General features: G+C 44.3%; 4 protein-coding genes across 7 annotated transcripts; 1 reads left to right on the top strand and 3 right to left on the bottom strand.

Moving 5' to 3' along the window:
* Positions 1 to 6,574: 6,574 nt before the first annotated feature.
* Positions 6,575 to 47,066, bottom strand: TENT4B (terminal nucleotidyltransferase 4B). The gene is made up of 12 exons (XM_032230532.1): positions 46,451 to 47,066; positions 27,435 to 27,558; positions 22,129 to 22,175; positions 20,540 to 20,660; positions 19,381 to 19,488; positions 15,849 to 15,977; positions 15,087 to 15,300; positions 14,273 to 14,399; positions 14,041 to 14,144; positions 12,034 to 12,221; positions 10,569 to 10,733; positions 6,575 to 8,963 (listed from the first exon to the last, which is right to left on the bottom strand). The coding sequence occupies exons 1-12, from the start codon at positions 47,014 to 47,016 to the stop codon at positions 8,784 to 8,786; spliced, it is 2,073 nt and encodes a 690-aa protein (XP_032086423.1). The 5' UTR covers positions 47,017 to 47,066; the 3' UTR covers positions 6,575 to 8,783.
* Positions 47,067 to 52,406: 5,340 nt separating this feature from the next.
* On the bottom strand, positions 52,407 to 80,554 carry HEATR3 (HEAT repeat containing 3). The gene is given in 21 exon segments (XM_032231140.1): positions 52,407 to 53,156; positions 53,987 to 54,163; positions 55,316 to 55,459; positions 56,581 to 56,669; positions 57,925 to 58,061; positions 59,194 to 59,276; positions 61,514 to 61,572; positions 61,575 to 61,667; positions 62,613 to 62,699; positions 64,184 to 64,237; positions 64,240 to 64,317; positions 64,320 to 64,454; positions 65,215 to 65,324; positions 65,326 to 65,353; positions 68,530 to 68,623; positions 68,625 to 68,640; positions 70,151 to 70,219; positions 70,257 to 70,262; positions 73,209 to 73,295; positions 75,924 to 76,096; positions 80,330 to 80,554. Coding segments are annotated over 21 exon segments (2,058 nt in total). The 5' UTR covers positions 80,540 to 80,554; the 3' UTR covers positions 52,407 to 53,027.
* Positions 80,555 to 87,064: 6,510 nt separating this feature from the next.
* CNEP1R1 (CTD nuclear envelope phosphatase 1 regulatory subunit 1) lies at positions 87,065 to 95,050 on the bottom strand. Its single transcript, XM_032231453.1, is given in 7 exon segments — positions 87,065 to 87,155; positions 88,533 to 88,587; positions 90,121 to 90,160; positions 90,163 to 90,229; positions 91,351 to 91,424; positions 92,179 to 92,250; positions 94,912 to 95,050. Coding segments are annotated over 7 exon segments (375 nt in total). The 5' UTR covers positions 94,937 to 95,050; the 3' UTR covers positions 87,065 to 87,113.
* A 5,272-nt stretch (positions 95,051 to 100,322) lies between these two features.
* Positions 100,323 to 116,251, top strand: LOC116517518 (nuclear receptor coactivator 5-like). Of its 4 annotated transcripts, XM_032230514.1 has the most exons (11): positions 100,324 to 100,421; positions 104,746 to 104,780; positions 105,441 to 105,521; positions 105,763 to 105,845; positions 107,269 to 107,395; positions 110,170 to 110,369; positions 110,925 to 111,200; positions 112,189 to 112,407; positions 114,618 to 114,762; positions 115,108 to 115,167; positions 115,919 to 116,251. In XM_032230514.1, the coding sequence occupies exons 1-10, from the start codon at positions 100,374 to 100,376 to the stop codon at positions 115,118 to 115,120; spliced, it is 1,227 nt and encodes a 408-aa protein (XP_032086405.1). In that variant the 5' UTR covers positions 100,324 to 100,373; the 3' UTR covers positions 115,121 to 115,167; positions 115,919 to 116,251. The 4 variants fall into 4 exon arrangements, with proteins under 4 accessions (XP_032086403.1, XP_032086405.1, XP_032086404.1 ...); XM_032230512.1 differs by lacking the exon at positions 115,108 to 115,167 and having other exon boundaries at positions 100,323 to 100,421; positions 114,621 to 114,762; XM_032230513.1 differs by lacking the exon at positions 115,108 to 115,167 and having other exon boundaries at positions 112,201 to 112,407.
* The last annotated feature ends 27,928 nt before the right edge of the window (positions 116,252 to 144,179 follow it).

The raw sequence follows: 144,179 nt of genomic DNA, 5'->3' as shown, positions 1-144,179 counted from the left end.
AGAGCAGAGCGGCACTCCTGTTAGGTCTAATAGCTAAGGCTAAGAAACTAGGAGACTATGAGTTCTCTAGGGTGGCTTAGTGGCTAAGATGCTGAGCTTGTCAACCAGAAAGGTTAGCAGTTTGGCGGTTCGAATCACTACCACCACACAACGGAGTGAGCTCCCGTTACTTGTCCCAGCTTCTGCCAACCTAGCAGTTTGAAAGCACGTAAAAATGCAAGTAGAAAAATAAGAACCACCGAGGTGGCACAGTGGTTAGGGTGCAGCACTGCAGGCACTTCAGCTGACTGTTATCTGCAGTTCAGCGGTTCTAATCTCACTGGCTCAAGGTTGACTCAGCCTTCCATCCTTCCGAGGTGGGTGAAATGAGGACCCAGACTGTGGGGGCGATATGCTGACTGTGTAAACCGCTTGGAGAGGGCTGAAAGCCCTATGAAGCGGTATATAAGTCTAACTGCTATTGCTATTGCTATTACCTAGGCCTGCTTTAGGCACAAAGCTACCTGGGTGACCTTGAGCCAGTCCCTTTCTCTCAGCCCTAGGAAAGTGGCAATGGCAAACCACTTCTGAAAAACCTTGCCAAGAAAACTGCAGTAACTCATCCAGATAATCTTTTAAAAATCAAGACAAAATTGAACACAAGGGAATGGGGGAAGTTACAATAAAGTATTCAATTAGTCTCCTGTTCTTATTACTGGGAACAGGTAGAGTGTTCTGTATAATGTCAGATCCCTTGCCAGAATTTAAAAAAAAACTTATGTAGGGAAATCTAATTTGAAGCAAAACCCTGCTCTAGTAATTCTTCTTTAAACCTGCTTCTGTAATTTTAATGGACCAGCACCACCTGTTGGTCAGCCAAGGACATTGCAAGTCCTCTGAACTCCACTTACCTAGCTTGGTATAAAAAGTTGGGAAACCAATCCATAATAAGCTCAGAGAGCCAATCTTCACCCACAATCGGGTAGGTTGCTCCCGGCAATACTGCCAGTTCGGTGCCTGTGTGCGCATTTGCACAAAAATAGGTCTGCTCATAGAGGATTTGGAGGTTTATCTGTAGTGCTTCGGTGGGTAGTGCTTTTAGCTCTACAATTTGGGATGAAGACCCTTTGAATGGGGTGGGGGGTAGCAATGGATTTCCAGAGGAAAAAATTGCAGGCTACAAGAACCAGGAGCACCACTCAGGTGACCCTGAGGACACAGATTAACCTCCAAGTCAGTGATGGGTTTCAAAAAATTTTTGAACCTACTCTGTGGGTGTGGCCTCCTTTGTGGGAGTGGCTTGCTGGCCATGTGACCTGGTGGGAGTGGCTTGCTGACCATGTGTTTTCTTTCTTTCTTTCTTTCTTTCTTTCTTTCTTTCTTTCTTTCTTTCTTTCTTTCTTTCTTTCTCCCTCTCTCTCTCTTTCCTTCCTTTGTCTCTCTGTCCCTTTTTCCTTTTTTTCTTTCATCCCTCTTTTTCTTTCTTTTTTCTTTTTTATTTCTTTCTTCCTTTCTTTCTCTTTCTCTCTCTGTGTGAGTCTGTCTGTCTGTCTGTCTGTCTGTGTGTGTCTGTGTGTGTGTGTGTGTGTGTGTGTCAGTGGTGGGTTTCAAAAATTTTTGGAACCTCTTCTGTAGGTGTGGCCTGCTTTCTGGGTCCACTGGTGGAACCTCTTCTAACCGGTTCGGTAGATTTGACGAACCGGTTCTACCGAACTGGTAGAAACTGGTAGGAACCCACCTCTGCTCCAAGTGTTCCAACGACCCTCTAAAAGGATGCAAATTGACAGCTGTCTGCAAGGAATATAAATCCTTCCCTTCCCCACCATCCTGTCAGAGCTGAAGAAGCTTCTTGGATGAGAAGCGGAATGTCTTCAAAGAAAAAAAACAAGAAAGTCCAGTTGCCTTCTGAAGAAAAGCACCTTTGGGACAACCATGACCTGGATGGATGACTGAGAATCTCAACAGACCTTTAGCTCTACAATTTGGGATGAGGATCCTTTGAATGGTGTGGGAGTTGGGATGGATTTCCAGAGGGGAAAAAAATTGCAGACTACAGGAACCAGGAGTGCCACTCAGGTGACCGTGGGGACACAGATATACCTCCAAGTGGCCTCAACGACCCTCTCAAAGGATGCAAATGACCAGCTATCTGCAAGGAATATGGATCCTTCCATTCCCCATTATCCTGTCAGAGCTGAAGAAGCTTTTGGGATGAGAAACAAAATGTTTTCAAAGGGGAAAAAAAACACCAAGACAGTCCAGTTGCTTCTTGAAAAAGCACTTTTGGGAGAGTTCATACTACAGCTGCATAACATTGGTTTATCACAAACTGCTCATTTTTAGGAGAGTTTCTTGAGAGGGTAGTTATAAATGACACACCTCGCCCTTTGTGTGACATGGGTCAGTTCTCTCTTCAACCAGGATACACCCTGAAATGTCCACCCAAAAGCTACTTGGCATTGATGAAAGAAATGTCCTTCTGGGTTCAGCTCCAAGTGGGGAAAAAGACACTGGAGACATGGAGGCTGCTTGGAAAGATGGTTTTAATGGTGGACAGGACCACATGGCTTGAGCACTGAACAGAAAAGATGATCACATGCTTCAATGTTGGTGGAGAAGAAGAGAAGGGTTGAAGGAGGGGCTTGCTAGGCTTTTTATAACCTGTTTACTCCCACCTCTCTGTTTCCTGTTCCTGTGTAAGAAATGTATTCTGATTGGTTGTCAGACTCCCGTAGGGCCATGCAGAGGCAACTCTCTGGGCTGCGTTTTGAATCCAGGTTTAGTTGAGTTCTCAGATGCCATGTGGTTAGTTGGGGCCAATATTATCATGCTTTCCTGTAGCTGAAGTGGAGAAGTCTTTATTATGTAAAGTGGACTAGCTTGGCCTTCTTAATGGCCCATTGACAAAGTGGGGATGGGCAGGAAGCTACAGGCAACTATTCTGTCTTTTAAAACATGTTTCTTTCTTTTCATATCCAGAGAAATATTCTGCCTTTTCAATATTTCCTAGGATATTTCATTTTTCTGGGAGTGGGCTGGGTGATAACTTCCCACAGCATGATTCAAAAAGAGGGCTGTGAAAATATTTACAGAACCCTCACGCCCTGGAGATAAATTGTTTCAACTCCTACCCTCAAAACAATGCTATAGGGCACTGCACACCAAGACAACTGGACAGAAAGACAGTTTTTTCCCCCTGAATGCCATCACTCTGCTTAACAACTAATTCCCACAACACTGTCAAGCTATTTACTAAGTCTGCACTACTATTAATCTTCTCATCGTTCCTATCACCCATCTCTTTCCACTTATGACTGTATGACTGTAACTTTGTTGCTTGTATCCTTACAATTTATATTGTTTCCTTGTATGATGATTGCTTATTTGTACCCTGTGACTATCATTGAGTGCTGTACCTTAGGGTTTGTGATGAATGTATCTTGTCTTTTGTACATTACACTGAGAGCATCTGCACCAAAGACAAATTCCTTGGGCGTCCATTCACACTTGGCCAATAAAGAATTATATTCTATTCTATTTCTATTCTATTTCATGCTATCCTATGCTATGCCATGCTGTGATCAGGGCTATGTAAAGGGATGAGAAATATACCCTTGACTTCAAAGCAGAGGTGGGTTCCTACCAGTTCGCACCTATTTGGTAGAACCGGTTCATCAAATCTACCAAACCGGTTAGAAGAGGTTCCACCAGTGGACCCGGAAAGCAGGCCACACCTACAGAAGAGCTTCCAAACTTTTTTGAAACCCACCACTGGTCCTTGGATATGATTATTCTACACTATCATGCTCCTATTTTTAAAACTCAGTGCCTCTGTGAAAGGTAAGGATGACTCCTGCGTTTGTGGTGCAATCAGAACATTGCGTGTGTTGAAGTTGTTTTAAAGCAAACCAAAGATGCCTTTTAAAAAACAAGTTTACATCCTATTCTTATGCATGCCAGGGCTGTATGTGAGGCAATTTAAGGTGGTTCTGACAAGAGTTGTCGGCATCTTCATATCCGGTCACATAGGCGGGAAGCCACTCCCATCCGGTCACATGGGTGGCAAGCCACTCCCACAAAGGAGGCCACACCCACAGAGTAGGTTCGAACAATTTTTGAAACCCACCACTGCTTCAAAGGAAGGACATCTATTCATCCCTCCACTCAAATATGTGGGCTGTTTCCTCCCATTGCAGACAGGGGGAAAAAAGCAAAAGAACGGGAATTTTGCAAATATATTAGCAATGAAAACCCAAGGCAGACAAGTGCAAAAGGCTTTCCATTGCAAATTACCATAGTGGAATTAAAAGCTGGTGTATGTATGTATGTATGTATGTGTATGTGTGTATGTATATATGTTTTCTGAGGTTTTCGCGGGTGTTAGTATGTAGGTCTCTAGTTGTTCGGGTTTTCTCCCGCGTAGAATTGGAGATGTCTTGGCGACGTTTCGACGAAGTCTCATTCGTCATCTTCAGGCGGCTTCAGACTACTTCAGGTTTGGTGTTTCCAGGAGTAGTTTCCAGGAGTAGTTCACTATTCCTGGAAACACCAAACCTGAAGTAGTCTGAAGCAGCCTGAAGATGACGAATGAGACTTCGTCGAAACGTCGCCAAGACATCTCCAATTCTACGCGGGAGAAAACCCGAACAATTAGAGACCTACATATATATATATATATATATATATATATATATATATATAGATAGATAGATAGATAGATATATATATAGATTGATAGATAGATAGATGATAGAGAGCCCCCTTTCCACCCCCAGCTAATAGTCAGCCTCCAAGAAAGTCAATTTCTAAATTATACACCTTCTCTGCAAGTTATGGCCCACCCAAGTTGGATCACCATAAAATCGACAATTCTTCCACAGATTGCTAACCATTTGTTTTTAGGTTTTCACACGACAGAATAATGTGTTTTAGTTATGCATACAATCACGTCAAACTTGGTTTCCTTGTCCCTTTCATTTTGAGAGTTGGGTCAGGGAAATGTTGGGTAGAATATCAATGTTGTGTAGAAAAATCATTAGATTGTGGTGCGCAACGTTAAATGTTTAGGAACTAGCGTGCTGGAAATGAGGACTATAGAATTTATTGATGGAGTTAAACTAAGCATACCAAGTTGTGATGTAGAGGGTATTTCAAACTCAAAACTACTTTGCAAAATGTAGGCATTGCGAGGTGGGTTTTTCCCCCCTTTGAGATGGGAAATTCTGCTATTCAATATCTAAACCATAAGTCTAGCAATGGTTAACTTGGTCATTTTGGAGAGTTGGTTGGTAAAATAAAAAGTGGTGAGGGGAAACAAAAATTGCATGCCTTAAAACAGAAAATAGATGCCATGAATGATAAAACGTTGTTGAAACATTTATTTATATATATATATTTCACAAAATTTTTCCACAAAAAAGTATTGAAACTCAAAAAAGGAATTAGATCTGAATTGAATACAGAGATGAAGTGTACAAGATAAATGAGCAGGCAAAAATTAAAAGGTACTGAAAGTGATTTTTTTTTTTTTAAACTTCAGATTGAAAAAAGACGAACAGTTCAACTGTTCAGTTTAAATAAAAGATTTTGCTAGATATACATGTGTTTCATGAATACCAATGCTGGTTATTTGAGGCAAGTAAAATTCCTCAATTTTTCCTTCATGCTTTTTTTTTTTCCTCCTTCTTCTTCCTTCTTCGGTTAGAAAGATATTGTTTACAAAATGAAACTTGAGCAGTCCAGGAAAAGCTATTTTTCCATTAAAATTTATGAAAACCATAAATTGAGACTAAACCTAAGATTCCCAATGGAATCAAGATTATCTTCCCGCTATCACCACATTAAAATAATCTCACATGCGTATTGGAACACCAATCTCTGCAACCGGACAAACTGTTTCCAATGAAGAGGGTGATTTTTCCAAAAAATAATAATAAAATGAATTAAAAAAAACCTTCAGTGTGGTGCGAGTAATACAAACTGGTGTATTACATTTGTAACAGCATTTTAAAATGGCAGCTAATAATAACACTGGATTAAAAATAATTTAGAATTTTGTTCCCAAAACAAAGAGTGTCAGGGTAGGCCTAGAGTTATAAAACATATTTATTTTTAATTCCGAATAAATACTCTGATGATGCATAATGTGAATCCTTGTGACAAATTCTAGCTCACGAAAGGCGTTTGGCTTAAAAAATAAATAAATGATTGGAACAAAACATAACTAATAATTCTTTGTCAACACTTTCCTATTTCAAATTGAAAAATAATGCCTAGGGTTTTAAGATGATTATGGTATTTTGAATTTTGTTCCCCCCCCCCCTTTCTTCGTTTCGAAGTCAAAATGCTTTATCATCTAGTGCAGTGTTTCTCAACCTTGACAACTTGAAGATGTCCGGACTTCAACTCCCAGAATTCCCCAGCCAGCGAATGCTGGCTGGGGAATTCTGGGAGTTGAAGTCCAGACATCTTCAAGTTGCCAAGGTTGAGAAACACTGATCTAGTGTTATTAATTTTTTTTCAGTCATGAGAGTTTTTGGTTGTGTTGCATTATTATAATTATTGTTCACTTAAAAAGCTTTTTTTTTTGCACTCTATCAAGTGTCAAGTTCAGGTTGGTTTGCAATTTATAATAGAAAACATCTGGAAGTCAGTATTTCTTTTTAAAAAGGGGGGGGGGTTGTTTTCATTCTCCAGACCGCATACACCCAATAATCTTACATTCGGAATTACACACTTTCCTCTTTATAAAGAAAAATAAAAAGTTACAGTAAACGTCACTTTTACATTCTATTCATTAAAGTGCTCCTTGTCTGTTTTTTTTTCCTTCCTCCCTCTTCTTCTTCTTCTTCTTCAGATAAAGCAAATGACTGCAATTCAACCCCTTTCACATTCTGCATTCACAACCCGAATTTCACTTTCCGTCTTAAAATCCACGGCCCTGCCTGAGCTAGGAAACCCATTTTAGGAAGCGGGAGAATTTCAGGAAGAATTAACACGTGGCTTGGTGCCTCTTTTAAGACAGCATCAGACGATGCCGTCCCATTATTGAAGACTGTTTTTAATTCTCTCGTAAGGGTGGATCTTAAAAAGTCTCTGAAAAAAGGGAATGAGGTAACGTTCAGGTTTTTTTCTTTTTTTCTTAAAAGAGAAAACAACAACTCAACCATTTTGCATTAACGATTCTCCTTGCTTTTTTTTTTTTTAGGGAGACCCATAAAGCTGCAAGAAAAGGGAATTTTTTTCTTACAATCTTTTTTTAAAATAAATCCAGGATAAAAGCATGCAAAAAAAAAAAAAACAGAATTGGAATTACACCACCCATTTTCCCCAATCTGGTGTTTTTTTTTTTTTTTTTTTAAGGTTGATTCACAACTCTCATTTCCTCTCTCAAGCCAGCACATGCAATGAAAATTGCAGCCCAATGCATTTGGAAACACACCAGACAGATTTACAAGGAAGACTTAAAACACAGACGTCATCAACAGGTTTCCCCCCCACCTCCCCTTAACGCAGTGACGCATATCCCTTCCTTTAATAAAGTTAAACTGGGTTTCCTATTTTGAAAGCAAACAAACCATGATTCCCCATGAAAGCTAACCTGGAAATATCCCATCGCCTGAGTGATGACGGCATTTTACCAAAAAAAAAATAATAAATAAATTTAAATCTGTTTTTTTTTTTCCTTCCCCAGAGTGGAATACAAGATCAGAGTTGACAATGGAAGATTATTTGTATATTTTATAAAACAAGCATTTGCCCTGGCATGGATGTTCTTCTTCTTTTTTTCCTTCGGAGAATAAAGTTGTGCACTCAGGTCAATGTGCTATTAAATGATTTCAATGCTGAAACGGGGGGGAGAAAAAAGCATCACATATCGCTGAAGTGTTATCGTTGGCGACGTTTGTCCGTTGTTCAGACGACAATTCAGCTTTCCGGTAGTACTTTCGTCCGGGTTTCTTTTTCAATGAAATGAATCGTCCGGGGCGGGGGAGGGGGGGGAAGGGTGGAGAGGAGAGTGGAAAGGAAAAGAACATTTTTTTCCCCCTACGATTTAAAATGGGTAAACGTTACGTAAAAAGTATTAACAAATCCACTATTACAAATTGTCAAATTTTGCCCTATGGTCCATCTATACATACAGAATAAAATGCCGGGGTGTTTTGCAAAAATAATTTTTTTTTTTTTAAATTATCATGCGAGGATTCACTCTCTTCTTTTTTTTTGAAAGTTTGGGTTGCCCTCAAATTACATCTCCCCTCTCCGGGTTTTTTTTTTTTTGTTGCTTTTTTTGCTTTTTTATTTTTTGTTTAAATCCTTTTTGTTTTATTTCAGTTAATTACCAAACCTTTAAATACACTGTAATCTACCCCTAAAGGTCAGCCTTGGAAGCTGACGGGATATATTTATTTTACATTCAAGCTTTTTTATATATCTAAACAACCCTGTTGTAGCATATGACTTTACTGGAGAAAGCAGCATTGTCCTCTTCCTTCTCCTCCCCTCCCACCCATTTTTATTTTTGTTTTTTTATTTATTTTTATTTGTTTTTTTCTGTTTGTTTGTTTGTTTGTTTGCAGTTATTCAGTCTTCATGATCGGGTTTTTTTTTTTTCGTGGCGAGCTGGAAAAAACAAAACGAAAACTAAAAATGCGTTGCTAATCAACGTTCCCAACAGTCTTCAGATTCCAGGAGGGATCTTGGAAATTGTTTTGTCCAAGTTAAATTCTCGTAGCATGAGAGAGAGCATTGCACACAGGGGGAGTGGGGGGGGGGAAACAAGTCCAACCGTCAAGATAGGAAAACTATCTACATAACTCCGAGAGTGCAACGTCCCTCTTGTGTTTCCTTTTCTTCCCGTGGTAAAACGGTTGTGGCTTAGTGCCCTGGTACTGTTTGTTCGTCACCAAGGTACTGTGGCCGGAATTCCCTGGACCTTGGATGCTTTTGTTGGAAGAAGTGCGGAAGAGCCTCATGGATCCGTGCTGCGGGGTAGGAAAAAGGAGAGAAAGAGAAAAAGAAAGGATGAAGACCAGCGAGACTTCTTCCGCTACATCACAAAAGCAAATGGCGTTAACAGAGGATCTGGGTCTGAGTGGTGAAGGTACAAGCTAGAAACTGGGAGAGACGGGGAGTTCTAGTCCTTAGGCATGAAAGCCGGCTGGGTGACATTGGGCCCATCACCAGGAGATGGCAAGTTCTACTCTGAAGAGCCGAGGTGGCGCAGTGGTTAAATGCAGCAATGCAGGCTACTTCAGCTGCAGTTCGGCTGTTCAAATCTCACCGGCTCAGGGTTGACTCAGCCTTCCATCCTTCCGAGGTGGGTAAAATGAGGACCCGGATTGTTGTTGGGGGCAATATGCTGACTCTGTAAACCGCTTAGAGAGGGCTGAAAGCCCTATGAAGCGGTATATAAGTCTAACTGCTATTGCTATCTTGCCTTAGGCATGAAAGCTGGCTGGGTGATTTTGGACGAATCACCAGGGGATGGTAAGTTCTAGTCTTGCCTTAGGCATGAAAGCCAGTTGGTGACTTTGGGCCAATCACCAGGAGATGGTAAGTTCTAGGCTTGCCTTAGGCATGAAAGCTGGCTGGGTGATTTTGGACCAATCGCTAGGAGCCTGGGAGTTCTAGTCCCATCGTAGGCTTCAAAGCTGGCTGGATGACTTTGACCAATCACCAGGGGATGGTAAGTTCTAGGCTTGCCTTAGGCATGAAAGCTGGCTGGGTGATTTTGGACCAATCACTAGGAGACTGGGAGTTCTAGTCCCATTGTAGGCTTCAAAACTGGCTGGATGACTTTGACCAATCACCAGGAGATAGTCTTGCCTTAGGCATGAAAGCCAGTTGGTGACTTTGGGCCAATCACCGAGAAACTGGGACTTCTAGTCCCATTTTAGGCATGAAAGCCGGCTGGGTGACTTTGGACCAATCACCAGGAGATGGTGAGTTCTAGTCCCATTTTAGGCCTGAAAGCCGGCTGGGTGACTTTAAGGCAATCGCTCTCTTTCAGCCCAAATGACTTACTTACTGTATTAAATTCATATGCTGCCCTTTTCCCTCTGCAAAATGACTCTTATCTCACAGAGTTGTTGTGGGTAAAAGAAGAGGAGGGAGGAATATTAGGTGTGTTCACCGCCTTGAGATGCTTATGAAGTAATAAAGGCGGGATTTAAAAACAACCCAATAAAATGACTTTAACGGTGTTCATCCAACTGCGTCACATGTTAAAAGAATGAAATGGCCAATGCTCAATTCTACTGATAGGGAAGGGAATCGCCAATACTCCTAGGCCGCGGACTTAAGTTTTTCCAAGCTGCGTTGAAGCCTAATACTCTAATGCAGTGTTTCTCAACCTTGGCAACTTGAAGATGTCTGGACTTCAACTCTCAGAATTCCCCAGCCAGCATTCGCTGGCTGGGGAATTCTGGGAGTTGAAGTCCAGACATCTTCAAGTTGCCAAGATTGAGAAACAATGCTCTAATGTTTCTAGAGTTCTTAACCTATTTCCAGGTGTAGGGAGGGAATCACAACACTGGGTAGCCTTCAGATACTCTTTTGAGGGGAACCGAAACTAAGGCCATACCGACCTGGGACTTATTTGTCACATTGGAGGCGTTCACCGTTTGGCTACTTGGCGTTTTGCCGCTCAGCTGAGAGGACCCAAGGGAGATCTCCTGAGGTACCAATCTGTTAGCCGAAGTCTGGCAGGAGCCCAGCTGCTTTGAGGTTTTGCATGGGGTGCCATCCGACTCCTGTGGGGGGGGGGAAGGAGCAGAAGGAGGACGCCATCTTTGACACACGGGAACCATTTCAGAACCTTCGGAATTTTTCGGAGTGTAAGACGCACCTTTTTTTTCCCCCTCAAAAAAAGAGAGGCTGAAAACCTGGGTGCGTCTTATGCACTGAATACAGCATGTTTTGCCTCCCGAAACTCCACCCCCTTCACCAAAACGGCCGTGAAGAGCCTTTAGGAGGCTTATGGGGTGCTCCTGGGGGACTGAGGAGGGCAGAAATGAGCAAAAAACGGGCTGTTTTCTTTTTTCTCGTTTTTGCCTCCCCTCCCCAGCCCCCAGCACTCCATAAGCCTCCTAAAGGCTCTGATTTGAAGTGGATGATTTGAAGTGGTTCGCCAAACCGGTAAAAGCCACCCCTGCCCGGTCATCAGTCACCCCATTTGCATCCTTTTAGAGAGCCGTTGAGGCCACTTGGGAAGTTTATCTCTGTCCTCAGGATCACCTGAATAGCGCAAATGGTTTCTGAGGTCTGCATTTTTTCTGGAAATCCAGACTACAGGAACCATTTGCGTTATTCAGGTGATCCTGAGGACAGAGATCAACCTCCCAAGTGGCCTCAACGGCTCTCTAAATGGTTCCTGAGGTCTGCATTTTTTCTGGAAATCCAGACTACAGGAACCATTTGCGCTATTCAGGTGATCCTGAGGACAGAGATAAACCTCCCAAGTGGCCTCAACGGCTCTCTAAATGGTTCCTGAGGTCTGCATTTTTTCTGGAAATCCAGACTACAGGAACCATTTGCGCTATTCAGGTGATCCTGAGGACAAAGATAAACCTCCCAAGTGGCCTCAACGGCTCTCTAAATGGTTCCTGAGGTCTGCATTTTTTCTGGAAATCCAGACTACAGGAACCATTTGCACCGCTCAGGTGACCCAGAGGACACCTGATAAACCTCTGGGGGGGAGGGGGGGGCTCAACGGAAAAGGATGCAAATGACCAGCTGTCTGTGAGGTGTGTAAATCCTTCCATTCCCCACCATCCAGTCGGAGCTGAAGAAGTTTCTTGGAAACGCCTTCAAAGAAAAAACAAGAAAATCCAGTTGCCTCTTGAAAAAGCACCTTTGGGACAACCGGATGACTGAGAATCTCCACAGACATCCTCATCCTCTGGCAACCTTTTTAAGACGTATGGACTTAAAGTCCCAGGATTCCTCAGGGCCGAGAGTCGAGGTCCGCAAGTCTTAAAGTGGCGGCGTTTGGAGAAATCCACTTCCAAGCATTTAGGAGGTGGCTGTGTAATAATTCAATTTGAGACTTACCACATCGCTGGAACTGGAGAGTGTGGATGACGACGACGACAAAGGGCCTGACGAAGAGTTGGATGAATGTTTGCTGGGGGTCTCCGAGGTTTTACTTCTCGCTTTTCCTAGAGACTGATTCTCTTCGGAAAGGTTGTTGTTGTATTTGTCCAGCTGTTGATTATCCACTATTAATGTCACTCCGTTACCTACGGCCAAAGGAAGAGGGGAGGATAAGCACCATGTCACAATAAAGGTTTTATTATACAGGTATTAATAATGGGAAAGGAGAGTCTATGACAGGGGTGTCAAACTCAACGCCCATGGGCCGAATTCAGCCCGCGGGGTACTTATATCTGGTCCATGGGGCTGACCTGGAACCAGCGAAGGAGCAGCTCGTGGTGCCTCTGCCAGAAAAAAGAGAGCTTGGGAGGGCCGCCGGCTCACTTAACAAATGCTCTCGCTTAGCAACATAAATTCGGGAGCTCAATGGTGGTCGTAAGGCGAGGATTACCTGTACTTCCAACAGGAACGGATGTTTTTTTTAGAAACGGCGCTAAGAATTTGCTCACTCGATGTATTATAGAATTAATATGGATGTAATGAACATTGTTGTAAATGCTATGATTATTTTTCAAGATTATTTGTACCCAGGCAACACAGTCGAAGTGAAGAGGATGTTTCCCAATGTCAGTTTAACGAGGACGTTTTGTAACGGAGGCTAAGAATGGCCAGACTCTTACAAGCACTGAGAGTTTATTTGTCCTGACATGTGCTGTTTAAATCAGCAACTCTTCTCCATGATTATCCAACTATGTGGAAAAGGTGTGTCTGTCTGTCTGTCTATCTATCTATCATCTATCTCTCTCTCTCTCTCTCTCTCTCTCTCTCTCCCTACCTACCTACCTAACTAACTAACTAACTACCTATCATCCATCTATATCTATAATCTCTCTCTCTCTCTCCCTATCTCCCTATCTATCTATCTGCGTCTGTCTATCTATCTATCTATCTATCTATCTATCTATCTATCTATCTATCTATCTATCTATCTATCTATCTATCTATCTATCATCTATCTATCTATCTATCTATCTATCTATCTATCTATCTATCTATCAATCATCTACACCTACCTATCTACCTATCTACCTATCTACCTACCTATGCATCTGGTTAATGAAGAATTATCTTTGGACTTTGCATTCTTCTTTCCTCCTCACACAAAGAATTATATCCTTCCCATCAAACCTATAAAACCATCTTGAAAACATCTGTTTTTCGCTGATTTGTGCATGCCGTTTGTTTACTTAGAAGTCGTTCCTATCGTACTGAAATGGGTCTCATGTTCTCACCCAGGCTTCACAAAATCACGAAGCAGACTCCTTGTCCCGACAAAAAACCCTTTTTATTAAGCTAATGTGAATTCCTCTCATTCACATCCAGCAAAGTCCCGGCAAACAAGTCTTTGAAGGGTGAATTTATAACCACAGACCTTATCAAGCTTGGAGAGCTGCCAGGCCGATATCTTCCAAATACAACACTGTACAAGAGAATACTTGGCAAGGAGTCTCTGAGAGTCACGAACAAATCTTCATACTAATGAAAAGACCTAACTGTCTCCTGCAAACTCTGCTCCTCTTTATTCTCTCTGGGAGGGGCCATTCACTGTCCACCTGTACTTTTATTCCCGAGTCGGCCCTTGTTTCTTAACTGTTCCCTTCTCCTGGCAGCTCTGTGCATGCGCACACTGGGAACAGGCTCCAGCTGTTCTTCTGCACCACTGATCTCCGACTCCAAAGGCAGCTGATAACTGCCAGACAGCCCTGGCCTCATCTCTGCCTCCAACATGGAGCCCTCATCCGAGCCTTCCCCAGACTCCAGGACTGGCCCATCTTCCTCCCCAACCTCCTCACTGTCTGAGTCTGCCGCCAGCTCTGCTGGCGGGGCACAACACTACATTAGTCATAACTCAAGGACTCCCTATATCCCTGAAATACTGCCACCAGAACTTTTAAAGTCTCTTACCATTGCACGACGTATCTGCATTACTCTGGATTCCCCACTGTTTGGATATCCATTCTCTGTACGTCACAACTTCTTGCGTAACTCGAATTATTCTTCCTAATATACTGCAACATTTTTTGAGAGGGGGGGAGAGAGAAATAAAGATTACCGGATTTGGAAGCAGGGGTCAGAAAAAAAGAATGAGGTCAGCGAGGCTCTGACTGACACACACACACACACACAAAATATTTACCTTTCGCTTTCGTTGTTGGGGTAACATTTAGCTATCGGAGAGACAGCATGGCTCAGAACCACGTATGCGTAATCAAAGGCCTGTTTAACTTGCATGGCGCCGTAAGAACTCCTACCAACGTCATTGCCTTTAAAAAATAAATAAAAGAGCAATATTAAGAAGGGGGGGGGCTTCTTATTACAACCATCCTATGTATGGTTACTTCTTCTTATTGGTGTTAGTTGCGAAGCCGTGTCCGATCCATGGCGGCCCCATGGACCACGTTCCTCCAGGCCTTCCTGTCCTCTACCATCCTCTCAAGCTCAAGAGTCCATTCAAGCTCACGCCGACTGCTTCGATGACTCCATCCAGCCCCCTCATTCTCTGCCGTCCCCTTCTTCCTTTGCCTGCAATCTTTCCCAGCATTAAGGCTCTTCTCCAGTGAGTCTTATTATCGCGCAGTGGTGAGAGTGCGGTACTGCAGGCTACTTCTGCTGCCTGCTGGCAGTTCAAATCTCACCGGCTCAAAGGTTGACTCAGCCTTCCATCCTTCTGAGGTGGGTAAAATGAGGACCCAGATTGTTGGGGGCAAGAGGCTGACTCCGTAAACCGCTTAGAGAGGGCTGTAAAAGCACTATGAAGCGGTATATAAGTCTAAGGGCTATTGCTATTGCTAGTATGCTCAAAAATCAATGCCATTGTATTAGTCAATCATGAATGAATCAATTCACGGGGAAAATATCAGGGAAAGATGGAATCAAGAGCAAATTATTTTCATTAGCTTCTACTCTGTATATCAAAAATCTTCCCTTGCTCAACGCAAAAACCCCAATACCTGGTTGTAGCGGGTCTTCAATATACAACATTGACGGTCTGTAACCATCTAGCATATTCTTCTGAACTTCATCCTTGGCTACATAGGAACCACCATCCTTGATTCGGATTCCCGTTTTCAGGTAGTTGAAATGACGGCCGTATAATTCAAAAAATTCTATTAAAAGGACGCCATAATTGGCATTGGGGGTGCAGGCGTCCCCCCGGGGATGTAGCTGTGGAAAGAAGCAAAAAGGGTTGAGAAAAAAAAACCACCTTCAAAATATATATATATATATATATGTGTGTGTGTGTGTGTGTGTGTGTGTTATTATTATTAATCTAATATTATTAGTTTCACCTTTATTGCTTTTACAAATAACTCAAGACAGCGGACATATCGAATATACCTTCCTCCATCTGTCTTTTTTTTAACAAGAAGTTAAACTTAAGAAGGAGCCGCGCAGTGGTTAGAGTGCTGTACTGCAGTCACTTCAGCTGACTGTTATCTGCAGTTCAGTGGTTCAAATCTCACTGGCTCAGGGTTGACTCAGCCTTCCATCCTTCCGAGGTGGGTAAAATGAGAACCCAGACTGTGAGAAGCAATATGCTGACTCTGTAAACCGCTTAGAGAGGGCTGAAAGCCCTATGAAGCGGCATATAAGTCGAACTGCTATTGCTATTGCTATTGCTAACTTGAATTCTGTACCATAATGAACAGTAAGGGATATGCAACAATCAGAACACAGATTCATAAACCGCCAGGAAAAGAATTCTAACTTACCTGGAGGAAGCTGACAGCCATTAAAAAAAGACTATAAGATCCGATTCCACCTGTGAATACTTCATTGAGGTCCCTTTGCAATAAGAACTGTTTCAATACTAAAACTAAATATGGCAATACAGGATATTTCTGCAAAAGGAAAAAAGAAGATGGGAATTAATTTTTTTTTACTTCTTCTGCCGTTGTCCAGTTACAGCAGCATTTCTAACTTCGCCCCTCTTTTTATGGTGGACGGACTTCAACTCCCAGAATTCCTCAGCCAGCTTTAGGGTGGAATTCTAAAGCAGGGCAACTACAGCTTCTATAAAATATTAAACTAGTACACAATATGAACCTTTGTTAGGTAAGACTTATGTTTCTATGTTAATTCGACTGCCAGGCTTTGCTCTGTGATGATAGAAAATTGTTGTGGCCCAGCAGGAGCTGTTGGAGCTGCCACCAGACTCCAACACCGAAGAGCTAATAGGCGTCAGCAACAGTTGCGCAAGTACAGGAGGTAATTGCACTCAGCTGGTGGTCATTAGGCTCCTCTCCAGACTATAAAAAGGACTGCTTGTGCCCATGCCCCTCTTGCAGAAGTCAACGCATTCACTAAAATGAGCCGAGGTGGCGCAGTGGTTAAATGCAGCACTGCAGGCTACTGCTAGATCAGCAGTTCAGCGGTTCAAATCTCACCGGCTCAGGGTTGACTCAGCCTTCCATCCTTCCGAGGTGGGTAAAATGAGGACCCGGATTGTTGGGGGCAATATGCTGACTCTCTGTAAACCGCTTAGAGAGGGCTGAAAGCCCTATGAAGCGGTATATAAGTCTACTGCTATTGCTATTGCTATTGCTAAAAGTTGGAGAACTTTTGTAACTAGGTTGGCAGGCTGGATTGCTGCCAAGACTTGTCTGAGTTGCTGCCAAGGTCCTTATCTGTTTGTTATGCTTGGCTTTCAGCCACCGAGGTTTTGGTTTCTTGCTAATAAAGTACATTCCAGTTAAGCTTGTCTCGGCATTCGTTACTGAACGGAGGAGGGGGTCAGAACAGAAAATTATCTAAATCACTATAAACTTAATGTCCTTTTGATTAACTCTTTGTACTTTAGAGTTATCATGGACTGCAGGTACAACATTTGATTATTATATTCATTAGGGACTGGCTAAACTAGCTAGCTGAAGAGGAAAGCGAGAAACAGGGACTAAAATATTTATCAGAGTAAAGGCAGTCCACAATTTACGACCCAAAATTTTGGTTTTCTAAGTGAAACACTTAAGTAAATTTTGTCCCATTTTACAACCTTCCTTGCCACAGTTGTTAAGTGAATCACTGTGGTTGTTTAGTCGCACGGTTGTTAAAAATGAATCTGGCTTTCCCCCGATTGACTTTGCTTGTCAGAAGATCGCAAAAGGAAATCACGTGACCCTGGGACAACTCCAACCGTCGTACATATGAATCAGATGTTAGGCATCTGAATTTTGATAATGTGACCATTACTGGATGCTGCAACGGTGATAAGGCCCTTTTTTTTCAGTGCCGTTGCAACTTAGAATGGTCACTAACCAAACTGTTGTAAATCCAGACTACCCATAAATGAGATGGTACAAGTAGTTCTTGACTTACAGCCGAAATCGAGCCTAGGATTTCTGTTGCTAAGTGAAACGTTTGTTAAGTGAGTTTTGCCCAAAATAATAGGCAGTACTTGGAGAAGCTGTTGTGGACCACCAGCAGCCAATGGAGCTGGCAGCAGATTCAGACAGTGAGGAGGTTGGGGAGGAAGCTGGGCCAGTCCTGGAGTCTGGGGAAGGCTCTGATGAGGGCTCTGTGTCGGAGGCAGAGAGGGGGCCAGAGACTTATGACAGTTATCAGCTGCCTTCAGAGTCAGACATCAGTGAGGCAGAAGAACAGCTGGAGCTTGTTCCCAGTGTGCGCATGCACAAAGTTGCCAGATGAAGGGAAGAGCTAAAGAACAGGGGTCGACTTGGGAGTAAGGCCACAGGTGGATGATGAATGACCCCTCCCAGAGGGAACAAAAGAGGAGCGAAAGGGGAGTGGAGTTTGCAGGAGACAATTACTTTGATAATTGGTTTGTGACTTTCCAAGACTCCTGGCCAAGTTCTGCAGATCTCGGCCCGGCAGCTCTCCAAGCCAGATAAGGTCTGTGACTGTAAATCCTCCCTTGAAAGACTTTGCCGGATGTGAATGAACAGAATTCACAGTAAATTAATAAAAGGGTTTTTTTTTGTCGGGACAAGGAATTTGCTTCATGGAAGCCTCGGTCAGAACAAAAGCACACCACACATTAGAAAAAGTTTCAAACTTTATCTTTCCTATGGCCTCTTTTCATACTTAGTTTTAGATTCAAGCAGAGCAGCAAAAGTGCAACATTAAACAGAGGGATGCCCGTATCCTGAGATCGTCGACCCAGCCTTAATATTTCAAAATTAATATTTGAAGTCCTTTTCCTACTGCATCCAGTTATAGAGAGGAGGATGAGTCTTTTTAAGCGAGCCCTCGAGCCAATATTTTCCTGTATTAAATTGATGAGATGAGACAAGTCGACTTCAATCGCAATGGTTGTTTCCCCCCCCCCCCTTTGGGCAACGTCTGTATACAGGTTGAGTCATAAAATATCAACCGCCCATCGGCCATGAAGTTCCTCTGATATTTCACCTGCAGCTCCAGGAACCACAAGAGCCTGCCGGGATTAAAACAGTGGTGGTATTCAGCCGATTCGTACCAGTTCGGCTGTGCCGTCCTATTGAGCCACGTTTTCTAAGCATGCCTGCAAGCCACATGTGCGAGAAGGGAAGGTGCACGCACTCACCATTTCGGTGCACGGCGAACCGGTGGGTAAAATTATGTAAAACCCACATCTGGGTTTAAAATAATCGGTATGCTGCACCCAAGGCCAAACTTTACTTGCCTTTCAAATTGAAACTGAGTTTTGATATGGAAATACAATCTTCGGGGAAGAGGAAGGGAGGGGAGGTGGGAATAACAATCCCAAATTCTAATTTTAAAACTGATGTGTTCCGATGCTCTCTAGTGGATGTGATGAAAAACGACAAGCATGGCTTGAGGCGTGTGCTTTGAATTATTTCTTCCCCGCCTCCCTCCTCTCTCTCTCTGAAATTCTCAATGTTGCTAAAGTTAAAAAAAATAATTGTTGAGACAGTTTTGCCCCGTTTTGCGACCTTTCTCGCCACGCTTGTTAAGTGAGTCGCCGCAGCTGATACCTCAGTAACCCGGCCGTTAAGTGAATGGGGCCTCCACATTGACTTCTGCTTGTCAGGAGGTCGCAAAAGGGGATCACGGGACCCTGGGGCACAGCAACGGTCGTAAGTATGAAGCGGTTGCCAAGCCTCTGCATTTGGATCACGTGGTCACAAGGTTGTAACGGCGAAAAGCGGTCGTAAGTCACCATTTTGGGGGGGTGCTGTAACTTTGAACGGTCACTAAATGAATCCATTGTGAGTTGAGGACTACCTGTACAGTGTAAGCAATTTCATAAGCGAGGAGAAACGAAGTTTACCTTCATCATCAACTGACCTTAATAAAATCTCTGATGAGATAGGCAGCCTTTACCCCATTCTGTACATTAAAGCTGATATCCACTTTTACCTCAGTAAAGGAGTCTGTCAGTTTAATGATAGGAACCTGAAGAAGAGAGGAGAAACAGCATCTTTTGCCTTTAAAAATAAATAAATAAAGCTTTTCTGGTAAAGAATCAGTCTTAAAATTAATTAAACTTAATTAGAATTAATTAAACCAATCAGAAATCCTTGCTTGCAAAGCTTAAGATTCAAAGTCCCAAAGATGATTTTTTTTTCCAGGAAGCAACTGGACTGTCTTGTTTTTTTTTCTTTGAAGAGGTTTCGCTTCTCATCCAAAGAAGCTTCTTCGGCTCTGACAGGAGAGTAGGGAATGGAGGTCAGAACTGAAGAAGCTTCCTGGATGAGAAGCGAAACCTCTTCAAAGAAAAGAAAAAAAACAAGAAAAGCCATCACGGTTCTATACAATTGTACTGAATTATAATTTTAAATGTAATACCCTGTCTGTGGCATGAAGAGGCCATTAATATGAAGCTGAGAGAAGGAGATACAATTTCACACTCAAAATGTCTGTTTTTAAACATGAACAGATAATTGGGAAAACATCACAGAACTTAATTAAAAAAAAAAAAAAGCCGGGAGTTAAAATTATAATTTAACACAGGGAAATTGGGCCTGCCGAATCCACGTTTATTGATGTAATTTGCACCTTTGAAATTAAAGTGCACCTTCTCTCTTTATATAGTTTGCATCGGTTTGTGTCAAATGACAAACTGAGACAAAAGTTGAAAAGCCATCAATTATATAATTACACACAAGATGTGACTTGAGGCAAATTATGTCTATTGTCAGGACAGACTCTGAAATAACAAAGCTGGTCCATTGTTAGATGAAGATTTGAACTGTGGCACCATATTGAATAGGGATCTATTAAGTTGAGGTTAGCAAAATAATATGGTTTAAAAGGACCTTGAAGGTCTTCTAGTCCAACCCCGATTAAGCGGGAGACCCCATACCATTCTAGACAAAATACAGACTCCACTGTAATATATTATAGAGACGTTTCACAAGTTACTTTTGGGGCAAAACGGCCCCCACGCTACAGGCACAAAAAGAACACACATACACACACACACACACACCCCAAATTAACTTACAGTGGCTTTATCTAAAACCTTTACTGAACCTTTGTCGGCCACGTTGTGCTTTCGAAGTGCTTCTTCCAGGGTCCACAGTGGCAAGGTCTCCCATTTTCCAAACACCACTAAGTCAATATCACTGGAATAAGAAGGCGGAAGATTAATATTTTCATTCAGATGCATTTTAGCAATAGCAATAGCAGTTCGACTTATATGCCATTTCATAGGGCTTTCAGCCCTCTCTAAGCGGTTTACAGAGTCAGCATATCGCCTCCCCCAGTCTGGGTCCTCATTTTACCCACCTCGGAAGGATGGAAGGCTGAGTCAACCTTTGAGCCGGTGAGATTTGAACCGCTGAACTGCAATTAGCAGTCAGCTGAAGTGGCCTGCAGTACTGCACCCTAACCACTGCGCCACCTCGGCTCTATTTTGGAATCAGAATGGATAGATTTCTGCAGAAGGAGCAGCGTACCATCTCTTATCTAGGCTTCCTTGGTAAGGGACACCTACTTCCGATACCCTTTGGCACTTAATGAAGGCTACTCCCTCGTCTCCGAGTTACGGAAATGTTAGTACATCACCCCATCTCAGACTGATCTCAAGCCCTCTTGGGCCAAGGGCTTTTCCCAACCTGCAAACACTCATTGCCAGTTAGGTAAAGGTAAAGATTCCCCTCACAAATATGTGCTAGTTGTTCCCGGCTCTAGGGGGCAGTGTTCATCTCCCTTTCAAAGCCGAAGAGCCAGCGCTGTCCGAAGATGTCTCCATGGTCATATGGCCGGCATGACTCAACACCGAAGGTGCACCGAACGCTGTTCCCTTCCCACCAAAGGTGGTTCCTATTTTTCTACTGGCATTTTTTACATGCTTTCGAACTGCTAGGTTGGCAGAAGCTGGGACAAGTCACGGGAGCTCACTCTGTTACGTGGCGCTAGGGATTCGAACTGTCGACCTTCTGATTGACAAGCTCAGCATCTTAGCCACTGAGCCAGTTAGTTCCAGTCACATGTTGTTAGAACGAGGGAAACTGAGGAATAAGTTGGGAAGGGGGAAGGCAGATGTGGGGACAAATATAGTCCTCATTTAGTGCACTAAACTCGATTAAGGGAAGCAATCTCTAAATGAAATCACAGTTGGGTTAAGATCTTACTTAGGTCTAAGATCTCACAAGACGTTACAATGGTTGGAAACTAACCAAAGAGAGAAGCAATCTGGAATTAAGGAGAAACTTCCTAACAGTGAGGACAATTAAACCAGTGGAACAGCTTGCCACCAGAAGTAGTGGCTGCTCCATCACTGGAGGTTTTTAAGAAGAGGCTGGAGAGACACTTATCTGAAGCAGCACAGATTCTCCTGCTTGAGGAGGGGGCTGGACTGGAAGACCCCCAAGGTCCAGCTCTATTCTAGTCTAATATTCTAGATCTAGTAAGAAGATCTGGCTTCAGCTTTCTTTTGCTTGACAGATCCGTGAAGGATCTAAGTGTGCGAGCAAGTCATAAAGTGACTTTTTCGTAGCCGCGAACGATTTGCCAAGTGAGAACTACCCGTACTGAAGAGCTACTCGGAGGAAAGACGAAATGCAAATGCAATAAATAAAACGTACTAACCTAGTAGGTAAATATAAACCAGTCTTGAAACTTCCAAATATCTGCACCTGGGGGGGAGAAGAAAATCCAAACAAATTAAAGACTCGTAAGCATAAAGAATAAGCAGCAATGCAGACTATCGCTGCCCTCAACGGACAGATTTTAGGAGATCATCCAGTATGTATAGGATTAATCTAGAGATCAAGCTAAGCCATAAGCAAGCAGGCATTTAATGTGCTGTCTGAATGCATGTTTCTGGATTTCTCTTGACAAGGAGGAGAAACCAAGAGAATGAAGCCGTTATCTGTTTTAAGTTTATCCCTGCCTTCACTTAGTTTATCCACTTTGCTGTAGGAGAACAAACTAAATCTAAATCCAGGCAGTTCACAGAGTGTTCTCAGCTGCGTCCACCCGTGTTTGCTACTTAAGCCAGGCTTTGTTAGCAGAGAGCTTTCTAACTTTTGACCGTTGCAGGAGCTTCTACAAATCCTAGCAAAATCTCTGGCTATTAACTTGTCTGAAGCTAATTAATCTCTTCGCTTGTGATGAACCGGGACAGAATCTCTGGGACAATTGCCCTCCAGATGACTCTCAAGAATCAGTTTCAGATTTGCATAGCCCAACAAGGGAACTTAGATTTATATACCGCTTCACAGTGCTTTACAGCCCTCTCTAAGCAGCTTACGGAGTCAGCCTCTTGTCCCCGACAATCTGGGTCCTCATTTTACCCACCTCGGAAGGACGGAAGGCTGAGTCAACCTTGAGCCTGGTGGGATTCGAACTGCTGGCAGTGGGCAGAGTTAGCCTGCAATAGCGATAGCACTTAGACTTATATACCACTTTGCAGTGCTTTATAGCCCTCTCTAAGCAGTTTACAGGGTCAGCCTCTTGTCCCGAACAATCTGGGTCCTCATTTTACCCACCTCGGAAGGATGGAAGGCTGAGTCAGGATCAAACTCCTGGCAGTGGGCAGAGTTAGCAATAGCACGTAGACTTATATTCTGCTTCACAGTGCTTTACAGCCCACTCTTAAGCGGCTTACGGAGTCAGCCTCTTGTCCCCGACAATCTGGGTCCTCATTTTACCCACCTCGGAAGGATGGAAGGCTGAGTCAACCTTGAGCTGGTCAGGATCGAACTCCTGGCTGTGGGCAGAGCTAGCCAGCAATACTGCATTCTGACACTCTGTAGAGATTCTCAGTCATCCAAGTCACGGTTGTCCCGAAGGTGCTTTTTGAGGACGCAACTGGACTTTCTTGCTTTTTCCGCCATGAAGACGTTTCACTTCTCATCCAAGAAGCTTCTTCAGCTCTGGCAGGATGGTGGGGAAGGGAAGGATTTATATTCCTTGCAGACAGCTGTCTGTTTGCATCCTTTTAGAGGGTCATTGAGGCCACCTGGAGGTTAATCTGTGTCCTCAGGGTCGCCTGAGTGGCGCTCCTGGTTCCTGTAGCCTGCCATTTTTTCCTCTGGAAATCCCTTCCCACTCCCACACCATAACTACTCGGGTGACCCAGATAAACCTCCAAGTGCTTCAACGACCCTCTAAAAGGATGCAAATGACCAGCTGTCTGCAAGGAATATAAATTCATTCTCCCGGTCACCAAATGTAACGTTCCCGTGGTTCGCCCATGAGGCCAATGTTGAGAAAAGACAAGACACAACCTTTCTCGGGATGGAGCGACGACCCAGATTGGGGGTCTGAGAGCCCCTTTTATTGAGATAGGACAAAGGCAGGAGGAGCAATAGCATGTGAGTAAAAACAGCCTGTAAAAGTACAATTTCTAATCTACTGCTCAGTCTATATATGGTCAAATCCTGGACGTCAATGGTAGGGCACATCTCAGAATGCTATGTTATGCACTATCAGGATGTTATGGCGTTCTAGGAGTTTGTTTTCTCCTGTGTGGTTCAGCGTGACTCTGCAAGCCCTGGTATGAACTGGGCCATGGGGGACACACACCTACACAAGGAACTATATTATAACAATCCAGTCAGAGCTGAAGAAGCTTCTTGGAGGAGAATCGAAACGTCTTCCAAGAGAAAAAAAACAAACAAACAAGGAAGTCCATTTGCCTCCTGTGAAAAAGCACCTTTGGGACTGTATTCTAATCACTGCGCCACCCCGTCTCAATAATTACATCTATTTATTCAAGAAAAGTTCGCACTGATGGGAACTCTTATGCTGGCCATAATTTTTAAACAAGGGCTGGCTTTCTGCGATCTAAGTCGCTTCCTTCCTTCGGCAGCTGCGTTATCCCGGTTCCAGGATAATTAAAGCCTCTCAACCTTCCCCTTAATGGCGAAGCCCGAGTTGATGCCAAGAACGGTTCTCACTTGCTAGGAATGTTTGTGTCTAAGCACATTCCCCAGAGTGACAAGAGGAATGACACAATTGCTGGCTTTTATAAATACGTTAAGGAAAGCACGCCGAATGCCAAGGCTTCTTTTAATGGCTTCCTTCAACACGGCTGAGATCATATACGTTTTTACAGGATCCTTTTTAAAAAAGGGGGCTCTTAACTTTTCAGATGAACTACGATGAACCTGCCAATGGACATTTTGCAGATTGTAAACAGACGACCCCGTGATTAATTTTAATTTTAATTTTATTTTTTTGCTTCCAGTTTTTAGATTCATGCTACAAATGTGGCTGGAGGGAAAAAGAGAAACTAAGCACTTTCCAGCTGTTCGGAGATTTGATTTGTTAGCCCCTTCCTCGGGTTTTTCATAAAACGTCCAAGAGCTATGCGGGGTCCAACTGGATGCAGATGGGAGACCTCTGTGACCTCTGAACTTTGCTTACACGGTTTCCACGTTTGCCCTTTGGCAAATTATTTCGGTCACTGATCTGACTCCAAAAGCTCACTGGAGCCCAAAAAGGTCACGGGCTTGTTTGCTTTAAGGTTAGGCTGGGAGACTTCCAGTTCTCTTTCCCTCTTTCTGGTCTCCCTTCCCACGCGCTAAATTGTGGGAAGGGAAGGATGAGTCAGGAATGCCGCTACCTAAAAGCGGGAAATGGAATCTGAAAGTCCAGAAAGTCTGGCTGATCTAGAACAGGCAACGGTTTCAGGGCAGGGGGGGGGGGTGTCCAACTTTGGCTATTTTAAGGATTTTGGACTTCCAACTCCTAGAATGCCCTCGCCAGCCATGCATTCTGGGAATTGAAGTCCACAAGGGGCCAAGTTTGGACACCCCTGATTTAGCGCAAGGTGCCAACTCGTCTCAAAACGTTTTGCTGATCGTATTGTCTGACATGGCTGGCTGGGGAATTCTGGGAGTTGAAGTCCCCAAGTTAAAGTGGCCAAGATTTAGGGCCATGATGGCGAAACCTATGGCATGTGTGCCATAAGTGGCATGGTTGGTTGGTTGGTTTGGTTTATTGGATTTATATGCCGCCCTTCTCCCAAGGACTCAGAGTGGCGTACAACATTAAAAAAACACATATTACAAAAGTTAAAAAAAAAATTAAATAGAATATCCAAAAAAACAAACCCAATTAAGATTAACAATAACATTTTTTTAAAAAATTCGAATTAAAATTAACAATAATTAATCATTTATTTTGTTTTGTTCAGGCCAGGCCGGCTTGCTGGAAAAGCCAACTTTTTAGGGCGTGTCGGAAGGACCGGAGGTCGGGGATTATACGAAGCTTCGGGGGCAGCTCATTCCAGAGGGAAGGCTCTCCCCCTGGGGGTCGCTAGCTGACACTGTCTGGCCGATGGCACCCTGAGGAGGCCAACTCTGTGGGATCGCACTGGACGGTGGGAGGCTACCGGTGGCAGTAGGTGGTCTCGCAGGTACCCTGGGCCTAAGCCATGGAGCGCTTTAAAGGTCATAATTAGTACCTTGAATCGCACCCGGAAGACAACCGTCAAACAGTGCAGGCCGCCTAAAAGAGGTGTAACATGGGAGCACCTAGGTGCCCCCCTAATAACCCGCGCAGCCGCATTCTGGACCAGTTGAAGCCTCCGGGTGCTCTTCAAGGGCAGCCCCATGTAGAGAGCGTTACAGCAGTCCAAGCGAGAAAGGACGAGGGCATGAGTGACTGTGCACAGAGCATCCCAATCTAGGAAGAGGTGCAACTTCAACTCCTAGAATGCCCTCGCCAGCCATGCATTCTGGGAATTGAAGTCCACAAGGGGCCAAGGCTGGACACCCCTGGTTTAGCACAAGGTGCCAACTCGTCTCAAAACTTTTTGCTGATCGTATTGTCTGACATGGCTGGCTGGGGAATTCTGGGAGTTGAAGTCCACAAGCCTTAAAGTGGCCAAGATTTGGGGCCATGATGGCGAACCCGTGGTGTGTGTGCCATAAGTGGCATGCATAGCCATTTCTCCAGGCTCATCAGCCGTCACCCGTTGCTCTTCAGGGTTCCTGGTCTTCGCCTGTGCGGGAATGCTGGAAACTGGAAAAGCAGCTCCTCGGTGTGCATGCGCCTGCTGGGAAGCTAAGCTTCTGGTTTCCGGAGCGCGCATATGCACCAGCCAGCTGGACTTCGTGTGTGCATGCACGCCAGAAACCAGACGGCCAGGTGGCACTGGAAACCGGAAACTCAGCTTCCCGGTGTGCACATGCGCTCCGGGGAGCTGCTCCCGTTTTGGCACGGTGCTGAAAAGTTGGCCAACACTGATTTTGGGCATCAATCTTGCTGATTAATTGGACAAGGAAACCTGGAAGTCTCTTTATCCATAGTATATGCTCCTCCTGATCCTTTCAGCCAGGGTAGCTGAGAGGAAATTGCCAAATGGCTGAAACGCCAATCAGACCCGACTAAAGCTATGCAAATGTACAATAAAGACTGCATCATTTTAACACCAAGTTTCCTTTTTTATTTAAACTGCGGAATGGTGGAATTTCTGTCTTTAATACCGTTGAAAGTCATCTAAAGTCTACAACAGGGGTGTCAAACTCAAGGCCTGGGGGCTGGATCCAGCCCGCGGGGTGCTTAGATCTGGTCCGCGGGGCTGCCCTGGAAACAACGAAGGGCCGGCCCGCGGTGCTTCTGCCAGTGAAAATGGAAGCTCGGGAGGGCCGCGTGCAGCCCTCCCAAATTCTAGTTTTTGCTGGCCGAGGGTTGCAGGAGGCCATCGCAGCTGGAAATGGAGCTTGGGCGCCCAGTTTCACTGGCAGAGTGCTGGCACCCCCAACACGAGTGATGTTGAGCTGGCCACGCCCACCCTGGCCACGCCCACTCCACCCCGAGGTCAAACACAACCCTGATGCGGCCCTCAATGAAATCGAGTTTGACACCCCTGGTCTACAACCATTGGACAAAACACACAAGCGCCTTCAGCAACCGAGTTAAAAGAGTTTTGCTCAACTTACATCCGCGTTGGGCCAGAGTTCCTTTATTACGTTTTCTATCCTGTTCACCACCTCCATCCGCATCCTTTCTTCTTCGGGTCGAGGAGACATGTACTTGTAGAAGTCATTGATTTCTTCGTGAAGGCTGAGGGGGGCGGAAAAGAGGGCTGAGTTAGCAACATTATACAATCACCAGGAAAGGGGGGAAGGAGTGGTGCGGTGGCCTAGAGGTGGCGCTCTCGCCTCCCAGTCAGGAAGCTGTGAATTCGATCCTAGGGTAGAGGCAGATATTCCTCTCTCTCTGGGCGCAATGAGAGTATATCTGCTGAACAAAACTCCGCGCTGGCAACAGGAAGGGCAAGCGGCCAGGAAGCACTCAGCTCCATTCAGTTGGCCAAGACTCCACCCCGCAAGGGATTATGGGGTCTTTAAAAGAGGAGGAGGAGGAAAGGGGAGAAGGAGACTTAAAAGAGTTTTATCTGTGGCTTTAGGTAGGATTACTTGGAAAGCATTTCAACGGGAAATCAGACTGCTGCACGTAGGATTTTTTAAGTCCCATCCTATAAAAATGCAGCCGAGGGCCCGGAAGGAAATCCCAAGCCAGCCTTAGCCTCACGATACATTAGTTAAGAGAGAAACAACAGGCTGGAAGAGACGCTGTTCAATACTTCTACCACCCCCACTTTCTCTTTAGCCATCTGTTCTGTGGCACATAAACGGAAGAGAAGAAGAACTGAGGTGAGAAGAAGCTGGAAGGCAGCCTGGAGGTATTGGGAGAAACGGCCCTGAAGAAAATAAGTTGCCCGAAGGAAAAAAAAGGAAAAAAGGGTGAGGAAGAAACTCAAGATGGCCCCATCTTGATGCTCTCTGGTCTAAGACGGTGATGGTGAACCTGGTCGCAATTTAGAACAGGAGCTGCCTAGGGAGCACGCATGCACCGGGAAATGAACTTCCGGCTTCCGGTGCGCACATACACATCGGCCAGCTGGTCTTCTGACTTCTAGCGCGCATATGCGCACCTGACAGGTGGCCAGCGCGCATGCACACGCCAGAAACCAGAAGACAAGCTCTTCCGGTTTTCAGTACTGCTACATGCGTGAAGGCCAGCTTACTGTTGCACACACATGTGTGCCAGAAACCCTGAAGAGGAATGGATGATACCACATTCTGCGTACCACGCTGGGCACATGTGCCATCACGGGTCTAAGAGGATGATGTCAGAGGCTTTCAGAATTTATCCTGTAGATAGCCCTCAATTTCCAATCACGATTTTCATTGCGAATCAAGGCGGTTCTTAAACTTGTTGAGTTTGAGTTTCACCCCCGTTAAGGAATCACCATGGTTGTTAAGTGAATCGTGCGGTCATTATGCAAATCTGGCTCCCCCCAAACCCTTGACTTTGCTGTCAGAAGCCACATGCGAAGGTCACACAATCAGCTATTGCCAAGTGGTTGGATTTTGATCACATCATCCTGGGGATGCCACAACGATTATTAAGCGTAAGGACCGGTCACCTCACTTGAGTTGACTTCGAATGGTCGCTAAACGAAAGTGGTCCTAAGAGTCCAGGACCATCAGCTGTGTCAATAAAACAAGAGATCTAGTATTTCTTGCCGAGCCCGTTTCCTGACCTGATTTGCCTCAATGGCTGACGGATTGAGAGACAAACAAATCGACGGGACAACGAAATGCACTTCAAAAACGTGCAAAAGACTTTTTTTGTTGCGAATAAAACGAGAATATTTATGGCTCAGGGTTGAAATGAGGGGTTGTTTCCTCACAGACGTTTCATTACCCAACTGGGCGACATCATCAGGGCTGGATGATGATGTAGCCCTGATGATGTTACCCAAACGAGTAAGGAAACATCTACGAGGAAACAACCAAGCTCGGAGAGCACCAAGGAGCCCTCACTTGTTGATTATGACCGTTTAGCCCAGGGGTCCCCAACCCCCCAGTGGGTAGGAAGCAGTGGTGGGATTCAAATAATTTAACAACCGGTTCTCTGCCCTTATCACCATCTGGGTAGGTGGGGCTCGGTGGTCATGTGACTGGGTGGGCGTGGCCAACTCAAGGTCACTCACGTCGATGGGTGATTTGCTTTAGCTGTTACAATGTAATAAGGGTTAACCGGAGAGGCAGTTTCTGTAAGCAGGGCAATAAAGATGAGGCTAGAAACAACTCCAGAATGTTTCCTTCCTGCCTTCCTTACAGGATAAGCCCTGTAAAATGGAAAAAAACAAAAGGAGATTTCTTCCAACAACCGGTTCTCCGAACTACTTAGAAAGTTACTAACCGGTTCTCCCGAATAGGTGCGAACCGGCTGAATCCCACCACTGGTAGGAAGCCTGACACTGGGCCACAACCTGCTCAGAACCAGGTCACACAAGCGAGGGGTGGGTACTTTTGTGAGCGGCAAACGTGGATGTCTGTTGCTCACACAGAACCATTTCCTCTCCCCTCCCCGCAAAGCCAGAATGATTGGGGACCCCTGGTTTAGCAGTTTACTCAGGGTAGTTAAAAAGGGGCTCGAACCATAATTTCGGGCTGCAGACGGAAAGACCCAACCCTCTGAAAGTCACAAACGAGCAACCAACACTTTCACCTAAGGATGACATCCTGAATATCAGCAAAATATCGCCCTCCCCTTACAAAGCCGCGGAATATCAACAGCACACCAATGTTGACATTAATAGTTAATATTAACTGCTCTGATAAATGCAGGCGACATACTGTGCAAAGAGACCAACCTGGCCTCGGTTACATTTATGTTTTTTTGAAGTACGTTTGACAGCGACATAGAATAGCAGACTTGGAAGGGACCTTGGAGGTCTTCTAGTCCAACCCCCTGCTTAGGCAGGAAACCCTACACCACTTCAGACAAAGAGTTATCCAACATCTTAATAACTTCCAGTGTTGGAGCATTCACAACTTCTGGAGGCAAGTTGTTCCACTGATTAATTGTTCTAACTGTCGGAAAATTTCTTCTTAGTTCTAAGTTGCTTCTCTCCTTGATTAGTTTCCACCCATTGCTTCTTGTCCTACCCTCAGGTGCCTTGGAGAATAGCTTGACTCCCTCTTCTTTGTGGCAACCCCCGAGATATTGGAACATTGCTAGCATGTCTCCCCTAGTCTTTTTCATTAAACTAGACCTACCCAGTTCCTGCAACCGTTCTTCATATGTTTTAGCCTCCAGTCCCCTAATCCTCTTTGTTGCTCTTCTCTGCACTCTTTCTGGAGGCTCCATATCTTTTTTCACATCGTGGTGACAAAAACTGAATGCAGTATTCCAAGTGTGGCCTTACCAAGGCATCATAAAGTGGTCTTAACACATTATCTGATCTTGATTCTATGCCTCTGTTTACACAACCTAGAACTGTGTTGGCTTTTTTGGCAGCTGCTGCACACGGCTGGCTCCTGTTTAAATGGTTGTCCACTAGGACTTCAAGATTCCTCTCACACTACTCTTGAACAAGGTACCACATATACTGTACATGATTATAAGGGTTGGTTTGGGGGAAAAGAGGAGGAATTGGTGTCTCTTGGCCTTAAACCCATTCTCTCAATCTCAAATCACTTTTTCAGATGTATGGATTTCAACGTCCCGAATTAAATCAGTGCAGAAGGGACTTATGACCAGTCTCAAACGTAGATAAGGCTTTCTGATAAGCAGATTTGGGTAAGGAAGGACACAAGGGGGGAAACACTGAATTATAGGTGTCAGGACCAACCACACTCCCACAGTCCTTGGGGTGGTTTGTTTTATTTATTTAGTAAACAAATTTTTATAGCCACACAAGGAGACTCCACGCAGCTTTCAAAAGGCTGTCTGCCTTTCTTTTTTAATCACAGGAATATTGGAAGTGCCACAACTGTGACTTAATTCCTTTAAAAAAAAAGAAGAAGCTTAAAGAGATGTGAAGAAACACAGATGGGAATTATTTTCAGGGTCATTAAAACTGTTCCCTTTGGTGAGAAGGAGAAGTCTCAACTATGCACCTGTTTCTTCGACGTGCTGCCTCTCTTGATACAAGGTAAAGGTTCCCCTCGCACATATGTGCTAGTCATTCCCGACTCTAGGGGGCGGTGCTCATCTCCATTTCAAAGCTGAAGAGCCAGCACTGTCCGAAAACATCTCTGTGGTCATGTGGCCGGCATGACTAAACGCCAAAGGCGCATGGAACGCTGTTCCCTTCCCACCAAAGGTGGTTCCTATTTTTCTACTTGCATTTTTCACATGCTTTCGAACTGCTAGGTTGGCAGAAGCTAGGACAAGTAACGGGAGCTCACTCCGTTATGCAGCGGTCGGGATTCGAACCGCCGAACTGCCGGCCTTTCTGATCGACAAGCTGAGCATCTTAGCCACTGAGTCACCTTTTGGAAACAGGGAAGGCTGAGTCAATCTTGAGCCAGTGAGAATGACCATTAAAGGAATAGTAAGAACTACCTGTATCTTCTGTCTGAAATATTTTCATCTTATCCAGATTCGGTTTTAGCTTCTGGACTCTTATCCAGTCCTTTCCGTATTTTAAACAAACTGCCTGTGTAATCTCACGTGATTCGGATGAAACACATTTGAAACCTCAATCTCCGGGCGAATTCTGCCTGCAGCTTTGTGTACATACCAAACCCGTAAGGATGAAAGAACAGAGCCCGCGTGAAATCTCACACCTCCTGCAGATAGACTGGAGCCACTGAACACCGTTCCTACCATCCAAGAAGCTCCTTCACCAGTCTTTTCCTGATATCAAAGGAGACTTGGAGACCTAACAGGAATTCTCCACATCTGTTGATTATTTTTCTCCCCTCTCTTCATAAAGGCAATGAAGGCTACTTCAAGGGTAGATCAAGACCTGAAGCCAGGCTGAAATGCATCTAAATAAGAAACTTCTATTAAGTCTGCTCTAAACTGGATGGCCACTGTCCCCCCGTCCCCCCCCCCCAGTGCCTTCCCTAACAATTGTCTAAAGCAGGGGTCTCCAACCTTGGCAACTTTAAGCCTGGATGATTTCAAATCCCAGAATTCCCCAGTCAGTTGGTGAATTCTGGGAACTGAAGTCCTCCAGGCTTCCCGTTGCAATGGATGGCTGTGAAAGTTGGGATCATAAGGAAGGCTGAGTGCCAAAGAATGGAGGCCTTTGAACTCTGGTGCTGGAGAAGACTCCTGCATTGAGTCCCTTGGACTGCAAGGCCATCCAACCGGTCAGTCCTAGAGGAGATCAACCCTGACTGCTCTTTAGAAGGCCAGACCCTGAAGAGGAAACTCAAATACTTTGGTGACCTAATGAGAAGGAAAGACTCACTGGAGAGGAGCCCAATACTAGGAACGATTAAGGGCAAAAGAAGAAGGGGACATCAGAGAATGAGGTGGCTGGATGGAGTCACTGAAGCAGTCGGCGTGAGCTTGAATGGACTCCAGAGGATGGTAGAGGACAGCAAGGCCTGGAGGAACGTTGTCCATGAGGTTGTGATGGGTCGGACACGATTTCATCACTAACAACAACAACAAGGCTTAAATTTGCAAAGGTTGGAGATCCCCGGTCTAAAGTCAACCTGAAGGATGAAAAAACTGGGAAATAAAGCAACGCTGATTCTCATGTCTACTTGGGATGTGTCCAAAAGATTCAAAATCTTCATTACCATTATTATTATTATTTTGGCAAAGGAGGTCATGCATTCTTCTATCTCCTGTTGAACCAGGGTGGATGCTTATTCTAATCCAGATCATACTGGGGCAAGTGTGTTTAAAAATAAAATTAGGAAATATGATCAACGGGATGTCAAGTAGCATGCTCGACAACCTTCCAAACACAATGAACTTTGCCAGAGGGGGAAGAGGGTCATACAGAAGTCCGAACCTCGAGTTCTCCTCCCTTATTATTTTTTTACATTTACAAATGTGCCATTAAAAATACGTGAACGGGTCAAAACTTGAATCCATGAAACTGTGACTTATAATACGAGGGGGGAAAAAATTAAGCTACAATTGTGCCGCTAATCTATTAAATCCAAGTACTAAACTTAGTTTTCAGCGGTTATGATATTCTCTGCCATATTCTTTGGCTGACTAGGGAAAAAAAGGATGGGCTCTCTCCAACTGAAACTAATGGTTAACAGATAATTTTTGCACTCAATTCCCTTTAAGCTGAATATTTACTTTAAAAAAAAACCTAAGCATAAATAGAAACTTATTCCCCATATATTCTGCATTGGAGTAATGGTTCTAATTTTAGTCAGTCAATCTATCTGCAAAAATCTCTTCTTGTGATAACTGATCACTATATAACAACACAATCCTACCCAAATAATTGTACATCACTAACACTGTGTGCAACAGTAGCAACAGAGTAATGTACCAGATATTAGCAATTATTATTAATGCTACATTTGCAAAGTTGGGGAGAAAAATGAAGCTACTCTTTGTATAGGTGCTAAAAATGTCACGTTGGTGTTAATGAGTTTACTCACATTTATACAGCAAGGTTTGCCACCCAAATGATGGTATCAAATAACGTTGAATTCCTAAGAATCTCGGTCCCTATTATCAGTGTACAAAAATATAGGTATATTGGAAGCGTTACAAACGTTTCTCCATCCCTCCATCATCTATCTATCTGTCTATCATCTATCTGTCTGTCTATCTATCTATCGTCTATCAATCAATCATTCTATCTATCTCTATCAATCAATCATTCTATCTATCTCTATCTCTCTATCTATCATCTATCTATCATCTATCGATCATTCTATCTATCTCTATCTATCTATCTATCTATCTATCTATCTATCATCTATCTGTCTGTCTGTCTGTCTGTCTGTCTGTCTGTCTATCAATCAATCTATCTCTATCTATCTATCTATCAATCAATCTATCTATCATCTATCTATCATCTATCTTCTATCTATCATCTATCTATCTATCTATCTATCTATCTATCTATCTATCTATCTCTGATCTATCTATCTATCTATCTATCTATCTATCTATCTATCTATCTATCTATCTTCTATCTAAAAAAATGGATGTGTATGTTCCAGCATAACTCTGGAATGCCTCGAGCAATTTCAACCAAACTTGGTACACAGATGAGTTACTCTTTGGAAACAAATACTGTAGGAGTAAGACACCCCTAACATCGCTCAGTGTGTGTGTGTGTGTTTGTGTTTGTGTGTGTTCCAACATAACTCTGGAATGCCTGAGCCGCTGGAATGAAAAGGAATCAATTATATCTATACTGAATTACTTTGACTTGACACTATAGATCTAATTCATTCCTTTTCCTGTCTAATACAGAATTAGAATAAATAAATACCCGGGCAACACCGGGTTATCAGCTAGTTCCTTATAAAAGTTTAGAGGCATGAGGGAAAACAAAAGCGAATTATTTTCAGGGTCATTAAAACCTGCCACAGTTAAGTTCCAAAGATAATTACCATAATGTTCATAACAAAAGCATAAGAAAACACACCTGTAGAGTTATGTCATCTTACACAACAAGGTCAAAAGCTGAGTAGCGACCAGGAGCCAATGCAACCGAACGGGGAGGGTATGTGAACTTCAGTCTCGGAGGACTGAGACCGAATCCTGCCTTTCCCACAGATGTGTTGACATCAGCTTGCCATCCAAGCCACAGGAAACAAGGCATGCTTTACTCGTAGAGTTAAGTTGCAAGGATGAACCAGGTGTTTAAATAAGGCTCTCAGGTAAACAAAAGAGCTAACAACATCCTAGGACAGCAAACAAACTGGGGAACGAAGCAACTTTCTGGTTTACAGCCCTGGCCTTTCATTTATCTCAAAGCTAGATGTTGTGGCCAGTGGAGCTGGTAGCAGATTCGGACAGTGAGGAGGTTGGGGAGGAACCTGGGCCATTCCTGGAGTCTGGGGAAGGCTCTGGTGAGGGCTCTGTGTCGGAGGCAGAGAGGGGGCCAGGGCCATCTGACAGTTACCAACGGCCTTCAGAGTCAGACATCAGTGAGGCAGAAGAACAGCTGGAGCCTGTTCCCAGTGTGCGCATGCGCAGAGTGGCCAGACGAAGGGAACAGCTAAAGAACAGGTGTTGACTTGGGAGTAAGGCCACAGGTGGACGGTGAATGGCCCCTCCCAGAGGGAATAAAAGAGGAGCAAAAAGGGAGTGGAGTTTGGAGGACACCATTAGTTCATTCCTGCATTCTTGCCAAGAATTGTGGCATCTGAAAGATATTGGCCTGGCCACTCTCCAAGCCTGATAAAGGACGGTAATTGTGTATCTTGAAAGACTGTGGGAGAGGAAAGACTTGGCTGGAGAGGAATTCACTGTAAATTAAATAAAAGGGGTTTTTATCGGGACAAGGACTCGGCTTCGTGATGCTGGGGAAGCCTAGGTCAGAACACTTAAGAGTTAGAAGATTCGCAGACTGAAGTGAGAAGAAATGTTTTATATTGTCTCTATTATTATTATTATTATTATTATTATTATTATTATTATTATTATTATTATTATTATTGCATCCTGAAGAATCGGCTATCTTTCTCTGCATTCCCTCGGCATAAATGGGACTATTTCAGAAAGAAAAGGCAACCGTCATAAATAGTGGGACCAACATCCTCTTCGCACATCTGGAGAGATAGTTCAGTCGGAAAGCAAGGAATGCAACATACAACAGTCTGTTTAAGGACCCTTCAAAGCTACGATGACACTGAAGAGAGAGACAGCAACTGGGCTTATATTGATGGTTGGAGGGTCCCGGGGTCCCTTTTTGTGACCTTCTGACAAGCAAAGTCAACGGGGAAGTCATATCCTCTCGACAACTGTGTTCCTCACTTAAACAACTGTGGCAAGAAAAGTGGCAAAACTCGCTTAATGACTGTCTCATTAACAACGGACAGTTGCGGTCGAGGTCTAGCCGTACATAAATTCTAGGCTGTTTCCTGCACCGTGTTGACCTACCCAACCTCCACATCTCAAATAGTTCAAGTGGAGGTTCCAATGTTCTGGAGAACCTGAGAGTTATAGATCAGAGCAATGCTTGGTGGACTTCAGAGCTCGCACCCTGCTCCACAACAGTCAGTGAACACTAGGCATCACAATAAAAATGGACATCTTCTGGACTGTTCTTTTAAATTTTGGCTACAAGTAGCAGATCCATCAACCAGATCCTAATGCAAAAAACCCCATACTCTTAGAATGAAATTATGGCCAGCCCAAGGTTCTGGAGAAGGCTCCTGCGAGTCCCTTGGACTGCAAGGTGATCCAACCAGTCAGTCCTAGAGGAGATAAATCCTATCTGCTCTTTAGAAGGCCAGGTCCTGAAGGTGAAACTCAAATGCTTTGGCCACCTGATGAGAAGGAAGAAGGACTCCCTGGAGAAGAGCCTAATGCTGGGAACGATGGAGGGCAAAAGAAGAAGGGGACAACAGAGAATGAGGGGGCTGGATGGAGTCACCGAAGCAGTTGGTGTGAGCTCAAATGGACTCCAGAGCATGGTAGAGGACAGGAAGGCCTAGAGGAACATTGTCCATGGGGTCGCGATGGGTCGGACACGACTTGGCAACTAACAACAACAATCTTAGTGATGTGATTTAGGAAAGGAGAGGTGGAAGATTTATGTGTAACTCATTTTGCTGCTGCTATTTTTAAGCAGTTGGGATGAGATTTCCTTACCAATTTACTGCATATCATCCATGGATTTAATAAATCCAGATTTAACGTCTGCTTTAGGGGTAGGACAGAAGATTCCCAAAAGTAAATTTTTAAAAAATGTGGGCATTTCACCTTAGCACCCTACTTTTAGATCCTGAGGACTAGAATTGAGGCATATTTTTGGGAACTTAATACAACACGACAACTACCCATCACCTACCTATCTCCCGACGGGTGTGACTGCAAATGTTTATTTGATTTCATTTTTTAATGCATTTTAGTTTGATTTGATTTATATTAATGAAGCGTTTTATTTTATTGCTGGCATTGTTCAAAATCGAGACTATGAAAGAATCCAGATAAGAGAGGTTAAATTCTGTATCTTATTTGTAATCACTCTGACTGGAGACCAAATGTATTAGAATTGTTATTCAGGAATTCCATTACTGTCTTTGGGCCAATACTAACAAGAGATCGGTCTGTCTGTCTGTCTGTCTGTCTGTCTGTGTAATCTATCTATCTATCATCATATCGTGATAATAGTGACATGATGTGCATCTTCTTGGCCCCAACAATCTGGGTCCTCATTTTACCGACCTTGGAAGAATGGAAGGCTGCGTCAACCTTGAGCCAGTCAGGATTGAACTGCTGGCTGTGGGCACACATATATACACTTAATGTTTTGACTATCAATTCAATCCTAAAAGATGTCTCACTGGTCATGTGGCCGGCATGACTAAATGCCGAAGGCCCCCGGAATGCTGTTACCTTCCCACCAAAAGTGGTCCCTATTTTTCTATTTGCATTTTTACGTGCTTTCGAACTGCTAGGCTGGCAGAGCTGGGACAAGTAACTGGAGCTCACTCCTTTACGCGGCGCTAGGGATTCGACCGCCCGCCTTTCTGATCGACAAACTCAACGTCTTAGCTACTGAGCCACCACGAAATACAGGTTGCCTAAAAGTCAAATTTTTCTCCACCAAATTATGTTCATCAAAAGAGTAATAAACCAGAAACATAAGGAGAGGAAAAATAATACCTAAAAGTTTCATAACGCTTTTAGAGGTTTTAATCCCGAAATCTCTCAATTATGCTAAAGAAAGGACATTCAGTAGGTAGAGAACTAAATAAAGGAATATTCAGATAATAAAGAAGTGGGTATGGGAACAAAGTGAACTATCCCTTCCAATTTATAGCAAGAACGGAAGAATCCAAGAAGGAAGAAGAGAGATACAGGTGCTCAATGGAAATGTCATGAAAAGGATTCCACTCAGCGAATTTTAAAACAAGCTCGCCAATTACTATCCGGTGCAAGATTCAAATATTAATTCTGTACTTCTCTGTATGCCCACAAGGGCCAAGGTTACGATAAGTATTCCCTTATCAGCAAAACAACATTGTTAAATGGGGACTGGCACGGGTATTAAATCAATCATAAATTAAGTGTTCTCTGAAACACACTAATGGAACATTAATAGTACATAATTTGACTTCCTTGGCGTTGCAATATTCTCTTGAAACATGATGTGAAAGAATAATTCACACCATCTGTTGAGATATCCATGTGGGAGTGGCCATCTTTTCTTTTTCGTTTTAACATGCTTCCCACTTTAAAACAAAACCACAATGTTGGCGCTGGATTGTGACGTTTTATTTGAGGAATAAAATATTAGATTAGGGAAAAGTTGTAAAAAATATTAGATTAGGGAAAAGGTGTAAGACTATAGTATAGGTGGTCCCCGACTTACAGTTCATAATGACCATTCAAAGTTACGACGGCGCTGAAAAATGTTGACTTACGGCCATTTTTCCACGCTTACGACCGCAGCAGCTTCCTTGGGGTCACATCATCAACATTCAGATCTCTGCAAACCGACTCGTATTTACGACGGCTGCAGTCTCCCAAGATCACATGATTGGCGACCTTCTGACAAGCCAAGTCAAAGGGGAAGTCAGGTTCGTTTCATAACCAAGCTACTAATTTAACACCTGGAGTGATTCACCTAACGACGGTGGCAAGAAAGGATGTAAAACGAGGCAATACTCACTTCACCGACACCTCCCTTAGCCAAAGAAATTTTGAACTCAGCGGTGGCCTTATGCCGAGGACTACTCTGCGTTTAAGGCATGACTTGACCAACTGGCAAAGGATGGGTCTGTAGATCACGTGAAGCCTTCACACCAGTTCGAATCCAGCCTACAAAATGGAACCAAGAATCTATAACTGAGCTATGCAGGCCTCTAGGCTCCCCGGAGAAGAGCCTCATGCTGGGAAAGATGGAGGGCAAGAGAAGAAGGGGATGATAGAGAAGGAGGTGGCTGGATGGAGTCACCGAAGCAGCCGGCGTGAGCTTAAATGGACTCCAGAGGATGGTAGAGGACAGGAAGGCCTGGAGGAACATTGTCTATAACAGGGGTAGTCAACCTTTTTATACCTACCGCCCACTTTTGTATCTCTGTTAGCAGTAAACATTTCTAACCGCCCACCGGTTCCACAGTAATGGTGATTTATAAAGTAGAGAAGTAACTTTACTTTATAAAATTTATAACGCAGAGTTATAGCAAACCCCTACCGCCCACCATGAAAGTTGGAATGTCCACTAGTGGGCGGTAGGGACCAGGTTGATTACCATTGGTCTATGGGGTCGTGATGGGTCGGACACAATTTCCCAACTAACAACAACAAAGAATGGGACTTATTTTCCCAATTAGCCGGCAACCCCGCTTGCAATTTGCAGTGTGCCAAGAGAAGCCATCCATGACCCTACTTTCCTTCCCGGTTCGCCAGTACCTTGGCTTGCCATCTTCACAGCTCAAATAACAGAATAAAAGACCTGGAGGGGACCTTGGAGGTCTTCTAGTCTAACCCTCCCTACTCAAGCATGAGCTCTATAATTTCAGACAAGTGGTAGTCCGGACTCCTCTTAAAAGCCTCCAGTGTTGGGAGCACCCACAACTTCGACAACTAATAACAACCTGCAGGCCTCGTTTTCCAGAAGGGGAGACCAGCCCATCCTCAAGGCAAGGCCAATAAAAGCTGAGCTACAGAAAATACAACTCAGTCAAATGCAGCCTTTTTAATCTCGTGATCCAGGCAAGCTAGCTAGAAATTTTGGCCAAGAAAACTCTGATATGAGAGTGTTGTTTAACACAATGATGTCTGTAACTTATTGCTTTGAAGTCAGGTGAGTTAAACAACACACACACACACACAAACACACACACACAAACAAACACAATTGCAGAATTTGCTCCCTCCCTTACTTCAACTGCCACTTTCATTTTCAAGATGTTTATTTCTCCTGCTGCTTTTGGTGTCAACAATCAAAGTACAAGTCCAAAGGGAAGAAATGGTCCCTTGCTTGCAACGTGTGTGTGTGTGTGTATCCACATACATTAATACTGGGTTTACTGCGCATGTATAAAGACAACTATAAAGGTGACAAAATTTGCACGTGCCCTGAGGATGAGCTATTTCAAAGTGATACCTTTTATTAATTTCTTCACTGAACTGTATAAAATACAAGTGTCATTAGCCAGGGCCTCCACTTAAGGATTTTTACAAGTTTGTGCACGTTGTCAAACCAATTAACACTTCTCTCCCAACCCCTTGCACATTTAATCTGTAACACCTTGGAACATAAAAACTGAGATTAGACAATTATGCAAGAATCAAGTGGAAGAACCGAGAACAACTGTGCCGAAAAGCCTTTGTAGTGGTAGAAATGAAGTGTTATCACTATGTCTACAACTGGCTTAGTTGTTCCACTGCATAAAAATGCTTTATATTGGTTACAAAGTGATATGAGCTGTAAAGATCTTTCTTATTAAACACGATAGTACAGGACCCTGTAACTCTTATTGTTTTGAGCTGGCATGAAGAAGATATATTTTAATTTTAATGGCTGTTTAACTTCTTATCACACATCAAACTAATGTGGCCTCATTTAGGCTGGATGCGTAGTGCCAAACTAGGTACTTAAGGTCTATTTAATTAACTAAAGCAAACCATAGCTTAATGTGTTACATAAACCAAGCCTCTTGACTATAACCATGGGAAAAAATACACTTTCTTGAGTTAAAGAAGACAAATTGCAGTTTCAAGACGAGACAAGAACTTTTTATCAACTACTGATGATTAAGTAGGAAATCAACTTTTGAGATATGATTTACGGTACGTTACCAAAGCCAGTTTCTGGCATCTCTGCTAAAACAAGATCACAGGTAACAGCACAAAATCTATGCTCAAAGTCTGGGAGACATACTGTTAGTGTGGATCCATACAAGAAGCATCGGATGAGAAGTATAACTTAAGTGTAAAGCTGGCTGAGGAATTCTGGGAGTTGGAGTCCACAAGCCTTAAAGCTGCCAAGGTTGGACACTTATTTATTTTATTTATTTATTTATTTGTCTTGTATGCCGCCCACTCCCGGAGGACTCCGGGCGGCTCACAAAAGACAAGGGAAAGAGGGGAACGAGACAAAGACAACATATTAAAAACAAAACCAACATTCACAATTTCCGTGGAGGTAGATGCTTCTCAGCTCCCCCCAGCCTGCTGGAACAGCCAGGACTTGGTGGCTTTGCGGAAGGCTGGGAGGGTAGTAAGGGTCCGGATCTCAACAGGGAGCTCGTTCCAGAGGGCCGGAGCTTGGTAATATACACTACTAATTGAAGGAAGCCAGCAGACGAAACAACCTCATTAATTACTTAATCCAGTAGGTAAATCTAACTATAGTGTTATTGCTTTTTTTTAACGCCCCAAACCATTTAAAAGATATGTTCCACATTTTTTTTTAAACAATATCCTTGAAGGCTAACTCATGATTTAACAAAGTTTACTTTATTTCCAATCTCTATTGATTCGGTTCAATTAAGACTGTCCAGCAAGCTCATGATTTAACTGATCATTGTGTAACACAAATGTCAACGCCAGTCTTGCCAGAAAGGGAAATTATGTGAATGGACTCACTTTCAGCCAAAAATAGTCATTTAACAGAATTATGGCATGGCATGATCGGACATCTTTAAAAGGAGCCAGTTTTAGCTACAGCTGCATTCACAACCATGTACTTGGCAAATAAAACTTAGCTGCCTTTTTTACTTCTCTGATCAGCATCATATTCAGTTGCAGATTAACTATTCTGCTTCAAAGTGCTAGTCGTAACTTATAAAGCCCTTCATGGTATTGGACCTGGGTACTTGAGAGACTGCCTGCTGCCAATTACCTCCCAAAGACCCGTTAGATCACACAGGGTCGGCCTCCTCCGGGTTCCGTCCACCAGCCAATGCCATCTGGCTACCACCCGGGGGAGGGCCTTCTCTGTAGCAGCTCCGGCCCTTTGGAATGAACTCCCCGCGGAGATTCGGACCCTCACCTCTCTCCAGGCCTTCCGGAAAGCCATCAAAACCTGGCTGTGCCGGCAGGCCTGGGGTTGATGAGTTCCCCTCCCCTCTCGACTTGTATGGCTGTATGACTCTTGTGTATTTTAATTACGTGTATTGTGTTTATGTCCCCTTTCCCCCTTTTGAGTTGTTTGCCGCCCTGAGTCCTTCCCGGACAAGGGCGGCATACAAATAAACTAAATCTCAAATCTCAAATATGATTAAATTCTACCATCCTTCATTTCATCCTCTGAAGTTGCAGAGTTACAAATTTCGGCTTTCACCTTACTGGCTACGCAACAAACACAGCCAACTGTTGCATTCACAAACCATGCTAACTAAAGATTTAACTTGTGTTAAATGAATAAACCACGATACCCAGGTTCTCGCAGAGGTGAAGGTATTATGGCGGGTTACTCTTCTACGTCAAATAAACAAGTGCGTTATCAAGCTAGTTTAATGTCTCGAACTAATTTCTGATATATTATGCAATTAAAATAGAAGTGGAACGTACTAAAAGAAAATGGTATTTTGAAGTCCATTTAAATGACATCTAATAATAAAATACCCCAAGAACCTTATGGTTTTCGGCCGTCTCTGGGATTCTATCCTTTCGCTTGAATAGTTTATACAGGCCAGTGAAAAATCTAAGGACAATGAAGTTCCATAATTATCTGGATTGTATCCTGATCCACAACGCAGAGAAATAGGTTTCTGGTTGGGAACAGGATGGGTAAATGTGTTGTTCATAAAATAAAGGGGAGGGGGGGGGTGAATCGCAGGATGAACACTGCAGTTTTTAAAAACTAAAAACAAAATACATGAATTCTACAAATAAAAAGTATGAGCTGCCTTGAAACTCTCCAACGAATAGAATGTTGACAAATTTGACATTTATCGTTATGAAACCGCTCCCTGCAACAATATAAAATCCCATTTTGATGCTGTTAAAACTTGATGCCAACTGACAATGCACAAGCGGCACAATTTCTTTCTGGCCAAAATAAAAAACCCCTTCGCATAATTTGCGGAAGGAATGAGAATGCAAGGAGGAAAAGATGATATGCATCTATAAAAGCAAGACCTCCTTAACCTTTGTTAAATTAAGTGCAAGCTGCCACAGAAGAGTTGTGCATTCGGCTGGGCCCGGTAGACTTCCTTCCACACCCTGCAAAGGTCCATTTGTATTCAGGAAGACACCCTTGCCCTGGACTCCTGCATAATGTTAACACTAAGAGTGACAAAGATTTTTGTTGAGAAAGACAAAAACGCATATTATAATTCACCTTTGCAATGGCCAACTCAAGAAGGTCATTACGGCACAAGAATCCCAGGGCCTCCACGGAATGCACTGGCCATGTGCCTTTTGTCAGGTATAATTCTGGCGTGCAATATGCCTCTTTGCTCCCTCGCACACTTCCATGCACTGGAACACATGTTTCGACCGCACTGGGAGGTGCTTAAGAGTCGTAAGATCAGAAGACACCGACCTGATTGTGCCCTTTCCGTAGAATAAGTGGATCTGTTCCTGTCTAATTTCAAAATGCACATATGCACACGGGTTTCCTCTCTACTTAAGCTTCTTAACGACCCCTCCTCCTTTCTTCTGTGTGCAGAGAGCCAAAGCAACCACAAACAGTGTGACTCGGGGAAGATAGCTACAGAATACTGTTACAGGAATGCAAACTGTGTAAAGGTCAAAGCACATCTTTGCACAAGCAACATTGGGGTGGTTGGTGGTAGGGCATGACAGGTAAAGTGTGCCTTTCTTTCCAAGCCATGTGCTTCTGGACATGGCACCCTTACATTGTCCCTTATTACAGTCCTTCGCCATAGTGTTGCCCTATTCATCGACTCAATCCACATTGGTGGGGTGAGATTCCTGAAACAACCTACAGCCATCTCTCGATGCCTATTCCCAATAGCACACACACACTCCCAACCAGTAACTTTATATCACAAATTCAACACAGATCTTTCTTGATCCATAACTAATTCTTTGCTGACTGACAGGCCGCAGACTTCCCAAAAGCATCCAAACCGCTGCTGGTTTGAACCGGATCCCCATACTGCAATGTGCTCTACATGGGGCTGCCCTTGAAGAGCATCCGGCGACTTCAGCTAGTCCAGAACGCGGCCGCGCGAGTGATCATGGGCGCACCACGGTTCGCCCATATAACACCAATCCTCCGTGAGCTGCGCTGGCTACCTGTTGATCGTCGGGTGCACTTCAAGGTCTTACTTACCACCTATAAAGCGCTCCATGGTAGTGGATCTGACTATTTGAGAGACCGCCTCCTGCCAATCACCTCCCTGCGTCCCATCAGATCGCACAGAGTAGGCCTCCTCCGAATTCCATCCGCCAGTCAGTGCCGACTGGCGACTACGCGGAGGAGAGCCTTCTCGGTTGCTGCTCCGACATTATGGAACAACCTCCCCGTGGAGATCCGTACCCTCACCACAGTCCAGGCCTTCCGCACAGCCCTTAAGAACTGGCTATCCCGTCAGGCCTGGGGATAGGATTACTCTCACCCCGCCCGAATGTTGAGTGAATGTTGTGTTTTTATGATCAATTTTCTTTTAATCACGATTCCTTTCTTTTTAAGTCTTGTCTTGCACTCCCTTCCCTTCACTGTTGTAAGCCGCCCTGAGTCCCCTCAGGGAAAAGGGCGGCATATAAATTTCCAATAAAATCTAAATCTAAATCTAATCCATGCATGGAAAAGGGACATCTCAACCCTGACCCCCTGAAAATGTCCAATCCGGCCTACTCTAAGGGATGAGCATCCATTCTGGTTCCTTCTGTCTATCCTTGAGATTCAACCTTTTGCAAACTTGGAACCACAAAACAAGCCAGGAAAACCGCCACGGAAGGCCAAGGGGTTATCCCACTCACCCCCCCCCCCCAGATTCAAGAGCACACCGTCCCTGGCCCTGCACACCTGCAGATCCCCGGCTATCCCCGCCTGCCTTCCACATTTCAAAAGCCGCCTTTGTGCTGTCATTCCCAAAGAATCACTCAAGTTTCTGGGCAAGGTGCAATAATAACCTTGGCTGGCCACCCCCATCTCCTCCCCATTTCACTACACCCCATTGCAGACTAAAATGCGACCTTTCCCCATAGGTCTCCTTTTGCAAAGGTTTTCCTTTGGGGAGGGAGGTTATAAAGGCTTGCAAACCATCCCCCTCTCCTCATCCACCCCAAGTCCTGCCCCCAAAGACCCCCCTCTTCTCCCTTCCCACACCCACCCTTGCCTCCAAAGACTCCTCCCCAAGTCCTGACTCCAGAGCCCCCCCACTCTGCTTCCTCCTCCCACCCTATTTCCTGACCTAGGAGACCACTGACCTTATTTCCTCCCCTCCCCCAGTCCTATTCCAAAGAGCCCCTCTCCTCCCTTTGCCCCCTCCAACTCCTGGCTCCAGAGGCCCCCTCTTCTGTCCCCCATGTCCTGCCCCCCCCAACCCCTCTGCTCCCTTTCCCCCACACCCTGCTGCCTCCAAAGACCCCTTTCTCCTGCCCCCCTCTGCTCCCTTCTTCCCCCAACCCCTGCCCCTTAAGACCCCCTCTCCTGCCCTACCCATAAAGACCCCCTCCACCCTTTGCCCCCTCCAACTCCTGTCCCCCCAAGCCCCCTTCTCCTGCCCCCCTCTGCTCCGTTCCCCACAAGCCCTGCCCCCAGAGACCCCCTCTACTGCCCTACCCATAAAGACCCCCTCCCCTCCCTTTGGCCCCATCCAAGTCCTACCCCAAAAACCCCCTTCTCTGCCCTCCCCATAAAGACCCCCTCCCCTCTCTTTGCCCCCTCCAAGCCCTACCCCAAATACCCCCTTCTCCTGCCCCCATGCCCTCCCCATAGACCCCCCTCCCCTCCAAGTCTTACCCCAAAGACCCCCTTCTCCTGTCCCCCCATGCCCTCCCCATAAGGACCCCCCTTCCCCTCCCCTGACCCCTCCAAGTCTTACCCCAAAGACCCCCTTCTCCTGCCCTCCCCATAAAGACCCCCCTCCCCTCCCCAGGCTCCCTTCCTCACCCCACCACGCCGGGGCTGTAATTCGTCTTCTTCCACGGCGTGCCGGTGTAGGCCGGCTCCTCCGGCGCGCCCGGAGGCCTCCCCGAAGGCCCGTTCCCCAAAGCCGGCCCGCCGCTTTCCCCGGCGGGGCCCAGCAGCAGCGTGCAGTTGAAGCCGAAAGTGCTGGCCTTGTTGTCCCGTTTCCTCTTGTTGCTGGCCGCCGCCGCCGCCGCTGCAGCAGCGGCAGCAGCAGCAGCGGCGGCCGCAGCCGCCGACGCCGCCGGAGCGGCGGGCGAAGCCGCACGGGGAGCCGAGGCCGCGGCGGCTGGAGAAGGCCCCGCGGCGGCGTTGTTGCCCGAAGAAGCCGAGGCGGAAGAAGAAGAAGAAGATGGGGCCGCGCCCGGGACAGCAGCAACGGCTTGGATACCGGGCCGGGCTGCCCAGGCGGGAGGCTGCGGAGAGGCCTGCCGCCGCGGGGGAGGCGGCTGCTGTTGCTGATGGTGGTGGTGATGATGGTGGGGCAGGCCGGCGCTCTCCAGCGGCAGGAAGTCGGGCTGCGGGTCGCCGCCACGCGGGACGCGGGACATGCCGGGCGGCGGCGGCGGGGACGAAGCGGCGGCGGCGGCGGCGGCCACGGGGGTCGACGGGGAGCTGCTGCTGCTGCTGCTGCACGAGGAGGCGGTCGAGGAGGAGGAGGAGGAGGAGGAAGACGAGGCCGGGGCGGCGGCAGCGACGGCGGCCGGCTGGCTCTGCTGCTGCTGCTGGAAGTAAAGGTTGCGGACCCCTTGCGTGGTCTCCCAAATCTGCATCCACAGGCGGTTCGAGGGGCCGAGCTGCTCTGGCTGGAACCAGGCGATCCGGGGATCCATCAAACGGCGAGCCGGCCCAAGAGCGACGGGGCGGCGGCGGCGGCGGCGGCGGCGGCAGCAGCGGCTCCTCCTCCTCGCCCTCCTCCTGCCTGATGCCGCTGCCGCCGCCAGGCCGGGCAGGCCCAGCCCCGCCGGCCTCTCGGGAGCGCGGCGCCCTGCGGGGAGCGGCAGAAGCGACGGCGGACGAGGAGGAGGAGGAGGAAGATACACACACGGGCGCGCGCGCGGCCGGCCGCCTCCTGGCCAAGGACGGCGGGGAAGCCGGGGCCGAGCTAGTGGGAGGAAGACGGAGACAGGGAGAGAAGCGGCTGCGGCGGCGGCTGTTGCTTCGCCGCCCCTCCCGGCCAAGCAGCAGCGCGGAGCGAGCGAGCGAGGCGGGGCCCTGTCGAAGAGGCGGCCGCCGCCGCCTCCTCCGCCGCCGCCGCCGCCCGGGCCGCGCGTAATAAAGGCGTGGGTGGGAGAAGGAGAAGGCCCGGCGGCGGAGAAGGACGGTCGCCCACGCGGAGAAGGGATCTCCCCGCGGGTCTTTCCCTCACCCGGGCCCGGGATGGAGACGGATCCTGCGCGGACGGCCTGAGGGGGGGAAGCGCGGCGGAGCCCCTCTCCCCCCCCCCCCGAAGGGCCTTTCGGGGTGCTTAGGCCGCGGGAGTGAGGGGAGGCCTGCTTTGCAGGGAAAGCCGCGAGCTTTCCTAGTAAATTGAGGGGACGGGGGTTTCGGAATATTTATCCCCGTCTCTTCCTTTTGAACCTGAGTTTATGACACTGATTGACATACAACGTTTGTATATGTATGGACTAGCTTGGCCCATTAACAGTGGGGATGGGCAGGAAGCTACAGGCAACTGTTCTGTCTTTTAAAAACATGTTTCTTTCTTTTCATATCGAGAGAAATATTCTGCCTTTTCAATATTTCCTAGGATATTTCATTTTTCTGGGAGAGGGCTGGATGATAACTTCCCACATACATGAAGGTTATGTGTATATATTATTACCTTTATGTTTTTATTTGTGCTGATAAATAAATAAAGGGAGACTAGTATAGATCTATTTCAAGCTATTTAGCTCTCATCAGCTAGCCATACCCTTACTGGGATTCGAACCTGTGCAGCACAGGTTCGAATCCCAGTAAGGGTATGGCTAGCTGATGAGAGCTAAATAGCTTGAAATAGATCTATACTAGTCTCCCTTTATTTATTTATCAGCACAAATAACACAAAATATAACAAAGGCAACAGTAAAAATATTGGGTTTCTGTCGTGATGGACTCTTGTGACGAGCCGATTGACAGATGTTGGAAGCAGTTAGCTTCCTCCCATAATTGGGGCTTACCAGGGGTTGTGACACTAATATATTACCTTTATGTACATATACATATAGAAATGGGTAGAGATAGAGATAGATAGGAGAAACATAAAACACAAATGCAAGTATGGACTATTTTAGAAATGGTTAGGGAAAGGGGGAAAAAAAGAGTGAAATACGGGACTTTTCATAGGAGGTTCATCCATCTTTCTATTGAATTTATATTCCACCCAATTCCCAATGACATTGGGCCAAGAGAACAACGGCAGGAGTACTAAACCTTCATAGAAGGGAGGTTTTGTTCGCTTATTTATATTACAGAATAATTTATATTACAGAATAATCCGTAGGACATACTCATAACAAAAATGGAAGAATGTGTATGCTTTTAAACCTTCCTGGAAAGCGGGAGGGGGTGTTTGTTCATTTATTAATTTATAGTACATTATATAATTTTATTGTATTACCAGTATCTACCTCTGGGCAGAGCAAAATTACAGAATAATCCGTAGGACATACTCATAACAAACATGGAAGAATGTGTAACATGCTTCTAAACCTTCCTAGAAAGGGGGAGGGGGTGTTTGTTCATTTATTAATTTATAGTATATTATATAATTTTATTGTATTACCAGTATCTACCTCTGGGCAGAGCAAAATTACAGAATAATCCGTAGGACATACACATAACAAAAATGGAAGAATGTGTAACATGCTTCTAAACCTTCCTAGAAAGGGGGAGGGGGTGTTTGTTCATTTATTAATTTATAGCACATTATATAATTTTATTGTATTACCAGTATTTACCTCTGGGCAGAGCAAAATTACAGAATAATCCGTAGGACATACTCATAACAAACATGGAAGAATGTGTAACATGCTTCTAAACCTTCCTAGAAAGGGGGAGGGGTGTTTGTTCATTTATTAATTCATAGTACATTATATAATTTCATTGTGTTTACCAGTATCTACCTCTGGGCAAAGAGCAAAAATGACAGCAGTCCAAACTTTAATAGAAAGGCGGGTGGGTACTTGATTCTACGTAGGTAATCTTTATGCTTTTTACCTCTGAACAGGTGTGCCTACGTGCAAAAAAACAAGACCAGGACTCCAGCCATTTTTAGGTTTTCAGGATGCTTCAGGAGACCGTCTGCAATTGAAGGCCATTCTTAGAAATTAGTGTGGGAATACCAATAAAAAAAGAGTATTTGTAGCTCGGGGTTGAATTGTGGGGTCCTTGGTGCTCTCTGAGCTTGCCTGTTTTCTTGCAGACTTTTCATCACCCAACTAGATAACATCATCAATGCTGGCAAGATGATCCTAATGGGATAATCTAGTAGACACCCCCTTCTAGCACTGAAGATATGACCTCTCTGGGTAATGAAATGTCTGCAAGGAAACAAGCAAGCTCAGAAAACACCAAGGATCCTACTGTTGATGCTTAGCTTTGAAGCCTACACTCTTCTCCATCCCCCCCCCCCCCCTACTAATCCTTGAGGTTGGGAAGAGTAAAATAGAGGACCTTCTTCATAAACATTGAGGAGATGTCCTCCAGGCATTTTGATGGATCCCAGTAGAATCCTACATCCGTGACTTGTCCAAATTAAATGCGGTAGTTCAAACTACTGACTCAGCAAAACCTATCTCCTTGATCCAAGCTTAAGGTTCAAAGTTGAGATCATTAAAGGTGTTTTTTCACCCCCTCAGGTCTCCTGCCTCCCTTCTTGTGCACATAACATCTGTGCATACCAAATAAAAGCAATCATAAAAACATTCTGAGGATCTCAATCGATCTAAGCCAATGATTGTTGCACACCACTGCCAAAATTCCAAGGATGATCAAAGCCACCACAAAGTAAACTATCCTTATATTCAAGGATCATGTTAATTGTATCTCCTAATCCAGAGTTTCAAAGCCCTATGTCGGATTTATTTAATGTAGCTTTCTCTTTCCACTTTATAGTGCGTTTGCGGTTAATCACGTTGAGGGAAGATTTCCATTTACAAACCGTCTCTTGGACAGCATCTCCAAAATCAAAAAGGCCGCAGGAACATTATTAAGTACACACTTCATTTTTTTCCAACCTTTCGCCAAGGAAGAGCTCAAATGTATCTGTGTAGTCACATGTATTATGTACATCTGCCAGTTTTCATGTGTGAAAAGAGAATTTTGCAATCACTGATGCCTTTCAACATCTTTACAATAGGTAATACTTTCGTATTACTCAGTACAGTGTCTACTAAAGAAAGCAATAACATTTTAGCAATACATTTCAGATTCCTAGTTGGTTTAAAAGCGTTGTTTCATGCATGCCTGAATTTGTCCATATCTAAATTAAGCGGGGGAGTGGGGGAGAGAATTGTGTGGTTTTTCTTAGCTTCTTTGTTCCCATATTCTGATTTCAACCTCTCCAAAATCCTATGTGTAATAGCAACAATTATTTGGAAGCAGCTACTTATTCCATGTTTGTATTGTACAACATGGAAGATCAAATATTTAGTACGATTTCCCCCCCACTCCCAGTCCAGCAACTTAGCCAACGGACCAAATTGCCCCGTCGTTGTTTTCCAGCACAACATATTTTATTACGATCTGTTCAGTTCATCAGATTTTCTAGAGTAGGTTGAAAACAAGATTATTCTACAACTTTCATCTCAAGCTATACCTTGTGTGAATCACACTGGTTGCCATCATTCAGTAACTCAATTCTGATACTGTCTTACTCTGGTACAGGGGTGGGTTCCAGCTTCTGTTACTGCCGGTTTGCTCAGGGACGTGCTATGCACGCATGCGCAAAAGCAAAAAACAAGATGGCGCCGATAGAACTGGTTTGGGCATGTCCAGCCGAGGTACCACCTACTCGGCTGAACCAGTAAGAGCCCACCTCTGCTCAGGTACCTGAAAGGAGGAGAGGCAGAGCCTGGAGGTGGAGTCAAGAGAGGACTTAGCCTGGAATCATTTTACCTTTTCACAAGTGGTCTTAAATCCTCTTGAACGCCGTCCATTCTTATCTAGTGCCAATGTAGTGCTGACCATTGATTAAATTTGTGTGCACATGAGCAATAAATCAGTTTGACTGGAACTTAATGCATGGTCCTGATTCTTCGCTCCTGATATTACCACCTCATCCCTGTTGCAACCCTTCCCGAAAGCCATTGTACTGGTCAACTGAGAAAGCTTGATTATGCTGAATCAGGCCAACTGGCTGGCCACAGCTCTCCGGGTTTTAAGGGAGGCGTTTGTTCAAGCCATTTGAAAATACTAGGATTAGATGAGTTCACAGCCTGGCTGCCGAATATGGATTGTACTCACGTGGGCTATGACTCACGTGAGAGTTCTCACAGGCAGTGAAAGCAAAATGGTAGTAAATCGGAGTTGCAGAAACAAGGGATGTAAAAACTCAACGGGGTGGGGCAGGCCACGCACAGCAAACAAGGGATGGAAGCATTTATATTGATTGTGCAGAGACTGCTTGATCCTGAACCTTATTGGTTGCTGGAATTAGTTCATTAAGTCTTTTTTATTATTATTATTAGCTGGCCTTCTTTCAATCCAGCCTCTTGGCTGAATGCAGACAAATTTGGCTAAAAGGCTATTTAATCAGAATATGGTGAAAGGCTTTTTCAAAGCAAGGAGATATTTGACAGTGCCTCAAGTTGTATCAATTTATCCAGGGTACCATAATTTATAACGTGCCCTGTTTCATCATAGTTTATCCCATACAATTAACATAAATTATGATAATGTCCATTATTTCATTGCTATCATTCACCAGCTTTCAATCCAAACACAACACACAGCTTCCTTTTGGTAGAAAACGTAGTTATTTTGCATTTTAAACAGCTTTTGGCTAAAAGGATTTCAAATACAATATGAAGAAATACTTCTGCATATATTATGCATATTAGCAAAAATGCAATGTGTGAACTTGGCTGTTATCAAGAAAACATTTTTAAAAAGAAGCAGAAAAAGTCTCCATATTTGGGCACTGAGAAAACTGGTATCACCCAGGAACAATGTTTTATCCTTTTTTTTTTTTTTACATTGGACTTTTACTTAAAAATAAAATAAAACAGGAAAGCCTGAAATATATCATCAAGGAAATCAAATTATTTTGTCCACATTAAGAAAATGGACCCTTCCATTATAATATTTTATTTTTGATTTTTTACTCATTCTTTTTCCAAGAATGGCAAATCAAAACATTCCACCACATTAAGGACAAATTTTGACCTTTTGTGGTACTGAATTCATTTTCACACTTTTCTCTGCCTCTTTGCTTCCCCTCTCCCCCAAATCAAGACACATAACATGAAAAGCAGACCATAACCCCTTTCTCCTCCTAGCTGTTGTTACAAAGTCCTATAGAATTCATGGTTAAAACAGTTGATAAACTATATCAAAAATAGAACTTTCCATTCTATTTCTATTCCAAAGCTTTTTTCTTTCTGTCCAGTGTCTCTTGATAGGCAATAAATCTTCTTAAATTCAGCTTCACGTTGTCTAGAACACACAGTTGTTCTGTGTTATACTGTCCTCTGCCTTCTTTTCGCATCTGCAGTTAAAAAAAGAAAAGAAATGTGGAAGCTGTAAATGAGCTGAACTCTAATTAATAGTGATAGGTAGGTAGGGAGGTAAATAGGGAGGGAGGGAGAGAGAGAGAAAGAGGGAGGTAGGGAGGTAGGTAGATAACAGATGAGAGAGAAAGATATATAAGATAGATAGATGATAGATAGATGTAAGTAGGTAACTAGAGACAGCCAATCTAAATTATTCCAGGAAATAAAATGAAACAGAAACAAGACCCAAGACCCACGACCACCCATCACCTGCCTGCTTCTACATCTTTACAGCCCCTTCCCCAGCTTTCTATTTAAAAAAAAATCATATCAAACAAAGTTGTCCGGTCCTTCCGACGCGCCCTAAAAAGTTGGCTTTTCCAGCAAGCCAGCCTGGCCTGAACAAAACAAAATAAATCATTGATCATTGATCATTGTTAATTTTAATTGAATTTTCTTTAAAATGTCATTGTTAATTCTAATTGGGTTTGTTTGGGATAGTCTATTTAATTCCTTTTAACTTTTGTAATATATGTTTTTTTTTAATGTTGTACGCCGCCCTGAGTCCTTGGGAGAAGGGCGGCATATAAATCTAATAAACCAAACCAAACCAAACCAATGAAAAGTCTAACCATCCCACTTCAAAATCCACTGCTGAAACCACGAGAACTAGTAATGGGGGCATTTTAAAACATGGGATTTTCAGGAACTCAGTGAACGCAACTGGGCAAGAAAAGTCAGCTGTTTAAACGTGTAACCCAGATGCTTCCCTAAACCGTCTTAGCCCTCCGTCTTCTCCGGATTCCTTAGGAAACTCCATGCTTACTCGTGACTTGAAAACGGGCTGGAATTCCTTAAGCGCGTAAAGCAACTTGATTTCCTCCGCTGCCTTTTCCGCTTCTTTGCCATCGGCAAAAACGTCGAAGAGGGCGTCCAAGGCTTCTCCCACCACCACAAGGGAAGGGTCCTTCGTCGCAACATTGAGGAGGAATTTCCCGATGTTCTGGAACGACAAAGAAATGCACAATACAAAGGAAAAAAGAAGAACAACAGAGGTAGAAGAGATCTTAGAGGTCTTCTAGTCCAACCCCCTGCTCAAGCAGGAAACAACATACCAGTGAGCGGGAATCTTTTCGGCACCAAGTGCCCAAACCAGAACGCACATGTACGCATATACGCGTATGCTGGAGCGCCAGAAAACTGGACCAGCTGGCCAATGCACACGTGCGTGCCAGCCAGTGGGTTTTCGGGTTTCCAGCACACACATGTGCTCCAGCCATCTGGTCTTCACATGTGCCAGAGCACCAAAAACTCGAAGACCGGCTGGCCAGCATGTACATGCCTGGTTTTTGGTCATTTTGGGGCCATTTTCAGGGCCATTTTCCAGTGCTTTGGCGCACACAAAGAACAGCCGGCTGGCGCACCGGAAATCAGAAGAGCATCTGGTAATGGCGCTTGCCCAGAGAAGGCTCTGCGTGCCACCTCTGGCATGCGTGCCATAGATTTGCCATCACGGCCCTACTGTCAGGCCTGCAATTATATTCCTTTTAGAATTTTGGCCTGCCACACTTTCTCTTATTTCAATATGCTGTTTCGTTAGTATAGTCGATGGGAGTGGGGAATAGAAAGGAGTAGGATTGTGGAATGTATTGTTATCATTCTTTTCGAGAAGACCAAGGTCATCTTTTGTCTCCGCACTTTTACACCTGACCGGAAGCAGCTGGGTGAAGATGCCAGCGTGGAAGAAGATTGGACCATGTGATGGATTGTGGGTGTTGGGACAAGATCATGAACTTTTAACTGGGTGGGATTCTGATGCAATTTCCAGAATTGGGATTACACAGAAGTGCTAAGATGTCTGCTTCATTAAATTGGAACTTTAAGGATCGTTTTGCCTTGGACTCTGATTTAATTCTACATGATAATTGGAACGCTGACACCTATACCATTTCAGACAAATGGCTGTCCAGTCTCTTCTTAAAAGCCTCCAGTGATGGGAGCACCCACAACTTTTGGAGGCAAAGCTGTTCCACTAGCTGATCGTTCTCAGGAAATCTCTTCGTTCTAGGTTGCTTCCCTCCTTGATTAGTTTTCGTCCATTCCCTTCCAAGCAACTGATGTCCCCGTTCAGAGCAAGATGGCAACTGGTTTTTACCTTGAGCGTCTCCGCGGTGTCTTCCACTTTGGCAAGCACACTCCCAGCAATTCCCAAAATGCTAACCACGTTGATTCGGACGCTGGTATTTGTGCTCTGAATTCCGGTGTCACACAGAGTCATCAGCTGCTCCGGGGTCATGGACTGTTAAAGACGGAAGAGGAAGGAAAAGAAATCAACAGCCTTTGACTCCAACCCTGAAGCCTTCCAGATGCGCTAGGATTACAATTCCCGACAGCCACTTTGGGAATTCCAATCCCAGTATACTGGGAAGATGTTTTTGAGGAATGTTTTCATTTTCAGTGAAAACAAAAACAAAAGGTAACGTCATAGGTTTGCGATCAAACCCTTTCATATGCTTTTAAGAAGCCGTCCCACAAGCATGAGCGGGAATAAATAAATAAATGCAGCCGCGCGAGCGATTGTGGGTGCACCTCGGTACACCCACGTTACACCTATCCTCCGCGAGCTGCACTGGCTACCGATCGGTCTCCGGATACGCTTCAAAGTGCTAGTCGTAACTTATAAAGCCCTTCATGGTATTGGACCTGGGTACTTGAGAGACCGCCTGCTGCCAATTACCTCCCAAAGACCCGTCAGATCCCACAGGGTCGGCCTCCTCCGGGTTCCGTCCACCAGCCAATGCCACCTGGCTACTACCCGGGGGAGGGCCTTCTCTGTAGCAGCTCCGGCCCTTTGGAACGAACTCCCCGCGGAGATCCGGACCCTCACCTCTCTCCAGGCCTTCCGGAAAGCCGTCAAAACCTGGCTGTGCCGGCAGGCCTGGGGTTGATGAGTTCCCCTCCCCTCTCGACTGGTATGGCTGTGTGATTTTCGTGTATTTTAATTATGTGTACTGTTGTTTATGTTCCCTTTCCCCTTTTGAGTTGTTCGCCGCCCTGAGTCCCTCCTGGAGAAGGGCGGCATACAAATAAACCAAATACAATAATACAATACAATATTTACAGAATATGGAAAACAAGAGTTGGAAGGGACCTTGGAGGTCATCTAGTCCAACCCCCACTCATGCAGGAGGCCCTACACCATTCCAGACAAATGGAAATCCAATCTCTTTTTGAAACCCCCAGTGATGAAGTACCCACAACTTTTGGAGGCAAGCCATGCCACTGGTTAATTGGTCTCACTGTCAGGAAATGTTTCCTTAATCCCAGGTTTTTCCCCTCCTTGATTATCTCCCCAGCATGGGGAAAGAAAGACATTGTGGAAACTGTGAGATTAGATGCCAACAGGTCCAGAAAACTCACCTGAGGTATATTATTGGATGCCAACATTTGCAAAAGAGCTCGCAACGCACTGGTGACAGCTTCTAGAAACTCCACTTCTTTTGAAAATTCTGTCCATAAAATTAAAAAAAGCACATTTTCTTTGAGCTCAAAACGCAAGTTATACAGGTAATCCTCAACTAGCAGACCACAATTGAGGCTCAGACTGATGTTGCTAAGTGAGAGGTTTGTGTTTTTCAACCTCAGAAACTTTTTAAAGACACGTAGAGTTCATCTCTCAGAATTCCTTAGCCTCCAGGCTGACTAAGGAATTCTGGAAGTTGAATTCCAGCCATTTGCAAGTTGCTGAAGTTGAGAGACACTGGTTTAAGGCTCCAGATTAAAAACTGGAGGGCCATGAATTCTAGTCGTCCCTTAGGCAGGAGTACCAGCTGGGTAACTTGGGCCAGTCCTTCCTGACAGCCCCACGAAGGTAGCAAGAGGTCGCCATTTCTGAAAAATGCTACCCCCACTTGGCAATCACCGAGTGTTCTGACTGAGGCTTCCCGAAAGCATGAAGCAAACTCCTCATCCCGACAAAAGAACCCTTTTATTAATTTACTGTGAATTCTGCTCATTCACCTCCAGCAAAGTCTTTCAAGGGAGGATTTACAGTCACAGACCTCATCTGGCTTGGAGAGCTGCCAGGCCGATCTCTGCAAAACTTGGCAAGGAGTCTCGGAGAGTCACGAACCAATTAGGCGAATTAATTGTCTCCTGCAAACTCCACTCCCCTTTTGCTCCTCTTTTATTTCCTCTGGGAGCGGCCATTCATCGTCCACCTGTGGCCTTACTCCCTGTTCTTTAGCTCTTCCCTTTGTCTGGCAACTCTATGCATGCGCACACTGGGAAAAAGGCTCCAGCTGTTCGTCTGCCTCACTAATGTCTGACTCCGAAGGCAGCTGATATCTGGCGTACGGCTCTGTCCCCTCTCCGCCTCCGACACAGAGCTCTCATCAGAGCCTTCCCAGACTCCAGGAATGGCCCATCTTCCTCCCCAACCTCCTCACTGTCCGACTCTTCTGCCAACTCCGCAGGCCGCTGGTGGGCCACAACAAAGAGTCAACACTGATTCAAAGGCCTCTGGCATGCCAGGCCAGGAGGCCAACTGCAACATATATTCGCTCACGCCTTCCTTAAATAAATAAGTCTGCTCTACAGGGGCCCACACAGACAAAACCGCAGGAAACCCAGTGGCTAAAAGGCAGAGTTATCCAGTAGCCGGTGCAATTAGCAGAAGGATAGGGAAGGACGAGCGACGGGGGCAGCAGGGAAGAGCAAGTGCTACCATGCTGGAAAGAGCCTAAAAAAAAGTTTGAAGCAAACCTGGCTGAGAAAAAATTAACTGAGACAGATGCTGTGAGAGGGATTGAAGCACCGAAGGGCCCCCCAGGCTATCCACGTCCGACACCAGTAAGATGCTATGAAGGCAGGTTAGCGCTCTGTACTGGATCATGTTCAACCTGGAAGAAAACAGAGAACGACTGTCAAGACAAGGGTTGAGGGTCTTCCTCTGAGGGTTGAGGGCTAGCGTGAGGTCAGCTCTCCTGTTTGGCTTATCGGTTAACAAAACACCCAAGAAAGTTGAGCTGCCATTAGAGCCGAGGTGGCGCAGTGGTTAGGGTGCAGTACTGCAGGCCACTTCAGCTGACTGTTATCTGCAGTTCAGCGGTTCTAATCTCACCGGCTCAAGGTTGACTCAGCCTTCCATCCTTCCGAGGTGGGTAAAATGAGGATTGTTGGGGGCAATATGCTGACTCTGTAAACCGCTTAGAGAGGGCTGAAAGCCCTATGAAGCGGTATATAAGTCTAACTGCTATTGCTATTGCTACTGCTATTTTTCAGGGTGAGAGATCGGGGAATTGTGTGTGTCCGCGATGGCAAATCTATGGCACTTGTGCCAGAGGTGGCATGCAGAGCACTCTATGCGGGCACATGCGCTGTTGCCCCAGCTCAGCCAGCTGATCATCGGGATTCCAAGGTGCACATTCACACCGGGCAGCTGGTTGTTGGATTTCCGAGAGAAGCATGCGTTCTCAGCCAGCTGGCAGTCAAATTTCTGGCATGCACGCATGCACACGCACCTTCCAGATTGGGCACGCACGCACGCCTTCCAGTTGAGGCACTTTGTGCCAAAAGGATTTGCCATCAGTGGTGTGGGTTGCGCATCCTTTTTCTACTCCCAATGTTAGCGGAGATCAGTGTTTCACAACCTTTGCAACTTTAAGAAGGATTGACTTCAACTTCCAGAATTCCCCAGCCAGCCTCCCTGTTAGGAAGTTTCTCCTTAATCCCAGGTTGCTTCGCTCTTCGATCAGTTTCCATCTTTTGCTTCTTGTCTTGCCCTTGGTGCTTTGGAGAATAATTTGACACACACACCCCTCTTCTTTGTGGCAGCCCCTCAAATGCTGGAATGCTGCTCTCGTGTCACCTCCAATTCTTCTGTTCATTAGACTAGCCAAAACCAAATTCTGGGGTTGAAGTTCATCCCTCCTCAAGCTGCCACGGCTGAAAAACCCTGGCTTAGCTCGATCAACGGAGATTGTTCTGCTAAGGAGGAGGTAACAAGGAATCCAATCAGAACCAGCCACTTACTTTTTCATCAGAGGCTTCCAAGATGGATGCTTCATACAGACATCAAGAGTAACTGCACTAGGGAAAGCAGTTTTTTCCAGGATCTGCACGAAGAAAAGAACAGCTGTGGGTCATCGTGAAGGTTCAAAGAAGGACTAATGGCCCCAATTCTTAGAAGAGCCCATATGCCCACAAAATGTAGAAGTACCCCAGTGGTGGGTTATGACCGATACGCCCCAGTATGGGCGTACCGGTGTCTGCACCCGTGCACCCACACTCCTTAGCGGTATTTGAGGTTTTTGGGGCTTCTGTGCACGGAGCGTACGGCGCCTGTGCGATGCTCCGCCGAGCAGCTGGAGCATCGCGGTAAGTACGCATGCACGCACTGTGCGTGTATGTATGTGCACTGCACACATTCATGTGGTGGACGCCCATTCCCGTTGCACCGTACCGGTTGCACTGGGATCCGAAACCTACCACTGAAGTACCCTCACATTCCTGAGACCACCACGTTCCTTTAATTTATTTTAAAGGTTATGATCCTTTCTTGTGAAACGGCAAAGATCTCTTTAAAATCCTTTGGCCATACATTCCTTCATGCTTCATTGCCACCCCAAATCCAAAAGTATTATTTTTTGAGGGGGGATTGGGGAAGGCACTGGGAGACTATGTGTCAACTCATAAAGCATTGGCATGTTGTTATAAATTGCCATGGGGAGGAAAGGGGTTCGAGCGCATTCCACACATACGTTCGGCTAGAGTCGGATCTCAGATTACTAAAGCAGGCTTGTGAGGCATGCCACCTCGTTGGGGAATGTGATTTATGACACAGACTGAGGGAGGGGAAGGAACAGGGGTGAAGTTCAGCCATAATTCAAATGAGGTTAGATCTGATTGCAATGAGATATTGCTGAAATGGCATTCCTAATAAATGACTGGTTTTCTTTTGAAACTTGGCTTGAGGCTCATGAATTAATCTTTCGGAAACCCTGACACTATGATCTGATTCACCCATCATCCTAAATCTTAGCGGTTTGCCACCTGACCCAACGCATCTGAAGGGCACCAAGCTGGAGAAGAGAAGGAAGTCTACTGCAGTGGTCCCCAACACCGGTCCGCGGACCGGTGCCGGGCCGTGGAGTACCTGGCACCGGGCCCGCACAGCGGCCAGGGGCCATGATCGCTGCAGTGGCCGGGGGCCATATTTGCAACTTTGTAGTCCTCATGAACGCGCCCTTTCTCTGCCCCCCCCCTGCCGCCCCAGATGTGCGGGGCTGGGGGGGCGAGGGGAGGCCCGATCTCCCCCCTGCCCTCTTGCTCTGCTCGCCCCGGGAGGGAGGGGGCGGCGGCGGCGGTCTCGGCCCGAACTTGGGATGCTGCTGGCGGAGGCTGCCTGGGAGGCGAAACTTTGTCCGCGGACCGCCCGGCCCGCCTGCCCCGTGGAATGACGAGGGGGGGCAGGAGGGGCGGCGGCGCTGCATTTTCCTCCCAAGGAGAAACTAAGGTTGCGGGGGGGAGGGGCGCAGCACGGCCGTTTCGGGGGAACATGGGAGCTTCGCCGTTCCGAGAGGTGCTTCGCGCGCAGCCCCACCCAGGTGGGAGATGTTTTCCTCTGCCGAGGCGGGGAGGGGGGCTTTACGTAAGACTCACGGCGCAGCTCTGCCCCCCTCCTGGAGTGTCACCTGCCTCCCGCCCCTCCCCCCCGCCGCTCCGCCGAAGCGCTTTTTGCGTCAGGCCGGCGAGGCTCTCGGGGGCCCTTCGGCCGCAGCCCGCCTTCTCCCCCTCTTCCCTTCATGGAGCGCAGCGCGGAGGCCCACCCCTCGGAAGCAGCCGGCCTCCGCCGCGCCAGCCGCCCGCCCGCCCGAAGTAGGACACAGCGCCATCTTTTTCCCCCGCCGAACCTGCAGCGAGGAAAAAGGGCTGCCCGAGCGAGCGGATCGCGGGGTCGGTTCCCCCTCCCTTCCCCCGGCGGCCGAGGAGGAGGAGGCGGGGCGGCCTCGCGGGCTGTCGGCCTTGGCGTGAAGGAAGCCCCCCCTGCCCTGCGAAACGCTGCGCCCAGGATGGCCGCCTTCCCACCCGCCGGTCCGGAAGGCCGAGGGAGGCTCGTCTGACTGGTCCGCGGCGATAAAAAGGTTGGGGACCACTGGTCTACTGTATTGTGTGACCTCCACCCTTAGCTCGTCCTCCACATTTGAAGGCTTAGCATGCGGTGTGAACTCAGCCAACGGTGTGCTATTCAATGAACGCTGATGAAGTAAATGCAATCACAGGTTTGGGAAACAGAAAACCCGCTTTTGGAAACCCAGAGGTTGTTGTCTGAAGTCAAAGAGGAGCTGGTGACCTTCTTTGGGATCAACTGGTTGACCAGGGCGGTGTGAATTTCAGCTGAAAGGCACAGCGAGAAAGGAGCTTTCCCTCTTCTTCGTAACTGTTATCCAGAAAGGCATCGCTCTCATCGCTGCTCGATAACTCCTCCCATTCTTCGTCAGAGGCATCTGGAAATAAAAGCCAGGTGTCAACATCCCAAAGGAAGTGCAACAACTTTAATCGCATGCCGCTGTCTTGAATCCTCAGATGCCAACCTCTCAACCAAATACCAATTCTTTGGTTGCAGCGCTACGTAGATTATAGATGCAACCATTATGAGGACACATTATTTTTTGCACGGTTGCGATAAGCATGAAGGTGTAAGCCAAAACCTTTTGGGCAGCGTTCACACAATGCATGATCCGCTTACCCAACAAACTGGGTTCACACAACATGCAAGACCCAAGAGCTTCGCCACAATTCAACTGAGCCAGCTTTTACGTCATCATCACTTTCATTAATGACCCCGTAATCCCTTGCGGGTTGGAGTCTGGGCTACCGAATGGAGAAGCAGAGTGTTTTAATTGTGTAGCTTCCTGTCGCGATGACAAGTTCTCTTCAACAGATTTACTCTCAGAGTGCCCAGAGAGAGAAATATATGCCTCCACCTAGGATCGAACTCACAGCCTCACGATTGTGAGAGCTCCCACCTCTAGGCCACCGCACAACTCCAACTGACCCAACTTTACATGTGTGGCTTACACATTTCTTCACATGCAAAGACCCAAGAGCTACACAGTTCAACCTGACCCAGCTGTACATGTGTGTGTTATACACTTAGTAGGGCTTCAATTATTCCACTGGGCCTTTACCAAAATCAGAAGTTTCTGGTGGCCATCTGTGGCATTTTCATTGATTTTATGACTTACTCCACTGCCTGTTAAGATACAGCCTGTTGTGCCTTAAAATGGCTTTTACTGTACAAAGTCTGTGGATTGGGGTGTGGGACACAAACTGTGGTAGAATTAGCCCCCTTAAGCATCGTGTATTAAAACAGCTGACCCAGTGGAGGAAAGGCCACATCTGTTTTATTTATTTATTACTTCACCTGAGATAAAGAGCCACAGATATACCTCGTTTGCAGCACATGTTGACAATGATCTCCAGGGCAGTTTGTTGAGCACAGTAGTAACGCTCTCACTTGCTTCAACGCTTGCTGGCTGCGCTAGGAAGCAAAGAATGGCAGAGAAGAGCAACAAAGATGATTAGGGGACTGAAGGCTAAAGCATGTCAAGAATGGTTGCTGGAATTGGGTAATGAAAAGAAGGAGTAGGGATGAAATAATAGCAGTGTTCCAATAATTGAGAGGCTGCCACAAAGAAAGGGGGGGGGGTGTCAACCTATTCTCACAAGCACCTGAAAGCACTGCAACTCTTGAATGTTCACTAAGCGAACTGTTGTAAATTGAGGATACCTGCGTTTTTTGTCAACTCTGAAGCTGACCTGAACCAAGGCCGTTTCGACGCTTCAGGGTTGCCACATGGGAACTGAGGGATAGGGAGGGGGGAAACAGAGAGAGCTGGGGTTTTGTAGCCAAAACAAAATACTTTCTCCTGGGAGACAAGGACATTCCCACAGGTTGGTTGGAGAGAGGAGGAGTGAAGTTACCAGGCAACCAGACGGCATTGTGATTGGACCACAACCACTTCGCCCGAACCAATGCGAATCGGCAGAATGCTCTGGTGTGACTGACTGTTTGGGGAAGGGAGGAAACTTTTACTTTTAATTACGGTATTTTTCAGAGTATAAGATGCACCGGAGTATAAGCAAGGTTTTGAAGAGGAAAATTTATATATATATATATATATATATATAGATAGATAGATAGATAGATAGATAGATAGATAGATAGATAGATAGATAGATGATAGATATATTGCACTCGGCAAACTTTCCCAAAACGGCTTGTTATTTGCAAAAATGGGCCCGTTTTTTTTGGGTCAAAAAAAGGGCATACATAGCCTTTAGGGGGGTTATAGAGTGCTCCTGGGGGATGGGAGCCGAGGTGGCGCAGTGGTTAAATGCAGCACTGCAGGCTACTTCAGCTGACTGCAGTTTGGTTGTACAAATCTCACCGGCTCAGGTTGACTCAGCCTTCCATCCTTCCGAGGTGGGTAAAATGAGGACCCGGATTGTTGTTGGGGCGATATGCTGACTCTGTAAACCGCTTAGAGGGCTGAAAGCCCTATGAAGCGGTATATAAGTCTAACTGCTACTGCTATTGCTAATTGAGCAAAAAAATGGCCTGTTTTCACTGATTTCTGCCCTCCCCAGCCCCAAGGAGCTTTCTGAAAGCCTCCTACAAGCTATGCACGGCCATTTTAGTGAAGGGGGCGAGGTTTCAGGTGGCAAAAAAATGCTGCATTCAGTGTATAAGACGCACCCAGATTTTCAGCCTCTTTTTTGAGGGAAAAAGGTGTGTCTTATACTCCGAACAATACGGTAGGTGAAAACCGCGGGAATATTCAGAGTTGGTTTTCACACGCTTGTGCCAATATGATATATCCAATCAAACTATTCTTTGAGGAATCTACCTGCCTCAGAGTTCTGTTCGCTATGAGTGTATTACTTGGAACCCTGGACATTTTGTCTTATCCTCGTAAATCAGCTCCTAGTGCTCCATTTTGAAAGAACAGATGGATACTTACTGGCAGTAGATCCAACAGGTCCTCTCTCCTTGGGCGATCCCTGTAGTTTCCTCTTCCATTCTATCCTCTTCTACGTGTGTGGCGCTTCCTCCGTTCACCTCGTTTCCTTCAACGGGAGCCTTCAACCTTTCGTCTCGGCTTCCTTCATCCGAACGACCGCCTCTCCAGCATCCACCGCCAGACACTCTGAGAAAATCTTCAGGATGGCATTGATAGTTTCCGCCTGGCTTCCCGAAGGCACGGTGCTCTTGATGTTCCACGCTACCCCTGAAACCACCAAAAGGATACGGTAGAGATCAGCCTAGCCAAGTCTGATCGCTACAGCATTTCTTGCGCACAAGACAATGGGACAACTCCAAACTTCGCTGCAATGTCAAGAAAGGGATAACTCTTCTGTATTTATACTAATATATAAGCATATATTCAAGAGCAAGATATAAAGGGGGGGGAAACATAGTTAGGATAGATTAGCGAAGGTAAGGGAATAAGAAATGATACCAAATTACATTTGGGTTTGCGGAACATTTGTACTTTCCAAGAATCCTTGCATTTCTGTGTGGCATTCTGGACTCATCATCTGGATCTTTTGCTACATGAGCTCCTTGCTTTGTTCTTGTTTTGCTGAATAAAGTTGGGATTTATTGCCATGCTGTCTTGGTGCAGACAGCGCTGGGCTAAACTACAGGCATCCAGAGGCTGTTTGAGGTTTGTTTGTGGGAAATTTGGAGCACTGAGGGCCGGTGTGATAGTACCAGCTGTTTCTGGTCTCTTCTGTGCTGTGCCCTGGATCATCACACAACATCTCACCAAGCCAGAAAGGAAGTCCTCATATCATGACTTTCTACACCCAACCCTCTGACTGGCAATCCAGGCAAGGAATTCCCACGCAATAAACCAATAGAGCTGTGCCTCCCCACCACCACTACACACATTCTGGCGCATCGTTGTCATAGCGCAGCTATGTCAACTCTCAGGACCTTAGACGTCAACTCCCAGAATTCCTGAGCCTGCCCTATTGAGATTATACTGCCACCAAGGTCCGCACAAAGGATATGGTCCATATCTTTCTCCGAGGATAACATGACCATTTCCAGCACCTGGTGCGCAGGTGCAGCGAAAGACGATAGCAGATCTGGTATCTTCTGTCACGGTTTGTAAACAGGACGCTGTACAGGAAGAGAACATGTTTAAATGGAGACCACACAAATCCGAGTCAGAAAGTCATATATCAACCTTCCTTCCCCTCTGTCTTTCTCTGTAGAGATTCTCAGTCCTGGTTGTCCCCAAAGGTGCTTTTTTCTGGAGGCACTGGACTTTGTTTTTTTCCTTTGAAGATGTTTCGCTTCTAATCCAAGAAGGTTCTTCAGCCCGACAGGATACAATTTGGGAGGACACCCTTCAATGGTGGTGGAGTAGTAGGAATGGATTTCCAGAGGGAAAAAATGGCAGACTACAGGAAGCCCGGAGCGCCACTCCAGTGACCCTGAGGACAAGATAAGCCTTCAAGGGCTTCAACGACCCTCTAAAAGGATGCAAAGGACCAGCTATCTGCAAGGAGTATAACCCTTCCCTTCCTCACTGTTGTGGCTCCGCAGGAGCAGTTGGAGCTGCCATCAGACTCCAACAGCGAGGGGCCCTATGAGTCGGCTCTGGAGGATGTGGAGGACCCTGGACAGGGTTCCGACTTGAGCCGGGCGCAAAGAGGCTGGTTGGCCACCAGGAGTCGCCTGAGCCTTGGACCAGTGGGGAGGAGACAAGGGAGAGTGACTCGGACACCAGCAATGAGTTGTTTCTGGATGCACGCCATCAAAGAGCTAATAAGCGGCAGGACAGAACAATTATGAATTACAGGAGGTAATTGCACTCAGATGGTGGTCATTAGGTCCTATCCCAGACTATAAAAGGACTGCTGTGCACACGCCCCTCTTACAGAAGTCAACACAGGAACTAATGTTGGAGGAATAGAATTGTGAGCTGGCAGGCTGGATGCTGCCAAGACTTATCTGTGTTATTGCTGCACGGTTTATCTGTGCCGGCTGCTGCCAAGGACTTGTCTGTCTGTTAATACATTCTGGAAAGTATCTTTGACTCGGAGTGTGTTGGTGTGGGAAGAGGGGGGTCAGAACCCTCACTATTCTATCAGAGCTGAAGAAGCTTCTTGGATGAGAAGCGAAATGTCTTCAAACGGAAAAAAAAAAACAAGAAAGCCCAGTTGCCTCCAGAAAAAAAGCACATTTAGGATATCCCTCTTTCTGTTTCAGGAAAATGTGATCAACTGCTTGATACTGTTTTTAGTTTACTTGTACTAATCCTCCCGTCCATCGTGATGTGACGGTAAACAGGTAGTCCTCAACATATGACCCCAATTGAGCCCCAAAATTAGGTTGCCAAGCAAGAAATTGTTAACTGAGTTCCGCCCCCATTTTACGACCTCCCTGCCACAGTTGTAAGCAAAATCACTGCAGTTGGTAAATTAGTAACATGGCCGTTAAGTGAATCTGGCTTCCCCATTGACTTGCTTGTCAGAAGGTCGCAAAAAAAAGGGGTCACATGACCCCAGGACACTGCAATCGTCATAAATGTGAGTCAGTTAGTTGCAAGGCCTCTGAATTGTGATCCCTTGACCATAGGATGCTGTAATGGTCGTAAGTGTGAAACATTGGCCACGCGTCACCTTTTTCAGGGCCGTTGCAACTTTGAATGGCCACTAAGTGAACTGTTGTAAGTCGAGGACTACCTGTATTATATAAAACTTTTTAAATCTCGAAGCATTTACTTTAAATTATTATCATTCTACCACCTGCCACTTACATTTTTTCCTAGAGGAAAAGATGAAAATCAGGATGCAAGCCAATGAAAAACAATTACCGTATTTTTTCGGACTATAAGACGCACTGGAGTATAAGACGCAACAAGATTTTGAAGAGGTAAATTACAAAAAAAATATTTTTGCATTCTGCAGACCTACCAAACCCTCTGCATTTTTTATGAAAAACGGGGCATGCAGAGAGTTTGAGAGGCCTGCAAAGTGCTCCTGGGGGCTTGGGGGGGGGGCAATAACGAGCAAAAACCGATCCATTTTTTGCTCGTTTTTGCCCTCCCCGGACTCCAGGAGCACTTTGCAGGCCTCCCAACCCTCTGCACCTCCATTTTTGTAAAGGGGGAGGGGTTTCGGGAGGCCAAAAATGCTGTATTCAGTGTATAAGACGCACCCAGATTTTCACCATCTTTTGGGGGGGTGCGTCTTATACTCCGAAAAATACAGTAATCATCAGAAGACAACACATTTTTCCCAATTCCTGCTTCAACTAGAAGCTAAAAATCACAAGACTATATCGGATGTGCTTGACCATGCTTGCAAATTTATTGGCGAAGGCAAAGATGCTGGGAATGGTTAGTGGAACAAGACGGAGCAAGCAAGAAGAGGCTGGCTGGATCACATCAAATCTGGTGAGAAAGTGAACATCCAACAATGGGAAGGAGCTGCGTTGACAGGGTAGCATGGAGACTATCCTGTCTATAAAGTCACCTAGAGTTGGACATGACTAAACAAACAGTTTCAATCTATCAATAGCCCCTTCTCTTGGTAAAGGACCGTATATGACGCACCTAGTTTGGGGGAGGAAAATAATAAATATTCTGCCTCTGCCTACCAGCATCCATGGTATTCATCTGGCTAGCGTCCTGTCAGTGTGTGAGAGAGTTGAGGGCTGTTTGGAAACAAACAGCACTCTCTGTGTGAGCAACAAGGAAGGAGACAGCAAGGAGCCTGGGGATGGCTTATTCTGTACTAAAGCTGCACGCTGTGCTGATATCTGAAACTAAAACTGAAAGTGAAACTTCTCCGCTGAACTACCATGTTGGACAACCTGCTTTGGGTACTGTATATTTACTTAATGTGTTACATTACATCTATAAAGAGAAGTTATTGAATCCTGCTGAATCAGTTATTCGTGTGTGCTTTCTGAATGTGCTTGCTGCTGCAAACTCTTGGCACGTCCTTGCTGCAAATAGCAAACAAGCCAGGTGAGCTTCATTACACGTATTGCAGCTGATTCAGCCTTAGCAAGCTGATTGGTGGTGGATTGGCACCTGGAATACCCCCAATCAGCTGTTCCAGGCCGCAGGGATTGCCACAGGCATCACAGCCTCCGTGCCTCGCGGTTTTGCCGACATTCGGTGTATAAGACGCACCAAATTTTCACCCTCTTTTATGGGGGGGGGGGCGGGAGGGGGAAGTGTGCCTTATACTCCAAAAAATGCGGTATACAGACAGCCTCATGCCAGCAGAAAAGCTATAACAAGCACCTCCAAGAAAAAGGAAATATATGCCCTTTCTTACCCACAGCGATAGCCAGGTCAACATTTGCATGAAATCTCTTCAGATATTGTAGAACAACATCTAAGCATCCTTCTTTGTTGAATATTGAAACGGCTGTTACTGTTGCATTCACTGTTAAGAGACATTAAGGAAGATTTAGTTGGTCCATCTCCTAAGAGGCTATTGTAAGAGGTGTCAAACTCAAGGCCACGGGCCAGATCCGAGCCACAAGGCCCGTAGATCTGCCCCGGGGCGCCCCGGAAACAGTGAAGGAACAGGGCTGTTTTTGCTGCAGAGGGTTGCAGGAGGCTGTTGCAGCCGGAAACGGAGCTCGGGAGCCCACTTGCACTGGCCGAGTGCTTGGGCCACCAACATGAGTGACATCGACCTGCCCCCCCCCCACCCACACACACCCGTAAGGTCAAACACAACCCTGATGCGTCCCTCAGTGACAAGTTGACAACCCAGGCCTATTCTGTAAAAGCAAAGATGGCAATCTTCAATTTTAGCACAGTTCTGAGCATAGTGGGTCTCTCTGATATGCATGAGGGAGCATGGAAGGATTTCCCCCCCCCCCTCCCCTAGGCATTGGGAATAGAATAGAATAAGGAGTTGAAAGGGGCCTTGGAGGTCTTCAAGCCCAACCCTCTGCTTAGGCAGGAAACCCTACACCACTCCAGACAAAGGGTTATGCGACCTCTTCTTAAAAATTCCAGTGTTGCAGCATTCACAACTTCTGGAGGCGTTCTATCTATTCAAGTCTGAAAGAAGATGCAGCTGGTTTAATGAGATCGCGCTTCTTAATGAAACCACATCACTTTTCAAGTCTTGAGCAGAAGCCTGGGGGCGTTGGGGGCCCGAGAGCCAGATTTCCTTCTTCCAAACAATGTTTGAAATATCCCCAGTCCCGGCATGGTTAGTTTCCAATCGAAACCAAGTAAACGTTTTACACACTATGGCAACAGGACACAAAAAACGATCCCAATTTGGGATCCCCAACTGGGATTCTGCTCATCCTTCCCTAACACACCCGTGCAGGGACACACGGACAATGTTAATGAACTTGTTTTATTTATTTAGTAACTAATTACTATTGTTAGAAATATAATCTAACGGTTTGGGTGGGCAATATATAAATCATATAACAATGTTTGTACCTGTTTTCTTTAAAGCAAGGGTAGTCAACCTTTTTATACCTACCACCCACTATTGTATCTCTATTAGTAGTAAAATTTTCTAACTGCCCACCGGTTCAACAGAATGGTGGTTTATAAAGTAGGGAAGTAACTTTACTTTATAAAACACAGAGACAGACTCACACAGAGAGAGAGAGAGAGAAGAAAGAAAGAAAAAGTGAGAGAGAGATGAAAGAAAAAAAGGAAGAAAAGTGAGAGAGAGATGAAAGAAAAAAAAGAAAAAAAGGACAGAAAGACAAAGGAAGGAAAGAAAAAAGAGGATGAGAGAGAGAGAGAAAAATACATGGCCGGCAAGCCACTCCCACCAGGTCACATGGCCGGCAACGCCACTCCCCAAAGGAGCCACACCCACAGAGTAGGTTCGAATTTTTTTTGAAACCCACCATTGATCCCCGATATACCTCCCTACTGGCCCTGACAACCAGAATTTCAACCAATCTACTGACCACACATTCCAGAGCAGATTCACAGCTTCGTTAGCGATGCTTCCGGCATGGTTCTTCTCGTCTGCTTGTCATCCTTTAAGGAACTGTTGCTTTCTGTAAGTCCTGCCTGGCACTTTTGAATCAGAGTAGGACACAAAAGAACAGCAGGATTGGGGGTGGGGGGGGGAGAGAAGCAGGAAAGTATTTAAGAACAAATATACAAATTTTTAAAAAATGACATTCAGTGGATTTACGACAGGGAAATAAATGTGGCAGAGGAATTTAGCTTATGTAACTTAAAAGACGGCATCGCTGGAATGCCGCCCCCGAAAATCCATCAGAGGAAGGAATAAAGCAAAGGCAACATCGGAAGGAGAGGAGGGGAAGCAGAAAGGGTAAAGCAGGGAAGCAAGGGCAGGGGAAATGAGAGTCGAGAGAGGGTAAGAAGGAGAAGAAGTGAGGAGGAGTGGGGGGAGGGAGGGGAGAAGAAAAGAGGAAGGAGAGGAGGAAAGAAGAAGGTAGAGAGAAGGGAGGTCAGGAAGAAAGACGGAAGGCGTAAGGTTGTTGTGATCCCAATTGTAGTTTTTTTATATATTTTTAAGCAGATTGTGAGTTAGAGGCAACAGATAAATGTTAATCGTATCTAGGAGAATGTATATTTGTGAATGTATATGTATATGTGTGTATGTATATGTGTATGTATGTAGTATGTATGTATGTATGTATGTATGTATGTATATGTGTGTTGTATGTAGGTATGTATGTATGTATGTATGTATATGTGTATGTATGTATGTATGTGTATGTATGTATGTAGTATGTATATATATATATATCTATATATATTGTATATACTCGAGTATAAGCCTAGTTTTTCAGCCCACTTTTTGGGCTGAAAAAAGCCGCCTCGGCTTATACTCGACTGTCAGTGAAAAATTTGCCCGAAATGGAGGAGAAAAGGGGCGGGGCCATGCCGCTGGGTGACACTCGTGAATGGCCCAGTGCCCCCTGTGAGTTTCCCTCCCTCTGTGTCAGTTGCCGCGCAGCGCGCACGCACCATCCCCCTCCTCACGTTCTAATGTAATGCCAGGGCTGTCTTACGATTCCCCTTCCTCCCCCTCCTGCCGCTCTGCAACGATGTCCCACCTCCTCCTTGTTATGGCAAGCAGCCACATAGCGATGTCCCACCCTCCTCTGGTACAGTGATCCAATGATAGGAATCACTGTGCTGTGTGTCATAGGAGGCGGGACATCGCTCCCGCGGCTGCACGGGACCTCATTCACAGCGGGACATCAGCATCATGAGGTGAGTGAAGTATTTCATTGAATACACCGCTAGTTTACTGTTTTTCTTTGAAATAAATATTCAAAAACATTATTGGTATCTATTTTTATTTTTTGAAATTTACGGTAGCTGCTGCATTTCCCACCCTAGGCTTATACTCGAGTCAATAACCTTTACAGTTTTTTGTGGTAAAATTAGGTGCCTCGGCTTATATTCGGGTCGGCCTATACTCGAGATATTATACGGATATATATATATATATGATTTTTACAACCCCTGGAGCCCCAATTCTGGGAGGAAGCTAACTGCTTCCATCATCTATCAATCGGCTCGTCACAAGGGTCCATCACGACAGAAGCCCAATATTTTTACTGTTGCCTTTGTTCTATTTGTGGGGGTTTTTTTGTTTTTTTTATTTGTGCTGATAAATAAATAAAGGGAGACTAGTATAGATCTATTCAAGCTATTTAGCTCTCATCAGCTAGCCATACCCTTACTGGGATTTGAACACTATATATATATATGTTTTCTGAGGTTTTTTGCGGGTGTTAGTATGTAGGACTTGGTTATTTTGGGTTTTCTCCCGCGTAAGATACTTCCAATCTTACGCGGAGAAAACCCGAATAACCAAAGACCTACAGAGCGACGGTGGCGCAGTGTTAAATGCCGCACTGAGGCTACTTCAGCTGACTGCAGTTCTGCAGTTCGGCGGTTCAATCTCACCGGCTCAGGGTTGACTCAGCCTTCCATCCTTCCGAGGTGGGTGAAATGAGAACACGGATTGTTGTTGGGGCAATATGCTGACTCCTGTAAACCGCTTAGAGAGGGCTGAAAGCCCTATGAAGCGGTATATAAGTCTAACTGCTATTGCTATTGCTATACATACAGCCATACATACATACATACATACATACATACAAACACACACACATACACAACACCACATGTTGTCTGTGTGTATACACACACACACACACACACACACACACAATCAGTGTAGTCTGAAATGGGCCCTGGTTGAAGAATGCAAGATATCCTTGAAGAATATCAGTGGTGGTGCAGCCCGGTTAGAACGAGATACTGCAGGCAAACTCTGCCCACTGCCAGGAGTTCGATTCTGACATGCTCAACTTTCCATCCTTCCGAGGGTTGGTTAAAATGAGAATCCAGATTGTTGGGGGCAATAGGCTCGTTCTATAAACCACTTAGAGGTTTTATTTACAAAGGGCTGTAAATCACTATGAAGCGGCAGCATATACCGTATTTTTCGGACTATAAGACACACCGGAGTATAAGACACACCAAGATGTTGAAGAGGTAAATTAAAAAAAAAATGTTTTTGCCCTCCCCGGCCCCACGGGAATACTCTGCAGGCCTCCCAACCCTTTGCACGCCCCGTTTTCTGTGGAAATAGGGCATGCAGAACAGTGGTGGGATCCTAACCGGTTTAGTACTGGTTCGCTGAGAAGGCATATGTGCTAGTCGTTCCTGACTCTAGGGGGCAATGCTCATCTCCGTTTCGAAGCCGAAGAGCCAGAGCTGTCCGAAGACGTTCTCTGTGGTCATGTGGCCGGCATGACTCAATGCCGAAGGCTCATGGGAATGCTGTTCCCTTCTCACCAAAGGTGGTTCCTATTTTTCTACTTGCATTTTCTACGTGCTTTCGAACTGCTAAATTGGCAGAAGCTGGGACAAGTCACGGGAGCTCACTCCGTTATGCGGCGCTCGGGATTCGAACCGCCGAACTGCCGACCTTTCTGATCGACAATCTCAGTGTCTTAGCCACAAACATACCTCTTCAATAAAGCGACCAGAGGAGTCATGATGTCTTTAGCGACCATATCGTTGCAAACTTCAAATCCTCCACAGGCACTGAGATTTCTGCACACAAAGCGAATTTATTCCACATTAGTTTTTTTTTAGGTTGTTTTCAATCAGCCATTTATAAAGGTTTTTCAAGTTAGGGAATAAATCACATCACTGATGAAAACGGTACCATCCAAAATGATCCAAAACACATCTGAAAGTTTGGACAAACTTTTTTTTTGCCTCTGGATGCGGGATATAAAAAAAACCTTATTGGAGGAATTCCCTGGAAATCGGGATGAGAACGTAGGTTTGACGTTGCTGATTTGTGTCGGCCAGGAAGCTTCAAATGAAGAGAAATGTTATACAAAGAGGAAAGGGCAAAAATGTATAATGGGATGTGGGAATCATCTTGGGAATTCAGGTAGGAAAAGCCAAACAATCCGATAAATAAAATTTATAAAAAAGAAGAGCCGAGGTGGTGCATTGGTTAGGGTGCAGTACTGCAGGCCACTTCAGCTGACTGCTATTTGCAGCTCAGCGGTTCTAATCTCACCGGCTCAAGGTTGACTCAGCCTTCCATCCTTCCGAGGTGGGTGAAATGAGGACCAGACTGTGGGGGCGATAAGCTGACTCTGTAAACCGCTTAGAGAGGGCTGAAAGCCCTATGAAGCGGTATATAAGTCTAACTGCTATGCTATTGCTAAAATTTGACCCCGCGGAGGAACATGAGTAGCAAGCAACAACCTCAGAAGGGACACTCCCTAGTTCTGTGATGGTGAACCTTTGGCACTTGTGCCAGAGGTGCATGCAGAGTTCCTCTTGTGGGCACGGACACCATCAGCAGCTGCTCCTAGCAGGCGCTTGAGTGCCAGGAAACGGGCCAAAAACAAGGGTGATTTTGGGCTGTTTTCCAGGCCAATTTCCAGGCCAAAAGCAGCTCGGAAAAACAGCCTGAAAAAATGTGCTCACCAGCCAGCTGGTCTTTGGTTTCCGGAGCTCTGGCCCAGGCACATGCACGCACATTCCGGTTCGGGCACTCGGTGCTGAAAAGGTTTGCCATCCCTGCCCTAGTTTCTTGCACCGTAAACGCAGGGGCGGAGAGAAACGTACATCCCTACCTGCAAGATTCTGTTAATGCCTCCTAACAACAAAGTGGAGCCACAACTTCTGAGTGTGCTTGTCTGGATTGCCTCACAAGCTTGCAGGCGTTGAGTCAAGAACAGCAAAAATTAAGGTTCGTTCACTCAAAACCCGCCTAAGCACAGTTACACTTTCCAGGAGGAGAGGCACAACTTTCTACAAATAAATAGCAATAGCAATAGCAGTTAGACTTATATACCACTTCATAGGGCTTTCAGCCCTCTCTAAGCGGTTTACAGAGTCAGCATATCGCCCCCACAGTCTGGGTCCTCATTTTACCCACCTCGGAAGGATGGAAGGCTGAGTCAACCTTGAGCCGGTGAGATTAGAACCGCTGAACTACAGATAACAGTCAGCTGAAGTGGCCTGCAGTACTGCACCCTAACCACTGCGCCACCTCGGCTCTATAATGTGTCAAAGGCGTAGTAGCCAAGCCGTCCTTGACTCCAGCCACACAACTAGGTCTGTTGCCAGTAACAATAACATCGGGCTTTATTGAACATACCCCCAATTTCATTTGTGCAATGTATTCTTTTTTAAAAAATAAATAAATGTTATTCGTTTTTCTATTAATTGCATTCCTCGGTACTTAATAAACATTGTGTTGTCTGGGTATTTCATTTGCTTAACAATGCAAACGCCATTCTTATTCCCTGCTCAATTTTTTCCCCCAACCCCTGGTAAAATAATCCCAAGTTGGATAATAGTCTTCTTTCCGTTTGATTTTCAGTGTAAGTCCGTTCCAACGTATTAAGGACTCCAAAGAGCCTATCTACCTTTTGCCGTAAACTCGTGATGGCAACAGGTTGGCATACAGAGCACCTCTCTACAGTTCAGTTTTGCCACATATGTGCATGCATCTCCCACCAACCAGCTGGTCTTTGAGTCTCTGCCACGCATGCACAGGGGTGGGGTGTACGCGAGGGGCGTGTGTGCATACACGGGAGGGAGTGGGGCACATGTGGGTGTGGCGCACATGCATAGGGGCAGGTCACATGCGTGGGAGGTGGGCGAATGCACACGGGGGGACACGTATTGCATATAAAGCCCTTCATGGCATCGGACCTGGGTACCTGAGAGACCGCCTCCTGCCGATCACCTCCCATAGACCGATTCGAGCACACAGGTTAGGTCTCCTCCGGATTCCATCTGCCAGCCAATGTCGGCTGGCGACTCCCCGGGGGAGAGCCTTCTCTGTTGCAGCTCCGGCCCTCTGGAACGATCTCCCCGTGGAGATCCAGACACTTACTACCCTCCCGGTCTTCCGCAAAGCTGTTAAGTCCTGGCTGCTCCAGCAGGCTGGGGGGCCCTCGATATATCCAGCCCCCCGGAGATTGTGATTGTTGTATATTTTAATGTTGTTTGTGTATTATTCCCCCTCCCTTGTTTTATTGTAAGCCGCCCGGGAGTCCTTCGGGAGTGGGCGGCATACAAATCAATAAAACTATAAATTAAACTATTGGGGGGGGGTTCGGGTGCATGCCCACACTTTGGACACTCGGTCCCAGAAACGGTGAGCCATCACTGCCCTAAATCTTCTTGCTATCATCCATCACTCACCGGAGAGCTCCCGCCGCCGTCTCCCGAACCACTAAGCTTGGATCCAGCAGCAACGGGCCCAGCCGCCGAACGACGTCTCGTTGCACAAAAGCTGGGATCGTCTGCTGCTGTTGCAACATCTTGGAAATGTTGGCGCAAGCAAATTCACGCACGTCGGCATTGGGGTGCTGCAACTAGACAGGCAGAAAGCAGGAGAGGAGAATTAATACACCGTACGGTTAAGTCTCGACGGGAGGAAAATATTTGTAGCTCAGGGCTGGGCGCTCCTCTGAAATAGCTTTTGACATGCGTGCGTTTGGATCTGAGGTGGGGGACATGCGCTCTGCACTTGCCCAGGAGGGTGTGCCTAGGTTTAAATCCCGGTTAACTGACAAATGCGCGCTCAGAAAAAGCGCGCCCGACGAAACCGCGGCGAGAAGACTGCGAGTTCTAAATCACGCCGACGAATGAGCGCAGAAGCGTGCCGCAGAAGCGCGCTCTAACCCTAACCCTGAACCTAACCCTGAACCTAACCCTGAACCTAACCCTAACCCTAACCCCCTGAACCTAACCCTTAACCTAACCCGTACCTAACCTTAACCTAACCCTGAACCTAACCCTGAACCTAACCCTAACCCGACCTAACCCCTAACCCTGAACTACCCTAAACTAACCCTGAACCTAACCCTTAACCAACCCTTAACCTAACCCTAAACTAACCCTGAACCTAACCCTGAACCTAACCCTGAACCTAACCCTGAACCTAACCCTAACCCTGAACCTAACCCTGAACCTAACCCTTAACCTAACCCTTAACCTAACCCTGAACCTAACCCTTAACCTAACCCTTAACCTAACCCTGAACCTAACCCTGAACCTAACCTTAACCTAACCTGAACCTAACCCTAAACCTAACCCTGAACTAACCTGAACCTAACCTAAACCTAACCCTGAACCTAACCCTTAACTACCTAACCTGAACCTAACCTAAAACCTACCCTGAACCTAACCCTGAACCTAACCCTGAACCTAACCCTAAACCTAACCTGAACCTAACCCTGAACCTAACCCTTAACCTAACCCTTACCTACCTGAACCTAACCCTAAACCTAACCCTGAACCTAACCCTTAACCTAACCCTGAACCTAACCCTGAACCTAACCCTGAACCTAACCCTTAACCTAACCCTGAACCTAACCCTGAACCTAACCCTTAACCTAAACCCTTAACCTAACCCTTAACCTAACCCTGAACCTAACCCTAAACCTAACCCTAAACCTAACCCTAACCCTGAACCTAACCCTAAACCTAACCCTTACCTTAACTTAAATCACGCTTCTGTTGGCGCGCTGTTGTGGGCGCCATAGATGATGTCGCGGTTTTCGCGCCGTGGTTTCGTCGGCGCGCTTTTGTCGTGCGCGCATTTGTCGGGTCACGCAAATCCCGCGGGAAGGAGGCCTTCCAGGAATCTTCAAATGGGACTTGGCGATGAGGGATCCTCTGTGCTTTGTGGTTTCCTTGCAGCCATTTCATAACCCAACTGGGTAACGTCATCAGCCCTAGCATGATGATCCTAATTGGGTTAGCCTAACGGACACACTATAACAGGCAAGGCTGTATACTGTCACCCTGCCTATTTAACTTACTTGCAGAGCACATGATGAGAAAGGCAGGGCTAGATGAATCAAAAGTTGGAATTAAGATTGCCGGGAGAAATATCAACAACCTCAGATATGCCGATGATACCACGCTCATGGGCGAGAGTGAAGAGGAACTAAAGAGCCCCTTGATGCGGGTGAAAGAGGAGAGTGCAAAAGTTGGCTTGAAACTCAACATTAAGAAAACTAAGATCACCAATAATGATGGAAAGATGGGAAAAGATTTGGGTAAGAAATGTAAATTTACGCAAGCTCAAAACTTGAGAGAGAATTTTTACAAGATGCTTTACAGATGGCATCTGGATACCAAAAAGCTAGCTTGTATGTATCCGAATTTGCAATCCAAATGTTGGAGATGTGATTGTGTTGACGCTACCTATTATCATGTATGGTGGACTTGTAAAAAGTTAAAGCATTTGGGATAAAAAATATGGTGGATTATTCAAAATATTCTTCAAAAGAGAATAAAAGTTTACTCCTCGGTTGTTCTTGCTAGGTATAATTACAGACTGTACAGTTATAGAGACTAATTTGATTCTGAATTTAATAACGGCAGCAAGATTGTTGGTGGCGCAGTACTGGAAGAAGGAAAGAATTACATACTATTCAAGAATGGACATTAAAAGTAGTAAACTTAGCAGAGATGAACAAAATATCAGCATACTGAAGGACCATTCAGATGAGAAATACAAGTTGGAATGGAGAAGATGGATTGACTACATTCAGAATAAATATCGGACTAAGAACTTCCAATTAGCTTATGAATGAACAAGGAATGTTATAATTTATCTAAATTTAGTTTAACAAAAGGAGAGTTAAAGTACAAGAGGGAGGTAAGATGCTATAGTTAGTTAGCTTATCTTAGTGTATGATTGTTAATGTTTATACCCTGTATTTTGCTCTGGGAAGTTGGGGGAGGGAGGGTTGGAGTTTTATTAAAACTCTTCAATAAAAAAAAGAAAACTAAGATCATGGCATCTGGCCCTCTCAATTCCTGGCAATAGATGGGGAAGAAATGGGAGGTAGTAAGCGATTTTACTTTCCTGGGATCCAAGATCACCGCAGATGGGGAAAGTTGGACCCTAAGGAAGGCTGAGCGCAAAAGAATGGAGGCGTTTTGAACTCTGATGCTGGAGGAAGACTCCTGCGAGTCCCTTGGACTGCAAGGCCATCCAATCGGTCAGTCCTGGAGGAGATCAACCCTAACTGCTCTTTAGAAGGCCAGACCCTGAAGAGGAAACTCAAAGACTTTGGCCACCTAATGAGAAGGACGGACTCCCTGGAGAAGAGCCTCATGCTGGGAAAGATGGAGGGCAAAAGAAGAAGGGGACAGCAGAGAATGAGGTGGCTGGATGGGAGTCACGGAATCTATCTATCTATCTATCTATCTATCATCTATCTATCTATCTATCTATCTATCTATCTATCTATCTATCTATCTATCTATCTACCCTACCTACCTACCCCTACCTACCTACCTACTACCTACCTACCTCTATCTATCTATATATCTATCTATCTATCTATCTATCTATCTATCTATCTATCATCTATATATCTATCTATCTATCTATCTATCATCTATCTATCATCTATGTATCTACCTACCTACCTCTATCTATCTATCTATCTATCTATCTATCTATCTATCTATCTATCTATCACTATCTCTATCATCTATCTATCTATCATCTATCTTCTATGTATCTATCTATCTATCATCTATCTATCATCTATCTATCTATCTATCTATCATCTATCTATCATCTATCTATCTATCTATCTATCTATCTATCTATCTATCTATCTATCTATCTATCTATCTATCTATCTATCTATCTATCTATCTATCTATCTACCTACCTACCTACCTACCTACCTACCTACCCTACCTACCTACCTACCTAACCTACCTACCTACCTACATCTGTCTGTCTGTCTGTCTGTCTATCTTCTATCTATCTTCTATGTATCTATCTATCATCTATCTATCATCTATCTATCATCTATGTATATATCTATCTATCATCTATCTATCTATCATCTATCTATCTATCTATCTATCTATCTATCTATCTATCTATCATCTATCTATCTATCTATCTATCTATCTATCTATCTATCTATCTATCAATCTATCTATCTATCTCTTCTGAAACTCAAATACCTTGGCCACCTAATGAGAAGGAAGGACTCCCTGGAGAAGAGCCTCATGCTGGGAACGATTGAGAGCAAGAGAAGAAGAGGATGTGACAGAGAATGAGATGCAGCATATTCCAAGCGCATAACAAAGTGGCATTAACTCTTCACGTGATCTTGATTCTATCCCTCTGTTAATGCAGCCCCCTCCTCTCTCCCCCTGACGCCCAACCCTTCCCCACGCTAGAATGAAACAGAGTAAGAGCTGGAAGGGACCCTCGGAGGTCTTCTAGTCCAACCCCCGCTTAGGCAGGAAACCCTGCGCCACTTCAGATAAATGGCTGCCCAACATCTTCTCAACAACTCCAGTGTTGGAGCAATTCACAACTTATGGAAAGCAAGTCGTTCCACGGTGCAATTCTTCTCACTGAGAGCTGGGAGGGACCTGGAGGTCGTCTAGTCCAGCCCCCTGCTCCAGCAGGAGAGAACCTATATTCCATCTCAGACCAGGGAGGGACTCTCCAGTCTCTTCTCCAGGGATGGAGAGGGCGCGATTGGTAAAGGCGAGCCCGGCTTCCACCACCACCACCACCACCCCTCCGTGGGCACCCACGTTCCCTCTTGCCTTGCCTTCTCCAGCAGCTCGGCGGCCGGGGAGCTTGCCTCTTCTTCTCCGCTTCGTCTTCCGCCGCCGGCTCGCTCGGGCTCCCGGCCGGAGCGAAAGCGGCGGGCGAAAGCGAACGGGCCTTGGTCTTGCCATGGCCGAGCGAGCCGCTCCCACCGAAGACACCGGGGACAGGTCGGCGGGCCTTCTTCCCCACGTGGGCGGCTGGGACGCATGCGCCGCTCTCCGCCCCGGAGCAAGGCGGAAGAAGGGGCTTGGCTTGGGGAGGAGGGGAGCGGGGGACGGATGGGCCGCCGGGGTCGCTGGGTGGATGAGTCGGGGTCTCCGCGGCTTGTCTTTCCCAGGCCGCTCTGCATTGCATTCGCTTCCTACCCGGGGCGGAGAGGCGATCGGTTGCCGCAGGGCGCTCAACTCGCCCTTACGCGCCATCCAATGAATGGACTACAAGAATAGCATAAGAAGGGGAGGGGATGGAAGGGAGGAGAGAGAGAAGGACAGGGCAGGAATAAGGATAGAAGAAAAGAGGAGAGGAGAATAAGAGGATAGAGAATAGAGAAATGAATAGAATAGAGAATAGAATAGAATAATAGAATAGAGGAAGTGAATAGAATAGAATAATAGAAAAATGAATAGAATAGAATAATAGAAGAGAGAAACAAATAGAATAGAATAATAGAATAGAGAAATGAATAATAGAATAGAGGAAATGAATAGAATAGAATAATAGAAAAATGAATAGAATAGAATAATAGAAGAGAGAATAGAAGAGGGAAACAAATAGAATAGAATAATCGAATAGAGAAATGAAAAGAATAGAATAGAATAATAGAAGAGAGAATAGAAGAGAGAAACAAATAGAATAGAATAATAGAATAGAGAAATGAATAGAGAATAGAATAATAGAATAGAGAAATGAATAGAATAGCATAATAGAAAAATGAATAGAATAGAATAATAGAAGAGAGAAACAAATAGAATACAATAATAGAATAGAGAAATGAATAGAATAGAATAGAGAATAGAATAGAGAAATGAAAAGAATAGAATAGAATAATAGAAGAGAGAATAGAAGAGAGAAACGAATAGAATAATAGAATAGAGAAATGAATAGAGAATAGAATAATAGAATAGAGGAAATGAATAGAGAATAGAATAGAGAAATGAAAAGAAAAGAATAGAATAATAGAATAGAGAAATGAATAGAATAGAATAATAGAATAGAGAAATGAATAGAATAGAGAAATACAATAGAATAGAATAATAAACTAGAGGAAATGAATAGAATAGAATAATAGAAAATGAATAGAAGAGAGAATAGAAGAGAGAAACAATAGAAAAGAAGAATAGAATAGAGAAATGAATAGAATAGAATAGAAGAATAGAGAAATAAATAGAATAGAATAATTGAATTGAATGAGCTGGAAGGGACATTGGAGGTCTTCCAGTCAGCCCCCTGCTCAGGATCCTATACCATTTCAGACAACTTGACTATCCAGTCTCTTCTTTAAACCTCCAGAGATGGGAGTGCCCACGATTTCTGGTGGCAAGCTGTTCCGTTGGTTAATTGTCCTCACTGTTAGGAAGTTTCTCCTTAATTCCAGGTTGCTTCTCTCCTTGATTAGTTTCCATCCATTGTTTCTTGCCCTGCCCTCTGGTGCTTGGAGAGTAATTGGAGATTCAGTTGAGTTGGATTGAGAAAGATTTCCCTTCGTTGCCAGACCCCTATAAAATACAGGAGCTTGATTTATTTAGTGGGATTTTTTTTTTTAAAAAAAATTAAAGTTAACAATATATTCCAGTTGTTGACAATTTATAATACGAATTATAAATCCTGCTTAGATTTTTTTTTCTTCTACTCACAGGTTAGCTGTAATCAAAGCCTCCTCTGGTTTGAGCTGGGTTTTAAATGCAGTTTTCTCCCTGAGTTAATGGCAAGAGGGCAGCTTTCTTAAGATCGTCAAGTCTGCTACGAACATTTTTTAAAGAATCATTCTACATTTGACTCGGCCTCCATCCTCCCGAGGTGGGTAAAATGAGGACCCAAATTGTTGGGGCAATAGGCTGACTCTGTAAACTGCTTAGAGAGGACTATAAAAGCGCTGTGAAGCGGTATATAAGTCTAAGTGCTATCGCTATTGCAGGCTAACTCTGCCTACCGCCAGCAGTTCGAATCTCACCAGGCTCAAGGTTGACTCAGCCTTCCATCCTTCCAAGGGGGGTAAAATGAGGACCCGGATTGTTGGGGGCAAAATGCTGACTCTGTAAACCGCTTAGAGAGGACTATAAAGCACTATAAAGCGGTATATACTGTAAGACTAAATGCAATTGCTATTGCTATTTGGTAGAATCCCACCAAATTCTTCGGCCTAATAATAGGAAGGCCTTCTTTCTAACCTCCTGTATTTTGAAATCTCCACATTTCAATCATCTTTTTCTGAAACCATGAAAAATTAAAAAGCTGCCTAAATTCAACCATATCTTAAAATACGTACGCTAAAGTGCCCAGAATCAGATATACATTTCTATTGTATAGTATTTAACCCTTGGATAATAAATGCAAGTTAATCTTGCCTAAAACAATAAAGCAATGTCTTTCATACCAGATTGCGGTGAGCCGTCCATCGATACAAAGGATGAGAGTAGATGAAACATGTCTCCATTACTGAGATCGGTTGCCACCAAATTTTTCCTCCAAGTTATCCAGGGTCTCATCTTGATCGAGTTTTATCTCCCGTATAATCCATATAGTTATGAAATCCTCCTTGTCAGTAGGTTACCTTATCTCAGTTCAGTGCATGAAGCTGCACTGGGATCTAAAGTAATCTCTTTAATGGAAAGGAACTTTTTTCCGCTTAGGTTAAAGACAGGTCCAGACTAGTCCGTGAGATCGGTGGGCGGGGAGGACGGATGGAGGGATCACTTCTGCTGCTGAAGTTTTACTGGAAGTTTAACAGCGGATATATGTCCAGTACGTATTATTTTAGTACCACTAGATTGCTAACTTTCATTCTTTCCCAACAAATTTTGTCTTAGGTTGATAAGCTGTAACCATCCCTTAAATTTTAAGAGAGAGCTCCCAAGTGCAGAAATACTATCTATCTATCTATCTATCTATCTAATCTATCTATCTATCTATCTATCTATATCTTATTGTGTCACAACCCCTATCTATCTATCTATCTATATCTATCTATCTATCTATCTATCTATTCTATCTATCTATCTATCTATCTATCATCTCTCTATTGTGTCACAACCCACTATCTATCTATCTATCTATCTATCTATCTATCTATCTATCTATCTATCTATCTATCTATCGTATCTATCTATCAATCTATCTATTGTGTCAATCTATCTATCTATCTATTGTGTCACATCTATCTATCTATCTATCTATCTCTATATCTATCTATCTATCTATCTATCATATGTGTGTGTGTTATATGTGTATGTGTGGTGTGTTTGTGTGTGTATATGTGTGTATATATGTATGTATATATAAGTATGTATGTATGCTATACATATATACATATGTATCGTGTACAAACACACACAACACACACACCACACACTATATATAGTGTCACAACCCTGGTATGCCCCAAATATGGGAGGTAGCATACTGCTTTCCTTTCCCTGTCTATCGGCTCACTCTGGGAAGCCATTTTTTTTATGTTGCCTTGTTACATTTGTGTTGTGTTTGTGCTGATAAATAATAAAGGTAGACTAGTATAGATCTATTTCAAGCTATTTAGCTCTCACCAGTTAGCTATACCCTTACTGTATGGCTAGCTGTATAGCTGCTAGCTGTATAAATAATATTATATAATAATATAGCTAGTAAGCAATGGGAGAATGGCACAGAATTGATTCTAGAATTGGGAAGATGGACTGAAAATACTGGAATTTATCATGCCAGTAGAAAAGAACTGGTTTATCAAAATCTGGGGAAGTTATGGGTGAGGATGCACTCTGTTCTCTGTATTCTGCAGTTTGTTTTACAAACAGTAGTATGCAAAAATGAGCTATTTAGGTTATTTTCAAAGTTACATTGATAACAGCTGTATTTGGGCAATTAGGGGTCGGTTTTCAACTTCTACAGGTAGTCAACTTTGACTTACGACCACCACCTAAATTTCTGTTGCTAAGTGAGACATTTGCTTAGTAAGTTTCGGCCCACTTTTAAGGCCATTCTCAGCCATAGTTGTTAAGTGAATCACTGTAGTTGTTAAGTGAGTTAAGATGGTTGTTAAGTGAATTTGGATTCTGCATTGACTTGCTTATCACAAGGTTGGAAAAAGGTGATCCTGTGACTCTGCAACCATCATAAATACGAGTCAGTTGTCAAGTTGTCCGGATTCTGATATGGCCACGAGGATGCTGCAATGGTCATAAGTGTGAAAACGGTCATCACTTTTTTCATTGCCATCGTAACTTGAACGGGTACACTAAATGAATGGTGTAAATCAAGGATTACCTGCACAATGCTTTATCAACTAAGAGATTCTTTTTTAAAAAATGGAATGGGGCCGTAATAGATAATCATGTCTATAATTAAATCTTAAGGGAAGAGATTATTCTTTGGTGACCAAAGACCACCAATTTTTATGAAATGCATATGGTTGGGTAAGGTGCTACCATGTTATTCCTGACTATAAGTCATTCTACAACAACTAGGAAAATGTATAAATCCAATATACTCTACTTTTAAGATTTCTTGCTATAAATTCACGTAGCGTGACTATTTGTAGGACTGGTATGGACCCTCAACCATTGGTTGGTTTCCAACTATTTTTTATTGCAGAAAACAACGGTATTTTGCAATTTTTCCCCAATAGAATTTTCAGAAGTTAGTGATTTCAGAGGTTTTACTTCCAACAAACACACTCTCGCATTTTTTTTTTAAAGATCAAACAATAAATATTTATTAAAAGGCAATTCCTACAAAAATGTACAGCTGCTTAAAAACCACGGTGATGTAAGGAACGGAGAAGACATTTGAAGAGCAAAAGAAGGGGGAAAAAAATCAGACTTTTGAGGTGCATTATTACTAAACCCAAAGATTTTCTTCTCCTCTAAATTCTTGCACAGTAAGGATCCTTTTGGTCTCAGCTGCGCCTTAAAAGAACAATGCACTTATTTAAATGCTTTTTAAAAAAGGCTCAAGGATTTTAAAATTATATTCCTGAACGGTATTTTAAAAGTCACACTGTGGGTCACAGCCACTTATTATATTATATATTATTATTATTTAACACTTCCATGTAACAAGGGTAATTAAAATCATTTGTTAAAAAAGGAGTTTTTTTTAAGAAATTTCCCTTATGGAGAAACTACAGAGTCACTAAGCAATCTAGAATCTGATTTTCATGGGTTACAAAACCTTTTTCTTAAGCAGGTATTTTTGGTGAAAAATACAACCAAAGAGACCGCTTCCAATATCAGAGTGAAAGCTTCACGTCTCCAGTACTTCTGCTAAATTAAACTATCATCAACACAGAGAACTATGGTTTGAGAGCATCCTGTATGGCTTCCATGATGCTGTTCCCACTTCTAGCGTGGCGTTACATTTGCAGTCATGCTAGTTCTGCAAATGGCTAATGCAAACACAGAAAAACTTAGCTACCCATCAAGCTGAGTTTGGAAGTTTGCAGGTGTCCAATACAAGGCTGCAAACCTACTTCCCAAATTCTTCAAATCTGTTAGGTCAGTTGAGGGTATCTTGCATGCCCCAGGCTAAAACAAAACCCGAAAGAACAGCAAAATGGTTTGGTTAACATTTCTGGCACTTCTTTTCGTCAAGTTAATATGAAGAACATTTGCATCCCATCCAGCAATACTATTAATTTCACGGCGGATCTCTCCTGGCAGCAATTTCAATCCAATAACATTGTTGTTGTTGTTTTAATGCGGGGGGGGGGGAGGACAACTCTGGAGAGGAAGAGCGAAAAAACAGCAGCTGTGGAGAACAGAGCAGAATCGAAGGTTGCACAAAGCGAAAAACTAGGGACTAAAAAAATTAGCTCCGCACCAAGTGTTTGTGGGCGATGCGCCATTCATTTTCCCTCTGCTTTTCCAACGTGCGCGGGCCAACGTTTTATAATTATTAGCAACGAAAATGCAAAATGTGACTTCTCGGGAGGCTCGCTCTCCCATGTTCTGGGTCCAAACGAGCCAAAAAGGAAACTAACTTTTACACCTGCAGAGCTGTGGGAAGCAGCTAACTCAAAATCGCAACGATACTCTGAAACGTTAGCTGCTGGTAAGTTCCAGTCGACGGAGGTTGCTGCCGTCAGATAAAGGACCCAACTGCAGTGAACATTAGGCAGCATGTCAACCCACTCATCATCGAACAAACCACAGATGACCCTCTGGATGTGACTATCCACAAATTGGGACGGCAATGTGGGAGAGGGTAGAGAGCTCACAATCCACAAACACACACACACACACACACTGGTTAAAAAAAATACGCCGTGGCGAATGGCAGTACAAACACTGTCGCCGTTTTCTATTTACAAGACTCGCGTGTTGTAAATGGAGACGGGTCTCCGGAGGAGCTGCCTGGGCGCCACCTCGCCATTCGAGATGAGGAAACCGTAATACTGTCCTAGGAGGAAAAATCGATAACACAAAGAGTTCGGGTAGAAAGATGTTTCTCGCCCGCCTTTCCAGCGAAGGTTGAAGACAAAGCCCGTTTCTCGTCCCCTTTGGCCTGTTGTAGCGAAGAAGAAGAAACCAAAGTGGCGTGTGTAATTCACGATCCCTTTACGCAAAGGCCGTGGGTTATTGGACGTGGAGACGAGGTTTCAAGATTAATTTTCCAGTCTGTGCGGGTGGAGGGGGGGGAAAAAAACAACAACCAGCCTTAACATGGCAAGATAAACCCAGCAGAGATTCTACTACCTGAGATTTCTCAGGACAATAACTGAATGGGAAAATGCTGGTGACATTCTACTGCTGCACCATAGGGAGTATTTTAACTTACCGTATATACTCAAGTATAAGCCGAGTTTTTCAGCCCACTTTTTGGGCTGAAAAAAGCCACCTCGGCTTATACTCGAGTCAGTGAAAAATTTGCCCGAAATGGAGGAGAAAAAAGGGGCGGGGCCATGCCGCTGGGTGACGCTTGTGAATGGCCCGGCGCCCCTGTGAGTTTCCCCTCCCTCTGTGTCAGTTTGCCGTGCAGCGCGCACCGCACCATCCCCCCTCCTCACGTTCTAATGTAATGCAGGGCTGTCTTATGATTCCCTTCCTCCCCCTCCTGCCGCTCTGCAACGATGTCCCACCTCCTCCTTGTTATGGCAAGCAGCCACATAGCGATGTCCCACCTCCTCTGGTACAGTGATCCAATGATAGGAATCACTGTGCCGTGTGTCATAGGAGGGGGACATCGCTCCCGCGGCTGCACGGGACATCATCATCACAGCGGGACATCAGCATCATGAGGTGAGTGAAGTATTTCATTGAATACACCGCTAGTTTACTGTTTTTCTTTGAAATAAATATTCAAAAACATTATTGGTATCTATTTTATTTTTGAAATTTACCGGTAGCTGCTGCATTTCCCACCCTAGGCTTATACTCGAGTCAATAACTTTTCCAGTTTTTTTGTGGTAAAATTAGGTGCCTCGGCTTATATTCGGGTCGGCCTATACTCGAGTATATATGGTACTGCAGCTGTGTATGGTTTGCCAATTGCACAGGGGCAGATAGGACAGCATTCCAGAGAGTTAAAGTCATTGCCCAGAGGATCATTGGCTGCCCTCTCCCCTCTTTCAAAGAGCTTTAGAGCTCCCGATGCCTTAAGAAAGTTCAGAACATCCTTAAAGATCCATCTCATCCTGGGCACCCCTCCCCCCCTTTTTTTTGAACTATTACCATCCGGCAGACGGTACAGGATAATAAAAACAAGGACGAATAGGCTGAAAAACAGCTTCCAGAGCAGTAACTAAATTGAATTCCACTAATAGTGCAATATTAACGTAATATCAGGATTTTTAAATTCAATTGTATAGAATGTGAAAGATGTGTGCTTTTGTTTTATTTTTATGTATAATGTACACTGAACATGGCGTTTAATTTCGTCGTACAATGTGCAATGACAATAAAATAAAATAAACCGGCAACTCCCTCCCGCCAGAAGTTTCGTTTAAGGTGTCAAAACTCAACGTAGTTATCCAAGGGGAAAAAAGAGTCACTTACATCATCACATGACATGTTGTATTCTGCCAAAACAGTTCGACATCGAGCGGCAATGCTGAAGAGGGTGTCAAAGAAACATACTTTCTCCATAGTCAATGGTCCTGCTTTCCTAATCCATTTAGCACACTGATTAAAAAGATATATTTCTGAATGTCTCACCAAATTTTTAATTCCTGCTAACTGCTTGATAATTATTTAAAAATGCTTATCAGCGACAAATTATTAATATATGTGTGTGTGTGTGTGTGTGTGTGTGTTGCATTTGTGCTGATAAATAAATAAAGGGTGACTAGTATAGATCTATTTCAAGCTATTAGCTCTCATCAGCTAGCCTTATTTATCAGCTTATTTATCAGCACAAATGCAACACAAATGTAACAAAGGCAACAGTAAAAATAATGGCTTTCTGTCTGGATGGTCTCTTGTGATGAGCGATAGACAGAGAAAGGAAGCAGTATGCTTCCTCCCATATTTGGCCATACCAGGGGTTGTGACTCACTCACTCTCTCTATATATATAGATAGATAATAGATAGATAGATAGATAGATAGATAGATAGATAGATAGATAGATAGATAGATAGATAGATAGATTAGATATGTGTGTGTGTGCGCGGCGCGCGTGCTGTGCGTGCATACATACATATATATTACACACACATAGTTTTTTCTTTGTCAAAACACCTGGTATGCCCGCATTCTTTGATAAAGAAAAAACACTTAATCATTCCCCCTGGCTCAGCTGATAAAGGGAGAAGAGCTTGTGGCTTACAGGTTAATACAATTGCCTAATATGTAAACAGCCCAAGTTCAATCCAGCAAGGGTATGGCTAGCTGATGAGAGCTAAATAGATTGAAATAGATCTATACTAGTCTCCATTTATTTATCAGCAAAAATGCAACTCTATCTATCTATCTATCTATCTGTCTGTAATGTATATAGTTGTATTTTTTGCTGTCCACACACACACACACACACACAGTCACTCTCACACACACATCAAATGAGATTCTGCTGCCTTTCTATATCCAGAAATGGCACAAAGCTATAATTCTCCTTTTCTGTGCTTTTTAAGAGGGAAAAGCTTTAATCTGGGCAAAACCTACACTAGAGTTAAGAGCTTCTTACGCTTAAATTACTCTCCTGTAAAAATGACTAAACAGCCTACAGGTAGTCCTTAACTTACAAGCACAATTGGGCCCAACATTTCTGCTGATAAGTGACATGTTTGTTAAGTGAACTTTGCCCCATTTACGACCTTTCTGCCTCAGCTGTTAAGGGAATCACTGCAGTTGATAAGCTAGTAACCCAGTTGTTAAGTGAATCTGGCTTCCCCTTTGAACGCAAAGGGGGATCACATGATCTTGAGATACAGCAACGGTCATAAATATGAGTCAGTTAATTTTGATCGCATGATCACGGGGAATGCTGCAGAGGTCATAACTGAAACACGGTCAGAGATCAGTTTTTTCAGTGCGTTTGAAACTTTGGTTATTAAACAAACTGTTGTAAGTCGAGGACATATTAAATAGTTATGTATTGCACACATTCGCACCTGGTACCTGCATAAAACCCTTGGAAAGGATACATTGAGGGCGCCACTACTCTTTTATGTATCCCAGCAAAAATAATCCAATTAATGTAATACAGCTAATGGTGAAGAATGGATGATTCCATAGAGACGTGAAAAAAGACACCTAGGAGAGAATCAAAACACTTATTTTTATTTTAAAAAACACTCTTACGCTGGATGACGTCAACACAAACTTAAAAAAACGGAACCCACAAAAACTGTTCAAGAAGTGAAAATCTGTACTGTACTTTCGATTTCCTTCTCAGCAAAAAGCAATAAGCCTAATTTCTAATTTTTCTCTGCAACTCTGCTGATTTTTCTTTTCTTTGAAGGTAGACAGATTCTAGTTGTTCACTTCTGAAATCTAATCTAAAAGACCCCAAAATTGTGATATCATCACAAATGGACAACTCCCCTATGTTGTTCTAACATGCTTCTAGAAGTGTGGGATTGGATTCCTATTTGGAGGGTTCCACCCCAAACCGCGTTCGACTATAGCAGTAGACTTATATACGCTTCATAGGCCTTTTCTAGGCCTCTCTAAGAGGTTACAGAGAGTCAGCATATTGCCCCCAACAATCTGGGTCCTCATTTTACCCACCCTCGGAAGGATGGAAGGCTGAGTCAACCCTGAGCGGTGAGATTTTGAACCGCTGACATGTGATCTAGCAGTAGCCTGCGTGCTGCATTTAAACCACTGCGCCACCTTGGCTCTTTGACTAAAGGGGATCGACAAAACGTGTAGCTGACATCATCACAGCGCGACAACAGCGCGGAGAAAAAAGCACGCTGAAACGCTAAACTTAAAATTAACCCCTAAACCTAAACCTAACCCCCCTAACCTAACCCTAAACTAACCCTTAACCTAACCCTAAACCAACCCTTAACCTAACCCTAAACCTAACCCTAAAGCTAGCCCTAAACTAAACCTAACCCTTACCTTAACTTGAATCGGCTTGCTTTCAAAGCGCTATTTAAAGCGCCCTTCTTTCTCCGCGCTCGCTGTTGTCGCCCTGTTGATGACATCAGCGACGCGGTTTAATCGGGCGCGCTTTAGTCGAGCGCGGTTTTGTCGTGCCACGATTTGGAGAGATGAAAGTGCTACATTGACGGTAATGACATGTCTTGGATATTGTTAGAGGAGAAACAGCGATTTTCCAGACAATCCTACAATACTTGCTAAAGTATCCTAAATATTTTCTATGAGGGCAAATTAAAAAAAAAATATGCTAGAACTTCACCCACCTTCTGCGTTTCGGGATCTATTAACCAGTTCCAAGCACCAGTGGCTGTCCAGACTGATACCACTATAAGAATTACTGGAAAAGAATCGAAAGGACAAAAAATGATGTCGTTACATTGAATACATTGGGAACAAGCTCTTAACAATTTGACTTAACAATACAAAAGAGGACCCTGCCAATCACGGTCTTAAATTGTGAAGGTTGTAAATAGAATAGAACCGAATTCTTTATGGCCAAGTGTGATTGGACACACAAGGAATTTGTCTTTGGTGCAGATGCTCTCGGTGTATTATAAAAGATAAGATACATTCGTCAAGAATCATAAGGTACACACTTAATGAGGGTCATAGGGTACAAATAAGCAATCAAGAAACAATCAATATAATATAAATGTAGGATGCAAGCAACAAAGTATAGTCCTGCAGTCATAAGTGGGAGGGAATGTGTGATAGGAACGATGAGAAGATAATAGTAATAGTAATGCAGCCTTAGTAAATAGTTTGACAATGTTGAGGGATTATTTGTTTAGCAGAGTGATGGCATTCAGGGAAAAATTGTTCTGGTGTCTAGTGTCTTGGTGTGCGTCGTTTGAGGGTTAGGAGTTCAAGGAGTTAAAGCACCCCATGAAGAGATCCAGTTTATTAACTACTTTAGGGTTGTTACGCAAAAATCACCCTTATTGTAAATTGCAAGCACGGTCATTATAATACACTTTACCGAATAACGCAGATTTCCATCACCCAGCTTTTCAACATGAGTTTCTTTAAAGACACAGATAGCAGCAATTTGATCAAGCATTTAATAATTGGGAGGCAAGCCTGTCACTTACTTCTCCAGCGTCCAGTAGCTGGTTGTAAACAAGCTATGTATTCAGTTAGCCTTCTTTCAAAAGCCTTGAGATCTAAAAAAACGAGAGGGAATAACCGGATTAGTCAAAGCCTGCTTTCGAATTTAGATTTAGCATCTTGAAACCATAGAAGTTCTTTACGAGGTGATGGCTACGCAAAGGACATTTGTTGCTTTTAAGTTAGTGCTGACTTTTGGCCCTACCTGGATAAATCTGCAGGTTTTTTCCCCCATTCTAGCTGTATTTTGTCTGTTGTACCAATAAAAATAGAGGGACGTGGTGGCTCAGTGGCTAAGATGCTGAGCTTGTCGATCAGAAAGGTCGACAGTTCAGCGGTTCGAATCCCTAGTGCCATGTAACGGAGTGAGCTCCCATTACTTATCCCAGCTTCTGCCAACCTAGCAGTTTGAAAGCATGTAAAAATGCAAGTAGAAAAATAGGAACCACCTTTGGTGAGAAGGTAACAGTGTTCCGTGCGCCTTTGGCATTGAGTCATGCCAGCCACATGACCACGGAGACGTTTTCGGACAGCGCTGGCTCTTTGGCTTTTGAAACGGAGATGAGACCGTCTCCTAGAGTCAGGAAGGACTAGCACGTATGTCCGAGTGGAACCTTTACTGATAAACACTTTTTTTTGTAAACTGGATGAGGATAACACAGAAACATTAATACAATCCCATCCAGTGAAGGTAGTGCTAAACTGAATACTTTATTGGCCAAGTGTGATTAGACACGCGAGAAATTTGTTTCTGGTACAGAAGCATTTCAGCGTACTTGCAACAGAAATAATAATAATAACAATAACAATAAGTAGGTCCTATAGGTAGACAAAATACCAAATTCAATCTGAGCATCTGGCTGCCTCTGCAACAAACCATACTGCCATTAAAGGAGACAGTAAAGAAGATAATTTATAATATTCAGAGCACAAATTCTGTTCTCCCATATATGAAAATCTGAATTACTTGTGAAGGCATACCTAAGACTCCTGGCCCATCTAAGGGAACATCAATCAATTAATTTTATTAAATTTATTGGCTGCTAGGGTAACTTAAATATTAAAAGAATAAACTATACAAAACTGGATGAATAGATGGACGGATAGGACAGATAGATGATAGGACAGATGATGGATAGATGATAGACATGATAGATAGATAGATAGATAGATAGATAGATAGATAGATAGATAGATAGATAGATAGATAGATACATACATACATGATGGCATGATGGGTGGTGCATGATGGATGGATAAGATAGATAGATAGATAGCTAGATAGATAGATAGATAGATGATGGATAGATGATATAGATAGATGATGATAGATAGCTAGATAGATAAATGAGATGGTACATGACGTATGGATGGATGAATAGATGGATAGGTAGCTGATAGATGATGGATAGATGATAGACAGATGATAGATAGAAAGATGATAGCTAGGTGGTACATGACAGATGGATGGATGGATGGATGGATGGATGGATGGATGGATGGATGGATGGATATATATATATATATATATATATATATATATATATATATATATATATATATACTATATATATATACATACATACACACACACACACACACACACACACATACATACATCCATACATACATACATACACTTAAAGTCACAACCCCTGGTATGCCCAAGTATGGGGGGAAGGTCACACTTCCACTCTCTGTCATTAGGCTCGTCACAAAGAGTCCATCCAGACAGAAACCCAATATTTTTTACTGTTGCCTTTTTTGTTACATTTGTTATATTATGCTGATAAATAAATAAAGGGAGACTAGTATCGATCTATTTCAAGCTATTTAGCTCTCATCAGCTAGCCATACCCAAGTTTTTGGGAATCGAACCTGTCGAACCTTTAATAATCGAACTTTAAGTATATATGTATATATGTATATATGTATATATGTATATATGTATATATGTATATATGTATATATGTATATAGGGATGATGGATAGATAGATGATAGACAGACAAACAGACAGATAGATTATAGGTGGTATACGATGGATGGATGGATGAATGAATGGATAGATGAGAGACAGGATAGATAGATAGATAGATAGATAGATAGATAGATAGATAGATAGATAGATAGATAGATGATGGATAGATAGATGATGGATAGATGATATAGATAGATGGTGATAGATAGCTAGATAGATAAATGAGATGGTACATGACGGATGGATGGATGAATAGATGGATAGGTAGATGATAGATGATGGATAGATGATAGACAGATGATAGATAGAAAGATGATAGATAGGTGGTACATGACAGATGGATGGATGGATGGATGGATGGATAGAGAGAGAGAGGAGAGAGAAGAGAGAGAGAGAGAGGGGAGGGAGGGAGGGAGGGATGATGGATAGAGATGATAGAGAGACAAACAGACAGATAGATTATAGGTGGTATACGATGGATGGATGATGAATGAATGGATAGATGAGAGACAGGATAGATAGATAGATAGATAGATAGATAGATAGATAGATAGATAGATAGATAGATAGATAGATAGATAGATAGATAGATAGATAGATAGATAAGACAGTTCAGCAGATCCGGGGGCGCCAGGTTGGGGACGGCGGGGGAGCCTTGGGTTGGGGGACGTGGGATAATGACACAGACCTGCGCTGGAACGAAGCGAGGATGTTCGGACCCATCCTCCCGGCCTTACCTTCCGCTTGTTCCAGCGAATTCATCGCTTCAGATGAAAGGGGACGAGACCTCTCCGAGACCAGCCGCCTCGCAAAGCCGGGAGCTTCCCTCTATCCCGCGACGTAAGCTCTCGAACTTCCTTCACCGCCCCTCGCATCATCAGCGCTTTCCATTGTCAGGGTTTGACAAGACTCCGCCCTCCATCACACAAGCCTTTGGGTCATTGGGTCACCCCCCTTGCGGGCAAGAAGCTGGAGGAGGCTGAAGGGACGGGCAGGAGGACTACGCACGCGCAGCTTGCACGCTCCTTCTTCCTTCCTTCCTTCCTTCCCTAGCTTGGTTATATAGGTGTCCTTTTGAAAAGTTAACAATCTTTCTTTTGTTCTTTCTTTTTTCCTTCCTTCCTTCCTTTCCGCCTTCTTTCTCCTTTTCTCTCACCTTCCTTCTTTTCTCTCCTTCCTTCCTTCCTTTTCTCCCTCCTTCCTACTTCCTTCCTCCTTCCTTCCTCCATTTTTCTTCTTCCTTCCTCTTTTTCTCTCCCTTCCTTCCTTCCTTCCTTCCTTCCCTCCCTTCCTTTTGCGAACCATCTTTTTTCTACTATGCAGAAGTCGGGCTGCATTTATTAAATTACCCTGTTGAAAATGAGTGAACGAAGGATGAAAGTACTCTATATCCCCAAACACTCCTAGGTGGTTAATTGTTTAAAATGCTTTAAGTTAATGCTATTCTAACTTGCCAACTTTTTCCAGGAAAATTCTTTATATCTACATCTCTCTCTCTCTCTCTCCTCTCTCTCTCCTCTCTCTCTCTCTCTCTCTCTCTCTCTCTCTCTATCTATCTATCTATCTATCTATCTATCTATCTATCTATCTATCTATCGATAGAGATAGATAGATAGATAGATAGATAGATAGATAGATAGCTAGATAGATAGATAGATAGATCGATAGATAGATAGATAGATAGATAGAGTAGATAGATAGATAATTCCAGGGAACAAGCGAGGTTGGGAATCACTCGGCTGAACTACAGTTCCCGACATCCCTTTCGCCTGGGCAAAGCAGGGCCGTCGTTGCCTGGAAACCGGGCCGCTAGGCCTCGCTAGGCCGCGGGGGTGGAAAAGGACAGGGGAGCGGGACTCTCCGCCCCCGGAAGAGGAGGAGCCCGAGTGGGCGGGACCGGCTGCCCCTTTACCGCCGTTTCCCGCCCGCCCCTTCCTCAGGGTCGCAGCCGCTCCGTGAGGAGAGCTACGAGGCCGGCCTGTCTCGCGGGGCAGAGGGGCGCCTGGGCAGCCCCAACGGGTGAGCGGTGAGGAAGGGGCGTCCTTGGCCGGGAGGAGGAGAGCGGGGGGGGGGGCTCTGGGCAGGCACGAGGAGGGAAGGAGTTGGAGGGGGTACGCAGAGGGGCGGTTGACTGGATGGCGCGAGCTGGCTGCGGATGGGGAGAGGAGGAAGCAGGCCTCGCCAGGGAGTTGGCCTAGAATGGAATCCTTTCTCCACCGAGCTTGCGTCTGTTTGTTTAGAGAGAGAGAGAGAGAGAGAGAGATGAAAAACAAGAGAAGGTGTGTGTGTGTGTGTTTATGTGTATGTATGTATGTAAAAAGAGAATGTTTGTGTGTTTACAGGAATTTAAAAAAAGGTGGGTGTTTACGTATGGGAATATAAAAAACGTGTGTGTTTATGTAAAGGGATATATATATATATAAGAATGTGAATTTATAGGAATATATAAAAATAACGTATGTGTGTGTTTCTAGTGAGGGATATACTTCATATGCAAAAGAGTGTGTATGTAGGAATATACAAAAAGAACGTGTGTGTGTGTGTGTGTGTGGTGTGTATAATGTGTATACTGCATATACAAAAGAGTGTTTGTATAGGAATATGTAAAAAGAATGCGTGCATTATTCATGTATAGCAGTGGTTCCCAACTTGGCAACTTTAAGATTTGTGGACTTCAACTCCCAGAATTCTCCAGCCAAGTTTGGGAACCACTGATGTATAGGGATATGTGTGTGTGTGTGTGTGTGTGTGTGTTGTGTGTATATATATATATACATCACACAGACATATACATACATACATACAAACATACATACATACATACATATATATGAAAGAATGTTCGTAGGAATATGTAAAAAGAACGTGTGTCTGTGTGTGTGTGTTATGTATAGGGAATATATTTATATGTTTTCTGAGGTTTTCGCGGGTGTTAGTATGTAGGTCTCTAGTTGTTCAGGTTTTCTCCCGCGTAGAATTGGAGATGTCTTGGCGACGTTTCGACGAAGTCACATTCGTCATCTTCAGGCTGCTGCTGACTACACCAAACCTGAAGTAGTCAGCAGCAGCCTGAAGATGACGAATGTGACTTCGTCGAAACGTCGCCAAGACATCTCCAATTCTACGCGGGAGAAAACCCGAACAACTAGAGACCTACATATATATATATATATATATATATATATATATATATATATATGCAGGTCTTGGCGTATTCGGGTTTTTTCTCATGTAAGATTGACAGTATCTTGGTGACGTTTCGACCAGGTCCCACTCGTCATCTTCAGACTGGTGCCTTTGGCTTCGTGCTTGTGCGAGCAAAGCGTGATCGGAGCTGCCGTTTTTCTATAATATAAAGGTGGGTGGGTATGGAATGTTGGCTTTGTTGCTTTAAACGGATTGGTTGGCTGTGTTGTCACATCTTGATTGGTTGATGGAATTGATGTTTGGTGAGGGTGATTGGTGATGGCGTCCTGTGTTGTTCTGGGTCCTGTGTCAGTTTTTGTGGCTGGAACTCGTTTGTTGACGAGGGCTGGTTTCCAGATGCCTGGTAGGCGGGAGGTATCGTCACGTTTATTCATGTTGTGGGGGGTGTTTCTCTATTTCGATGGCTTCCATAATTATTCTCTTGTTGAAGTTTTGGAGAGTAATTTGGTTCCTTCAAAATCAGTTTCATTCAAATCAATCACAAGCACGAAACCGAAGGCACTAGCCTGAAGATGACGAGTGGGACCTCGTCAAAACGTCGCCAAGATACTCTCAATCTAACACGGGAAAAGACCCGAATACGCCAAGACCTGCATACCTGTACCCATGAAAATCTACGAAAACATACATATACATATGTGTGTGTTTGAGTATAGGAATATATAGAAATGTGTTATAGGAATATATAAAAAAGAATGTGTGTGTGTTTATGTGTAGGAATTATTTAAAAAGAACATATGTGGGTGTTTGTGTGTCACTCTTGTCTGAGTTCTCCATTCATTTTGTATGCCGTCGTAGTTATTGAGTGAGTGTGTGTGTATACATATAACATATTTGCTGAATATGTATGTCTGTATGTGTGCATATATCTCTCAAGCTTCCTCTTTCTGCGTCTTCCAAGATGGACAGTGATTAAAATGTATATGTATTTTATGTTAGGATATGTATGCAGATAGCATATCGGTACACACATGTACACTCAATAAATACGTGTGTAGAAACTGTATGGAGAGTGCATACACATGATATATACATATATAGAGGGAGAGAATCGGAGGGAGGACTAGCTAGCTACATATAAATGGAACAACAGAGAGGCATCTTGGACAAATAACTCAAATTTTAGTCTTTAATATATACACTGATAGGTATAAATTGTAAAGATATAACTTTGTGTTCTTTTGCTTTGTTTATGAGAGAAAATGTATTTGCTTAATTTTTCTTATATTTCTTAATTTATCTGTCACGTTGTTTATCTCATTGTTGGTCTGATGTTATCTTGGAGTTAATCTGTATTGTTTACTTCGTAGATGTTCTGATGTTATCTTGGAGTTAATCTGTATTGTTTACTTCATAGTTGTTCTGATGTTATCTTGGAGTTAATCTGTATTGTTTACTTCATAGTTGTTCTGATGTTATCTTGGAGTTAATTTGTATTGTTACTTCATTGGTGTTCTGATGTTATCTTGGAGTTAATCTATGCTCCTGGGTGCTAATTGCTGGTGGGGAAGCAATCAGCACCCAGAGGATCATAGATTAACTCCAAGATTAACACCAGACCAACAAGGGAATTAAAAATACCCCTGTCAAGAAACTGCCAAACAAGCCGATAGGAAACAGCCCAACCAAAGAACCTCTAAGACCAGCCCTTACCAACACTGACAAGGCAAGCCACAGGAATATAAACTGAAAGCAAACCCCACTCCTTACCTGCGGATGTTACCTAGTTTGGGTAATGAGATATCTGCATGAAGACAAACAAACTCACAGAGAGCACCCAGGAGCCCTCAAAATGTAATCTGCATTGCTGTAGGCTCTCATTCCATGGAAAAATATAGACTGATAGAAACTCAACTAGAGGATTAATGATTTCCCATCCCCATTTTCATTGTAATCTGCCTTTATTGCTATATTTAATGGGATTGTATTATGCATTTATAGTAGGAAAAGGAATGCTCTAAGCAGCTTGAAAACAATCCTGTGTTGAGAAGCTGAGGACATATTTGGTATAAAGGGTTTTAACAATAAATAAATCAACTTAATTGAATCTTCACATGTAGAATTATGCACCTGACACCTCACCTTGTGTTGTGCAAAACCTTCAAAATATTCTCACCATGTCATCTTTATTTACACTTCATTGTATTTTTCCACTAGTATATATAATTACGTTGAACAGGTAGTCTATAATATATATATGGTTGTGGCAAAATTCTCTAGTGAAACATATTGAGTTTGTGATGTTCCTGATCTGATGTCCTTTAACTGCGCTCTAGACTCAGTGAGATGGAAGCAAGTGAAGTTTGCTGCACATTCATCTATTTTGGGGGTTACAGTAACTCCAAGAATATTTAGCACAAGGGATATTATGGCTTCTGAGCAGAGCAAACAACCTTTCCAAATATATCGAGCTAGGAGTACACCATAAGGGAAAGGGAAAAATATAATTTACCTGTCGCATCAGCCTTGTAATTATGCCCTCAAAATTAATAACCTGGTACAAAAACAAAAAAAGGGGCAGACAGAAATGGAGAATTCTACCTGATGTCCCCCAGTTGTTTTGGACTTTATGACCCAGACAAAGAATTGTAGAAATGGTAGTGTGAGATATGTAGAAGGCACCAGATTTCTTATCTTCCTGTGGGGAATCTTTTCTTGTAAAAATGTTCATTATGGACAAGCCCATTTAATCCTATACTCTTGGAGTTTGGCATTCTACCATAACAACGTAAGGGCAATCAAGAGGAAGTATTTAAAGTATTTGTATCCAGCGAAGGTGTTACTTTCATGAAGCAAAGCAACATTTTTAAGGGACTCCAATGCTTTCACTTCTTAACTTTTCATTTTTTAAGTAACGCATTAGTTTTGAAAAAACAGCAACTTGCTTATTACTCTGAATGTTTTCAGATGTAAATTTTCTTCTGGAAATATTTTTAAACTTTTTTTAATAACAAGATTTTCTTTTTTAAATTTAGAAAGTAAAAATGTCTTCATGGCCCAAGTAACCCCAGATCAAGCACAAACACCCGATCCTGAAAAAGGTAAAAACATTACTATCTATCCATACTATTTCCTCTGGATTTTTTAAAAAAATCTCAATCCCTCTCTCTCTCTGTGTCTCTCCCTCCCTCTCCCCTCTCTCTTTCTTAAATTTTATATTTACAATATATACATTTCAGCTCAGAAGTTTAACTCTTAAATCTTCATTTAAAAAATTGCAACCTATACTTGATGGCTACAAACTAAATACTGTACATGGATCTTTGCATTTAGTAATGTAACATATAATCTGACTTAAACCATTGAAAAGTCTGTGTGAAATTTAGCATTTTACATTTGAATTGTTATCCTGGTTTCCTCCTTTAGTATGGTTAATGGCTACATTTGCTGCTAATGGCATGCTCATTCACAGCTAATCCTAACATTATCTGTGTGCTTATGTGTTACATATTGGCTCTTTGTTTTCGGTTCATGGAATAAATACATAAACCAGAAATGTGCATCACATCTAAACCTATCCTCTTAGTTTACTTGCTTGCTTGTTTGTTTATTTATTCATTCAATTTGTATGGCTGCCAATCTCAACAAATTATTCTGGGCTTGCTGTTCCCAAGCAAGCTGGTATTTCTAATTTGGTACCAACACTTGGTTACACTTTTGTTTTTCAATCCGGATTCCAGTTCAGCTGAATCAAGAGTTATCAAAGAATTGTGTTGCTGTGTTGTGTCCCACTCTTCATGACCCTATGGATTATAGCACTCCAGGCAGTGGTGGGATTCAAATATGTTAACAACCGGTTCTCTGTCCTAATGACCAGCTGGGTAGGCGGGGCTCGATGGTCATGTGACCATGTGGGGATGGCTGCCTTAACATCACTCAGATCAATGGGCGCTTCACCTTAGCTGCTACGATGTAATAAGGGTAACTGGAGAGGCAGTTTCTGTAAGCAGGGCAATAAAGATGAGGCTAGAAACAACACCAGAATCCTGCCTTCTTTACAGGATTAGGCCCTGTAAAGTGGGGAAAAACAAAATGAGATTTCTCCCAACAACCGGTTCTCTGAACTACTTAGAAAGTTAACAACCGGTTCTCCCAAATAGGTGCGAACTGGCTGAATCCCACCACTGACTCCAGGCCCCCCACCTCATCCTCCAGTATCTCCTGGAGTTTGTCCAAATTCATGTTCATTGTGTCAATGATACTAACCATCTCATCCTGTCCTTTTCCTTTTGCCTTCACTCTTTCCTAAAATCAAGTCTTTCCAATGAATCTTCTCATTTGGTGGCCCCGGTATTAATTCAGTATCTGTTCGTTGCTTACCAATAACAAAACCTTAGCAACAAAACACCGGAGAAATGATAGCATGGACTGGTGGTTTTTTTAAAACCAGTGACACTCAATTCAAGAGTTCTCAAGAATTATGTTTGAGATAAAGTTAGAGGAGAATTTCTGTAAGTTGCCTTGAGCTTTTATAGAACAGGTGAGATGCAATTGCAATAAATAACCAATCAAATGTTTGGCAGGGAAAAGGTTTCAAAGCAATATGGCCACCTGCTAATTAATCTGGGCTGCCTCGTAAGTCAGATTGTGTTTACACGATGGGCAGCAGCTGTCTTAGTTTTTAGCCATGTCTTTTTCCCCCAGAATTTCTGAAAGGGAAACAGATTTTGACCCTGAAACATTTACATGCCAAGATACCCAGATTTACAGAAATTACCTGGGGTCTATAGCTACTGTCTATAGGTTGAAATTTTCATATCATAATATGATATGAATATAATATGGAAAAATAGGTGCTAGGACTACCTATAGTAATATATATCTAATTAAAGTTTGGCAAAATTATGTTTGCTTTTATGGAATATTTCTTGGCTACTACTTCATCTACAGGTTCTCTACAATGTCAGGTCTAGATTGTTGCTACCCCAATTACTGGTAGTCCTCGACTTACAATAGTTTGCTTAGTGATCATTCAAAGTTACAACGGCACTGGGGAAAAAGTGACATTTTTCACATTCATGACCGTTGCAGCATCCCCATGGTCACGTGATTTCCATTTGGATGTTTGACGATTGACTCACGTTTATGACCGTTGCAGGGTCCCAGGGACATACGATCCACTTTTTACGACCTTCCGACAAGCAAAGTCAATGGGGGAAAGCATATTCGCTTAACAAACGTGTGACTACCGTATATACTCGAGTATAGGCCGACCCGAATATAAGCCGAGGCACCCTAATTTTACCACAAAAAACTGGAAAAGTTATTGACTCGAGTATAAGCTAGGGTGGGAAATGCAGCAGCTACCGGTAAATTTCAAAAATAAAAATAGATACCATAATGTTTTTGAATATTTATTAAAAGAAAAACAGTAAACTAGCGGTTTATTCAATGAAATACTTCACTCACCTCATGATGCTGATGTTCCCGCTGTGATGATGAGGTCCCGTGCAGCCGCGGGGAGCGATGTCCCGCCTCCTATGACACACAGCACAGTGATTCCTATCATTGGATCACTGTACCAGAGGAGGTGGGACATCGCTATGTGGCTGCTTGCCATAACAAGGAGGAGGTGGACATCGTTGCAGAGCGGCAGGAGGGGTAGGAAGGGGAATCGTAAGACAGCCCTGCATTACATTAGAACGTGAGGAGGGGGGATGGTGCGTGTGCGCGCTGCGCGGCAAACTGACACAGAGGGAGGGGAAACTCACAGGGGCACTGGGCCATTCACGAGTGTCACCCAGCGGCATGGCCCCGCCCCTTTTTCTCCTCCATTTCGGGCAAATTTTTCACTGACTCGAGTATAAGCCGAGGCGGCTTTTTTCAGCCCAAAAAGTGGGCTGAAAAACTAGGCTTATACTCAAGTATATACAGTAATTTAACAACCGCAGTGATCCCCTTAACAAATGTGCCAAGAAAAGTCGTCGAATCGGGCAAAATTGCTTCTCACTTTGCAACATAAATTTTGGGCTCCATTCTAGTCATATGTGAGGACGTACCTGTAAATAGGAATGATTTGGTTTTTTTTTAAAGCAGTGGTAGTCAACCTGGTCCCTACCGCCCACTAGTGGGCGTTCCAGCTTTCATGGTGGGCGGTAGGGATTTGCTGTAACTCTTCCCTACTTTATAAATCACCATTACTGTGGAACGGTGGGCGGTTAGAACATTTTACTAACAGAGATACAAACAGTGGGCGGTAGGTATAAAAAGGTTGACTACCCCTGGGGTAAAGAATTCAGACTCTACGTAGCTCCACAAAAGTGTCTGGCTGTAATAAACTCAATCCTGGGTTTCGTGCTTGCACCTTTGTTGGCATTTACACCCTTCAGATCTCTCTCAAGGGTTTAATGTTCTGCATCTCGTATTCATATAGTTAATCAGTGCAACCGAATTCAGTTTTTATCTGCGCCTAAGAATAGTTAACAGTAAATGAGGCAAGACCAGACAGCTGTTGTCCTTATGCTGCCTTTGCTCCTTGACGGATCTTTCCAGACTCTACATCTGCCAGCCAGTTTGAAGATGGGGGGGGGGGTGTTGTCTGTCTTTTGTTTTAATTGGTTTCTCTCTCCGTATCTCGGTGGGTCCAAAGGCAGCAACTTAAGCAAAGAAATGTTTAGAATAATTAGATTGTTTAGCTGATCCGAAAGGAGGGAAAATTTGGCAGAACAAAAACCTCCGTTATCTGTTGTATGGCTTTGAGATTTAAAATATACTGCTCGGCATTGGGTTTAAAGGAATTAAATCACGCTGCAATTTTCATCATCGCTCCAGCTTATTTTTCTTTTTTCTTTTAATGCTCTAAGTCCTTTATTAAGCCTTTGCAAGTTTAGCCTGTCCATTTTTGTTTGATCCGATGTCACCAAACTCCAAATGGGTGGTTCACTATATATCAAAACAATATTTTAAAAAACCATGTAGCCAAAACAAAGAAGAGCATAACCAGCCTCATACGAAGAAAAGAAGAACATACGGCAAAGTCAGCAACCCCCCCAAAAAATCTCACCAACAACTGACCTCCAACCATGGAGCCCTCAATTGGTCCTTGCACACTTACGTGTATAACAACTGTGGCCATTTCTTGATCGGGAGACTCTGTTCATAGTCACTGATGCCGTGGTCATCACCCATTTGAGACATTCCACTGTGTTCTACCTGGGTCTGTCCTTAAAGACCACTCAGAAATGGTAGCTGGTCCATCAACTGGCAGCATGAGATCTTACAGGTGTACCTCACGATGCCCAGGTTCAGTCTGTCTTAAACCTTTTTAAGATACAGTTCACATTCAGAGAAAATCAGTACTTTTAACAATGATGTTGACTACTTTTAACTTTAGTATAAATTAATTATTTTTTCTTTTGGGGTCCAGGCAGAGACCGGGGTGGATTCCTCGACTTCTGGAGTAAGTAATTATATATTATCATTTCTACGGTTGATTGAAAGCCAGATCTGCCCATAACAGCATAATAAGGTTCTTGGGTGGGTCAGTAGATGGATGGATGGATGGATACAGACAGAGAGACAGAAGAGATAGATGGATGAATAGAAACAGACAGACAGACAGATGGAGGGATAGATAGATAGATAGATAGATAGATAGATAGATAGATAGATAGATAGATGATTGATAGATAGATAGATAGATAGATAGATAGATAGATAGATAGATAGATATGACAGATGTTTCTTTGTAATATATCTACCACTTCACGCCATGCCCTTGTCCCCCATTTGCCATATTTCTTCTGTTGGCATGGCCTGTATAACAAAGAGTTCTTCCATGCAGTGATGTTGGATGCTCCCAGGTCATCCCAGTTCTCTAGGGATTTGCTGAAATTGGAATGCTGGGATCTTTGTTAATTCTGAATTGACGACGATGACATAAAGCTGTTTCGGATGTCTCCCATCAATGTTGCGCCCGATAACAGATGTTTCAGATCTTCTTCTGCAGGGTCTAAAAGTGGATTCCAAACCTCCCATGTCTTGGCATTATGTAGTTCAAAAGTTGTTTATGCTCAAATTCTTTTGGCAATCCTTAACACGCCTTCCTTGCTCCTTCTAGCATAAATCCTTACAAATCCATTCAGAAGAGTTCTTACTCTCCCCCAGATGGTTATCCGAAGGATCATGAGGATGGTAACAGGTGAGAAGGATTTTTTTCCCCCTTCCAAGCTTGCTTCGGTTATAACCTGAAGCAAAGGCACAGGACGAATAATAATGGATGGAATCAAATAATTATGTATTATTCTGCACTCCTGAAATAGTGCAGCTCCACGACTTTTTTTTTTTTAAATGTAAGCCAGTTCTTAGCATTTGTTCAACTTGAGGTTTGTGATATTTTGCTTAAGAGTTTACACTAGTTCTTGTGTGTTTTTGGCTTAAAGCTTTGAGGAACTTTTTGGGCAGCAGTATCATCCATCAGCAGAGAATGAAGATAATTATGAGAGGCACCAGTACCCTCAGAAAGGTGAGTTACTTGAAATTAAAGCTACACTAAGAATGTGCTTGCTCCTCCAAATTCCTTTCGTTTCAGTTTTGCATTGCAGTCCCATTGGGTTCTCTTGACGGTTAAAGAAATATCAGAAGTATTTGCTTCCAAGTAGAGTTTTCTTTAGTAAAGTTTTATTGACACAAATGGGGTAGAGCTACAAGAACTGCAGCCACTGAACGTTTTTTCTGTTTAGTACCAATTTATCCCAAACACATTGTGACCCGACAAAAGGGCAAACGACAAAACCGCGCCCGACTAAACCGCGTCGCTAAAACCGCGATGTCATCAACACGCCGACAACAGCGCGGAGACAGAAGGGCGCTTTACAACAGCGCAGAGACAGAAAGCTGATTTAACTTAAGGTAAGGGTTAGGTTTAGGGTTAGCGTTACGTTTAGGGTTAGGGTTAGCGTTACGTTTAGGGTTAGGGTTAGGGTTAGGGTTAGGTTAAGGGTTAGGTGTAGGGTTACGTTTAGGGTTAGGTTTAGTTTTACAGTACGCTTCTGTCGCCGCGCTGTTGTCGGCACGATTCAGCGCTCATTCGTCGGAGCGCTTTAGAATATGCGGTTTTGTCACTGCGGTTTAGTCGGGCGTGGTTTTGTCGTTCGCCCTTTTGTCGGTGAACCCAAACACATAGCTTTCCCATAGGGAGACAGGTCTTTTCTGTGGAGTCCTTAGTGCTTGGTTGTTTGCTTAAGGTCATTTCAGTACCCAACTTGGTAACATCATCAGTGCTGGTGAGTGTGGAGTTTGCTCCCTGTTTTTATACAGTGGCTTGCCCTGCCAGTGTTGGTGGGAGTGTGGCTTTCCTCTTGGCAGATCTATAGTATATCACAGAAGTGAGTACACCCCCTCACATTTTATAAATATTTAAGCATATGTTTTCATGTGACAACACTGAAGAAATGACACTTGGCTACAATGTAAATTAGTGAGTATACAGCTTGTACAACAGTGTAAATGTGCTGTCCCCTCAAAATAACGCAACATGCAGCCATTAATGTCCAAACTGCTGGCAAGATATGCTTAAATATTTACAAAATGTGAGTGGGTGTACTCCTGTGATATATTCTATATCTATCTATTTATCTATCTATCTACCTACCTACCTACTTACCTACCTACCTACCTACCTACCTATCTACCTACCTACCTATCTATCTATGATCAATTAGAGTTCAGCCCATTTAGAGTATCTGCAGAAGTTTCCCCATGTTTTCCATCTTAAAATGGTGAGAAATTATGACAACAGAATATGTTGGTTGAAACTTGCCTCCCCCAGACCAACTTTAAAAAACAAGGTGTGTCCCCCCTCTAATCTGTCTTCTCTCTCTCTCCCTCCATCCCTCCCTCCCTCCCTATTATCTCTTCCTCAATCTGATTATCTGCTTATATGTTAGATGACAGCAACGCCAAGGATGCTCATCGCGATAAATTGTACCTGCAGTTTTACCAGCAGATAGAGAAGGAATACAACAGAGAGAGACCTTCGGACTGTGTCATCGTTTCCATCAGCAAGGATCAAGCGTAGGTCTTTTTTTTTTTTAAAAAAAAGGATGCAGTTCCTGATGCTTCACTGAACTTGAGCGAACAGTTCCCCATTTAATTTCACTTTTAGCAATACGGTGAACTCTTTTTAGAATTCTGGAGTAACAAAAGAGCCAGGATGGTGGTACATGTCTGTACTGCATGACCGAGCAACCAAAATATATCTCTAAATGTAGCATCGTCATTTGCATGGAGAAAAGTTTCCTCCACTCCACCGCGTTCTTCTTATAAACGCCTGTTATTAGCACTGTCCCAGAATAAGTCTCTAGAGCAAAGGTGGGTCAATTAGGGCACCTTTGCGACCTGTGGACTTTAACTCCTAGAATTCCTGAGCCAGCACATCACCTGTGAGTTTTCCTGCCCGTCCACATCCATTTAAATCACGATCTGCCTCTCCTATTTGCCTATGAAATATTCTAACTGCTCGTACATATGGATTATCATTTGGTGTTTTTTTTTAAAAAAACATTTTAATGCTGTCCCTTGTTGTTCTTTGCCCAGGTATAACTTGAATGTCAACAGAAGTAGTATGGGTAGTGGTACTGAGCATTCTTTAAGATGAAAATTTGTGGTTAATCTCTGCCCATAAATGAATCCAATCGAAAAAGTGTAATTTTGATGTTGGCCCTATAGAAATTTACAATAATTAGCCACAGCATCAGCCCTCCGTTCCTTTCAGTTGATTTTGAATGCCATGAAATTCACCGAGGGTCATTAAATTCAGCGTTCGGTATCAAGCGTTTCATCTTGATACTTAAATAACTATTATTATTTCTCTTACCCAGTTCCTGGGGGAAAATGGCCCCCATAATTTGCAGATTTTCACACAAAAGTGCTTAGCATCTCTAAAATGCTTTGAGGAAAAAAAAATCCCCTTGAAGATTTTCCAATATAAAAACACACGTCAGTTAAAATCAAACATGCTACCTCCAACTTTGCTTAACCTCGAATCTTTTCCCTTCCAATTCTTGTAGCATGACCTTAACCAGGACTTCTTAATTTTCCTTCTCACTGTTCTCCAGTTCTCCGCACAACATCAAGTACATGATCAATGGTAAATAGCAGTCATTGCCAAAACGACACCTGAAGACCGCATTGTTTTTCTGGCAAAAAAACATTTCCGTCATCTTTTCCCAGTTTCCCATCCAATTAAAGTGGGAATTAAAAAAAAAAACCCTGCCTTTTCATCTGTTTGCTCTTGTCACAGCAAGCGTGCTAGATAAACTGGAGACGGTGATTGTTCATCTCAGGCTAAACTTTTTCACGCAGACTTCAGAGCTCCTTTGCCCACCTTCTCTTTCTGGTTCTATAAACATCACCACTAAATGTTTGTCCATAATTAATCTCACGTGTTCGTATCCTCAGATGAGATGTTAATGCTGCTGTTTAAAATATTCTCATATCCCTAGAATAAGTTTGAGAATAAAACTTTGGGTTCAGCAAAATAAAAAAGTGGCTTTTTCAGTCCTGGTTTTAAAAAAAATAAATCTTTCTTATTCCAGAAAGGGCTTATTAAAACATGGCATACAGAATGGCTATGACGCATAGGTAAAATTGCCAGTTACTTGAAATGGTTGACTGCCATTTAGATAAATTAGATCTAATTACATAAATTTGGGCATCTGTGCCTATGGAATTTTCCATAAAGTAAAATTGCAGCCTCAAAAAAAATTTGAGTTTCTGTCCAGAAAGAACATGGAATGACCCGTAATGAAAGCCTTGTTGAATTAAGCCATTCTGTAAAAGTGCCAGTACATGTAAAGCATTTATAAAATCTAAATAAGGTGCTCGTTTAAAAAAAAATTGCAGTGGAGTATCTGCTCCTTCACATCTGTTTACTTTTAAACTATTTCAAATCTGAGAAAAGAAACCAGAGTTCCCGTTGGGCTGTTCTTTGAGACTCCCAATTGCCATTATTAAATAATTTCCACGTGTGCATATTTCTAAAGATCACTTTGGATTCCAAAATCTCATTTGCGTATGTTAACCAAATATTTCACAAGCAGTTTCTCATAGATACACACCTGAGGTTGCCTTGGAATTGTTGTCGAAATGGAAGCAACTTAAACGTTCTCTGTCCTTATGCAATTCAATCATCCCAAAGTCCAGTTAATGTGGAAGTTCATTTAAACAAGGGCTTCACCAGTCAGTTTGATAATAGTGGGAGAATGTTGTGCTTCCCACCAAGGAAGTTTAGCCCCAAACCTCTATACCTATAATACGTAAATGTAGATGTAGAGACCTGAATTTTCCAGCCTGTCTCACTCCAGAATTCTCAATCAACTCTGAAAACCATATCTAGAGGATGCCCTATTGATGAACATCACTGTCTGCAGAGGTCAAAATCTAAAATCATAAATTGTAGGACACTCATAAATCATAGGACACTGTGTGACCCAATCAGCTCTCCTTTTTTTTGCTACAGATTTAACCTCAACTTTTCTGTAAGCATTTCTGATAGGAATTGTATAGCCCACATAGAGGTTCTTCTCTGTATGCCTGGACATTTTATGAGTGCTTAAATCTACATTTCATAAAGCAAGGACCCCTCTGTTTCAGAATGACTTTGCAGAAAAGCAAACCATTAAATCTTATCTCAATATATTCAGTGAATTTTCTTGCCCGCACAAAAAAAAAATGGCCCTTACTCAGGACGCTGGCACTAATAATATATTTTCTGAATTACTTGTAAAATAACCTACTTCTTTGTTTTTTTTTTCTTTTTCTTTTCTTTGTTTGTTTTTTCCTTCAAGGGAATATTCAACAGCCATAGGCCATCGGTTGCAGGATCATGGCCTTGTGGTGGAAATGATATACCTTACTTCTGAATCAGGTCTCACACGTGCCCTCCAAGAAGTTAAAAACGATGGTTCTCCATTTTGCGTTCTTGTTGAACCATCTAATGTAACACTTTCCTCATGCACCGTAATCATGCTTCATCAGACTATCAAAAGTAAGTTTAGCTTACCTTAAGAACCTGGTCCCCGTTCAGAAAATGCTCTCTCTAGATCCATCCCTCCTCATATTAAAACACATCCAAACTATCCTCTTTGAGACATGATTGAGCCGTAAAATAATGGATTAAGAATTCATAGCCGCACACCGCTACCGCACCTAACAAAATGTACTTCATCCCGAAATTTTACCTTTTGTAAGAACAGACTGTTTGTAGTGGCCCTTTTATTTCCTTGCATTTAAAAAGAACACGACAACCTCACTTACATCTCAAAACTCTATTCCTCTTTCCAGAGGTGTGTTTTATAAAACTAGTCCCACTCAGGAAATTAATTCAACACACAAAGCAGCTACGAGTTGAGTCACCCACGACATGTCATAGAAACGGGCGTGTTTTGTGTTGAATCTTGGCCATAACCACGTTCAGTTAAAAGTTTGGCATCCGAAGGTTGCTTCGGTGGAAGGACGCGGCGGTTTTGTGTTTGGGTTTTTGTTTTTCTGGGGGGCTCTGGATGTGATTTTTTAAAAAGCAAGGTGTCTCTCTTCTCTGTAGTCCACCGTAATATGCCCATGGAAGATGCCCTGGCTCTGATAGCTAAAGAGTTTGAGGAAATTTTTGCAGAGCATGAACAACAGCAGCGCACAGAGATTTCCCACAAAGCAGCTGATCTGGCGGATGGCTTTCTAGAGCGGGAGCTTTATGAGAGCTACCATGTGCCTCTAGGCATTAGAAACCTCCTCTTTCTGTTAAGTGAGGGAAAGCATTTGTATATGGAAGAATTGAACACAATAAGTGACTACCTGAAGACCAGGAGAAATAAGCTTGAAGGTATTCATGTTTCCCCCCAATCCCTCTTTTCTTCCTCGACAATAACCTCTAAATCCCACCCACAATCTCAAAATAAGCTTGGGCGGAGGGGGGGGGGAAATCCCATCCTCCCTCAAACCGGGGTTGGGGGGGCGGAATCCACACTTCGTGCATGAACGCTAATATGGTTAAAAACGAGACTTTCTGGAGAAGGGCTGCAGCTTAATCACTCGTTATTTGTGGGTAACGGCTCTGCCTCTAGGAAGCGGGGTGGCCACTTAAAAGATGGATTCCCTGCATCTGTCCCCAGCTCATCTTTATCCCAGATTCCTTAACATTTCTCCTTTCTTTCCGCCTTCAAATAAAGTCCCTTCCAGGTGAGTAGGGAACTTGTCATCCCTATTCGCGGGGCATTGGGAGAAATGCCGCCTATCCCGAGTGCATGGGATATATGGCTCTTTAGGGCAAAAATGTTGTCCACTCTATTGTGGCTCAGATTGGAGAGCCTCTCCCCCACTTTAGGAGACCACGAAGCACCCTACTTGATGAGCCCCAAATTTGCCCCACGCCCCCCTACAAAAAAGGTTGCTTTCATCCGGCTGTGATAATAAAAGAGTAAACTCCCCCCCCCTTCTTCGCCTCTGTACCGCCGTCCGATAAGTCACATTTCACATGGCGAAAGGCCATTGCGAGGTATAATTAGAGCAAGTGGAAAAAAAAAATATGTAACACTCGCGGGGAAAAAAGAGACACCCTCCCTAACTCCTTTCTATGATAAAAGCCAATAACACTACCAATGTACTACTTCAAATCACTTCCGTGACTCCTATAAAAATGACTTTCCCATCTCACGTCCTTAAAATTTCCCAAGCCGCCGTATCCCTGCGTAAATGGACTGGCTGGGAAAAAAAAAAGGACATTAAAATAGGCAGCTGGGCTGACTCCTTGGCTAGCGGCAAGTCTTGCTAATCGATTGTTTCCTTGGTAACTTTGGGCTGTCCTAATCCAGGTTTTGTTGCAGAAACGAATACTTTAGCCGCCGCAGGTGAAGACAACGAGTATCCAAATGCCAGGCCAAGTGGGAGTGCTCTCCCCCCGATGCTAAGCAAGCCACCCCCTCTGCTGCCAACCCCTGGCCGAACTCCTGCCTTAGGGCCGTCTGCTGCGCCCCCACCTAAGCCGGCTTTGTTGGGCAAAAGACCGTTGGGGGCTCTTCTTCCCACTCCAGGTTGGTCCATCAAAATAGAATATTATAGTGGTGGCATGGAAGAAGACCGTTGTTGTTTCGGGAGTTTAGTGACCTATTTGGTTTTATCCAATTAAATATCCTTATCCTAAGGCTATTAACCCATGTAGAAGGGCTGTGTAATATTATCCTTCTCGTCTTTCCTATTACCTTTTCCTATTTGTATCTTATGATTTATCACTGTTGTTTGTATGTGTGCTGAGAGTTTATGCAGCGGAGACAAATTCCTTATATTTCCAATCACACTTGGCCAATAAAGAACTATTCTGTTCTACTCTACTCTATTATGCTTTTCTATTCCATGATTCTACTCTACTCTGCTGTTCTGTTCTATTCTACTGTACTCTAATCTGCTCTGCTCTGTTATGCTATTCTATTCCATGATTCTACTCTACTCTGCTGTTACGTTATGTTCTATTCCATTCCATTCCATGATTCTACTGTAATCTGCTCTGCTCTATTATGCTATTCTATTCTAGTCCATGATTTTACTCTACTCTGCTGTTACGTTCTGTTCTATTCTATTCCATTCCATTCCATGATTCTACTGTAATCTGCTCTGCTCTATTATGCTATTCTATTCTATTCCATGATTTTACTCTACTCTGCTGTTATGTTATGTTCTATTCCATTCCATGATTGTACTGTACTCTAATCTGCTCTGCTCTATTATGCTATGCTATTCTATTCTATTCCATGATTCTATTCTTATTATTCCACTCGATTCTCCTTCGTACTAAGAAAAATGTAAATGTTTAGAGCTAATTTTCTTGTTTGCTAAATAGTGATTAAGACATCTGGACCAGAAAGCAGGAGACTGGGAGTTCTAGTCCCTCCTTAGGTATGAAAGTCAGCTGGGTGACTTTGGGCCTGTCACTCATTCTCACAGGGTGATTGCAGTGTGGAGAATAGGAGGAGGAGGAGGAGGAGGAAGGCATGCTGGATATGTTCGCCACCTTGTGTCACTTGTAATAAAAGTAATAAAAAGAAATAAAGGAGAAGGTGGGAAGAAATTTTGACATAACTGCCAATCTGTGAGAGTCTCAGGCTTTGGGTTCCCATTCCAGAGTCATGTGCCAGCCAGTCAAGGCCAGATCTTCCTGTTTCCTGATTATGAGCAGGGCCATGAAGTCCTGGGGTTAAGTTTTGCTAATAACCTTGGGATTGTTGTCGACAGTGGACAGCTTCTGAGCAGATTTCTAGCTCCGTGCACTGTGGCAATTGGCCATCCTTGGAGTACCTTTACTATTATTATTATTATTAAGGAGCTCCTGACAGCTTGTTAGAGATTTCAGTATGATCTTGCTTGGTATCTGTGCTTTTGAGTTAATAATAAAGCTACAATTTCTTGATTCGCCAGTGTGTCTCTGGATCCACTTGCCTGGATACCGGATCACTGCCCTGTAACGGGCGGATGCTGTTTTTTCCTCCTCCTTTGGAAAGCATATATACCCCACCTTTTAATTATAAGTTTGTACTGCACCTGGTATGTCGATACCACTAACTTCAGTGGTACCTCGGTACTCAGCTGCTTTGCAAGGCGCCACAATTGGTATTCAAGCAATTCTGATGTGCACATTTTGTCTTGGTACTCAAGCGAGAACTTGTCGGCTGCCTTGTAACTCACTATATTATTCCTTATGGGAAACATTCGGTTGGTACTCATCACGCCTCCCAGAAGGAGTTAACAATGAATACTGAGGTACCACTGTATCAGAACCAGTTAACAATGAGTATGTCAGGGTTCCAAGTAATACACCCATAACAAACAGAACTCCAAGGCAGGTGGATTCCTCAAAGAACAGTTTTATTGGATCTATCATATTGGCACAGGCTGGTGAAAGCCGACTAAAGATTCCCGCGGTTTTCACCTAATTGAAAGTTTTCCCGTTTTCTCAAACAAACAGTCACGTGGTCCAATCAGGGTGCTGTCCAATTGCTTTGTAACATCACTCCTCCTCCTCCTCCTCCTCTCTTCAGCCACCTGTTGGAATGTCCTTGGTTCCCAAGGGAAAGTCTTTTGTTTTGGCTACAAACGCCCAGCTTTCTCTTCTTTCCTCCTCCCTAACCCTCATCTCCATTGTGGCAACACTGAAGCCTCAAAGATGGCCTCGGTCAGGCCAACTTCAGAGTTGACAAGAGTACTGAGGTGCCACGGTTTCAAAATCCTCTTTTCTGTTTTTCCTCCAAAGCAGTGCTGCCTGGGCCGCAGGGGAAACCTCCCCCTCTTCTCACCAAGGTCATCAAAAGGCCGATGCATGTAGCTCCTCCACATCTCCCCGCAAAGCGACCACTGCTCGGGGGAAGACCTGGCCTGCTACCTACACCTACCTACAGGTGAGAGCCTGATGATGCCTGATGCTTCATGCCTAAGTCTGAAAGAAGATAGTGTTGTTGTTGTTGTTGTCTTCCCCCCATTAGTGGCTGTTTCCTCCATTCCTTTCGGTCTGGAGCTGCTTAGTAACAAGGGGCAGCAGGCTGGACCTGCATTTTGCCATCCATTATTTGGCGAGGAAAGCTTCGGAAAGCCAACTGGTTTTGAAGTAGCTGACCCTTAGCAATTTTTTAAAAAAAGAGAGCCATCCCGTAACCCCACCCCACCCCCATCTGCCGGTGTTTTTGAATGCTTCACTTTCCCAACTCCATGGTGCTTTTAGTTCTCTTTCCTCACCTCCCCTGCAGACTTCCCAGGTGAGACTGTCTTCAACTCTGTGGCTGGATTAACCCCTGAACTTCGTCAAGGTTGGTTGAGTCCTCCCTAATCCCTGGGTTCCCCATCAGGCTAAGCAATAAGCTCTGGTTATAATAATATACGTATAAACTGGGTTCAGGTGGTACGTCCTCTTGTGGCGTAGCTAACAGGACGAGCCTGGTTAGTCGATACACTTTTCCCAACTTTTGCGCCTTGCCCCAGTTGAAATGAGACTTGTGAGTTCAGCAGGAAAGCTGGCTGGGTGACTTTGGGCCAATCACCAGGAGACAGAGAGTTCTAGTCCTGCCTTAGGCAAGAAAGCTGGCTAGGTGACTTTGGGCCAATCACCAGGAGACAGAGAATTCTAGTCCTGCCTTAGGCAAGAAAACTGGCTGGGTGACTTTGGGCCAATCACCAGGAGATGGAGAGTTCTAGTCCTGCCTTAGGCAAAGACTTTGGGCCAATCACCAGAAGCCGGTCGGGTGACTGAGACAGTCTACCTCACAGGGATGTTGTTGCGGGGAAAATAGCAGGAAAGAGTTAATAACTCTGCTCGCCACCTCAAATTTATAAAAATAACAAAACCTGGATTATAAATAAATAAATAAGAATGCTCTATGGGCAAAACAGAGATGCAGAAAACGAAGAGTCATTTTATTCTATCTGCAATAATAAGCCAAAATAATATTTTTCCCGTCTCTTTAGAAGCGTAAGAGCACCACACCCTAAAGCCAGCCAGCTTCTGTTTGAAGGAGCTAAACATGGGAAGAAGTATCAATCTTGCTGTTCTTCTTTTCACAGATGCTCAGCCAAGATCCACCCATCATCCATGGGCCTTTAAGCCAACGTTCCTGACTTGAGACGATGCCTGAACTAATAAGGAACTAAATAAAGAGTTGTCCTAGGTGGCAGCATTTCTCTTTTAAGATCCAGCCGAGTTTGACAAATGTATGTTCCCACTCCCGGCCGCATTAAATGCATCTTATTTTCTGTTGTACACATTCCTAAGAACAACCTCTTTTTTTACTTTAACACAACATAGATGTTTGTAGACAATGGATATTGTAGATTTCCAAATGTTAACCTGTTCTCTAAAATCAATGTTGTTCAAAATAAATGACTTATTTCCACAGACCCCCCTTCCGATTTCTTTGCAATTCACACACCGCTTAAGCAATGATGATTGTTCAGCCATTGCAATGCTTTTTTGTTGACTGTGCCAGAGTTAAGTATAAACCACAACACGCACAAGGCCAAAGTTGCACATTAAGCCCTACATAAGCAAGCTAGGCGCGTAACATAATGTTCCAAATTTGTTCCTTGATGTCGGTTGCTTCTCAAATCAAGCCGAAAGTCCTCTTGGATCCTTCCTAACTGCCCCAATTTAAATAGTCCAAATCATCTTGGTGATTTATTGTTGCATAGGAGAGCAACAATAACTTATTTGAACACTTTCCACTGTGCTTAAAAAAGATGGAGTGGTTCGTACACAGATTTACAGGTAAGGATGCACTTCCCAAAATTCTAAATCCCATTATTATTATCCTTATGGTACAGGTAGTCTTTGACTTATGACCATAATTGAGGCCCACATTTCTGTTGCAAAGGGAGACATTGGTTAGGTGAGTTTTGTCCCATTTCTACGACCTTTCTTGCCACGAGGAATCACTGCAGTTGTTAAGTTAGTGACACTGTTGTTAAGTGGATCTTGGCTTTCCCATTGACTTTGTGGTTGAAGGGTCGCAAAACGGGATCAAGGGACCCCCGTGGGACACTGCAAAAATAAATAACATGCCAGTTGCCAATCATCTTGAATTTTGATCGCGTGACCCTGGGGACGCCGCAATGGTCGTAAGTCTGAAAAACGGTCATAAGTCACTTTATCCTGTGCTGTTGTAATGTTGGACAGTCACTAAATGAACTGTTGTAAGTGGAGGACTTAAGAGCCGAGGTGGTTAGGGTGCAGTACTGCAGGCCATTTCAGCTGACTGTTATCTGCAGTCCAGCGGTTCTAATCTCACCGGCTCAAGGCTACTGCTAGATCAGCAGGTCAGCGGTTCAAATCTCACTGGCTCAGGGTTGACTCAGCCTTCCATCCTTCCGAGGTGGGTAAAATGAGGACCCGGATTGTTGTTGGGGGCGATATGCTGACTCTCTGTAAACCGCTTAGAGAGGGCTGAAAGCCCTATGAAGCGGTATATAAGTCTAACTGCTATTGCTATTGACTCAGCCTTCCATCCTTCCGAGGTGGGTAAAATGAGGACCCAGATTGTTGTTGGGGGCGATATGCTGACTCTCTGTAAACCGCTTAGAGAGGGCTGAAAGCCCTATGAAGCGGTATATAAGTCTAACTGCTATTGCTATTGACTCAGCCTTCCATCCTTCCGAGGTGGGCGAAATGAGGACCCGGATTGTTGTTGGGGGCGATATGCTGACTCTGTAAACCGCTTAGAGAGGGCTGAAAGCCCCATGAAGCGGTATATAAGTCTAACTGCTATTGCTAGGACTACCTGAACAGATTGGGGCATTTGTTTAGTTATCCAAGTTGCTATTTTTCGCTGTCGTCTTTCAAGCGCTGTGTTAACAAAAACATTAAATAACAGCATGCCGTGAAATATTTCCAGGTTGCTTTTTCCAACATGAAAAGTAACATCCCCTGTTCACAAGGAGGGGTAATCATAAAATGAAAAAAAAAAAAGGACAGCCCCAAAGTTAGAGATAATCTATTTAAAAGTAAATCTATTCTAAAAACCAAAAGCCGTTAACATGATCAAAAGAATCTCTTGCATAAAAGCAGATCTAAAAATTGCACGTACACAGAGCAGAATCACAATTAGCAATAGCAATAGCAGTTAGACTTATATACCGCTTCATAGGGCTTTCAGCCCTCTCTAAGCGGTTTACAGAGTCAGCATATTGCCCCCAACAACAATCCGGGTCCTCATTTCGCCCACCTCGGAAGGATGGAAGGCTGAGTCAACCCTGAGCCGGTGAGATTTGAACCGCTGAACTGCAGATAACAGTCAGCTGAAGTGGCCTGCAGTACTGCACCCTAACCACTGCGCCACCTCGGCTCATTCCAATTCCTGCACCTATTCTGGAATTTTCTCGGGATGTCTTCTAGTCCAATCTCCTGCTCAGGCAAGGAACCCTATACCAGTGACGGTTAACCTTTTTGCCCCAAATCCCCCCTCCATGCATGGCCCCAATCCCCAAAATACAATGCAAGCGCCCCCACGCATACGCCTGCATTCCCTGCACATGAGCCCCGTTTTGGCTTCCAACCAGAGACTTTTCAGGCCCAAAACGGGGCGGGGAACCCTCGCAATCTCTGCAGTTTCTCCCTGGTGCGCCCAGGCTTTCATCCCCATTCCTGCCTTCCCTGATCTGCGGAGGCCCTGCGCAGGTACAGCAGAGACCCGAAGATCAGCTTTCCAGTGGAGGCACGTGTGGTAGGGCTGGGCTGGGCAATGGCTGGCATGCCAACATAGAGGGCTCTGCGTGCCACCTGTGGCACATGTGTCATAGGTTCGACTTCATGGCCCTATACCATTTCAAGTCAAATGATTGTGCAACATCTTAAAAACTTCCAGTGTTGGAGCCTTCACAACTTCTGGAGGCAAGTTGTTCCACTGGTTAATTGTTCTCACTGTCAGGAAATTCCTCCTTAGTTCTAAGTTGCTTCTCTCCTTGATTAGCTTCCACCCATCGCATCTTGTCCTGGATTGAGAAACTCCACTAATTTGCAGACATGCGCCAACCAAAACAGTAAATTAATCCTTGTCTCTTGGATTTCTGTCCGCGAGGAAGCTTTGTCTTTTTCACCAGAAGGGGGCATCAGTTACCTGGAAAAAAAAGTTGCTTTTCTTTGGAATTTATTTTTCTGAAGAAATAAAAAGACTGGACCAAAAGGCCTAATGCTTCTTTGCCGACAGTCACAGTACAATGATAGGTGAGCTTATGTTTAAAGCAACAAAGAAGAGGCCTTATTTATTTATTTATGGCTTGCAGCCATCTTAAATGGTACGGCTTTATTTTTTTTTTAGTTCGAAGCGATGCAAAAGAGCAGGTAAATACAGATGAAGTTACCAAAAACTACAAAATCATAATAATAATAATAATACATGGAACTGAGAAACTCCACTAATTTGCAGACGTGCGCCAAAATAGTAATCTTTTGCCTTGGAGCATATACATATATTTAATCTTGGAAATAACTATACAAAAGTTTTGCTTTTTAAAAAAAAAAATATTTTCCTATTTTAACAAAAGCAAATATGGAGCAAATATTCTACAGTTCAAATACGACTATGAGATGTCAAAATGCAGCAGCAAAACCGTCTATTTTCAGTAGAATAATTTTCCGCCCCTTTGCCAAAAACAAGGCAAACTATTTTGCACTTCTCTCTCAATCCTAACAAAAAATAAATAAAAGAGACCAAGGCATCATCTCTGGAGACATTTGGAAGACAAGACAATTAAAAACGGATGGTCCCCAAGGAAGTTGGTCTTCCTGTGTTTTTAAAGATACAACCAAACCTATAAAGGAAAATTATTTCTAGCTCAGGGCTAAAAGGAGGAGTCCTTAGTACTCCCTGAGCTTGGCTGTTTTCTTGCAGACATTTCATCACTCAAACTAGGTAACGTCATCAGTGCTAGTAAGGAATGGGATTTGTTCTCGATTTATATTCTAGTGGCTTGCACCGGGGATGATGTTTAGAGGCCCTTTGTTTAGAAGTCCCAACAGCCCAACCAAATAACCTCTTAAGCTCATTGAGAGCAAGCCCCGTTCAGTTAGAATATTTTGGACCTGTGATGCAACACCTAGGAAAATATGCCATCCTTCACTTAATCCTCCAGGGAAAGATTGAAGGCAAACGAGGTCCAGGCAGAAGAAGAACATCATGGCTTCAAAACTTAAGAGACTGGTTTGGACAAAACTCAGCAGCACTTTTTCGTGTGGCTGTTAATAAAAATAGGATCGCCAACATGATAGAAGAAGGAGGAGGAGGAGGAGGAGGAGGAGAAGAAGAAGAAGAAGAAAAGAAGAAAAAGAAGAAGAAGAAAAGGAGGAGGAGGAGAAGAAGAAGAAAAGGAGAAGAAGAAAGAAAGGAAGAAAGAAAGAATGATGAAAGAAAGAGGAGGAGGAGGAGGAGAAGAAGAAGAAGAAAAAAAGAAGAAGAAGAAAAAAAGAAGAAGAAGAAGAAAAGGAGAAGAAGAAAGAAAGGAAGAAAGAAAGAATGATGAAAGAAAGAGGAGGAGGAGAAGAAGGAGAAGAGAAGAAGGAAAAGAAGAAGAAGAAAAGAAAAGGAAGAAGAAGAAAGAAAGGAAGAAAGAATGATGAAAGAAAGAAAGAGGAGGAGGAGGAGGAAGAGAAGAAGAAGAAGATGAAGAAGAAGAAGAAAAGAAAAGGAGAAGAAGAAGAAAGGAAGAAAGAAAGAATGATGAAAGAAAGGAGGAGGAGAAGGAGAAGGAGAAGAAGAAGAAAAGAAGAAGAAGAAAAAAAGGAAGAAAGAATGATGAAAGAAAGAAAGAGGAGGAGGAGGAGAAGAAGAAGAAGAAGAAGAAGAAGAAGAAAAGGAGAAAAGGAGAAGAAGAAGGAGAAGAAGAAGAAGAAGAAAGGAAGAAAGAAAGAATGATGAAAGAAAGAAAGAGGAGGAGGAGGAGAAGAAGAAGAAGAGAAGAAGAAAAGAAGAAGAAGAAGAAGAAGAATTATTCTTTACTAGCACTGATGTCTGGGTCATCAAACATCTGCAAGAAAACCATCAAGTTCAGAGAGTCCCTCCTTCCTCCGGCCAGGTGTGAGAAAGTCCTTGGTTCCCAAGAGAAAGTATTTTATTTTGGTTACAAAACCCCAGCTATCTCTAATCTTCCCTCCCTATCCCTCAGCTCCAGTGTGGCTACACTGAAGCTCCCAAGATGGCTTCGGTCAGGTCAGCTTCAGGGTTGACCCTTCAGAAACCCAGGAAGGTCCTTTGACCATCAATAGATCTTCCATTGGTCTCCATCTCGGCTTCCCATCAGGGCAAAGAAACCGCTGATAAAAAGAATCTGGTCAAATAGCAGTTCTTTCAGTCTGGAGACTCCACATAATCTTAATTACTTAATTGCCATCGACAGTCATCTCTCTTTTTTTTTTTCCCTAATTCCTTTTTAAAAGGCCTCGCTGCCATTTCTGGTAACAAATCCCAGGCATTAATTTTGCATGAAGAGGAACTTTCTTTAGTACTTCCTGTGCAGGAAATCTCTCTCCCTCTCTCTTTCTCTTCCTCTCTCTCTCTCTCTCCCTTTCTTTCTCCCTCCCTCCCTCTCTCTCTCTCTCTCTCTCTCCTACGTTGTAACAGCAGAGCGGGAATGGGAGAAACCGAAGTAAATTATGAATGAGCAAGTATCAGGGATGGGGGAAGGACCTTTCGCAGAATCCCAGAACGCACGCCTTGTCCCAGATTCCTCTCCTGGCATCTGCATCGAACAGATCCCGACAGCAAAGTCTGGCCAGGTTATCGGGAATAACCAGGCATAGGAAGTTCTTTAGAGACTGTTTGAACAGCAAGGGCATCAAAAAAACAAGGTCTTCTGACCCAGCTCCTCAAACACGGCAAACCCTCTAAAAGCAGTGTTTCTCAACCTTGGCAACTTGAAGTCCTGTGGACTTCAACTCCCAGAATCCCCCCACCAGCACAGCTGGCGGGGGAATTCTGGGAGCTGAAATCCACAGGACTTCAAGTCCCCAAGGTTGAGAAACACTGCTCTAAAGTGAACTGAAATATCCCTTTCTTAGGAGTGCCGGACAGTGAGAACAATCAGTGCAATGGGTTGACTTCAGAAATGATGGGTGCTCCTCCGTCACTTTGAAATAAGATATTGGACAGCCATTTGTCCAGAATGGTATATAAGGTCTCCTGCTCAAGTAGCGTGTTGGACTAGAAAACCTTCAAAGTCCCTTCTTCTCTTCAGTGACGGAGTTCAATTTATTTTACTACTGGTTTGCTCATGTGGCTCACTCGCATATGAGACGCTTTTGCCCCTGCGCAGAAGCATCTGGGTGAGTGGGCAGAGCCTCCCTCGGGAGAAGGATACTGCAAAATTCTCATTCCCTCCCCAATCCAGGGGAAGGATACTGCAAAATCCCCATTCACTCCCCACTCCAGGGGAAGGATACTGTAAAATCCCCATTCCCTCCCCACTCCAGGGGAAGGATACTGCAAAATCCCCATTCCCTCTCCACTCTAGGGGAAGGATACTGCAAAATTCTCATTCCCTCCCCAATCCAGGGGAAGGATACTGCAAAATCCCCATTCACTCCCCACTCCAGGGGAAGGATACTGTAAAATCCCCATTCCCTCCCCACTCCAGGGGAAGGATACTGCAAAATCCCCATTCCCTCCCCACTCCGGGGGAAGGATACTGCAAAATCCCCATTCACTCCCCACTCCAGGGGAAGGATACTGTAAAATCCCCATTCCCTCCCCACTCCAGGGGAAGGATACTGCAAAATCCCCATTCCCTCTCCACTCTAGGGGAAGGATACTGCAAAATTCTCATTCCCTCCCCAATCCAGGGGAAGGATACTGCAAAATCCCCATTCACTCCCCACTCCAGGGGAAGGATACTGTAAAATCCCCATTCCCTCCCCACTCCAGGGGAAGGATACTGCAAAATCCCCATTCCCTCTCCACTCTAGGGGAAGGATACTGCAAAATTCCCATTCCCTCCCCACTCCAGGGGAAGGATACTGTAAAATCCCCATTCCCTCCCCACTCCAGGGGAAGGATACTGCAAAATCCCCATTCCCTCCCCACTCCGGGGGACGGATACTGCAAAATCCCCATTCCCTCCCCACTCCGGGGGAAGGATACTGCAAAATCCCCATTCCCTCCCCACTCCAGGGGAAGGATACTGCAAAATCCCCATTCCCTCCCCACTCTAGGGGAAGGATACTGCAAAATCCCCATTCCCTCCCCACTCCAGGGGAAGGATACTGCAAAATCCCCATTCCCTCTCTACTCCAGGGGAAGGATACTGCAAAATCTCCATTTCCTCCTCACTCCAGGGGAAGGATACTGCAAAATCCACATTCTATCCCCACTGCAGGTGAAGGATAATGCAAAATCCCCATTCCCTCACCACTCCGGGGGAAGGATACTGCAAAATCCCCATTCCCTCTCCGCTCCAGGGGAAGGATAAAGCAATACAGATGCCTAAGGATATGTTCAGTGGTGAATTCCTACTGGTTCAGACCAGTTTGGCCAAACCGGTACTGATTTGGTGGCCTGGGTCGCTGGACCTGTCAACTTTTAATTGCACTGTGCATGCGCATGCATTGTGCACCAAGCGTGTGCAAGGCACGCACATAAACGAACCAGCAGTAGTGCCTGCTGGAAGCCACCCCTGGATATCTCCATATAGTGACTAGGAGTCAAGCTTTAAGGAGTTATTTAGAATGGAAAACAGTCCATTTTTCTACCTTTCCACAGGAGCTGTTTAAAGGAATTGTCTTCCTCCGAAGTGTAACAGCACAGATGCTAAGTTAAGAGACCAAAATAGCCTTATTACACACCGGCCCGATATTTTGTATTAACTAGGCAACCTGAGTTGCGGCCTCCTTAAGAACTGGATTTATGCAGCACCATTAAATGCTCCTAGGAAATAATCTGAAAATACTCGGTGTTTTAATCCTCCTGGAAATTAAACATATTAAACTCTAACATTATCTTGCTTTCCACTAGCCAAATGGACTGGGAATTTTAAGGTCATCCCCTGAACTCACGGTCTCCGAGCATAACTGTTCAATAAATGATTATAGCTTAGCTGCACAAGCTAATTTTGCCTAATTGATTTTCTCGTTCGGCTGCGTTTGTGCCTAGAAGTAGCGAAGCAACAACGAAAAGCACCGCTTATTAAATGCATTTTTCAAAAACAAAACACCAGCAAACAAAAGATTTCCAAAAATCCTTCGGAAGGGTGCCAAAAATTGGACACCATGCAAAGCACAGAAGAGCTACCTTTGCTAAGTTTCTTTTGCTAAGGTGAATTCTAAATGTTGCTTTTTATTCTGCTTGAAGAATTTCACCAGAAAGGAAGACCTGCTAAGGCAGTGTGGAAAGTTATCACCCAGCCCTCTCCCAGAAAAATGAAATATCCTAGGAAATATTGAAAAGGCAGAATATTTCTCTAGATATGAAAAGAAAGAAACATGTTTTTAAAAGACAGAATAGTTGCCTGTAGCTTCCTGCCCATCCCCACTTTGTTAATGGGCCATTAAGAAGGCCAAGCTAGTCTCTTTACATAATAAAGGCTTCTCCACTTCAGCTACAGGAAAGCATGATAATATTGGCCCCAACTGACCACATGGCATCTGAGAACTCAACCAAACCTGGATTCAAAACACAGCCTAGAGAGTTGCCCCTGCATGGCCCGGGAGTCTGACAACCAATCAGAATACATTTCTTACACAGGAACAGGAAACAGAGAGGTAGGACTGGACAGGTTATAAAAAGCCTAGCAAGCCCCTCCCTCAGCCCTTCATTTCTTCTCCACCAACATTGAAGCATGTGATCACCTGTGGTCCTGTCCACCAATAAACCATCTTTCCAAGCAGCCTCCATGTCTCCAGTGTCTTTTTCCCCACTTGGAGCTGAACCCAGAAGGACATTTCTTTCAGCAGTACAATGAAATTAAATGCCATCTTCAGTGTACATCATACATAAGAAAACTATTTCCTCCCAGAGGAAATAAAAGAGGAGCGAAAGGGGAGTGGAGTTTGCAGGAGACAATTAGTTCGCTTAATTGGTTTGTGACTCTCCAAGACTGCTTGCCAAGTTTTGCAGATACCAGCCTGGCAGCTCTCCAAGCCAGATAAGGTCTGTGACTGTAAATCCTCCCTTGAAAGACTTTGCTGGAGGTGAATGAGCAGAATTCACAGCAAATTAATAAAAGGGGTTTTTGTCGGGATGAGAAATTTGCTTCATGCTCTTGAGAAGCCTGGATCAGAACAACGTGAACCCAGACAAAGAAAATAAAAAATGAGAAATGAAGGAAATTACTGCGATTTGGGAGAATACACCAACAACCACATCCTTGTCCAACGTTTGGGGATAATTGGGTCCTATGCTAAATGGCCTGGTTGGATTTCAAGGAGGAAAAAAACAGATTCCTTTAAAAAAAGGTATTGGAGCAAACAAAACCAAAATCTATTACCCAACTTCTCCAAATCAGAGGATTGTGAATATATCTCAAATAAAAAAGAAGACCTTGTTATCGGATTATTTCCGAGGAAAAGTTTGGATGCTGTTAATCATGTGGGAATACCGTTTTTGGTGTGTGTGTGTTTCTTTTTTAAAGGGGAATCCTGGGAGAAGCTCCGACAAATAATGGCTTTGAATTGCACATCTGTCAAATAATGAACAGCTAATCATGAATTAGTGTCAAATCTCCCAGGGTGTTCACTTAAATTCTCGGTTGAATATCCAAAAGGGGATGATAGTAAATGTAGAAAGAGAGCCAGCTTGGTCTTAGTGGCAAAAAGCACCAGGCTAATAACAAGGAGGCTGTGAGTTCAAGTTTTGCCCTAGGCATAAAAACTGGCTGGGTGACACTGGGCCAATCACCAGCGGCCTGTGCATTCTAGTCCTGCCTTAGGCATGAAAGCTGATTTGGTGATTCTGGGCCAATCGCCAGGAGATGGTGAATTCTAGTCCTGCCTTAGGCATGGAAGCTGATTTGGTAATTCTGGGCCAATCACCAGGAGACGGTGAGTTCTAGTCCTGCCTTAGGCATGAAAGCTGATTTGGTGATTCTGGGCCAATCGCCAGGAGATGGTGAATTCTAGTCCTGCCTTAGGCATGGAAGCTGATTTGGTGATTCTGGGCCAATCGCCAGGAGATGGTGAGTTCTAGACCTGCCTTAGGCATGGAAAGTGGCCAGGTGACGCTGGGCCAATCACGAGGAGATGGCGACTTCTAGTCCTGCCTTAGGCACGAAAGCTGTGATGACTTGAGGCCCATCATTCTCTCCCACCCCAACCTACCTCACTGGATTGTTGTTGTGGAGGAAAGAATATTGGCTCCCTTCTCTCCCTTGAGTTCTTTATAAAATCATAAAGGCAGAATATAAATAAATAATTTTCAGAAAGCCGGAAATAGAATGACGTGCTATTAAAAACCGGTAGATAAATCAAAACAAAATTGGATCTCGGTCCACTTTTCCAAATGTTTGGAACACGTCAATGCTGGGTCAATACATCAGCCGATACAAAAACAAAAACTTCATAGTTTGCAAAAGCCTCCGCCACTGATACTAAAATGCTGCTTTCTTTCTTTTTTCCCCTAGTATTTAATATTTTTTAATCTTTTTATATCCCAAATTCCATTTCTAAATTGAACGATGTATTTTCTAACTAACAAAAGTATTATATTTTAAACATCTTTGTAATCATTATGATCATATCAACACACAACCATATAGTAAATACTATCATCGTTATAAAATGTACTATCTTCCATTTGGGCATCAATCATATAAGCATCGAAATGTTTACTAATCCATTTTTCTTTCTCATATAATCCAGATTTTCACATGGATCCATCCGATCTCCCTATCTATCAACTAACCATTCGTGAAAACAGTTCCCATGTCATACAATATTCAGAATCATCTTCTCCTTTAATTTTTAGTGTTAACCTATCCATTAGTTTCCAATGGGTGGAAACTAATCAAGGAGAGAAGCAACTTAGAACTGAGAAGGAATTTCCTGACAGTTAGAACAATGAATCAGTGGAACAACTTGCCTCCAGAAGTTGTGAATGCCCCAACACTGGAAGTCTTTAAGAAGAGGTTGGATAGCCATTTGTCTGGAGCAGTATAGAGTTTCCTGCCTAGGCAGGGGGTTGGACTAGAAGACCTCCAAGGTCCCTTCCAACTCTGCTATTGTATTGTATTGTATCTTTCCACATTCCATTATTATTTTTTATTATTATATTCTCATCTTGGGGTGTTGTTGTTGTTGTTCAATGCTGCTTAAAATGCTGCTTTCCGGGCAACGCAATGAAGGACCAAGCCAAGCAGTTATTCTGTGCAAATGTTCTAGCAAAAATAAATTTTTTTTAAAAAAGGAACATGTTTCTTTCTGCTGGTTCTTCTGTAGAAGCCCCTTTGATGTCCTCCAATACATCACAGCATAATGTTTTCCCTCCTCTAATGGGAGCACTGGGATTACACAGTGGAGATTTACAATATTTGCTCGCTTGTTGAGCCCCTTCAGGACAGAAAGGAAGGATGGTGATGTGTGTGTGTGTGTGTGTGTGAAGTGTGCTATGACCCACTGCCTCATGCCCACCCCCCACTGCCCAGATCCACCGGGGAGCCCTTCCTCCTCGGTCACAGCTTCAGGGTGAAATATCGTTTCCGAGTAAGTTTAAATTAGGTAGACCGGAACCTCCTGCGTGAGAGATCCCTCAAGCTTTGCCTTGCCTTCCCAAAGGATCTCCAGCAAAGCTCGGAAGATCGATTGTCTGATCTCTCCAAGATATTCGCTGGAGAGGAAGCTTGGTAATGGAATCGGAAGGGTGCGATAATCCATTCCAAGCGCTTATGACCCTCAAGGTGGATGAATGGTGGCTTCAAGGTGGTGCCACTCGTTCCAGCGCCAACACAATGAATCACACACCTCTCCCCACCTTGTGAGTAATTAGATTTCTCTCCCTCCCAAGCAGCCTTTCCGGCAAAGAGGCCGTCACAACGTGAATATTAAAGAAGGCAGATCTTGGGCAAAAGTTAGAGGTCACACACACTGTAATTCCTAACACACGAAGAGAGTTAATCAGAAAGACGAGAGGGGCGGAACAAGGAGAGGGATAAAAATACTCAGCATATTATTTCTGATGGAATTTAATTAGAAAGGAGGTATTAATACTGCATGTGGTTATGTGACTAACAGATCTCTCTCTCTCTCTCTCTCTCTCTCTCTCTCTCTCTCTCTCTCTCTCTCTCTCTCTCCCTCCCTCTCTCCCTCCCTCCCTCCCTCCCTCTCTTTCCTTCCTTCTGTGTCCTTCTGGGTTCAATTCCAAGTGGGGGGAAAGACACTGGAAACGCCATGTGGACAGGACCACATCGCTTGAGTTCCAGAGCATAAAAGGGGATCACATGCCTTAAAGACAAAAAGGGCAGAGATGCTAAAGTCCCTGGTTTTATGCCGTCTCTGGGCTGATGAAAGAAATGTCCTTCTGGGTTCAGCTCCAAGTGGAGAAAAAGACACTGGAGACACGGAGGCTGCTTGGAAAGATGGTTTTAATGGTGGACAGGGCCCCATGGCTTGAGTCCTGAACAGAAAAGGTGATCACATGCTTCAATGTTGCTGGAGAAGAAGAGAAGAGCCGAGGGAGGGGCTTCCTAGGCTTTTTATAACCTGTTCAGTCCCACCTCTCTGTTTCCTGTTCCTGTGTAAGAAATGTATTCTGATTGGTTGTCAGACTCCCATGGGGCCATGCAGGGGCAACCTTCTAAGCTGCGTTTTGAATCCAGGTTTGGTTGAGTTCTCAGATTCCATGTGGTCAGTTGGGACCAATATTATCATGCTTTCCTGTAGCTGAAATGAAGAAGCCTTTATTATGTAAAGTGGACTAGCTCGGCCTTCTTAATGGCCCATTAACAGTGGGGATGGGCAAGAAGCTACAGGCAGCTATTCTGTCTTTTAAAACATGTTTCTTTCTTTTCACATCCAGAGAAATATTCTGTCTATTCAATATTTCCTAGGATATTTCATTTTTCTGGCACAGGGCCCCAACTCTGGTGCTGGAGAAGACTCCTGCGAGTCCCTTGGACTGCAAGGCCATCCAACCGGTCAGTCCTGGAGGAGATCAACCCTGACTGCTCTTTGGAAGTCCACATCCGGAAGAGGAAACTCAAAGATTTTGGCCACCTAATGAGAAGGAAGGACTCACTGGAGAAGAACCTCATGCTGGGAGGGATTGAGGGCAAGAGAAGAAGGGGACGACAGAGAAGGAGATGGCTGGATGGAGTCACCGAAGCAGTCGGCGTGAGCTTAAATGGATTCCAGAGGATGGTAGAGGAGAGGAAGACCTGGAGGAACGTTGTCCGAGGGGTCGCAATGGGTCGGACACGACTTTGCAGCTAACAACAACAACAATAGCTATTTTCTTCTGCAAATCTGGACAGATATGAAAAGGAACAGCTCAGAGAACTTGGTGGTTCTTTGGAGTTTCTTCTACAAAGTCTGAAATGAATTGAAAGGGATGACCAGTCTCTCTCTCTCTCTCTCTCTCCGTCTCCCTCTCCCTCCCTCCCTCTCTCTCTCCATTGAAGGAACTTCTGTAGCCTTTAAAAAAACTGCAGTCCTGTTCCATCCAGCCCTTCATTCCTGGTTCCCAGCCTCTTGCAGACACTTGGGCTCCAATTATTCTTGTATCTTGCTCTCAGACAAATTAAAATTTCATAACCTTTCCGTCAGCCTTGGTGGGCAAAAGTGCTGGACTAGACTAGGTCAAGCAACATTTTCTAGCCACAGCACTTCTGTGGGAAGTTTTAAAAACCCAGGAGAAAATTGTATCTCTGGGGAAGCCGGGGTGGGGGTGGGGAGCCTCTGCCCAACACCTACCTGAAGCATCTCCTTTAGAAAGAGGGGGGAAGAAATTAATCTTTGAAATATGGGGCACAACAAAGCCTAAAGAGAGCCTAAATTTCTTCCCAGTTTCCTTAAAACTAGAATAAATTGTATTCTGATGTGAGTGTGTGCTTGTTTTTGTCTCTGTGTATAATACAGTACTTACAAGGGATGTGGTGGCTCAGTGGCTAACACGCTGAACTTGTCGATCAGAAAGTTCAGCAGTTCGAATCCCTAGCACAACACGATGGAGTGAGCTCCCGTTCCTTGTCCCAGCTTCTGCCAACCTAGCAGTTCGAAAGCATGTAAAAATGCAAGTAGAAAAATAGGGACCACCTTTGATGGGAAGGTCACAGCATTCCGTGCACCTTCGACATTTAGTCATGCCTGCCACATGACCACGGAGACGTCTTCGGACAGCGCTGGCTCTTCGGCTTTGAAACGCAGATGAGCACCGTCCCCTAGAGCCGAGAACGACTAGCATGTATGTGCAAGGGGAACCTTTACCTTTATAATACTTATGTGTTCTGTCCCCGCTTCTCCGCTCGTTAAACAGACGACAGGCAAACAAACTTAAAAGGAACTCTCTTTATCAGTTCTGGCTCAGACTGGCTGCGAGCCCAAAAATAACATAAATAAAGTCTCTGACCAGATAACAGAATACTAAACAAAAACTCTTACAACGCAATGCACTTCTCCAAGTATATCCTTGAATCAGGGTTACAGAAAACAAAGCACTTCTCCAAGTGTAGCTTACATAAACCACGACTGATGATCAATCAATGTTGAATGAACCAAGGAACGTTGACTCCTGCAACTAGGGCGTGGCACCAACCATCCTTTTATCCCCAGAATATGCCCCTAACGAGCCCCAGCTGCATAATTAATCTCGCATCCCGAAAAGACTCACAGAAGACTGATGAAACGTCTTTTTTGCTTCCAGCAATTTCTTTGGCTGAAGTTACACTTTGTGCAAAAATAAAAGGGATAGGGAATCATATTGAAATAGTTTTTGGCTAGTACTTTCAGTTTGCAGACCAACGTATCAGATGCTCGGGACTAGAGTTAAATCAGAAACTTGCTGCTCATTTGTTTTTCTTTTTTAACTCTTCGGACATGTTTAACTGGAGACAAAGGGCATTGTAGTTCCAGAGATGGGTTGCTCCCTGTTTGGCCTGGATCGGGCGAACCGGTAGTAGGTGCGGTGGGAGGCTCCGCCCACCCACCCAGATTCTTCTGCGCTTGCAGAGCGCGCCAGAACCAGTAGTAAAAAAATTGGAAACCCACCATTGTTGTAGTCCAGCCAATTGGCTGGAAAAGGTGCTTTTGGTGGATAAAACATTTTTTTAAAAAAGTCTGGTTTTGTAAACAGTATATATGGGTAATCCTTAACTTATAATAGTTTGTTTATAAACGAAGTGACAGTGGAACTGAAAAAAAAAGTGACTTATGACCATTTTTCATACCTATGACCGTTTCTGTACCCCATGCTCACATGCTCAAAATTCAGGCGCTTGGCGACTGACGCATATTTATGATGGTTGCAATATCCCAGGGTCATGCGATCCCCTTTTGTGACCTTCCAACAAGCATGGGTGTTCTAACCCCCCTCGTCCCACACCAACACACACTCCGAGCCAAAGATAAGTTACGGCATTTAATTAACAGACAGACAGGTCCTTGGCAGCAAACCGGCACAGACAAGCCTTGGCAGCAATCCAACACAGATAAGGCTTGGCAGCAATCCAGCCTGCCAAGCTCACCATAATGTTCTCCGACATTAGTTCCTGCGTTGACTTCTGCAAGAGGGGCGTGTGCACAAGCAGTCCTTATTATAGTCTGGAGAGGAGCCTAATTACCACCAGCTGAGCGCAATTACCTCCTGTACTTGCGCAACTGTTCCTGACGCCTATTAGCTCTTCGATGCCGGGCATCCAGGAACAACTCACTGCTGGCATCCGGATCACTCTCCCTTGTCTCTTCCCCACTGGTCCAAGGCTCAGGCGCCTCCTAATGGCCAACCAGCCTCTCTGCGTCTTGCTCGGAGTCAGAATCTGTCCAGGGTCCTCCACATCCTCCAGAGCCGACTCATCGGGCCCCTCGCTGTCAGAGTCTGGTGGCAGCTCCAACGGCTCCTGCTGGGCCACAACAGTGAGGAAGGGAAGGGGAAGCCAGATTCACATAACAACTTAAGAACCTTATCGTTAACTTAATGGCTGCAGTGATTCACTTAACAATGGTGGCAAGAAAAATGGTGAAATGGGGCAAAAATCCACTTCCCAGGCGTCTCACTGAGCCACAGAAATTCCGGGGTAAATATCAAAGAAGTAAGGGACGAGGACAAAATATAAATGGAATGATTCACACTGTTTAAATTTTAAGAATGATGGGAGGCTGAGCATAATGCAAAAGATTTTTAAATTTTCTTTAAATTTTTTTATTTACTTTTTGGGGTTTTTTTTTTTTTCTTTTTCGGGGTGTTCTTTTTATTTTATTTTCATTATTATTGTTAATAAGACAGTTTAGAAGGTGAATGGTATTGAACTGTGCCGGGTGTGGGACCTGGGAAGTCGGAGGGGGGTAGGGAGGGGGGTTCATTGGGGGTGGGTGGGTGGGTGGAGATATAGTTTCAATATATAAAATAAGAAGAATACACTTGTATACTGTTGATCCTTATCTTTTCTTTTTATTTTTCTCTTTTTTTTTTCTTTTTTTTTTTTCCCCCCTTTTTTTCTTTTTAGTGTAACTGAATAGATTAAGGAATAGAGAAATGCACCATGTGAGAAGTAGAGGAAAGGAAGAGGGAGAAGTAAGGAGGGAGGAAGAGGGGAATGTAAGGAGGATGAGAGGGGAAGGAGGGTGAGGAAGGCGAGAAAGGAAGATAGGAGGGGAAAGGGAAGTAGGAGGGGTGATCGTTGGAGGGAGAAAGGAAAGTTGGAGGGGGAGAAGAAGGGGTGTATGAAGGTGATAGGTTGGGTTTATGAGTTGTGTTTAGGTTGGGGTTTTTCTTTTCTTATTATTATATTATTATTATTGCAAATATTCAGAATATAAGTGAATGTACAAAATTGAAAATGAAAATGAATAAAACATTTAAACCGCAGAAATTCCGGGCTCAATTGTTTGTCGTACGTTGAGGACCACCTGTTGACGTGATCAGGGACGCGCGATCCAAAACACGCCAAGAGCATACGATCGCCAAGAAAACATTTCCGCACCCAAATTCTCCTTCGTTTGTCAAATCAGACTCATTTTTCGGGATTTCCCCCCCAACAACTTTGCAAAAACTTTGGCCACCCGTTTTCCTCTGGGATGGCGGTGATGTTGATGACTTACACCATCAGCAAAGATGATCTTTCTTTCTAATAGGAAAAAAAATCGCTCTCCATCTGAAACCCACCTTTGAATCTCTGTCTGGATGCAGCCATAAAAAATAAATTAGACAAGAAGCCACAGGGATGAGTGCAGGGTCCCATTGATTTTCCACCCCCCCCCTCTTCTTCCTCCCCCGGGGAATCGACCGTTCCCGGGTCATAAAAGACACACATAAAAAGCACTATAAAGCCAGCCTTGTCCTAAGGACCGGAAGACAGACTATTATCATAATTGCACCGTGGCTACAGCCTGCTTTGATCCATTTGGTGAAGTCAGCTACTTCTGCTGGAAGAGTAATCACACGTTCGGATGATGGCATCTTGCGCGAGCAGCATTTCCGGAGCCTGACCGGCATTTTTGAAGGCACTCTGCCCGACCAGAGGCAGATCTACCGAATGGACGGTACAAAATTTAGGAATTCTGGATGGTACAGATCTTGAGGAAATAGCATAGGTAGCCCTGACTTACCAATCCCAATGGAGCCCAACATTTCTGCTATTCAATTGTTTAATTAGTATCCTAGTATGATTTACGTTGATTGCTTACTAAGTATCCATGGCTATCATTGAGTGTTGTATCTAATGTTTTATGATAAATGTGTTCTTACAATTGATCAATCACTATTGTTGTATGTACACTGAGAGCTTATGCACCGGAGACAAATTCCTTGTGAGAATAGAATGGAATGGAATAGAATAGAATATAGTAGGGTAGGGTAGGGTAGAATAGAATATAGTAGGGTAGGGTAGGGTAGGTAGGATAGGGTAGAATAGAATATAGTAGGGTAGGGTAGGGTAGGTAGGATAGGGTAGAATATAATAGAATAGAATATAGTAGGGTAGGGTAGGGTAGGGTAGGTAGGGTAGGGTAGAATAGAATATAGTAGGGTAGGGTAGGGTAGGTAGGATAGGGTAGAATAGAATAGAATATAGTAGGGTAGGGTAGAATTAGAGTAGAGTAGAGTAAAGTAGAGTAGAGTAGAATAGAATAGAATATAGTAGGGTAGGTAGGGTAGGGTAGGGTAGAATATAGTAGGGTAGGTAGGGTAGGGTAGAATAGAATATAGTAGGGTAGGGTAGGGTAGGTAGGACAGGGTAGAATAGAATAGAATAGAATATAGTAGGGTAGGGTAGAATTAGAGTAGAGTAGAGTAAAGTAGATAGAGTAGAGTAGAATAGAGTAGAGTAGAATAGAATAGAATATAGTAGGGTTAGAATTAGAGTAGAGTAGAGTAAAGTAGAGTAGAATAGAATAGAATAGAATATAGTAGGGTAGGCTGGGTTAGGGTAGAATAGAATAAAATATAGTAGGGTAGGGTAAGTATGGTAGGGTAGAATAGAATAGAATATAGTAGGGTAGGGTAGAATTAGAGTAGAGTAGAGTAGAGAAGAATAGAATAGAACATAGTAGGGTAGGGTAGAATTAGAGTAGAGTAGAGTAAATAAGAGTAGAATAGAATATATTAGGGTAGGGTAGGGTAGGGTAGGGTAGGGTAGAATAGAATAGAATAGAATTCTTTATTGGCCAAGTGTGATTGGACACAGAAGGAATTTATATTTGGTCCACACTTGGCCAAAAAGAATTCTAACATAATGTTAAGTGAGACATTTCTTATGTGAATTTTGCTCCATTTCCACTATCTTTCCTTGCCACGCCCCTTAAGCGAATCACTGCCGTTGTTATGTTAGGAACACGGTTGCTAAGTGAATCTGATTTCCCCATTGACTTGGCTTGTCAGGAGGTCGCAAAAGGCGATCGTGTGACCCCAGGGACACCGTGTCCCATCGTAAACACGAACCAGTGGCCAAGCATCCCAATTTTAATCACATCACGGGGATGCTGCAAACGTCGTATGTATGGAAAGCGGCCATAAGTCCTTTTTTCCCCCAGGGCCGTGGTAACTTCGAACAGTCTCTAAACGAACTGTTGTAAGATGAGGACTGCCTGTATCGTGCAGCAACACTATTTGCACATTCATATCCGCCCCCCGAGCCAGGGACTGAAAAAGGGGAGAATAACAAGGAAGAAGTTAGCAAGACCAGCTTCGAGTAGGCGGGAGCCTGATAAATTTGTCACTTGCCTGGGGCTTAGCGACTTAGCGCACATCATCTTATTTCACACCAGTGTTGAAGGGTGATGCCAACTGACACCCGTGCCCCCTTCTCCTTTTCCCTCCCCGAAGTCTGAATGATGACTGGAATACCAGCGGGTGATCTTTGGGGAGATGGTAATTTCCGTTTCGCTCAGGCTGGGCTCGTTTGGGGTTTTTGATGTTTTTGGAGGAAAACCAGAGGTTAAGGGTGTACGTGTGGGGGAAACGGGTGTTTTTCCCCCCGTTTTTGCACGCTGCATTTTTCAACCGTACCGTATGGAAAACTGTAGCGGTGTTGGAGGAGAAGGGGAGGGGGTTCGTATTTTCCTCCTAATCCCTTCTATGTGCTGGGTTTATTTTTTTCCCTGATTGCAGCCAACCCCGTCTGTAGAGAGTTACTCTTTGTTTTTGTCTCTGTGTATAATACAGTACTTACAAGGGATGTGGTGGCTCAGTGGCTAACATGCTGAACTTGTTGAGCAGAAAGTTTGGCAGTTCGAATCCCTAGCGCAACACGATGGAGTGAGCTCCCGTGACTTGTCCCAGCTTCTGCCAACCTAGCAGTTCAAAAGCATGTAAACATTCATGTAGAAAAATAGGGACCACCTTTGGTGGGAAGGTCACAGCAATCCGTGCACCTTCGACATTTAGTCATGCCGGCCACATGACCACGGAGACGTCTTCGGACAGCGCTGGCTCTTCGGCTTTGAAAGGGAGATGAGCACCGCCCCCTAGAGTCGAGAATGACTAGTTTCTGTTTCGCCTGGGGGTGTGAGTGGCTTTAACAAGGAACAAATGGGGACCGCGGATCCTGTATTTCTCCTCCTTTCCCTTCTTCCAGCCAACATCGTCCAATGCCCTGATTTGGGGCTGTGGCTCGCTTAGTCCGACTCTCATGTTTTATCCATGGGGCTCAGAAAGTTTGCTCTCCAGCCAGAAGATCTTGAGAAGAAGACGTAACAAAGAGCTGGAGCAAGAGAGACTCACCTTGGTTCTCTCCAAATGGAATTTTAATGGCTATCCTAAAGCAAGAAGGCAGAACTGCAGAGATTCCCTGCCAGCCTGGGGATAAAGGACTCCGAAAAGCTGCCTGCGGGGAAGAACAGATACAGAGGCTTCTAAAGGAGAGCATTTCTACAGGTGGAAGTTTCCTTGCCCCGAGATAAGTCACACGTCAGGACGTAGCTAAGTGGGGTTTGGTTGCTCCCGTTCCCCTTATCAACTCCAGGCTGGAAATAAAAGAGTTATTTCCAGGATTCACAGTGGTGGGATCCTGCTGGTTTAACAACCGGTTCGGCGATCGCGTGCTTCACACGTTCCCTCCGCACCCACACGTGTGTGCAGTTTTAACAAAACTTACCTTCCACGTTACTTCTGGGGAGTAACTCAGCTGAGGTGCAGCAATCCGCTCTGCCGCATTAAGCGTTGTTTATAAATCACGATTGACGGCTTATTGCTATGTATGAACTGTGCCACTGGCTTGTTCTACAAACTGTGATTAAAGCAAGGACCGGCTTGGGGATATTTATGATGCCCGTTCTGACCGAGGTTTCCCAAGAGCATGAAACAAACTCCTGGTCCTGACAAAAAAACCCTTTTATTACTTTACTGTGAATTCTGCTCATTCACATCCAGCAAAGTCTTTCAAGGGAGGATTTATAGTCACAGACCTTATCTGTTTTGGAGAGCTGCCAGACCGATATCTGCAAAACTTGGCAAGGAGTCTCGGAGAGTCACGAACCAATTAAGCGAACTAATTGTTTCCTGCAAACTCCACTCCCCTTTTGCTCCTCTTTTATTTCCTCTGGGAGGGATCATTCATCGTCCACTTGTGGCCTTACTCCCCAGTCGATCCCTGTTCTTTAGCTGCTCCCTTCGTCTGGCAACTCTGTGCATGTGCACACTGGGAACAGGCTCCAGCTGTTCCTCTGCCTCACTGATGTCCGACTCCAAAGGCAGCTGATAACTGTCAGACAGCCCTGGCCCCCTCTCTGCCTCTGACGCAGAGCCCTCATCAGAGCCTCCCCCAGACTCCAGGACTGGCCCAGGTTCCTCCCCAACCTCCTCACTGTCCGAATCTGCTGCCAACTCTGCTGGCGGGCCACCACACTCCGGCTTGTTCTACAAACTGTGAGTAAAGCAAGCACCAGCTTGGTGTCATTTATGATGCCAGCCATCAGATGGTACCAGGACGTTCTCTTTTCAGTCTCTGGCACACTGAACAATTGAGCATTTCAGGTGCCCGTGCTCAGGCTGAGCCTGTTTTAGGTTTAGGTTTAGGTTTCATTTTATTTATATGCCGCCCTATTCCCTGCGGGACTCAGGCGGCGCACAAACCCAAAGAGGGGAAGGGAAACACAAAAACTATACAAAAAGTACAGGGCATTTAAAAACAACCAACAGCCACACGATTCGAGAGGGGAAGGGAACTCATCAACCCCAGGCCTGCCGACACAGCCAGGTTTAACGGCTTTTCGGAAGGCCTGGAGAGAGGTTGAGGGTCCGAATCTCTGCGGGGAGTTCGTTCCAGAGGGCCGGAGCTGCCACAGAGAAGGCCCTCTTTTATGGGACCGAAGTGTTTTATTGATCAAGATTCATTCATCATCTCCGGTCATCTTCTTCCATCCTCAAGAACTTTGAGGAGTCTCCAGATGCTGAGTTTTTGCAATCCAGAGCCTGGACTTATTACCGTTGGTGACAAATATGCGGAGGAGCAAATACATCATCCGGAAGGTGGAACGTAGCCTTCAGCAATGCGGGATAATAGAGGAGGCCGTGGCAGCAGTGTGGACTTGACTTTTGAGAATTGGGCTGCGTCGCATTTGCAGACAGAAAGGGCATTTTCTTCTCTCCTGTTGGGGAAACAGAAGGGCCACCACGGGTGGCCCCCAAATAGAGTTTAACTCTACCCAGGTAGTCCTCGACTTACAACTATCTGTTTAGTGACCTTTCAAAGTTACGATGGCACTGGGGAAAAAAGTGACTTACGACTGTTTTTCACACATAAGGGTGTTGGAAGGAGCCCCGTGGTCAGGTGATCCAAATTCAGATGCTTGGCAACTGGGGTGTATTTATGACGGTTGCAGTGTCCAGGGGTCTGTGTGTGTGTGTGTGTGTGTGTGTGTGTGTGTATCATGGGGTCATCTTTTGCGACCTTCTGACAATCGAAAGTCAACAGGGAAGCCTGATTCACTTAGCAACCGTGTGACTCACTTAACTTTCTGATCTTCCCTCACTTCCTCCCTCGTCTTTTTGGCTTGTTCCTCCTTTCTGCTCCCCTCCTTTCTGCTCCGTCTCCTCCGGCCTTTCTCCCGTTCCTGCCTCTGCTGCTGCTGCTTTCCACCCAAGCAGAAGAGCCAGTTGTTTTTGATCTCTCTCTCTCTCTCTCCCCTTTGGCTCCTGGTTCTGTTCCATTCTTCCTGCTCTCTTTCTACCACTCCGGGATCTGTGCGATTCCGAAGCACCAGGCTTGTTAAGAAGAAATACACATGTGCTTAACAGTTGTTTCCCTTCTCTCTTTCTGTCTCTCATACCGATGCAGAAATCAAGCAATTACAGCCTTTATTCATTCTTTCTTTCCTTCCTTCCTTCCTTCCTTATTTATTTATTTATTTATTTATTTATTTTTGGCTTCTCTCTCTCTCTTCCTCTCTTACTATCTGTCTCTCACTTTCTTTCTATCTCTTTCTTTCTCTTTTTCTCTCTCTCTCTCCCTTTCTCTGTCTCTTTGTCTCTCTCTTTCTTTCTCTCTTTCTCTCTCCCTTTCTCTGTCTCTTTCTCTCTCTCTCTCTCTCTCTTTTTCTCTCTCTGCCTCTCTTTCTCTCACTCTTTTTCTCTTTCTCTCACTCTTTCTCTCTCTGTCTCTCATACCAATGCAGAAATCAAGCAATTACAGCCTTCATTCATTCATTCATTCTTTCTTATTTTCAGCTTCTCTCTTTTTCTCTCTTACTATCTTTCTCTCACACTTTCTCTTTCTTTCTTTCTTTCTTTCTCTCTCTCTCTCTTTCTCTCCCTTTTCTCCCCTTCTCTCTCTCTGTCTCCCTTTCTTTTTCTCTCTGTCTCTTTCTCTGTCTTTCTCTCTTTTTCTCTTTCTCTCACTCTTTCTCTCTCTTTCTCTCTCTCTTTCTCTCTCTCTTTCTTTTTCTCTGTCTCTCTCTCTCTTTCTCCCACCCCCACGCCCCCATGAAATGCAGCCGCTCACCGTTTTGACTGAGGCTTGCAAAGACTCCATAATAAATAATATATGTTGCAGTGTTCTCCAGAACAGCCTTCTAAAGGACTCCAAAGATAACCAAGCTGTGAGGTATTTGCACATGTTATCTTCCCTCGTTTTTCTTCTTCTTCTTTTTTTATTTTTTAAACCAGTCTCCTCGTGGTCTCCAAAGATGTTCTATCTGGAGTCTTCGGAAGAAAATAGCTTTGTGTGGCATCAGGAGGGAGGGAGGGAGTGCGGGCCATGAAGAAACAAAGCTCAGGGTGAATTCTGCTGCTTCTTTTGCCTGCATGAAGGAGCCTTACCAAACCTGGGCTGAAAACATCTGGAAAGAGTTTTAATCTGTATCCCCACTGCCATCTCATGGCCATTTGGATTCCTGCAGACCAGGGTTGGGTATTCCCTTACCTTCCCTACGGGTTCTCAAATCTGAGCGCCCCCCCCCCCCCACACAAGCCTTGTTTCTGCTGGTAGAGGGCCAGCAAAACAGACTGCGAAACAAAAGGACCAATGTTTCCCCTTTGGCATTTGAGCATGCGAGAAGGGACAGGAAAGGAGAGAGGGAAAGAGGAAAGACGAAGGAAAAGATGGGAGGAGAGGAAGGAAAGGAAAATAAGGAAGGAGGGGAAGGAAGAAGGAAGGGGAAGGAAGAGGGAAGGAAAAAGAAGAAAAGGGAAGGAAGGGATGCGGGTTCGGCTCCAAGTGGGGAAAAAGACACTGGAGACACGGAGGCTGCTTGGAAAGATGGTTTATTGGTGGACAGGACCATATGGCTTGAGCCCTGAACAGAAAAGGTGATCACATGCTTCAATGTTGGTGGGGAAGAAGAGAAGGGTTGAAGGAGGGGCTTGCTAGGCTTTTTATAACCTGTTTACTCCCACCTCTCTGTTTCCTGTTCCTGTGTAAGAAATGTATTCTGATTGGTTGTCAGACTCCCATAGGGCCATGCAGGGGCAACTCTCTAGGCTGTGTTTTGAATCCAGGTTTGGTTGAGTTCTCAGATGCCATGTGGTCAGTTGGGGCCAATATTATCATGCTTTCCTGTAGCTGAAGTGGAAAAGCCTTTATTATGTAAAGAGACTAGCTTGGCCTTCTTAATGGCCCATTGACAAAGTGGGGATGGGCAGGAAGCTACAGGCAGCTATTCTGTCTTTTAAAACATGTTTCTTTCTTTTCACATCCAGAGAAATATTCTGCCTTTTCAATATTTCCTAGGATATTTCATTTTTCTGGGAGAGGGCTGGGTGATAACTTCCTACAGAAGGAAGGAGATTATAATGAGAGTGAGGGAGGGGGGGGCTGAGGGAAGTCCTGCCTTAGCACTTGGACCATCCCTGACACAAGTGATGCCGAGCTTCCCCCCCCCCCTGCCCACCCCCTCGAGGTCAAACCCAACCCAGGTGGGGCCCTCAATTCAATCCAGTTTGACATCCCTGGACTAAACCATCATTTGGGGTTTTGCACAGAAAATCGGAAACTGGTCGCCGCAACTGGGTTTCTGCAACACAGCGTCCGGAAAACGAACCAATCGCTGTTCGGTTTAGCACCCACCTGGGCCAAACTCATCCAGACCCATTTCTTTTTGGAACGGAGGGTATGAAAGGAACCGAACCATCCATCCACCCTGCCTTCAAAGGGGGCGGGGGGCACTTCTCCTCTGCTCTGCTTGCTCCCCAGAAGTTATTGACGGTTAGAACGGGAGGGGGGAGGGGGTTGCACATCACCGCGAATATCTTCATCTTGCAAAAAAAAAAAAAATGGAGACTAAAAAAAAATTAACCAACTTCCGAAATACCTGTTTTACAATTGCCTTGTGCCTCGTTGCATTCCTAAGGGGTGTATTAATCGGTGGCAGTTCACAGCAGGCCTTGTCTTATTGCTTAATTACGAAGGGAAAGGAGGCTGTGGGAAGAAGTGTGAGTGGAAATTGTTAATTTTGCAAAAGGCTTCTTTTCTGCAGAAGGGGAAAATTCAGTTTCCCCTTCTGCAGCTCTCACCATCTTGCATTCTCTCCCCACTCCCCACTTTGATGTTCCAGATATACCAGCCCACCTAAGCGCTAAGCCGTAATTCCTGTAATCCCAGTTTATGCCATAAACCGCCATGGGCCGGCTTCACACAATGCACGAAGACCATTCACTCTGGCTTGTAATTTGAAGGCAGGGCTCTCCAACCCAGGTAAGTTTAAAACTCTCAGGATTCCTCAGCTGTCAAAATGAAGCAAGAGGAAGGGCCGTGGGCTACATCCTGAACACGAATGGAAAAGCAGGCTAAACTCATTTCCATTTCTTCAGAGATATTAAAGATTTACAGATTACCAGAGTCGGAAGGGACCTTGTAGGTCATCTAGTCCAACCCCCGGCCCAAGCAAACCCTACACCATTTCTGACAAATAGCAGTTAGCAATAGCAGTTAGACTTATATACCGCTTCATAGGGCTTTCAGCCCTCTCTAAGTGGTTTACAGAGTCAGCATATTGCCCCCACAGTCTGCGTCCTCATTTCACCCACCTCGGAAGGATGGAAGGCTGAGTCAACCTTGAGCCGGTGAGATTAGAACCGCTGAACTGCAGATAACAGTCAGCTGAAGTGGCCTGCAGTACTGCACCCTAACCACTGCGCCACCTCGGCTCTTAACCAACTTCCAAAATACCTGAAAATTGCAGTCCAGTCTCTTCTTGCAAGCCTCCAGTGATGAAGCTCCCACAACTTCTGCTCCTTGGGTTGATTGTTCTCACTGTCAGAAGATTCCTCCTTATTTCTAGTTTGAATCTCTCCTTGTTCAGTTTCCATCCATTGTTCCTTCTCTGGCCTTCGGGTGCCTCGGAAAATAGCTTGACCCCCCCCCCCTCCTCTCTGTGGCGGCCCCTCAAATATTGGAAGACTGCTATCATGTCTCCCCTGGTCCTTCTCTTCATTAGACTAGCCGTGCCCAGTTCCTGCAACGGTTCTTCATATGCTTTAGCCTCCAATCATCCCCTAATCATCCTGGTTGCTCTTCTCTGCACTCTTTCTAGAGTCTCAACATCTTTTTAATAGTGTGGTGACCAAAACTGGATGCAGGATTCTCGGTGTGGTCTGACCAGTGGTGGGTTTCAAAAATTGTTGGAACCTACTCTGTGGGTGTGGCTTCCTTTGTGGGAGTGGCTTGCCACCCATGTGACCAGATGGGAGTGGCTTGCCGCCCATGTGACCGGATATGAAATTATGAATTAGTACTTAGGTTGGTCCAAGTAGCTATTCAGAAACTCTGGCATTGAAGCATGCAAGTCTTAAAGCTGTCAAGTTACAAGATCCTTGCACCCCTAACCCTTTAGAAAAAAAAACTAGGGGTCTTCAAACCTGACAGTTTTAAGACTTGTGGACTTCAATTCCCAGAATTCCTCCTCCAGTCACGTTGGCTCAGGAACTCTGGCATTGAAGCATGCAAGTCTTAAAGCTGCCAAGTTGCAAGATCCTTGCACCCCTAACCCTTTAGCAGTGGTGGGTTTCAAAATTTTTGGGAACCTCTTCCGTAGGTGTGGCCTGCTTTCCGGGTCCACTGGTGGAACCTCTTCTAACCAGTTCGGTAGATTTGACGAACCGGTTCTACCGAATAGGAGCGAACTGGTAGGAACCCACTTCTGGGTCTGACTAAGGTTTTATAGAATGCTATTAGTAGGAGGCAGCCATCTGAAACTCCCAATGTAGAAAGATTTATTTCCTCCTAGGGAAGCCGTGACATGGATGTTTCCACAGATCCTTTCCATAGCTTTGCATTTTTTGCCGGGTCTTTTGATTCCCTCATTCCCAGCCCTGCGTTTTTACCCCCAGAGGTTTCGATTTTGAAATTTTTTTGGGGGGGGTGGGGGAGGCGGGGGAGGGGAAGGCCGATGATCTGTTCTACGTGAAATGTCCAGAGGCACAAAGCACGGATGCCATAGAAACAAACAGCATCGCAGCCGATTCGGTCAGCTCTTTAAAAGGTCTGCCTTTGTGCGTGCTCGGTCTTCCTTCCTTTCCCCGGGGGGGGGGGGGGGGGCTTCCTTATGAGAGATTTCCCTAAATAGGTAAAAATGCGGCGTGTGGGCGTTAAATAAAGGGAAGCACCTTGAAAACCAGGGAGGATAAAACGGATACTGTTCTGCGAGGGAATCAAACTTTCTGGAAACTGAGAACGGCTTCCATTCTGCTCTTGGAGGGGAGGCAGAAGATGGTTCCACCACAAAACCGCGGTAGACTAAAGCGCGCTCGACGAAAGCGCGTATGTGACGTCATCACAGCGCGACGAAAACAGCACGCTGTGAGCGGTAAACTTAAAATTAACACGTAAATCTAAACCTAACCCCCCCAAACCTAACCCTAACCCTAAGCCTAACCCTTAACCTAACCCTAAACCTAACCCTAACGCTTAACGTAACCCTAACTCTAACCCTAACTCTAACCCTTACCTTTATGTGAATCGGCTTGCTTTAAAAGCGCTTTTTAAAAGCCTTTTTTCTCCGCGGTCGTATTTGTCGCGCTGCTGATGACGTCAGGTATGCGCTTTAATTGGGCGCACTTTAGTGGACCGCGGTTTTGTCGTGCCACGGCAGAAGATACATAGAGAAAGAAAATGTGTTTAGTACTGGCTCTTATGCAGGGGTGGGATTGAAAATTTTTAGCAAGGGGTTCTTTGCCCAGTTGCTGGGTGGGCATGGCCTACTTGGTCTCCTGCATTATGGCAGGAGGGGGGGTGTTTTGCCCTCCCCCAGGCTCTGGAGACCAGGAATAGGCCCGTT

Source organism: Thamnophis elegans, chromosome 14, assembly GCF_009769535.1.
Source record: "Thamnophis elegans isolate rThaEle1 chromosome 14, rThaEle1.pri, whole genome shotgun sequence".
Classification (NCBI taxonomy): Eukaryota; Metazoa; Chordata; class Lepidosauria; order Squamata; family Colubridae; genus Thamnophis; species Thamnophis elegans.
The sequence above is the reverse complement of the archived record's forward strand: the minus strand, read 5'-3'. Positions and strand labels throughout refer to the sequence as shown.

Bases quoted from the DNA above. Each gene is read 5' to 3' on its own strand.
- TENT4B (XM_032230532.1), bottom strand. From the start codon at position 47,016: ATGTCCCGCGTCCCGCGTGGCGGCGACCCGCAGCCCGACTTCCTGCCG. The intron at 20,661-22,128 runs GTTAGTACGTTT...TTCTTATTCCAG, and splicing joins GGTTTATATTTACCTACTAG to TGATATTGACTTAGTGGTGT. The intron at 15,978-19,380 runs GTCAGTTGATGA...TTCCTTTTGCAG, and splicing joins TCATCAGAGATTTTATTAAG to AAATATCCTGTATTGCCATA.
- LOC116517518 (XM_032230510.1), top strand. From the start codon at position 100,374: ATGGCCCAAGTAACCCCAGATCAAGCACAAACACCCGATCCTGAAAAA. The intron at 100,422-104,745 runs GGTAAAAACATT...CTTTTGGGGTCC, and splicing joins AAACACCCGATCCTGAAAAA to AGGCAGAGACCGGGGTGGAT. The intron at 104,781-105,440 runs GTAAGTAATTAT...TGCTCCTTCTAG, and splicing joins TGGATTCCTCGACTTCTGGA to CATAAATCCTTACAAATCCA.